Raw genomic sequence first — 141,733 nt, 5'->3', positions numbered from 1 at the left:
CAAGGTAGCTGTGACCATCACTACATCACCCACAGCGCCCCTCCACCGACTATAACAACGTCTTCCATGTGATTTTTGCTGCACGATTGTCTGAGGGCTTTCAAGAGCCTGTTCACGGGGACTGCACTGAGCCCCTCAGCTTGCAGGAGGCTTACGTATGTGTGGCCACATTGAGGTCTTATAATACCTGTGTGGTTGGATATTGTAGCCCTCAATCTACCATTTAAATCCCTTTCTCGTAAATAGGTATGCTGTATAGCATGTTTTGAAGCAGATAAACAAAAAAGAGATTTAAATCTTGTTTACAAATGTCCACTGGGACCTGCAACACTAAGCTAAGGAATTACTTGGGAGATGAGCATGAAATAATAGAAATGATTCCTGTCCTGGGAGCTTGTAGGTAATCTGGCAGAGATGCCCAGACACCAGACACACACGTACACACACACACACGTGTACGCACATGCACACCCTTCCACGCCCCACAGCAAGTAGTCCAGGCCAGGTTGTTGAATGGAAGCAGGTTCTCCAGTGAGGTGTCTGCCCTCTGGTCCTCTGAGGTCTCTGTGAGGTCTGTGGGTTCTGTCCCCTGTAGATTTAGCTGGAAGACAGGCAGAGGGTCTGTAACCAAGCGAAAGAGGTTGGGGAAGGAGAAAGGACCTGATGTCAACTGGACACTTCCATTCTCACCCCTGTGCTATATGTATATCCCCATGATTTTATTTAGTCCTAGAACAGCACAGCAAAGTATTGCATCTCCCCGATCCCCCTTCAAGAGTGAAGGGCTCATTTGCCATCTCTCAGCTCTCTCTGGAATTACACTTGGCTGAAAAAAGCCAAATTCACCCAAGGCCAAGCCCCACATCCCATGAGTGGTCAATATGGGGCTTTAAAGCCCTGGACCCATCATCCCAACTCAGGACAGCTCTGCGGGGCTATCCCAGCTTTAGAGCTCTGCGTGCAGTACACCGCAGTCCGCTTCTGCCCAGGTCTGACCCTGCTTCCTTCCCTTCGGCCTCAGATGCTGATCCCAGAAACTCTCCGCAATAAACTTCCAACATGCTGGTTTCTGTATGAAGAAATAGAGGCTCAGAGAGGTTTAATAACTTTCTGCAGGTCACACAGCTTTCAAGTGGCAGAGCTGGTCTCAACCCCGTTAGTATGACAGTAAGACTCTAATTTTCAGTGCATAAGATGAAATGTCTCCCATCAGTCCTTGAACTCTAAAACTTCCTGAAAGAAACAGGATGTCTACTTCAGGTCATGAGAAGTCCAAAGAAGATCAGGTCTTAAGGTTTTGTTTTGTTTTTTAATAGCAGCTATTTATTTATTTATTTTTGCTGTGTTGGGTCTTCGTTTCTGTGCGAGGGCTTTCTCTACTTGTGGCAAGCGGGGGCCACTCTTCATCACGGTACGTGGGCCTCTCACTATCGCGGCCTCTCTTGTTGCGGAGCACAGGCTCCAGACGCGCAGGCTCAGCAGTTGTGGCTCACGGGGTCTAGTTGCTCCCGGCATGTGGGATCTTCCCAGACCGGGGCTCGAACCCGTGTCCCCTGCATTAGCAGGCAGATTCTCAACCAGTGAGCTACCAGGGAAGCCCCAGGTCTTAAGGTTTAAAAGAGATTATAGCCCTTATCCCCCGACCCCATGGAGAAGCCATCATTGACCATCTATATAGGAAGTCTCATGCAACTGACAAGTGCAGGGGGACCTAGCGGGATGCCGTGCAAGAGAGGAACAAGGCCGCATGGCTGGTTCCCACCCAGCTGCTCACTATTTGTGTGACTTTGAACAAGTTCCCATCTTTGGGCTTCAGTTTCCTCGTCTACAAAATAGAAGAAATAGCTCTGCCCTAAAATTGTTTGAGGGATTAAATGACATGGTAAATATTTGTAAACTATTTTGAAATGCACGAAATTTTCCAGTTCAGTAGGAATGCAGAGCCTTGAAAAGGTGATGATGAAGGGCGTTTACCCAGAAATCCAAGGCCAATTCCAACAGCCTCACAGTTTGCCTGGCCCAACTTGAGTCCCCAGGGTTTCATAAGAGACTATAGATGCCCTCAAGAGAACCTCAAACGAACATTCACTGTCCATCCTGGAGCAGCATGAAACCCTGGGACAAGCAGGGTTTCAGGACACCTGGATTACAGTCCTGGTTTTCTCAAAAATGAGCTCTGTAACTTCACATGCCACCCCCCCACTCTGGGTCTGGTTTCCTCTTTTTTGAAACGAGATGCTGGACTGGACACTCATTAGTATCCCTTTCCTCCGAGGTGTGTAGAATTCTATGATATCCAGTGCCTTCAAGAGAAAGTATTCTTCCTCTTCCACTCCACCCTCATTCCTACCAACTGTCGCCTCCACACTTCACCCTGGGGGATGACGTCCTTGCAACCCAGGTCAGGGGCCAGGGATGGCAAGAAAGGGAGGATGAAGACTGCCAGCAAACCCAGGGTCACTCAGAGTCTCTGGAACCCATGGGCAACGTTAGCCAACGCTGGTGACTCTCTCCAGGTGGATGTACGAATGCTGCTTACCTAGATGCCAAACCCTCACCAGGCAGGTCCAAGCGTGCGCTGAGGCAGTTGGCTCCCGTGTGCCGGCTGGTGGTCCATTTGTATCAAGCCTCACAACACACTCAGTTGTTTCATCCTGCAGAGCATCTCAGGAGCTACACCCTGGTCCTACAATAAGTCAAAGCAAAGACAATTGGGAGAGAAAACATACTGGGAAAGAGTTAAGTGAATACACGCCAAAGCTCAATAGACTACAGTGGTTCCAAAAGTCAGTTTGCAAAGTTAATGTCCCACATGTTCTGCCCTGGGTAGGGCCTCCCACCCGTCCCCATGCACCTTGGCGTGTGGGGCAACAGGGAGGTAAAGCAGCTGTAACTCTCACCTCTTGGGGGGTTGGCACCCTTCTTGCAAAGTCTCGCCCTGAGAGAGATGTGCTTCCAGAAAAAGAGGGTGGTGGCTTGGTTTGCGGGAGTGGAAAATGTTTCCATGGCAAAAACTCAGCACCTACATGTTGCAGCTTATAGAGAGAAGGCTTTCGCTTGACAAAAGTTACCAAAGTTATTGTAAAGTTGCAGCAAGAAATACAGAGCATTGGTGACATTGAGAAAAACTGGGAGAGCTTTAATTTCATTCATTCTTCATTCATTCATGCATTCATTCACTCAAAAGTACTTGATAAGTACCTGCTATGTGCCATTTACTTGACTGTCAACCCAAATTGTAGGAATCCCGATGTGATTTTTCTTTTTCTTTTTTTTTTTTGCGGTACGCGGGCCTCTCACTGTTATGGCCTCTCCCGTTGCGGAGCACAGGCTCCGGATGCGCAGGCCCAGCGGCCATGGCTCACGGGCCCAGCCGCTCCGCGGCATGTGGGATCTTCCCGGACCGGGGCACGAACCCGTGTCCCCTGCATCGGCAGGCGGACTCCCAACCACAGCGCCACCAGGGAAGCCCCTCCCTATGTGATTTTGAAATTAACTAGAAAGGTGATAATGAGTGACTTTTTGTAATCTATTTCTGAAGAAATTGTGAATTTACTTCGGTGCAGGTATCATGGCAGTGGGACCATCGGATATTTTATATTATCCATGCTGCTCCCATCCGCCCGCAGAGGTGATATTTATAGATGATTCTGTGTGGTTGCCAGAGGAAACATATCCTATAAGTAAACCCAAAGTCATTTGCCAGTTTCGGGATTAACCCTCTAGTCCAGAGATGGTCAAGTGTTCATTGAATGTGGCAATCCCATTGACTGGAGTCATGTGTTAAGACGTATTCTGGGGCCAATGCGGAGCAGTGGGAAAGCATGCCTTGGGACCCGGGAGGGAGAGAGGTGGGTGTTTGGCATCCTGGCTTTTCCATCCCGAAGGCTGCATCCTAGCATCCTTCAGGTCTGCTGGTCAGCAGGTCTGCTGATCTCCAGCTATTCATTGCCTGCTAAGAACGCATTTATGCTGAGGTCTAGGCTCTTTTTCAGGGGTGAATATCTGAGCTGGAGAGATGAACACACGACCTGAGCAAAGGGCTGAAGTGCTGGAGCCCAGACTGTCTGCTGCATTCCTCCCTGGGTAATGGAGCCAGAAAAAGGAGCAAGCTCTGCCCTCCCAGCAGAGAGCAAGTGTACAGCATGGTGTGGGATGGACAAGCCCTGTGGATCTATTCCCCTGGGACTTGAAAAGCCCGCTCCCCACATGTGGCCGGGAGCTGATTGCAGAAACTGCAGCTCCTTTTGAGTTGGCTCTAAAGACAGCTGTTCTCCTCACCTTGTGTCTGCGTAATTAACCAGCAGTTGTTGCTGCTTTGTGGAACATGGGCCAGGCCACCCCGGGCAGCGTCCTGTGGGGACGTTCCAAGTCTGATTGGCAGACAATTGGCGGGCAGGCAAAGCTTCTGCAGTGCTTGGCTGGAGGGACTGAGGACAATGCACTGCTCTCTTCCCCATCTCACATCATCCTAATCGTCCTTTCCCCCTCTCTCTCTGGGCCCTCCCAGAGTACCCATGACCAGCACTGCTGGACACGGACCCCACCACTACCCTGAGGTGGTCCAGCTCAGCCTTGATTTCCACTTCTGGATGGGAATTTGGACTGAATCCCTAAAACCACTGAATTCTAGTGTGTCTAAGCTAGAAGAAACCTTAAATATCTTGAGGGCAATCTCACCATCATGCAGAAGAGGAAGCTTACCCTTGGTATAACCAAGGACACACAGCTGGCTGGGGCAAGGCTGCGCTGACTCGCAAGGCTGGTCATGGCCACATTCCACTCCCGTTTGATCCTCCCCAAACCCTGCAAGACATTCAATCCACAGAAATCTGGACCCTCGTGATCTTCCTAGATAAGCCTCACTGCTGTCTTAACCCTCGTTTCTGTATGTTCAGCACCAACCTCTTTTTTTTTTTTAATTGAAGCGTAGTTAATTTACAATATTGTGTTAGTTTCAGGTGTACAGCAAAGTGATTCGGTTTTATATATATATACACATAAAATTTATATATTAGGTTATATATATTAAACATATACATTAAATATATATTAAAAAGAATATATATATTCAATTTAAAATTCTTTTTCATTATAGGTTATTACAAGATATTGAATATAATTCCCTGTGCTATACAGTAGATCTATGTTGTTTATCTATTTTATATTTGGTATTGTGTATCTGTTAATCACATACTCCTAATTTATCCCTCCCCCACCTTCCCCTTTAGTAACCATAAGTTTGTTTCCTATGTTTATGAGTCTGTTTCTGTTTTGTAAATAAGTTCATTTGTACTATTTTTTAGATTCCACATGTAAGCGATATCATATGATATTTGTCTTTGTCTGACTTACTTCACTTAGTATGATAATCTCTAGGTCCATCCATACTGATGGAAATGTCATTATTTCATTCATTTGTACGGCTGAGTAATATTCCATTGCATATATATACCTCATCTTCTTTATCCATTCATCTGGTGATGGACACTTAGGTTGCTTCCATGTCTTGGCTATTGTAAATTGTGCTGCTATGTACACTGGGGGACATGTATCTTTTAGAATTAGTTTTCATCTTTTCTGGATATATGCCCAAGAGTGGTATTGCTGGATCAAATGGTAACTCTAGTTTTTTAAGGAACCTCCATACTGTTTTCCATAGTGGCTGCACCAATTTACATTCCCACCAACAGTGTAGGAGGGTTACCTTTTTTCCACACCCTCTCCAGCATTTGTTATTTGTAGACTTTTTAATGATGGCCATTCTGACCAGTGTGAGGTGATACCTCATTGTGGTTTTGATTTGCATTTCTCTAATAATTAGCAATGTTCAGCATCTTTTCGTGTGCCTGTTGGCCATCTGTATGTCTTCTTTGGAGAAATGTCTAGGTCTTCTGCCCATTTCTTGACTGGGTTGTTTGTTTTTTATATTGAGTTGTATGAGCTGTTTGTATATTTTGGAAATTAATCCCCCGTCAGTCACATCGTTTGTAAATATTTTCTTCCATTCCGTAGGTTGTCTTTTCATTTTGTTTATGGTTTCCTTTGTTGTGCAAAAGCTTATAAGTTTGAGTAGGTCTTATTTGTTTATTTTTGCTTTTATTTCTTTTGCCTTGGGTGACTGACCTAAGAAAATACTGCTATAATTTATGTCAGAGAATGTTTTGCCTATGTTCTCTTTGAGGAATTTTACAGTGTCATGTCTTATATTTAAGTCTTTAAGTCATTTTAAGTTTATTTTTGTGTATGGTGTGAGTGTGTGTTCTAAATTCATTGATTTACATGCAGCTGTTCAGCTTTCCCAACACCACTTGCTGAGGAGACTGTCTTTTCCCATTGCATATTCTTGCCTCATTTGTTGAAGATTAGTTGACCATAGGTGTGTGGGTTTATTTCTGGGCTCTCTAGTCTGTTCCATTGATCTATATGTCTGTTTTTGTGTCAGTACCACACTATTTTGATTATTGTAGATTTGTAATATTGTCTGAAGTCTGGAAGGGTTATGCCTCCAGTTTTGTTCCTTTTCCTCAGGATCAGCACCAACCTCTTATTTAAACTCCAGAGCTATTTTTTCAGATCCCTCAGATGCACATGATAGAACCCTGTTGTCTTCCTCTTTCCTAAAGCTATACTGTCATCTGTGTTCCTGCCTGTAACCGTTAAATTCTGGGTGTGGATCTATTCTGGGAGAAAATGGGTACCTGATCCTCTGGCCGCAGCCAGGTAGCCACAGGGGAATTGCTGTGCAGGCTGCACCTCAGACACAAAGATAGACATGAGGCCACCAGGATGACCGGCATCCCCTGGTGGAAGCTCAGGGAGAGGAGCTTAGATGAGAGAGGAGCTCCTCAGGCAGAGGAGCTTAGATGTCTGACAGCTGTCCACATTCAGGGACTGAAGATCCCTTGCTCCCCATGTGGCTCCATCTATCTCAGGGGAGGGGTGTTAGAACCTAGTTTTGCCCAAGGGTGAAGTGAAACCCATATCTCTCCAAAGTCCACAGTACTAATTAACTCTACGGGATAGCCTTGCTAATGTTTAAATGTGACCCCAGGTACCTCCAGACCAAATATCTCCTCTCTTTGTGTCCAAGCATCCCCAGATCCCAGTGCTCATGGGACCTGATCCCCAGACCACCTCCAGCACACACCCTGGTTAAGCTCCTGGAAGGGAAACCCCACGTGCAGTGCTCGGAAGAAACTTGAATAGGGGAGAAGCATAGTGTCACCTTCCATGTCCCAGCGGTGATGACCATCCTGGCAGCCTGAGGTTATGCCAGCTGTCTGGGCAGCCAAGTCCACAGGACCTCTTCCCAATTTTCTTAGAAAATGGGGCTCAGTTTCCATCAGCAGTGTCTCCCTCCTACCCTCGGCCAGGACACCCCGCCTTGTCTTCTCACAGCCTCTTCTATACTTTTTTCAAAGTCCTTCCCAAATCCCTCCTCTTCCGTGAGGTCTACGCTATATGCTCCTCACTTGGGATTACGGGTGGGTGGCTTCTCCTAAACACTATTTGTAAAATAAGGGGCGATCACTCAGGTCTCTCCCAGCCCATCTATGCTGTTAATCAATTGCCTTCTGGGTTAACCAAATCACAGCTTCTGGTTTATCTTCCTCCTTAAATGTATGAACAGATCTGGCCCAGTGATATTGCTTAATAAACACTTGCTCATTAAGTTGAATTGATGCATATCGAGCGATGGAATAGAATGGGGAAGGTAGATGTTGATAAGGAGTGGGTCTATCATTCAGAAAGAGACAGAGTAGGAGGCCTTTTCGCAGGAAAGTGACTCAAGGGTGTCCAGGGCTGGAAGGGGTGACAACACACAAAGGGAAAGAGGAGAGAGCCCTTATCATGGCTATGCCACTTGTTTGGGATTCATGTTTGGGTAGAGATAAAAAAGAGATTGGGAGACAAAGGACATGATTGTCATTAGGCCAGGAGCTTTGAAACAGGGTTTTCAAGGCACCCACATCCACACTCTGAGCCTCATCTGCAAAATGAGACACTTGCAACTGGTGTCTCAAAGGATGGGCCGAGCTTATTAAGAATGCAGAGTTCCAGGCCTACTCCCAGGTCCGAATCAGCATTTAACCAGATCCCAGGTGATGCTGTGTGTCCTGAAGCATGAGTAATGCTGCCCTGGACAACCTCTCTGTGACTCCAAAGCAGAAACTGTCAGAACATAAGTGTCAGGCCCGCAGCACTGCTCAAATGCTGCTGCACCCCAAAATCATCTGGGAAGGTCTTAAAGTCTCACGTCCACAAGGGTTCTTTCTGGGATGACAACTTATTCTGTATCTTGATTGGGTCAGTGGTTCTATATGGGTACATATTTGTCTAAACTCGTGAACTGTGCCCTTTGAATATGTATATTTTGTTAGATTCAAATTATGTCTCAGTAAAGTTGAATTAAAAAGGAAACTATCCCTAAACCTAAATCTTTTACTTACAGTAAAGCTGTAAGAAAGAACACTATTCAAGGATATCAAGAATGTCTCAGGACATCGTCCACTTCTTCCTCTAGAGAAGGGCTATGCTCAAGCATGAATGTGAGGTGGCATGTTTTCCAAGGGGACAAATCAGTGTTTCTTTACCTGTTTTTAAAAATATTCTCACCGGTCACATGCACCACACACACACAGTCCCGATGCCCCAGCCCGTACCAATTAGTTCAAATTTTCTGGGTATTTTTTAAACCTTTCCAGGTCATTGTAGTGGACAGCAGGGCTGAGAACCACTCTAGATCCTCTTGCATGTGTCAGCCGCCAATTCTGTGGCTTCAGTGGGATCCCTACACCACCCTGAGTACCCAACACTGTGCAGACGGAAGAAGCGGGAGAGATGGGGGAAAAGCATGTGGAACTTCATGTCCCTGAGTGATTTACAATCTGGTTTGAGATGCAAGACAGGGGGCTGCATAAAAAAGAAGTGAAATTGTAACTGAGGCAGGGTCACTCCCACAACTGTCCCCCACAGGGGTGACAAGGGCGGGGCAGCCCCTGGATGTGGCAGGTACTCACCTGTCAGGTAACTTTTGAGCGCCCTCCCCTTGGCTCCCATCCCACTCCTGCTTTTAGAGATGAGTAAATGGAGACTCAGAGAAGTTAAGCAGCTTCCCCAGGGTCATGCAGCTAGGAAGAGAGGAAGGAGGCCTTGAACCCAGGCCAGATGTCATGCTTCCCACCAGGTACAGGCTGAGATCTCCCCAACCTTATCAATTTGCCAGAACCAATCAATTGCTAAACTCTGTGGTGCCCTGACTCAGGACATGGGAGCAGCAAAATAAGCCAGAGCAGTGGTGGTGTATGTTGGGGTGTCTCCAGGGGACAGCTACCCAGCTTGCAATCACAGGGACATGCAGCTGATGGGAGGGCACAGGTGCCTGGTGCCTCCTCGGGAAGAGGAACTGCCATGTGCGAGGGGAATAATTCAGCTCCAGGAGGTGAGGGCACAGCGAGCCCCACTGCCCCTCCTCCTTTGCCAGGGCAACGTAGGATGTCAGACAACACTGTGGCCGCCTCATTATTGGGCTGCTCGGCCATTGTCCCCAGGACAATGGTTTCCGGCCCCGGCTTTGTGTGGGGCTGCCAGCTGAAGTTATTAACCACAGGAGCTGCCTTTGAGGGACATCCAAGGGAGGGGTGAAAGGTCACCCGGAGCAGCGAGGGGAGCGGAAGTGGGAGGAAAAGAGAGCACAAAAGACAGGGATGAGCCCCCATCCCTCTCCCCCTCCTCCTGAAGGAACCCCGAACAGAGCTGGGCCCAGAGGGAGGCATGGGGGGTGTCAAGAGGAAGTTCCTGCTGCAGCTGCAGAGCAGAGAGGAGCCTGGGATGGCTGGCCATCCTGATGGGCCTTGGAGGTGGGAGAACAGAGGGGGACACAGGCTGCACGGGAAGAGGACTAAACCTGGGCGACCGGAAACAGGAGGAGGTGGCAGAGGCTGGGCCTAGGGCTTCCCCACTCCCTCCTAAAGCAGGTGTGTGCTACCCAGGACCTCTGATATCCACGTTACCTGCCTGCCTTGCTCTGGGCGGTAGGGGAAAGGACACCATGGTTTAGGGCTGCCTGGGCAGATGGCCATGGGAATTAGGCCATAGATAGAGCTGGTGACCACCTGCCTTTAACTGGACAGGGAAAATGGTACCCAGACAGGAAGAGGACTCCATGTAGGGTACAAACCCAGTGAGGGGCAGAACTGGAACTTCCTGCCCTGCGGAGAAGGCCTGGGGGCCTCTAGCATTCACCTGGGGCCTCTATCCTCGCCGCAGACTTCTCCAGGTTCCCGAGATCCCATCATCCAGCTTCCTGGATGATGCCAAAAGGCATGAGCCCTGCTAAGATGCCAGGCCCAGGGAAGACAGCCTCTCAAAGGAGAGGAAAGCAGAGAGTGCTGCCCCCAGAGCTGCTACGGTCCGAGCCAGACCCCCGCTCTGCCGAGAAGAGAAACGTCTAAGAGTACGCGGAGTCCGCCTGGAGCTGGGAGGCACCAGAGTGCAGCCAGTTTGGGGCAACATGCAGTTGGAAAGGCCCCAGAAGGCCTGCATCCCGTCTCCTTTCTCCATTTCCTCTCCCAGATCCTGTTTCCGGTGCCCTGAATCAGACTCATCTCCCTCTCTTCTCCCCCTCAACCTGTGCCCCCTGCATGGAGACCTCCTGGTCCGGCCCCACCCACCGTCAGCATCTCTCCAGCCTTCCTCCTCCCAAACTCCAGCTCCCCGCACACCCCACCCTGATTCCAGACTTCTGCATGGCACACCCCTCCCCTCAGGACACCAAGGCCTGACAGCTCGCCCTTCCGTCCCCTCTCCCTCCCACCCAGCATACCCCAAGGAAGCCCAGATGAGACCACCCAGCTCTCCCCACATTCACCCCATTTCCAGATGCCCTCCTGAGCTCTGCTGACCTCTGGCATTCTCTCCCTGCCCTGTTCTTGGAGCTCCTGCTGGCTGGGTGAGGGCTGCCCAGTATATCCCATAACTGCCCTCTCAGAAGCCAGGCAGTTGACCTTAGTGGGATAAACAGCCAGAGGGAGGCCTTCATTTTAACAAATCCATAATGAGCAGATCAAACTAAGGTAAAAGTGGAGTCTCTCTCTCTCTCCTTGCAAAGACTCATACATACTTGCACACGTTCACACATACTCTCACACACACGTACACTCACACACAGCCACACCACAACCCCACAAACGTTGCCAATGTTCCCGTGGTCATTCCAACCATTCTTTTTGTCTCTCCAGAGCCCAGGGCACTATCCCCCTGCCCTCTGCCCTGGGCCCACTTTGGCCCTCTCCTCACCAACACCCAAGAAGCCCAAACTTTCCAGAATTTGGCAACAGAGGAAAATCCAAGCCAACAGCTAGAGGAAGAAGTGGGGGGAATAGAAAGCAAATGAAATGTTAAAAAAAAAAATTAAGCAATGCTTGCATTCTCATTAGTAGGAACATGTGAGATGAAGCACGCGATGTTATTAGGCATTCTCTCGATTCAGTAAACACAAGCTGAATAAATTTATAAGTATCAGCATTAAGTGAGATTTAACGGGGAGCTGTTTATCTTCCTCCTGTCAGGCAGGAGGTGACGCTCTCCATGTATCACTCGCAGGCCGTGCAGTCTCCACTTGCCTGCCCCAGGCGCCTGGGAGCTGCATCCCAGCCAGTGACTGGGTGACTTGAGGACACGCGACACCACTCTGAACTGCAGTGTTAAGAAACCTGGGCGGCCTCGTAAGGCTGTTGGAGGATCAAATGAGGTGCTGTTTAGCCAGCACCTGGTATGCAGTAGGTCCGCAGCCAGACAGCTTCCCTGCTTTCTCATCTCCAGCACAGAGCTGGAGGAAATGTCCCTGCGGCTGCGGGCACCGCCAGCCTAGATGGGAAGGAGACAGGTGACAGGTGCAGGGGATGGCAAGGCAGCCCAGGGGAGGATGTGTACTTGGGGGGGCCTCAGTGTGTATTACCCTGGCTCTGCTGCATCCACGTGTGGGACTTTGTGTAGATGATTCCATCTGGCTAACCCTCCATTTCCTCCCTTGTATCCTGAAAGTCCCTCTGACGCCCCAGCCTAGGTGACAGTGGTCCAATGAGGCCATATGCAGTGAGTACCAAGTGTCAGAGAACAAGGTCACTGAGACCAAGAAGGCTTCATGGAACAGGGGACCTGAATGTTGGCGACATGTGGTCCCCGCTCCTCCGTGATGCTCGCAGCCTGCCTCCTCCTTGCCTGGACTCCACCTCTGCCCAAGCCTGTTCACTGGCTCCCAGATTCTGAAGACCTTCCCAGACCACACAGCATCTCCTGGAGCCGTCAGCTTCCTGTGCAGAGCCTGGACATCAGGTCACGTCTAGGCACCCATCCCATACTCTCTCTCTCTCACTCTCATAAAATAAATCATATTACATCAGATAAAGCAAAACCTGCCTGCACTCCTGGTCTGTCTTGTTGTGTATGAACTGCTATGTCAAGAAAAGGCGCAGCAATAGGCCGCCAACAAAGAAGTGCTGAACATGTGACTGACCAAATTTTCAGCTATTGGGTGAGGCTTCCTTTACTGAAAGAAGCCATAAGGTCCCAGCAGAGTCCTTGAGAACAGAACATATACTTGGGCTCCTTATGAACCGGGACATGCTCAAAGGTTTATATTTCCCAACACATGACAACCCCTGAACACTCCTTCCCTTCCCTCCTCCCTCTACTGAGCCCTCCAGACCCCAAGCATCCACCCCGGAACAATATCCCTAAAGTTATCCCGAGATGCTTTGCTGCCAGGCAGTATTTCCATGGTACAGTGTGGGACAGCACCTCACCGCCCCCCACAACACACTGCAGGCAGGTGAGCTCATTTGAGGCCCCCTCTGCCCATCCCAGGAATGGTCAGCAGAGGTCAATGCTATCCTTTCTAAAAAGAAAGTAAATAAAAGCAGGTAGCATGTAAGGGGACCACACAGGGGGCCCCAGGGAAGTCCCTGAATGTCTCAGAACGTCTGCCTCCTTGTCGATGAAGCAAAGGTCTTCCAGTCTTCTCCAGCCCTGAATCTTAAACATCACCATTATTATGCTCCCTGGCTGTGCCTGGAATGAAGACTCTGGGGAGCTGAGCTGTAGAGAAGTAGCATCAGCTGCTTATTTACAGATCCTTGAGTGCAAGTGTATTGACTTTTATGGCTGAGATAAGTGCTCAGGCAGATTCCATCGTTCAACCACATTTATAGGAAGCGAGCAATGTGTGAGGTTCTCTACCAGAGATTCTGAAAACATTGCAGAATTAGTGTGGAAATCATATATCCCCAAACAAACAGCATATGAGAGAGAGGGTGCCCTTGGGCCTCATTGCATCTGAAACCAGGCCTAGAGTTATCTATATGCCTAGGTTGTCTGCTACACATGCTCTTGCTATTGTCACCGTGAGAGTCCCAGCCTGCAGAATCAAGTGTAGACCAGACTTTCTCAGGCCTCGATAGCCTGAGTCTAGAGCTGGGGTCACAATAATGGCAATAAGGCACATGTCACTGGATGGGTCCCACCCACTCTTGTGGGAGCCTGTCCACATTCAAAGTGCCACAGTATTTCTGGAAACCTCAGAACAAGTTCACAGAAACTGACATGAATGCATGGAAAATAAAGACCAGGAGGGTGGTGGTGTCATTACCAGCAACAGGGAAGCCAAGAAGAGAAACAGTTGTTTCTTTGATCAGGCAATGTGTGTGATTGTGTGTGTGACGTGTGTGTGATTGTGTGTATGTGATGTGTGTGTGTAAAGAGAAGGTGTTGTGCTTGGGATTTATTACCTTTGAGGCTCTTCAGTGATTTCCAAGCAACAATGCTTGCCCTGAGCTCGAGAGACAGTCGGGCCAGAGAGACATACTTGTTATCTACTTCGAAGAGTGCACTGAAGCATGAAGGTTGGGAGTAGGCCAGAAGAGAGAGTGAGTTGAAAGAAGAGAATACGACCAAGGCCCCAACATTAAAATGCACTTTGAATTGGAGATGGGGAGAGAAGGAAAAGACATAGAAGATGGTATACCTGCAACAGTAGGGAAGACAGAAGGAGCTGCAGGTGTGCACAGTACCTGGAGGTCAGCTCAGCAGAGGGATTCAAGGAGGAGAGAAAAGGTAACCATGACAAATACTGCAGGGCAGTCACAAGGATAGTGACTGAGAAAAGCCATTGAATTTGACATTGATGACCTTCGGGGGGACCATGTGAGTAACAAGGTGTGGAAAGAAACCTAACTACAAAAAGCCAATGAGTTGGCAGAGAGAACATTTGTGTCCCCACAAAATGTATGTTGAAGTCCTAACCCTTGGTACCCGTGAATGTGACCTTATTTGGAAATAGGGTCTTTGCAGATGTAATCAAGTTAAGATGAAGTTAAGGTTAGGGTTAGGGTTTAGGGTTAGGGTTAGGATTAAGGTTAGGATTAGGGTTAGGGTTAGGGTTAGATGGGCCTTTAATCCAATATGACTGGTGCTCTTATAAGAGAGAGGAGAATGTCACGTGAAGACCCGGACACACAGAGGGCAGGCAGCCATGTGAATAAAGGCAGAGACTGGAGTTATGCCACCATAAGCCAAGGATTGTCTGAGTGACCCGAAGCTGAAAGAGGCAAAGAATCCTCCCCTAGAGGTTTCAGAGGAAGCATGGCCCTGCCAGTACTTGGATTTCAGACTTCTGGTCTCCAGAACCATGAGAAAGTAGACTTCTGTTGCCTTAAGCCACTCAATTTGTGGCACTTTGTATGGCAGCCTTAGAAGACAAATACAGGCAGTGAGTATAACTGTAAGAATCTGTTCATGAAGAGACGGAATTGAACACTTTTAGCAAAGGGAATGCTCATTTTTCATGGAAATCCTTGAGTGTGTTCACAGACTAAGAGAATGGAGTCCATAGAGAGGGAGAAGTTGGAAACTCAAAACAATGAAAGAATTAGTGTAACTATTATATCTCCAAAAAAAAGGAAGACTAGTTAATGAAGTGTAGAGGAGGCAGAAAGAGATTGAATTGAAAACCCAAGCGACAGAATTGGCCTTAAAAAGTGGGAGGGAGGCATCTGTCTCTGAGGCCAACTGTCTTAGCCTCAATTCTATGGAAAGCAGAGCCTGAGGCAAAGATTGAAGTGCTCACACTTTATAGAGGAGAAATGTACAAGCCCAGGACAGTGAGGTTTAGGAAAAATCAGAAGGAAGGGAAGGGAAGATGTGAAGCACTTGATGAAATGCATTATTGTGCAATTTCACAACAAGCTGTGAAGACACACAGTGGGGCACCCATGAGGCATGTTTGCTTAACGTGCTGAGCTTCTCCGTAAGATTTACAAAGAGAAATCAAACCTTGAAATATCCACTGAAAGAGGAGAGGAATTTATCTGACCCCCTCTCATTTCCCACCAATCAAGATTTATTCAATAGTGAGCAAACGCCCCTGAACTTCTGGATTGCCCCATTCAGTCTTTGTCTGCCAAAACACCAAATCACGTGGTGTGATCAAGTCCGTAAGTGGAGGGATGACTCAGAATGGAATGGGCACCAAACAAGAGAAAGGAGGAATCCAAGATAGCACACAAAACTTGTGGCTAATATAGGCATACCTTATTGCGTTTCACAGATACTGTGTTTTTAGCAAATTATCGTGGCAACCCTGCATCAAAGCAAGTCTACTGGCACCATTTTCCCAACAGTATTTGCTCACTTCGTGTACTCATGTCACATTTTAGTAATTCCCACAATACTTCAAACTTTTTCACTATTGTTATAATTGTTTTGGTGATGTGTGATGAGTGATCTTTTATGTTACTACTGCAAAAATGACACACTGAAGGCTCAGATGATGGTTAGCAACAAAATATTTGTTTTTGGTTTTTTTTTTTGCAGTACACGGGCCTCTCACTGTTGTGGCCTCTCCCGCTGCAGAGCACAGGCTCCGGACGCACAGGCTCAGCAGCCATGGCTCACGGGCCCAGCCGCTCCACGGCATGTGGGATCCTCCTGGACCAGGACACGAACCCGTGTCCCCTGCATTGGCAGGCGGAGTCTCAACCACTGTGCCACCAGGGAAGCCCAACAAAGTATTTTTAAATCAAGCTGTGTACATTTTTTAAGACATAATGCTATTGCACACTTAATAGACTACAATAGAATATAAACATAAACTTTTACGTGCACTGGGAAACCAAAAAATTTGTATGACTCATTTTTTTGTGATATTCACATTATTGTGGTGGTCTGGAACTGAACGTGCAGTATCTCCAAGGTCCACCTGTACACCAAGACAAAGGGGAGAATGGATGAATGGAAATACAGAAACTTGTTTTTATTTTATTGGGAAAAGGTGAGGAAATTGACATTGAATGGTTATTGATGAGACATAGCTCAAGTAAACCATGGGAAAGGAAGGGGTGGGGAATACAGCTGAGACCCCTCAGCCTTAAGGAAGTAGGAGAAATCAAATATAACTAAGATAAGCCTTATTACAAATGTTATATTATGGAATCCTAGAATTTATTTTCTTTTTAATATTTATTTATTTATTTTCTTTGCACCGGCTCTTAGTTGCGACAGGCAGGCTCCTTAGTTGCGGCACGTGGAGTCTTAGTTGGGGCATGCATGTGGGATCTAGTTCCCTGACCAGGGATTGAACCTGGGTCCCCTGCATTGGGACAGTGGAGTCGTATCCACTGTGCCACCAGGGAAGTCCCTGGAATCCTAGAATTTCAGAGCTGGACATTAGAAATCACTTTGCTTGCCTCTTTCACTTTAGAGATAAGGCAACAAAGTCCTGGAGAGAATTAGTGATAAGTAATTTCATAAATTTACAATGCTTGTTAGTGGAGGAGTCTTTCCTCAGTAATGAGCATTTTGTGCTTTTTTTGTGGACAGTTTTGAACCTGATAGTCCAACTCTCTATCATCTTAGTTACCCATGGCGGTGGGAAATCCTGCGAGTCAAGAGGTTGTAATCCAGACACTTCTCCACCTGGTGGAATCTACCTGAATTACAGGTAGAGTCTAGTCAATGGGAAGAAACAGCAGAGGACAGTCTGGGAATCCCAGAAGGACACTTTAAGTGCCCAGACCTCCTTCACAGACCCAGACCAGCTTCTCCTGGACATTTTGCTTCCTTTGCCGTAGTCCTCAGAGACTCGGCATGTTTGCTGTCCCTGCCTCTCCCCGCAACCCACACTGTGTTCCCCACTCTGTAGCTCTATTTCCTGTAAAAGGAAATCAGAACTAAGGAGAAAGAAATTAACAAAACTTGTGACATTTGTCCAGCGCTGGTCCTGGCCTCTAATTCTTTGAAAGATGAACGGCCACACACATGCACACACAGATACGAAGAGCAGGGACAGAGACTCTATACCTGATGGACCTTCTCTCTCTTTTTCCTTGACTCTGAAAGGTGAGCCTTACCAACCTCAACCACTGCCTTCCACCCCAATTGCTGTCATTTGTTCCAACTTCTCTCTAGGAAAGGCCATGTGATCTCTCCCCCAGGATGACTCCTTGTCTCATCCAGAAGGTCCAGCCAACGCAGAATAAAGCAACTACTGGACTGAGAGGGGCATCCCTGATATCTCCAGACTAGCTTCTGGGAGGACAGACTCCCTTTGGGAATTTGACCACAGTTACATTTAAAATGCCAAGAAGCAACTGATGTGTTAATTCACCAGATCTCCACATCAGGGCTAGAGGCAGGCTTAAAGCTCAATGAAGTCAGTTGAGGACAAAGAAAGAAAGAAGAAGAAATTCTATTTTCTTGCTCTAGCAGTGAAAATATTCTCTGAGCCTTCTGCTGACAAAACACTCTTACGGCCAAGAGTAGAATTTCTCAGAGCAGACAGAAGAATGAGTATAGTCTTAGTTACCTAGAGCTGTGTAACAAAGTACCACACACTTAGCAGCTTAGAGCAGCAAACATTTATCATCTCACACAGCTGCTGAGGGTCAGGAATCCAGGGGCTCTGCAGCTCAGGGTTGCTCAGAGGTTACGGCCAAGCTGTCAAGCAGGACTGCAGTCATCTAAAGGTTGGGCGCTTCCCTGGTGGCGCGGTGGTTGAGAGTCCGCCTGCCGATGCAGGGGACACGGGTTCGTGCCCTGGTCCGGGAGGATCCCACATGCCGCGGAGCAGCTGGGTCCGTGAGCCATGGCCGCTGAACCTGCGTGTCCGGAGCCTGTGCTCCGCAATGGGAGAGGCCACAGCAGTGAGAGGCCTGCGTACCGCCAAAAAAAAAGGTTGAACTTGGTCTGGAAGATACTTCCTTCACATGGTTGTTGATGGGCAGAGTGGGGGCGGGGCTTAGCTCCTTGCTACACCTTCCATTTCACCGTCGATCTTCTCTTCTTGGGTAAACTATCCTCTATCCTTTTAATTCATCCTCAGTAGGTGTGGCTTAGGGTCCCTTTATGCTCCCCTGGTCCCCTCTGTGTCTGTTTCTCATCTTCCTCCTTTGAAGGTCATTAGAACTGAACTCACAGCCCAGGGATGGTGGGACTCAAAAGGAGTGCGGAGGGAATACCGGCACTTTTATCTGGGAGGTGCTGTTATTACGAACGCCACCTGAGACTATCATCTTTCTGTCAGCCCTGCATCTGCTGCAAATTGTACCTGCCCTAAAGATCTAGCCCTTGAGGGTCACGCTTTCCGCTTCTTGGGTGACAGTAAGCTAATCGAATGGCCCAGGGTTTGCTACCAAGTCCGATGGGCCTTTGGATTGACATTGTCACACTCTTCTCAAGACAAGCACCTCTAGAGTCACAGTGCCTTCATTAGAGGAGACGCCTATTGAGGGTCATTTCAAGCAAGCTGTTCTTTCAAGCGTTCTTTGTTCAGAGGCCAAAGCCTGGAGATTCAAGGGTCTTGCCCAGCCGCTTGCCTTTAAGATAGTCTTCCTGGTCACTGACCGCTGGTCTCTGGAATCAGAGGGTCTAGGTCCAAATCCTGGCTCCAACACTCATAGTTAGGGGACTTGGGTATGGAAGCCCATTAGAGCCTCACTTTGCTCATCTGTGAAACAGATCAACACTCACCTCATCAGTTGTTTATGAGGGTGATATGAGATTATGCTACTGGAAAGTGCCCTGTGGGAGGTGCTTGCCGCCATCATTCATGGCAGCCTCCCCACCTGCCCCGATTCAGCAAGGCACACGTGGCAAGGGAGATGGAGAAAGGGGAGCACTCACCCCATTCCGAGGTGCATGGCTGGGAAAACGCTAATGAAAGACTTTTATCTTCCGTGTGCTTCACCATCTGGTAGGGAAGAGGAATGAGGTACTAACCTTTTTGCACTGAAAACAAACCTCTAAAGGAAATCCTGAGCTTACCCCGCCCTTTCCTGGGCCTAGAATGGTGTTGACTGTCTGTCTGTCTGTCTGGGCTGGCTCCAGAAGGCAAAGGAATCCCCTGGGCTCCCAGTTCCAGAAGCTTCCCATGATAAATTGAGTGGGAATGTTGCCTGATTTCCTCTGGAGCATCGCAGGAGGGGCTGACGTCGTGACAGCCCCTGGGTTTACACTCGGGAAGATTATTGGGACACGAGCCAGTGAATAAGAGGTTCTGAACCCTTCCACATGCTGGTCTATGTCTCTTTTCTCCTCTGTCTTTAACATGGAAGACTGAGTCTAATTCCAAGCCCATTCATTCATTCATTCACTATTTGTTGTCTTCTCTGTATCAGACACTACATGGAAGAAATCACAGCAGCCCCCAGTATCCCACCGCCATGGCGTCTGTCTCCCAGTCTAAGGAAAAGAAAAGGGATTTGTAGAAAAGGAAGAGCTGGTTCACAGAAGTTGGGAGGTAAATCATCAGAGTCAATCTGGGAAAAGGGATCACAACTTAGCAGAGATAAACAAGCCTGCTCTGCGTCTCCGCTTCCTTATCTTTAGGGATAGGACCAGCCACATAGAGGAGGGTTGACCCCGCTCTTGTTTCCCTGGCCTCGAGACATTAGGACATCCAGAGGGAGAAGCAGGGCACAGACCTGGTGATGGAGGAGACTCAGGTGAGTGGGGCACCGAGCGGGCTGGTGGGAGATTATGGAGAAAACGTCAGGTCTTGAGGAAACCATGAGATGGAGGCAAGTGTGGGGTCAGAAGAAAAGGCCTTGACCTAGAGTCTCCCAGGTCTGTGTCTTATCTTCTCACTAGAGCGTAAGCACCTGAGACGGAAGGAGTCTGGTCTTTCCAAGGTGGAGCTTCCTCTCTTCCTGAGAAAAGATGGGCCTGAGTTTAAACCTGGTGCTTCGAAGCATCAGAACCTTCTTCTGAATACTCATCAGTAAGTGTCTGGCATTGGCTGGCGGTTCACGTCCTGCTTCCCTCTGAACTCCCGTGCCCTTCAGGTGAAGCCTTCCTGCAGTTTCGTCCACCCTCTACCCGACATCACGGTTCTTTGTGTAACCTCCAATACAATTCTCCCGATCAGCGATCAGTTCCTTCGGGATAGGAGCTGTGATTTGTCCCCAGATACCACAGGAACTCAGTCCAGGGGTCGGCAAACATGGGTGATTGGAAAACACCTGCCTTCCTCGTGGATTCAACGCGCGCGCACCAAGGACCAGCCCTGAGGCTGCAGAGACTTAGAGGACTCGCCTTGGCTTCAGGGACCAAGGCAGATTCGGTCTGTAAAGGCCCTTTGAAGAAGGAAGCCGGGGCCACGCCCGCGCAGGCTTAGCAAGTTGCGGCCCCTCTGCTTCCGTTGGCCCGGGGCCGAGCCGGGCGCGGCGGCCAAGGGGCTGGAAAGCTGGCAGCTCCCCGCCCGCCGTGCGGAGTCCGGGGAGCAACGCTCAGGGAACCGGGGCGCAGTCGGCTCTGTCCCGCCTTCCAGGGCACCGCGCGATGATGCTCCGTTAACCTCCTGGCTCATTGTGATACTGAGGCTGCATAAAGGGAAGGATCCCATGCAAATGAAGGCCAGTGTAGCGGAAGGCTAAGTACCTTTAATTAAAAGGAAGGCACCTGGAGACCCAGCCGGTGGGAAGAGAGCAAGTCTGCCGCGCTGCTGGGGGACGGGGGAGACGGGCCCATGCGGGGCTCGCCCTTTGCTCGCGGCCCCTCCTCTGCAAACAGAAGAGCTGGCGGCATCACCTTGCCGCCTTAGGGCAAGACCTGGGCGCCTGGAGAAGGAGAGGGGTTTTCTGTCCTTTGCAATAGTTCTGACTTAGTGCCGCTGGCCCGGCACCCTAGGACCAAACTTTCAGACCCCAGTCAAAACTGTCTGGAGGAAATCATTGGCCCCAAGTGACCAAGCAAGTGAGAAACAGAGTGAGGCTCCCAGGACTGCCAGTGTCAGGGCCATTCTGCTGCCGGCCGGAAATCCCAAGTAGCCATGAGGTCAACAGTAACCTCTAGGGAAGCCTTTTAGAGCCCACACTATTCAACATCTTCATCATCATCGTCCTTAACATTTGCTTTTAAACCCTGGGCCATATGCTTTTCTTACCTCATTTAATCCTCACACACCCATATAGGTGTTCTAATTATCCCCATCTCAGCCACTGAGAGCCCCAGAGGGCTGAATCCCATGTGTAAACCCTACAATTGGTGGCAGAGCAGAGCCTCCAAGACTAACCAACTCCAAAGTTCAAGGTCTCAGGCCCTTTTCTTTAGGGGTGAGGGCAACTGAGAACAGTGGAAATGGCATACGTGCAGTCCCCTGCGTAGCACCTGACACACGGTTTGTGCTCCCAGGGTAGGAGCTCAAAAACTGCAATGCTCTTCATCCCGTGCCCAGACCTCCCTTCACGTGGCGGGGGAGTATGTGCTCCCCTGGAGGATGATTCTGGAGAGCCAAAACATGGGATGCAGACATCACCTGCTGGGCCCTAAGAGCCAGGGTTATGGGCAAGGATATCTCGGGTACCAGGGTCCCAGCGTCTAGACCAACATCTTTCCTGCAAAAGTAAGATGGAGAAGGGTAAATGCTGGTTACTGTCTCTCCCTCTCTCTTTGTGGAAAGGGAGGATTAGATCCTCTCTGTGCTGACGATTAGAACAAAGCCGACCTGGGATCTCTAAACCCATCATGAATACCTGGAACCCAAGGTGGCCTGGATGACTTCAAGCTCCTTGATCCAGATTCACCTCTTTTTTGCACTCACTACGTACCAGGCACTCAAGCATCTTGCAGTGCACTAAGCAAAGGAATATTCCTCATCCACCTGCCTGTTAACATTGAGGTTGCTGCAGTCACCAAGCTGAATGCTACGCCCTCTCCCTTAGAATCACTTATAGTCAAAACCACAAATGGCCTAGGCAGGTTGGGATCCCTCACAGTCACTAAATGCCTGTGAAATAAAACCTGACAGTGAGTTTTGCCTGAGTGTCACCACGGTCCAAAGCCCGGTAGGACCGCTCACTCCTAGAAGGGCAGTAACAAACGCAGTCTCGTTGTGCAGGTCAATATTTTACAGATCTCGCTTCACGGTCATCTGCAATCATGTACGATAGGCATTATCATCCCCATTTCATAGATGAGGAAACTAAGGCTCAGAGAGGTTAAGTAGTTTGCCCAAGGCCACTCAGCTTGAAAGTAGGAAACATGGACTGTCCCCCCTGACAGCTCTAACTCCCCAGAAACCCACCCCTCCAAACTCTCCCTGAGCTTAGCAGGCTTCACCCAGAGTCCAGTAGCTCCAAATCCTTGTCCAGTGGCCTGCTGAGGATCAGTTCTGTGAAGGAAGATCTTTCTCCAGGAGGGGACTTCTTGGGAATTCCTGGACACAGTCGCAACAGGAGGAACATCTCTGGATTTCCGAAAAAATCAAAGTTAGTGATCGACAGTCTTTGCCACCCAAAGTAAATGCTGGAGGACAATGGTTAATGCCAAAGGGTCCCCAAGAGTCAAACAGTCATGGTCTTGTCGACGTCTGCCACTCCTTGTGGGGCCTGAAGCCAAAGTGGGCTTGTTGCTTCCTTCTCACCGGACCTCAGAGGAAGCCGGAGTACGTGGGTCTCACAGAAAAGACCCCTCCTTCCCTAGGACCATTGGGACAACACCCTCCCCAGTTCAGGCCCCTGTAAATTAGGGCCCCCAAAAGGTTCTGGCAGTGGTGGAATGGGGTGTGGTGGCTTGGCAAGGGGACCTGCATGTTTAGCACAGTAACCTGATAATGTGGCTTGTTCCAACCCAGCAGTGCTCTCACATGGTCACATGTCCCCTGGGCAGGAGGTACTATGACCTTGCCCAGAGATCTGGAGCCTTCGATGGAGGAACTGAATGCCAAAGAGGAGGAAGGGGGTCTGGCTGACTCCCACTGCCCCTGGGATGGGGGGACAGGGAGGTCACTCCCTGTATACCTCCCCCTGACCCTGGCCAGGACCTGAGCCCAGCTCCCACCCAGATTCTACTCAGGGGATCTATAGCTACCCGGAACAAAGAAGAGAGAGGCAGGCAACATCCCCATGGAAAAAGTTAAGGGCTACTGAGTTTCTGCTTCCACCACTAATTGCCAAGAGCCAATGAGGGGCACGCACGGTTGAGACTTTTGTCCAGATTTTGTCCTATTAGCTGCTGTGTGTCCAGTGCCCAGCATCACGCTGTCACCATGAGGTCATTGTGTTATCCCTGCTGCTCACATATGCCCCATCAAATACTCACACTAACACAAATGTTTACTGAGTTCCCCCTGTGTGCCAGGCACTGTTCTAGGTACAGAGGACACCAAAGGATGGGAACACCCTGGCTTCATGCCTGTTACCTGCTCCTGGGGGAAGACAGGTGATAAACAAATGAATAAGTGACATACATACTACGTCAGATGGCGGAGAGAAACAAAGCAAAGTAACAAGGATAACGGGTCGGGGGAGACGCTTGCCGTAGGGGGACAAAAGATCACTGAGAAGGTGATTTGAGCCAGGACTTGCAGGTGAGACAGCAAGCCCCAGGCTCACCGGGGAAGGACCAGCAACGGAAAAGTCCAGAGTGAGAGCTAGCCTGGCGTAGGTGAAGCAAGCAAAGAGATCAGTGTGGTTGCAGCAGAATAAAAGAGGGGAAGAGAAGGAGACGTATGAGGGAAGTGATGGGGGGCAGGTGCCAATAGAGTAGGGCTTTAGAGGACAGTTAGGAATTTTGTCATTTTCTCTGGGGAAGCTGGGGAGCCACTGAATGTGAACTGGAATATATTAGAATCTCGTACATATACATGCATATAATATGTAGCAATATATATTATATAAAGCAACATATACCATATAATATGTATTATACATAGTATTGTATGTTGTTATACAGTAGATACACATAGCAATAGGTAGGTATTAAAATGAGATAATGGATAAGGTAGCATTTATTCACTGCAAAGAGTTGTATCAGGCCTTCCTCACCTTCTGAGATAGCCCACGCTCTGTCTGTGGAGTGTGTTTCTCTCTAAATAAATCCACTTCTTACCTATCACTTTGTCTCTCACTGAATTCTTTCTGCGCTCAGACATCAAGAACCTGAGCTTCATTAAGTCCTGAGACCAGGTGTGTGATCTCAGTTGGAAGACTGTGGGTTTGGGCCAGATTCAAGTCGCTGTCAGGGTTTTGGCTGGGTTTGAGTCCCGGCTCTGCGGGTTGGAGCCGGGTTTAGGCTGGGTTCAAAAAAAAAAAAAGAGTTGTATTAGTCTGTACTATTATTACAACTTCTAGGGTTTCAAAGTGCTTCCACGTACACTGTTTCACAAGAGCTAGTCAATGAGATTAGCAAGGAAGATGTCCTTAAGCCCTTCGTATTGAAAATGAGAAAACATGGTATAGAGATATTGAGTGTTTTTCACTCAGGACGCATCTGCAGGAGATATTCCTCTGCACTGGTACTTGAAAGCCCGTACACTTTCCACCTCCCACTTAGTCCTTCTTTATAGAGTTGGGGTCACCAAGGCCCAGATAAACCGAGTGACCTCCCCAAAGTCCCACAGCCTTGGTCCCACGTCTGGGACCCTCAGCTCCTGACTCAGCCAGTCCTCTTTTGTTACTGTCCTACATAGAGGCAGATACCCCTTGTGGAACTTTCCACCCCCTCCTTTGTCGAGGTCACTGTTTCTTTGTCACTCAGCCACAGCGGTGCTATCTGTGTCCAGATCAGGGTGGGATTTGGAATCCAAAATCCTGGGCAACTTTACACGCATGCCTCCACCCCAGCCCATCAATGACAGCCTGGGTCCTGGACCAACATCTCTGTTCTCTCTTGTCTGATCTGTCATCAGACAGAAACGTCCCCTTGGCCATTGGGAGGTTTCAAGGTGAGAGGAGGCAGATCTGCCTGCACTTCGGGGGACCCAAGGTCTGAGCCCTCCAGAAAACATAGGAAGATAGGATCGGGCTAGCACTTATATTCAATCTGGTCCTCCCGGGGCTGCAGCTCACCACCACCAGGCCAAATATGAAACTGACAGTCAACAGGTGACCATGACAATATTTCCACCACCCCATTCCCATCACAGCTTCTCTCCACCCTGACTGCTCCCATTAGCCCGCAGGGAATTACGGTACCACAGCCTGCCCGAGCCTGCAGCCTGGCCTCCTCCAACCCATTCTCACCCTGCACTAGGAAGAGCTTTCCAGAACACGAGTCTGGCCACTCCTCCCCCCCACCCTGCCCCCACTAAAATCTCTTTAGACACGCCCCTTTGCTTTTTAGGATAAAGTCCCGCAGTCCTTAACATGCCTAAGGACTCCTGTGATCCAACCACGCACACTTCCCAGTCGCATCTCTCAGTCCTCACCATACCTGTGTGCACACACATTCCCCTTATAGTTCCACTTTATTCCTCACTACAGTGAATTCAGTTCGCTAGCTGTGCCTGCCCCATCTCCCCTCTTGCCCCCAGCCTCCAGACCTTCACAGGTGTTATTTTTTTTTCCTGCTCATGCCTGAATATTCTACTTCCTCCCTTTCCTCTGTTTGTCTGGTTGGTTCTGCCTCTTCCTTCAGGGCTCTGCTAGAGGTCGCTTCTGAACAGCCAAGATTCTGTGAGGTGCCTTCCAGATCGTGGGCTGCCCACGTCTCCTGCTCTCCACTCCAACCCCATCACAGCAGGGAGCACACCTCCCTGCAGAACCTATTTGTTCCCTGAAGACATGATTCTTGTTTTGGTCACCACTGTGTTCCCAGGCCCTGGCATTGTGCTCAGCACTTAATAGATGTTCAATAAATATTTGTACAACAAAATACATGAAGAGGAAGTGAGGTGTGGGGTAGGGAGGGAAGGAAGGAAGAAGACGAGGGAAAGAGAAAGGGCTCTCCTGGTGAAGTCATCCAGGTGTTATATTCAGCATGATAATTGCTTCAAATTCATCATCCCTCACATTTCTTAACAGTTTACAAATCACTTTCATACAACCCTGCTGATAGGACGTGAATATTATATGCATTTTTTACTAAGTATGAGAACCTGAGAATCAGAGTGGGTGAGTGACTTTCCCTACGTCACACAGCTCAGAGCAGGACTGTATCATAAACTCAGGTCTCTCACAACTCCTCAGGCTCCGGAATGGAGAGGGCGAGTCCCAAGCATGGGAGTCCAGCTCTCTCTTGAATCTTGAAGGACAGACTATCACACGAAACTCGGTCACCCAATTTGACCTGTGAAGGTGGCCTTGGGATCCCAGGGGGCCAAAAACCACCCTCTCTTTATTCCCTTATTAGTCTGAGGTAGTCCAGAATGCTCTCGGGATGAAAACATTCCCCAGTCAGGATGCCCATCTGGAGCTTCTGTACACTGTGGTCACCGCCCCTGGATGAGGAAACCTCACAGGCACTTTCTCACTCTGCCCATCCTGCCTACCTTCCCTCTTGAAAGGGACATTCAAGAGTCATGGGACTTCCCTGGTGGCGCAGTGGTTGAGAGTCCGCCTGCCGATGCAGGGGACGCGGGTTCGCGTCCCGGTCCGGGAAGATCCCACGTGCCGCGGAGCGGCCGGGCCCGTGAGCCATGGCCGCTGAGCCTGCGCGTCCATAGCCTGTGCTCCGCAACGGGAGAGGCCACAACAGTGAGAGGCCCGTGTACCGCAAAAAAAAAAAAAAAAAGAGTCATGAAAAGAGAAGCCAGACTAGGCTTGAGGGAAGCCAATTAGTTCATCCCTATTTTAAAGGTGCCCACCCAGTGCTCCCACAATCCCATTTCTCATCTTCAATTTCTCCAGGAAAACATCCACGTATGTGCACAAAGAGTTCATCGCAGAACAGTTTTGATATAACAGAACAGCTGAGAGAGAAATACCCATCCAAAGGAGGAGAGTTGCTTGGACTCTATCCCGTTCACATTTGGGGCTCTGACGGAGAAGTTCTAAAGGACAAGGCAGAGCTACATGTCTTGAAATGCACAGATGTTCCAGACATTGCTGAGTGGATAAAAGCAACTTGCAGAGCACAACTTACTTCCGGGATGCTGCTACGCATCTTAAAACACACACTCCCCCCAAACAGAGGTCATTATTCCTACAGACATAAGGTATGAATAGAAAAGGTCTGGAAGAACAAATATTGAATAGATAACAGGGTTACCTCGGGCTAAGGGTTGCAAGAAGGGAGACATTTATCATTATTGTTTATTTATGATTTATTATGTGTATAAGCTAAAAGTAAAATAAATAAAAACAAAGAAAACTAGAGAAGATTCTGGCTCCTCAATGAATCAGAAAAGTGGCAGTTAGCTTCCCCCACTGGGAAGCTGAGGCCCATGCCTGCCCCTCCAGGAAGGATGTCTTATGTTCTGGTCGCCACCCTCGGAGCCAAGGGAACGGTGTCTGGGAGGAGAGTTCTCAGGCTAAATAACTCGGCAGCCCCTTCAGGGAGCAGAGCTGGTCTGGTCCACGTGGGCAATCTCAGGGACCCTGGGGTAAGTGCACACCCACAGATCGGGGTGGAAAGGGATGAAGCAGCTCACAAGTGCCTGGGGACCCTGTGCTCTGATTGTCCCAGGAACCGGCAAGTTCAATTCTTCTCCCCAGTGCCCTCGCCCCACTGTCCTGTGGAATCTTTGGGTGTCTCCTGGGGTCCTGAGTATGGTGACAGTGACACCACCTCAAGGTCCATGAGCAACACTCTCTATCACCTGTATTGTGACTCGTTTTTTGGTTTTTGGCTGTACCACTCAGCATGAGGGATCTTAGTTCTAAGACCACGGATGGAATCTGCGCCCCCTGCAGTGGAAGCGCAGAGTCTTAACCACTGAATGGCCGGGAAAGTCCCTGTGACTAGTTTTATTTCCAGTCACTCACCATTTCTGAGCATTCATTGTGCCCCAAGTGCTCTGTCTGACCTACACATCACAACATAATAGAAGAGAAATACCATGATTAGTCTCACTTCTCAGACTCAGAAACTTCTGCTCAGAGAAGGGGGATACTCGGCACACGTTCGCACAGCCCGCGCAGGACCGTGCCAGGATTCCAGCTCTGAGCGTCAGATTCCCAGCCCCACAGAGAATGGTGACCCCTACCCTTTCTCTGCATTGTGGAGGGGTAGGTGCCAGGATTCAAGGGGCAAAGGATCCTTCCCCAGGTCTCTGGGCTCTATCCTCCGGAGTGAGCTTGAGGGAAGTGATTCTACCTGGAAAACTGAAGTCTCAGAGCAACAGGCTGACTGTCTGTAAAGAGATCAGGAACGTGGATGAAGCGAACAGAAATTATCAGGCCCACAGAGCACGGCCTGAGGTTTAAAATGAGGAGTTTAGGACAAAGAAAAGGAAATGCTACCTTATGTAAAGATGAGGTACCTGAAAATGGAAAGAAGTTTTTAAGAAGTTTCAGAAAAGGTATAGGTTTTTTTTTTTAATTGTGATGTAGTTGATTGACAATGTTGTGTTAGTTTGTGCTGTACAGCAAAGTGAATCAGTTACGCACATACATATATCCACTCTTTTTTTAGATTCTTTTCCCATATAGGCCGTTACACAGTATTGAGTAGGGTTCCCTGTGCTATACAGTAGGCCCTTATTAGTTATCTATTTTATACGTAGTAGTGTGTATGTGTCAATCCCCATCTTCCTGTTTATCCCTCCCCCCTTTACACCCCAGCCCCCAGTAACCATAAGTTTATTTTCTACATCTGTGACTCAATTTCTGTTTTCTAGATAAGTTCCTGAGGATCTAATGTAAAACATGGTGACTACAGTTGATAATACTGTATTATATAATTGAAATTCACTAAGAGAGCAGAACTTAAACATTCTCACCAAAATAAACAAACAAATAAATGAGATGATGTGTGTGTTAATTAACTAGATGGTGGGAATCCTTTCACAATGTGTGCGTATATCAAATTACCACAAAGCACACCTTAAACATCTTACAATTTTATTTGTCAATTATACCTCAATACTGCTGAAAAAAACAGAAAAAAAAAAGGAAAATGAATAGGTGGATGACGAACTCATTCTTGCTTCAAATGTGTTCTGTGTCTGTGCTCTGCTAAGTGAGTGAGAATACAGTCACTGTGACTCCCACCTTAGTTTTATTTTTCATTCTTTCATTTACCTGGCCTGTCCGTGGGCCTCAGAAGGATAACTCTCATTACTAGATGTCAAGCTTCCCAGTAAACCACTGGTGGCCCCCAAAACTGACAAACAAGACACTTTTTCTAGTTTGTTCCCTAGTTTGTCCCAATAGCTTTCTTGGAGCTATTACAGCTGTCGTGCCTGTAATCAGCCCATGGGGGAGTGGAGAGAATGCTGCCACAGGTCTTAGATGAGTCCAAGTTCCCATTCTAGCTCTACCGCCCAGCGACAGGGTGACCCAGAGCAGCCTCTATGCCCGTGTTGCCTCAAAACCCAATTTCACTGTGTGTTGTGGAGAATAAATGGGCTTATACGGAAGGCACTCGACAGTTCCTGGCATTTAGTAATACTTAGTAAATAATAGTAGAGGTAGCTGTTGTTCTTAGAAGGAGACACCGTGCTTAGAGTTCCCTCAACCTGACGGTGTGTCCACCCTCTTATGGGGACCAAGGGTAGCCACACCGCTACGACACTGGAGCATGGAGACAAAAACAGGGGACCAAAGCCCTGCTCCTCCAAACGCAGGGAAGGCAGGGGCTGTAGGGTCTGCGGGAGAATGAAAGAGGTTTAAATGGGAGGAGAGTTTTGAAGCCAGCCAAGGCCTAAAGCATGGCAAGTCGCCCAGGATTACTCAGCTCAGAATATGGGAAGCCTTCCAGGAGGCAGGCAGTGAAGGTTGGGGGCAAGAGGCAGGTTAGAGCTCCCAACCCTTCCCTCTCCCTCCGCTTCTCCCGTCTCCCCCCACCCTTCCACCAGGGTCTCTGGTGCTTTCATCAGGGCCCTGGACACTGCCAGGCTCTGTTCTGTGATTTGTGCCAACAGCAGGAACCTCTGGCCTTCCAAGGCCACAGAGAACAAAGCCAACCCTGAGTCTGATGCAAAGCCCAGGACCTGGGTTTTTTCCTTGGCGTCTCCCCAAGAACAGCTGTCAGGACGGCAGCCCACTCCAGCACCTTGGCCCATTGGCCTCAGAGGATTCTTGTGTCCTGACCCCCGCTGCTCTGGGCTGGACTCAGGGGCCCGGCCAAGGGGAGGGCATTCCTGCCTGGTGAGCTGCTCTTTTCTCTTGGGGCAGGAAAGTTTTCTGGCCATGGGAGTCCGACCTCACCCTGGCCACTCCCTGGGATCCAGAACCTTCCTTCCTGATGGGATGTGGGGTAGGTGCTGGGGAGTGAGGGAACTAGGCTGGGGTGAGCAGAATTTCCAACATTAAGGCCAGGCCTGGGTCTCTAGTGCTTAGCTGGACATCGAGTCAGCCACCTACCAGCTGGGTAACCTCAGATCTGGTACGCACTTTTCCTGGGGCTCAGTCTTCTCATCTGCAAAATGGGTTGCCAAGAGGCCTAGGTCATTATTTGTAACTTAAAAAAAAACTATTAAAAAAGAAAAACAATTGACCTGTGTTATCCCCTCTATACATTGCTCCTTTCCTCTCCTTCTGTTACCTTTCTCTCTGCTTCCCCAGTGGGGGTTCTTTCTTACTCCACCCCGAAAATACCAGGTGCCCAACGGCAGCCCAGGTGGCAGCCACCAGGCGCTTTGGGGTGGGCAAAGATCTCCAGAGACCTGTGCCCAGGACACATCTCCAACTCCAAAAGCCACTGGACAGATGCCACGGGTGGCTTTTTCCAAACTGCTTTTCCACTTTCCTTTCACCTGCCAGGACCTGTATTTCTATTTCTGTGTTTTGAAAGCCTGGGGGTGGGGGGAGGAGCGCAGGGTAATTAATGATTGATTCTCTGACACAGCCGCCAGGAGGCCTCAGGGCAGGCTGTCGGCCATTTCCTGAGGTGTGGGACTTGGTAGAGATCCCGTGTGTCTGGGGCACAATTGGACAGGTCTGTCGGGGGAGAGGGTGGTGCCCTGAGCGCTTCTGCCTGCGGCAAATGGTGAGATCGGGGGTCTGGCCCTTTCCCTCTGCCATTGGTTCTGCTTCCCTCTTTCTGGGCCAGGGACTATTCATCGTTCCCCTCACAGACACCCCCGTCCCACAGAAGCTCCCACAGCCACCCTGCACCCAACGCACAAGCACAGGCTCACTGGCCCTTTCCTGCTCAACGGCTCACCTGTCCATCACCCAGCAGTCACACAGCTGTTTGAAGAACTCACGGTGCTGCTGGGAAAGGATTAAAGGAACCAACATCTACAACAAAATTTTAGAGGAGTGTCACCTCTACCCTTCTTGGAAGTATCGCCCTGCCTTTGTTGTCTAATAATAATTAACTTTTGTACAGAGCTGCAGTTTTCAAAGGGCTTTTACCATCATAATTCTATTCACCGTCACAACAAGGCTATGAGGTGGGTCTCACCCTCCCCACTCCTCACTCACACCCACATCCTACAGAGGAGGAAACTGAGGCTCAGAGAAAGGGAGTGGTCCCATTTCACACAGCCAGGGCTGAAACGCTTGCCTTCTAACTCAGGGTAGAGAGCTGCTGTTTCCTCCCCAAAGGATGCACTTTAGTCCCGGATTGTTTACCATGTAGGGGAAGGTGACATGGCAGGTAAGCAGGGGGCAGGGATCTCCCCCAAGGCTGTTGGGGGCAGGTATCTCCCCCAGGGCTGGCCTCTGGGCAGTTGGCAGAGAGAAATTTCTGAGACTTTATATCAAAGGGGAGGAAGAGGTCCTGGGTTCCCTCTCCTGGGATACAGGGAGGTGAGGGGGAAAGAGAGGCCCCTGACCAAGCGGAGGGTCAAGGACCTGATCCAGAAGGAGGCAGGATTCCACCTGCACAGTTGAACACCCAGCCCAGGGACAGTGTAAACTCTGAGCTGCTTATTAAAAGACCCCAAACCCCTTCCTTCCCAGCTCTGTCAGCTAACATGACCAACTCATACTGGTTTCCCTGGGACAGTTCGGTATCTTAGCACCCAAAATCCCACATCTAGGGAACGTCCTCAGTCTCAGCCCTAACGAACCCTCCCACCAGTTTGGTGGATTTCAGCTGAACCGTGGAAAGAAAGACCATCTTATGAAGCTTCAGTGGATCAACTTAGAATTTAAAAATCACAGAACACTCACTGGGGTTAGGCAGCTACCTGGGATGTATATTAAACTCTTTGATTGTTGAACTGCAAGATACTTCATTTCTACGAAGAAACACTTAGATCTGTGGGCAGATCTGCCCAATGTTTAAAGGAAACCAGAGTTACTCTGTCTTCTCGATTTATTTTCATACTGGCAACGAATTAAATATTCTTGGGAAAACACTGAGTTTAAAAAATCATAACTGGCTTTAAATCACAGCTTGCCAGGTGATAGTCTCAGCGTGAAAGGCTTACGGACATCAGATCCGAGAAGAAGGCAGAAGAAGGTGTTTCCGTTTTTAAAAGCATGTCCTCAATTTCCCATTGCTCTGAGTGTCATAGCCAGGATGCTAAATGTATTTGGAAAGTTTAATTACATCAAAGAAAGGCTTGAGATGTTTATGCCTAACTAGAAGGATCATGAATTTTTCTTGTTTGCAAAAAAACAGTGATAAAAGGCATTTTTAAAAGTTTTATATATTATATATATATATATATATATAATTATATATGTATCATTTCAACCTCTACATTTGCAAAGGGTTGGGATACTGGTTAATAACCGTTCTCTTGGCCTTACTTGAAAATAATTAGGTCCTATTCCAATCCCACTGTAATTAAAAAGCAGGACCAGACCAAGAGGCAGTGGAGCTCCTGTGTTCTTACTGCTTGTTGGCTTTGGAAGAACTTCTCTGTGGAGTCTCCTACTGGCCACCAGCTGTCACCTGCAGTCTGGGGAAGGGGTGCTCTCAGGTGTGTGGATGTGTTTTTTGCATATTAAGTTTCCATATTAAAAAGAATTTTTAAAAAATGAACTCACAATTGGGACCTGACTGTCTTGATAACTTGCTGTTTTTGTCCTTTGAGAAGTTTTGCTAAACGGGGGGGAGGGAGGAGGGGACCTTGTTTTGTTGAACAGGAGGAAAGCATTGGCAAGAACGATGCAGCAGTTTTCAAGGTTATGGGTACCTGTCAGCCCCTCAGCTCGGGCAGACGCTCTGAAGTTTGCAGAACTGTTTGGATGAGGGCTCGTCAGGCTCCCCCTGGAGCATTGCCTCCGCCGTGGGAGGGGAGCCTGGGTGGACGGTCTCTGCATGGCCTCCGCACTCCACCGCTCCCCTACAGACAACAGGGCAGGCACCGGAGCAGCAAACTGGCCTGTGGGGTCCGTGGGACCTACACCAAGGCCCACTTTCATCCCAGCACCTTTCTTCCCTCTCTCTCTGGGGTGCGGCCGGGAGGAGGTCTGACCAGAGAAGTGGAATATCTGGACATTTTGAAACCACAGAGCGATTTTAAATAACAAGTTTTGAGACACATTTAAAACAATAAAGCGCGAATTGTTTTTTGTTTAGAGCCATGGATGGGGTGAAGGATCCATTTGGAACATACATAGTCTTTTGCTTTTCACAGAATCATTAATTTCTGCTAAATCGAGAAACAAGGAAGGCTGGGTGGGAGGAGGAAGTGGATTAACCTGAAAGAGAGAGATTTTTTTTTTAATTAAGAAAAATTGTGTGTATTAACACACCCGCGCACACATCCTTCTGAGTCACCCCAGTTGCCTCGGCCCCATCCCTTCCCTCTCACGCCGGCAGCTCTAAGCCTCTGTACCCCAGAGCTGTCCCCCCCCCACCCCACCCCCGCCAGGCCAGAAACATCACAGTTCTCTCAGATAGAACCCTGAGTCCAGAGCACAGCCTGAGGCTGGGGAACACCCAGGCCTTGCCCCGCCGGCCTGCTGGCGCTGCAGGACATTTGCTCGTCCACACAATCTTCCCTGTACCCGCTTCCCCCGACAGAAGAGAAGACCTGTGAGGAAGGAGGGGGGCAGCTTTCACCCCCCCTAAGGGCTTCTCATTCCCACCCCAAGGGAGCCCTTCTTATCCACACCCAGGCCCACACGGCCCCAAGGCTGCTGATTCCTGCAGACAAGCCAGGGTTCAGCTCATCCTGTCCCTTTCTAATAAATACCCTTCCACACTGAGTTGAAATCTAGGCCCGCATGGCCCGTCCTCTGGACTCTTCTCCCAAGTTCAAAATCCTCAGGAAGCAAGGAAGGAGGCTGGCGGCTGTGTGTTTAGAAGGAGAAAGGTGTTCCCGTGGAATGGGTTAGGTGACCATTTTCATTAACTTAACAATGTGAGGCGTGGATCCTGGCTGGTGCGGAAGGAATGGGTTCAGGGGCTGTTCAGGATTTTGCCCTGGAAGAGGTCCACACCAGTGGTGAGAAGGTTACACCATCTTGCCTCCCGCCCTGAGAATAGGCATCTGCCTTAAGAACCAGGCATATAAAACAAAGTTCCCTCCCACAAAAGAAAAGGTGATCCCCTGAGCAGACTCGGGGTGAGAGGAGGGGACGCAGGGCGCACAGGGGTGGCGTGTCTCTCACTTCTGGTGTCACTGACCCCGGGGGGACCCAGAGACCCTCACCCTCAGGCCCTGAGGCCTCCATCGCCCGCTCCTCAAATCTTTCCGGGCCTGCTGAGTTAGGGCCCAGCTGCCTCCCTCTCCTCTCTCCACTGGAAACAGAAGCTCCAGCGAATGTTTCTAACTCCTGAGTCCACTCAGCCATGTCCCCCTTGCAAAATCCTCCCCTTCCTGCACCCCCCTGCACCCAGCCAGCCAATCCGCGGCCTGCGAGCCTCCCCAGACCCATCTCTCCGGGCCCTGGCGGGATAAAACCGGTCGGCGATGCCGGGTGGATGGGAACAAACTTCGGAAGGAGGAGAGACGCAGGGCCCAGGGCACCCTCGCGGGCGGACCCGGGCAGTGAAGGCCTGTGGCCTGCCGGCCGGCCAGGTATGCCTCCCAGGGGTTGACTGGGAGAAAGGGATGATTCGAGAAGGGAGAGGGTCCCAGGAAGCCCGGTAGCCTTTTTTCTCTCAAGTTAAACCGGCTAAGGCTGGGCTGGCAGAGGTAGAGGGCACCGGGCTGGAGTTTGGGGCTGCTCAGAAGATGCCAACGCCGGATCCTCCGGCCTGGCGCATGTGTTAGGCCGGGCTGAGGTTGGCCACACTTCACCTAAAAATCCTGAGACTCCTGCCTCGCGATGAGAGCCTCAGGGGTAGGGCCTGGGGAGGAGGTCTAAGGCAGCGGGCAGGGAGTCTCATGCCCCTGCCCCTGGGTCTGTGCAGGGCAGCGGCGTGGCGGTGGGCGCAGCGGGGACCTGCGTGAGGAAGCCCTGAGCCCTCGGCGGGCTGCGAGTGACTCCCCGGCGATGCCTCACAACTCCATCAGATCGGGTAAGGACGCGGAGTGGCCGGGACCCCCGAGCCTTCGCGTCGCCGTGCGTCCGTGCGTCCGCTCGGGTCGGTGGGGCTGGGCAGCGTAGGCTCGCGGCTCGCTGGACCCCGTGCGTGGGGGGCGCAGCTGGGGACGCCTCCGGCCTGGCTCTCCGCGGCTGCCGTCTCGCCGCTCTCGGGCCCTGAGATCCCTCCCGGCCCTGCGGAGCTGCCCTCCGCAGGCCTGGGTTTCTGCGGACCACCCGGAGCGGCGAGGACCTCTCCGTGGGGGCAGAGGGGTGTCCTTCACGCCCCAGCCGGGTCTCGCCTGGCCCATGAGAGTGGGCATCCTGCACGCTCTCAGGCCCTGCGCCGCGGCCGTGCAGGACTTGCAGCTCCCCTGCCCCCGACCTCTAAGCCCTCGTCCCCGGGTGCGCCCAGCTCTTGCCCGTGGCTCCCGGGCGGGACCGTGAGCCCAGCGGACCTCTCCAGACAAACGGAAAGGAGCCCGCGGTCCGGGGCCTGGGAGCCGAGAGCGCGCTGGGGGGCTCTCGGACTCCTCCTTGCCCAGCACCGGGCAGGCGGGGACCCGCGCTCGGGGCGTCCGGCCTGCGAGGACTAAGCCCCCCACGGGGCGAACTCCCCTCCCCACCGGCGCCCGGGCCCAGGCCCTTCAAAAGCGCTCAGGGTGTCCCTGGCCGCGACTCCCGCTCTCTCCCACCTCCTGGCCCAGGCCGGGGTGGTCTGTGCCAGGAAACAGCCGCAGGGTCGGGGCCGGGCGGCGCGGTGGGCACGGCCGGCCAGGCGCTCAGCAAGTGTGGACAGCGGGCAGAGGCGCGGCCTGGCCCGCGGTGATGGATGGAGCTGGGCCGGCCGCGGGGAAGGCGATTTATGGGGCCAGGGCGCAGCGCTATCGATTTGGGCCTGTGGAGTGAGAGGAAATCAATATTTCAGATGAATTCTCGGCGAATATGAAGTCCCGCTCGGCAAACGGGACATTTGTTATAATAAGCAGGGTCGGATCGCGCGCGGCGCGCGGCTGAGATCTCAATTTAGCCCAGAGCGCCGCGGGTCCGAGCTGCGCCCGCGCTGCTTCGGGTCTGGGGGCCGAGGCTCCACGGGCAGAGGCGCAGGCCCCCCACCCCCGGGGCGCCGGTAGGTTTCTCCTTCGGGTTCGCTCTACCACCGGAGACGGAGTCAGCAGCACGCTGCCTCCCCACCCCGGTGCCCCTAGGGGCCACCGCCGTCCTGGCCGCCCTCTGCGGGGCGCCGGGCCTCCAGGGGCGCGGAATGGAGACCTCACAGCCCTTCCCCGGGAGCGGCGGGGTCGACGAGCCAGGGCACCGAGGGGAGCGCCTGGCACCCCTTACTCCGCCCCCACCCGCGCCCGGGCGCCACTCAAGCTCCTTGATCACATTTTGAGGCCAGGACCAGGTTTTAGACCCTTAGTCTTTAGCCATACGGGGGTATAACGAGAGACGTCAATCCACTCGCCTCGGCATCATCAGGACGGTCTCCGAGGCCGAGCGCGCGGCGCCAGGTGCCAGAACCCGCGCCAGGCTGGGTCCCGCCGCTTCACCCCCAAGCCCCAACCAACCCCCGACCTTCCCCTGACCTTTCTGGCGGTGATAGGAGTGGGTGCTCCCGGACCTCGAATTTACCCTGCTGGACCAGACCCTTTCCTCTATGTCGCTGCTCGAGAAATAAGACGATGTCACGGTCCCTTAGGTTGGCTTGATTTTGTTTTCGCTACCTATTTTCATTACAGAAGCACTCGTTAGAATAAAAGGAAATAAAGAAGGAAAGAAGAAAGGACACAATTATTTTTACTTTATTTTTAATCAGCAAGAGACCCAGATGAGGAGACACAGTTTTTCCATTAGCTCTGAGGCAGTTCGCCCGTGGGTTTGGGGAGGGAGCCGTCCACCGCTGGCAGGGCCTGGGACAGAGGTAATTTTCTGTCTAGAGGAACCAGAGGGACTTCTTCTATCCTCTCTCCAAAACAAATTAAAAAAAAAAAAATCTGAGGCAGAGGGAGGATGAGACTTTCTCCTTTAATTTAATGCTAATGAAACAGAAGAAAATTGCCTAAAACATAGCTCAAAATGTTCAAGACGGTCCCCTGTTTCTTTTCTAAATCCTCTCTAGGCAAACCTGAGGGAGAGACCCTCTGTCTTTCTAATCAGTTGATGCCATTGCCTATATTTAGAGCTAAATTCATAAGCTGAGCCCTCCTGTTTTTATAAGCCCATTTCTCTTGTAGGTCTTAGAGACTTCCCTCTTTTCCCCAGGCACTTCCATTTCTGAGTTCGGCTCTGCCTGGCCCTTGCCTGGAGAGCGCCCCTTGAAGCTTCCCCTGGAGCAGCGTCCGGGGCGAAGGCGGCCGCGGGCCTTTTTTCGCGGGAGCGAGGCCATGCGCACCGTTTCCAAAAATCCGAGACGTCCGAGAAAAGTTTTGCGCGGCCTCTGCCTCCCAGGCCGCTGTGGCTCACCCTCTGCGGCTCGCTTCGCAGAGAGCTCTTTAAAGCAATATATATATATAAAATATATATATTATATACACATATAAAATATATATTATATATATATATATATATATTTTTTTTTTTTCTGAAGGGATGTGGAGAGCGAAGAGTGAATGATTCTGACCTGCCGGTGGTCAGCAATATAAATGGTCTGGAAATCTACTGGGAATTTTGTAGCATCAGGGAACAAAGATCCTCTAAAACAAGAACGTTTTTTTAAAGAGTCAAAGATGCACGAGAAAAGCCACCTAAATACTAAAATGTGAACAATACTGTATCCGTGAAGAAGAGAGTTTAGTAAAAAGTAAGCAGGTTGTCATTAAAAGTTATGCGCAATAACTTCCGAGAAGTCCTCTCCCCCAGCTCCTGAAAATAGGTTATTCAAGAAGTCAAAGGAGGCTTTAGATCAAGGAGGAGCCTATCTCTAACTTCCTTAAATCACAGATGTAAAACCCCTGTTCCCTCCTCTTGGTTTTAAAAAGGGGCAAAGGGAGCCAGAGATCTATTTTCTGCCCAGGTTTCTTGCCTGGGTTGAAAATAAGGTCTCAGGATGAAAAACAGTCTTGAGGAGCTTGAGGACCATAAAGAGGTATTGGGGTTCCTCAATTCATCTTTGTTTCAAGATGGTCCGTCCTCCCACCCTCCTCAATACAAGTTAATTAGGAGATAATTTAGCTACCTTGTGAATTAGTTTTAAGATAAGTATCTTTTCAAGCTTTGTCACTTTAATTGCCCTACTGATTGATAAGAAGTAATTATTTCTAATTGACACTTTTTGATGTTTATTGGAAGCATTTATTTTGGACATTTTGGGGGTGGAAGGAAAGTTAATTAATTTTATCAGTCTATACCCGAAAGGACTCTACCTAATTTTGCTGAAGAGGACAAAGGAAGTGAAGAAAAACAACACAAAAATCAATCTCGGAATTTTAATCATTAAGAGATATTTTGGTTCAAAGGAAAGCGTCTACTATTATAATAACATGTCAAAAGTTTCTATTTATGACCTCAAATCTTGAATTTTAATGTGGCACATGTTTTATGGGTATGCATTTTTCCAGGGACATACTCATGATCCCTTTATACGCTAACTTCATTTTGGAGGTTACTCAGCTCTGTAATTAATTTTTGTGAATAGTAAGATCAGTAGAACTCAGTACACTCAGAATAGATACCACCACTTTTGGTAAGAGCTAACTGTAAGAAAGATTTACTAACAATCATCCTTGTTCTGTAATTATTGATAGAGTTGGGTATAAAGGTGAAACTTTACTTACAGTGACATGCCTTTTCATACCTAAACCTCAAACCTCGGAGTAAACAGTTTAATCATTCACATCCTCCAGAATGTGTTACCGTGAAAGAGAAAGAAGGGGAAGACTAAAGAGAAAAAGAAAGACACTGAAAGGAGGCAGTGGGGGAGGGGAGGAGAGAGGGGAAGAAGGTGGCTGGAGAGGGAAAAGTGAAAGAACTTATTTCAGAAGTGACGGTAGCCAGGTGCATGGAAACTTTGCCATTCATTATAAGGAAATCAAAATTCTACCTCAAAATATGTCCTTTTGAGTGCGATCTCAACCACAGTCCCTAAGCCACCCCTAACCATCACTGGAACCCCCCAATTTTCTATGCATAAAAAAGGCAGGATCTTTGGGGACCAGCTGGTCTGGATTTTGGGTGTCTAGATGTCAAAGTTTGGATTTGGTGTCCGTGAAAAGGAAGCAAGAAAATACACATTGTCTGCTGGCGGCTTAAAAAGAGATTCAAGTGTTGTTTATTGTTCAAGCCCCTGTGATCTTCATTCCTAGTTGTGTACCCACAAGTCTTTTCGTGGATTGACTTGTGACTCGCTGACATAGGAAAACATTTCCACATTAACCCAAAGTGGAGACACACGCTGCCGCACACCCATGCACGCCTGACATCAGAGGGGCACCATCAGACAAGACGCTCTCCTGTGCCCGTTTCTTCAGCCAGTGCCTGTTTCCATCATTTATGTATTAAATCTTGTCTGCTTTTAATGATGTTTCTCCCAGATTACGTGGAGCTGCAAGAATGAGGAAACATTTTAAATGAAAAAGAAATTTAAGACGTACAAACAGCAGATAATATCGCATACCAACCTCACTATTAGTGAAACTGAAAAAAATATATAAATAATGCGAGAAAAAAACCCAGCAAGGGAGAGTTTAGTAATGGAAAATTCCCCCACAATTAAATGAAACAGTAATTTAGTGGAGATATGCCTGGATGAATTAGCATTTATTAATTGGTTCTCATAAAAACAATTTGTGTGTGTGTTTTGGGGGGGGTGTTTAAAGTGTGGATTTTTTCATGGGAAAAGTACCTCAAATATTCATATCAAATTATGTAGTGATCACAGTCTATTTTGTGAAAAATCCCAATTCTCTCACTGGAGAATTTCACCTGCACACGGGGAGTGCGGGGGTAAGGGAGAGGAACCCCCTTTAGATCAAACGAAGGAAGCTGGTTCCCTCTTCTCTTGGGACATTTCCAGGCGTGAAACCCGTTGGCGGAGTCGGCTATGCTTAGGAACATCCAAACCGGGTCCTGAGTAGGCTCCCAGGTGACCCGTCTCCTCTGGGACACAACTGACTGAGGCAGAGGAAGCTGCTTTGTGGCTCTGCCCCTCCCCACCCCAGCTTGCTCCAGCATCCTTGCCAGCTCAGGCAGGAACTGCAGTTTGTAATCTCAGCGAGGAGCTTGCTAGGGTTGACTGGTGCGGGGATGTGTTTACTTTCTCTCGCCACAGTTGGTCTGTCTTCAGTTCTAAGCATTTTAAAGCTGCTCTATTTATCAATCCAAGAGGCGCCGACTTCTCAGTTGCGTTGAGAAAGCTTTGCGCTCCGAGGTTCTGAGTACACAAAAAGCCAAAAGATAAAAGACACAATTTCGTTTAAGAAGAAAAGAAAAAAAAAAGATGATCTTAAAAGGAGAGGGCAGGGGAATATGCCCCCATTTCAGATTGCAGTTTGCTTTTGTTTTAGTTGAGACTTGGGGAAAGACTGAGTTACCAGCCCCCAGGAGCCCGCACTCCCTTCAGAGATAGAACTTGGGGGTATAATGCACTCTCTGAAAAGAAGAGAATGCAACCCCATAGTCAGAGCTTTTTGGGGGAGTGATTCTTTCTGGAACACCTTAGCCCAGGTTCTTTTGGAGCCGGGGCTAAAAGACAGTCTGCTTAGGAAGTGTGTACAATGCCTGCTTCCAACAGAGGTGCTAGGTGTTTCTCTTTGGGGGAAGGAGGACAGAGAAATACAGTCCAAGGGTCTCCTGGTTCCTGAAAACTTCACCCTCCCAGGCCAATTCCAGTTTCTCCAGTCCACAGTCAGTGACCCTGGGATAGAGTTTCTGGGTCAGGGTAGAGTGGGCAGGGGTATCCACCCTTCCTTATGTATCTGCGGTCGTGGCACTTTTAAGTAGATCTTTGACCATTTGTAATTATGTCCTGAGGTCCAGAGTTAGGGCTGACAAGCCTGTTCGGGTTTCTGAAAACCCCTCCTGACCTCTCCCTTGGCCAGGTGGCCCAGATGAGCAAATGTCTCTTACCTGGATCAGAAAAATCTTCATGGGAACGTTTCTATTTTAAACCCACAATTCATGTCACCGAGTCTGGGCTTTACCTTGACTGGGGCTCCTTCCCCAGGAAGAACAAAGGGCTTGGGTAGAACCCGGTGTCTCCTTGCTGAGGCATGTCCAAGCTGAAGGGGAGGGAGGTTCAGGAGTCCCCCAGGGATATATGGGTCCTGTTTCTGTGTTAATTCCTGAGGACCCTCCCATAGTTCTGAATGCCATATAAAATGGCAAGGATTGCCAAGACTCAGCACAGGCAGCCCACAGCCGCTCCAGCTCTGTCCATGCCACGTTCATATCCAAAGACAGAGACACAATACACAAAGTGCTGGGCACACCCTGGCACTTAGTGAGCCCTCGGTCAATGGAAGCTCTGATTGTTATCTCCAAGGGCTATTACAGGTGTGGGATTCTGCTGGGAGAGGGCACATCCATTGTCTCATTTAATTCTCAGGAGTCTACCAGGCAGGTTTGTTATGGACGTTTTTACAGCAGAGAAGAGAACTGATGCTCAGTGAGGCTGATCTGACTCCAGCTGCCTTTCCACTGCCCCCCTTCCCAAAGGCCAGCTCATCAAAACTCCCTGTAGCACTAGATGGGTTCACGCTTGCAGCTCCATTGGGAACTCGGGCCAGCATCCTTGGTGAGGAGGTTCAAGGACTCCTACCGATAGCAACAGGCAGGACCTTCAGTCTGTCAGCTTGGTTTCTTCATCAGTGTCCCTAAGGCTCCAGCTCAATGAAAACAGGCTGTCTCAGTCTTCCCATCTGCAAAATGGGAGCAGTGGTCCCTATCTGGTGTCCCTCCTGGAGGTCCTGTGAGGTGGAAGGAGATGGTCAGCCACTAGAAAATGCAGAGAGAGGGAGCTTTCTTTCAACACATCCCCCCAGGCTGCTGTGTTTCCACCTGCACCAAAAAAAAAAGCAGTTACCCACAGGCACCTCAATAAATTGTAGGCCAGCAGGTATACTATACTCCCTTTGTATCTCCAAACCACACTGGGCCTCCCTGACTGGATGCATTTCAGAGACATTGGAGTTAGTGGGTGTGATGGAAACAGCTCCAGCGTTACTGGGACGACCCGCCCGTGAAGTCAGGGGCTGTCGCCAGGTGCCCCACCCACAGGCAGCAAGTGGGGAGCACTTGAGGTGCTGGATCTCATTTCCCCAAGTTTAGGTTCATTCCCTCTGCTGCTTCCTGGGGGGTCCCTCTCACTCAGGGGTTCAAAATCAAGTCGTCTGCTCCTTTGGCGCCTTGACCGAGGTTCCACTTGTACCAGTACCTGGAAAGGGGGTAAATTTTCCTGTTGCCCCTTTAGGCTGTGGACAGTAGCCCCCCAGCTCCTGGCTGGTTGCATTTCTTGGATGCAAACCCATCTTTGATTTAAGCAGAGAAAGAGATGGAGAGAGAAAGACCACTCTTTCCCTTCCTTCTTTTTAAACTGTTCTTTCTTCTGCCGTCCTCAGCCCCAGTGCTCATCCGTGTTCTCTTCTGCACTTGTTTCCCTAAGTGGCCTTGGAGTGACCTGAGTCATTAGTGCTAATTAGTCCACTGCCACGTATTGTTGCTGTCAGCCCAGCACAGCAGAGGAGTCGGGAGCTGGTTGGGTGACGCACTTAAGAGAAACAGCTTAATCTACCGTCATCGTGTGAACTGCGTGTTTGCCCACCGCATGTGTTGCGTTGGATTCCTCAGCTTCTCTGGGAGAACTATTATTCCTCTGATCAACTCAGGGGCGGCCTGTGAGGCATCAAGAGGGCGAGAGACTTTGAGGTCACTGTGAAGCCAGGCCCTGCGGCCGCCTCTCCATCTCTGCAGGCGGCAGGAGGGGCTCCGCCTCAGAGGGTTTACCTGTGAACCACACCTCGCTGCTTTCTCCCTGTGTGACGTTAGGCGAGTCAGTCGTCTCTCTGGGCTTGAGTTTCCTCTGTATAAAACACGGGGATATTGCAGGGTTTCTAGGCAACACTGAAAGTGAAACCAGCATCCTCCCCTGGCACATAGCAGCTACTCAAGAATTTTTCCCTGCTCCAGTACAGGGGTCCCCAGGGAGGAGGGTCTCCCAAAATTCTCCAGCACAGATGTCCAAACATTCCATGGTCTCAGTATTTCCTCTGAAACTCTCCATTAGGAACTTGAAAACCAGTGTCAAAATTTTGCTCCAGTTAAGATTTAGGACAGACCTTTTAATATTCCACCTGGATAAAATAATAGACCTACAACCTAGGGGATTCAGTGAAAGAATTCATGGGAAGTGCTGACTCAGAGCCCTGGGGCTATGATCACCTGCTACGCCAGCCCAGTCTGGGAAAGGATTCCTTATTTCATTTTACCAGAAAACCCAATCACAGGGGAAACAGTAGGCTCATGATAGAATGGGCTGCCCGTGGACTTTAGGTTGCAATCCAGTACATTCTAGGGTTTTGGTAGAATTGGTCTTAGGAGAGATGGGCTAGAGTGGGCATGCATCTATGTTATGTGTGTAGCTGAGACAGGACCACGGGGAGATGTGCCTTGTGTACTGGTTCTTAATTGACACAGAACCGTATGTCTATTTAAAAAAAATAAAAATCCACAAATCTTCTGTCTTCTTCTCTCTCCTTCCTTCCAGCCCCACCCCTACCTCCTGTCCTATATTTATTTTCCAACTCTGTGTAATAATAATCCAGCTTTGGCGCGATAGCAAACCCTGGTTGACATTTAAAAGCCTGGCATTAGCTGAGAATCAAATCCCTGACTCCAGCTCTGTTTTGCTCTTTCCCTCGAACCTGAGACTGTTCTTGATGACTGTCCAAATGGAGGTGGCAGGAATGGAGTGATCTCCTGACACGTCCTCGGGCGCCTGGCTGTGACTTCCAATTGGAGGAAGAGGCTGGGAGGGAGGAGGCTGGGGCAGGAGAGGAGGTGAAGTCAAGCTGGAATCTGAGGGTGAGCGGTTTCATTCAATTTCACAGACCCTCACGGATGCCACCTGCGGTGTGCAGAGCATCACACCAGTGATGGTGGCGTCCACGGCCAGGCTATTCCAGGTAAATGACAGGGGTGAGAGGCACCTTCTCAGGGCAGGGAGCTGAAGTCTTGCGATTCTCTTTCAAAGGCAGCAGACCCACAGCGCCGAGAGGGGAGATGATCAGACAAAACAATTCAGTGGCAGGACGAGGACTGCAAGCTAACAACCCAGGTGGTGAGAGCACCAAAGGTCATTTATCACTGTGTGTCACTCACTGTTCCAGAAGGGCAGCAGGTGAGGCCGTGTTGGATCAGCCAACTCCATGACGGTCTACACCGGGGCTCCAAATGGCTGGCAGGACGTTGCAGAATTGTAGGTGTAAGTGCCGTGGAGATGTGCCCACTTGGGCCAGGTCAGAACCCTTGCTGGACCCAGTCACTGCTTAATCCCCGTGTCTCCAGAGATTTGCAGACTTTGTATAAGGCGTCTCCCTTTAGCCAGTGTGACAAGGCCTGTGTCCTTCCAGTCCCCGTGCTCTCTGGTGATATGACAGTGCCCCAGAGATCCAGAGCCCTACAAGCCCCTTGTCTCCTGCTGGCCTCAGAGCCGGTTGGACAGGTACCCCCAGCCGAGACAGGCCTGCCCCGGGGCCTCGGGATTCACCCTCTCGTGAGTGTCCCCCTCTTCACGGTCCTGCCTGCAGCCACACAGTCGCTGCCCTGACTGCTTTGTCACAGTTGCTTTCCTCGGAGCCTGGCTGGGTCGGGTTGGCTGGAAGGCGTCCACCTCTCCGGGAGAGCCCGGGCAGGAGCGCGTCATGCCCCCGCCCACACGGCTCTCTGTCCCCGCCTCCCTGGAAGTCACTCGCTGTCCCGCCGTGTACAGGCGATTGCACACAGCATTGCACACAGCCTTCTATGGTTTGCAGACTGTTTTGTGTGTGTTCATCGGTCTACCCCGTGTAGATGTTGCCCATCTTGAGGCCCGGGAGCCTCTTTCCCCCCTGGATGGAGGTGGCTGAAGAGGTGGGGCCTTGAGAGTCCAACACATGTGGCTTTGAATTCCCATTCAACCACATGCACCCGTGTGACCTCAGGAGCCGTTTCCCTTGCCGGTGAAGTGGACCCGTGGTCCCTGGCTCAGCGGGCTGCTGGGAGGCCCAACGGACCTCATGCCTGTGATGCAGACAGCCCAGCTATCCTCAGCCCGCCCTGCTCAATGCCACCTCCCCCTAAAGCCTTCCTGGATTCCTTTCCTCCTCCCCAAGGTCCCTAGCACTTTATTTATTTATTTTGGTGGTACACGGGCCTCTCACTGTCATGGCCTCTCCCGTTGGGGAGCACAGGCTCCGGACACGCAGGCTCAGCGGCCATGGCTCACGGGCCCAGCCGCTCCGCGGCATGTGGGATCTTCCCGGACTGGGGCACGAACCCGCGTCCCCTGCATCGGCAGGCGGACTCTCAACCACTGCGCCACCAGGGAAGCCCTAGCACTTTATTTTTATGGCATGTTTTGCAGCCTACTTTGTGTAGGAATGTTCATCTCTGTGCCTCTCGCCTTCTAGACTTGAGTCTCACGTGTCACAGGAGCCTTATAGGTTTCATTACACCAAGTAGTCTACCTAGACCCGGCGTCGTTCAAGGCCAGAAAATGTGAGGCCCTGGCACCACATTTTACCAACAAGGAAACTGAGACCGGGAGAGCTGTGCCTTGCCCCAGACCCCATGAGTATAACCAGGGCTCTCTGAGACAGGGTGCTGCCTTTCAGTGGGTGGCACGGGGTAGAGGGAAGGCTGACCCAGGCGGATGAGAAGGGGCCCCTACAGCTGCTGACGGAAATGGAAAAGCCCAGTAAGAACTGCCCAGACACACAGACACAAGTGCACACACATATACACTCATACACACACTCAAACGTATGCACATACATACACAGCACACGCTTCCATACACACCAACATACAGAGATACACTCTCACACGTTCACAGATACACACAACCAAGGCTGGGTCAAGGGTGCGGCACAAAGCCACCCAGGGTGCAAAATTTAAGGAGCCCCCCACTCTCGGGCTCATTAAGGGGCAGGATAGGCCCTGAAAGTAGGCGCCTCCTTAAATTTTGTACCCTGGATGCCTGGCTGTCCTCACCCTGGTCTGCGTTCTGTGATACACACACCCACCTACCCAGTTACACACACATTCATACACACATGGGTGACACACACACACATATGCACATGTGCATGTAAGACTCACCCTCTCACACACATAAACACACGCGTGTGCATGGAACACTGTCCTTGATCTGGGGGCGATAAAAAAGGCGGCCAAAGAAGTCCATACTCTCAGACACCCCGAGAGACACAGCCATGAAATTATAGGAGCAGCTGATGATCCCGGACTGAGTCCACGACACTGGACATAGTAGGGAAAGCAAGGTCCCAGAGGTCCGGGGCACCTGCTCTGTCTTGGGAATCAACTGTAGTCGGTCTGGCATGGGGTCACTGACTTGTGCCCTCCCTGTTCTTGAAACCTATGGTTCGAGGTCTGGGCAGAGAAACTCCCTGTCCAGCCATGACCCCTGCAGGCCCCCCACTTAAGTTATGGGACGTCGGTAGCCATGGGGCCCGGCAGAGACCTTGTTTTCAAATGAGACGCAGGGACAGGTTACCTGTCTGGCCAGTGTGGGAGCCACTGGCAACGCTTGGGCTCTGGGCTTTATGGTGACTCTTCCCAGATGGGGACAGAGTTACCAAGAGGGCAGACAACAGCAGCAGGACCTGCCTGTTCTAGAATCTGGCCTGTTGGTCCACCGAGGATTGCAACACGGAAGGCAGGTGGCTGAGGGCTGTCACCAGTGGGGTCCTCTGCTCAGACCACGGGAATGTCCTCGCTCCAAATCCCTGGAAGCTCTGCCCAGCGTCTTTAGGAACGTGCACGCCCGTGCACTAAACCCACGGGGGAAACGTGAGCGGGAACCGCAGTCTTGTGGACACACGATGCCATGCTTGTTGCAGCACTGCGGGAACGGATCGTCACGCACAACGTGGTGCATCAGGAATACTTTGTGCGTTTGATCAACAAATACTTGTATAACTTGCATAAATCAGTGATTCTCAAACAATGTTTTCCTGTCTAGCGGGCAGAGGTGCCCACTCATTGATATAGTGAAACAGAGTAATGGTGGCAGGAAAAAGTACATTTGTGGATAAAATACCTTTGAGCTAAAGGTGTATTTTTTTTCCTTATATGATGGCCACTACCGCGTGTTTTCCTTGGGACCTAAGATTGCATTTAGCAGCACATTTTGATTTTCGCTATATTGAGCTTACTCTTTTGTGGTGTTCTCAGCAGAACACTTTGTGGGACCCTCTAGATGCCCTGTGCCCTGGGAACAGCTGGACTGCATGTGAGGCTGGAATTGCCTGATGTCCACATAGTGGCTGTGATGCCCCAATTCTGTGAAATGATGAGGTCCCCATGCCTGCGTCAGAAGGCATCTGGAGCATTTCCATCATGGAGAATTTATGTTGCCACCATCCAAAGAAAGGAGCCACATCCCTGTGCCCCCTCCTCTCATCTTTACTTTCCCGAAAAACCCCCTTCTTCCCAGGCACATGGTCCAATATAGCACGTGAGCGTCAATCATTTAAGGAACCCAGTTGCTTTGTGGGTCGTAAAGACATACACAGAAAAGGTGGGCTACTGGATCCGGGTCTCCTGACACTCAGCTTCACTGGGTCTGCATCCACTCACCCATCACACTCTGAGCAGTTGCCCCTTTGTCTCATTCTCAGCTTCCTTCATGCATACCTAGAGCCATAACATCTCTGCCTGAGATTTTCTCTGAAGATCCTGTCACCTCTGAAATTTCCATCCCAGTCACATGTCTTATTCAGCTCAGGCTGTTATGACAAAATGCCACAGACTGGTTGGCTTAAAATACAGACATTTATTTCTCTAGCTCTGGAGGCTAGAAGTCCAAAGGGAGGGTGCCAGCATGGTCAGGTTCTGATGAGGGCTCTCTCCCTGGCTTGCAGACAGCTGCCTTCTCGCTGTGTCCTCATATGGGCTTTCCTCAGTGCATGAACCTGGAGAGAAAGAGAGCTGTGTTGTCTCTTCCTCTTCTTATAAGGGCACTAATCCCATCATGAGCGTCCCACCCTCATGACCTCCTCTAACCTTAATCAACTCTCAAAGGTCCTACCTCCAAATACTATCGCAGTAAGGGTTAAGACTTCAACGTATGAATTTGGGGGATACAAACATTCAGCCCATAACACCAGCCATAGAAATCATGATTTATCTTTCTCCAACTCAGATGCGCAAACAACTTGGTCCACTATCCAGAGATGCTACTATTCCCTGACCTCTACTGTCCTGTGATGAACCTGTCTCCTCTCCTCCTGGCCTCTTTCTCTCCCAAATGGGTGCTCCATCTGGACGCTGTGCCTGCATCACCTCAGGTTTTACTCCAGCTCCTAAGGAAGCACCGGGTGTCCCTTTGGTCTCTGGCTTTAACTCCCTGGCACACCTGCACCAGCCTGGCAGTGCCCAGTGCACGTCTCTCAACGCACCCCCTCAACCATGATCAGTTACTTCCAGTTCTTATGACGTGCTCTCCCCAGTCATGCATCCCCTGGCCACAGAAGCCTGGAGTTTCTAACTCCAAGTTGTCTCAAAGGGCATCATTCCCCTAATATTCAGTTCAGTAAGTAAACATCCACCGAGCCCTTCGGTATGGCAGGCATGGAGTTAGGCTTTGGAGTTACAGGGCTCAAGAGACCCTGCTTCTGCTTTCATGCTGACATTCTAGAGAGAGAGGAAAGCAGATTGGACTTTTAGCCACAAGTGGGGAGAGAAAGGAAAGGCTTCAGTCCAGAGAGACACAAGATGCTGAGCCAGTGGGACAGGGAGACAAGCTGGGCTGTGAATGGGGTGGGATAGGGGGAGCCTGGCCTGAGACAGGGGCAGGAATCCAGCAGGGGACTCAGGAGGAACCAACAGGGGCAGAGACGTGACATCCTAGGAGTGTGGGGAGGTTCCAGGGCCCAGGGTCCTGGAAACACAGGAGACAGCAATGGGCCGAGGGGACAGCAATGGGAAGACAGTTGGGGCTCAGACACACTGTGGGGGACTTGGACCAGAGAGGCCAGATGAAGAGGTCCCCCCTAACCCTGCCATCAGGAAGCCTGGGTCAAGTGCACTCAGCGTGCATGTGGTGGGGCTGTTTGCTCACTGTGCGTGGAAACTGCCACTCCCAGCCAGCTTGCCTTCACACTTCCCTTGTCGCTGACTTCCGTGTTCCTTTTAGTTCTCTTGCTAGAGCTGTGTACCCACTGACTCTGCCCTCTTTGGGCTCTGTGGTGCTTTTATTGAGTGGAACAACTTGGCAATAATCTGTGATTGCTAGATGATTTACATTATCAAAACGTTCTGATTTCCCACCTTTCCCCGCCCTGTTCCAGAGAATCTGAGCCTGGTGATTTTCCGAAATAATCTTCGAGTCCGGCTTGCCCTTCCTCTTAATCCAATCATTAACAGGCATTTGTGGGCAAACCGCTGGTGTACAACCCGAGGAGTTTCGATCCCACCCCCCTGACCCTATTTCCCACTATTTCCGTATGCAAACCCATGTTCCAGCTAAGTAGTCTTGTTTCCAAAACACAGCATGTACATCGCCACCTCTGTGCCTTTGTCCCTTCAGTGGCAGCTGCCTGGAACCTCGTCTCCATCCCCACCCCCTTGACAAAGCCCTGTTCAGGTTCTACTTCCTTAACCAGACCCTCTCTGGTACCCTCACTTTGAATGACCTAGTGAGGGCTCCATAAATCTCCATGATGGTAGTTTTCACATAATTCTCCAATAACATGTTTAACTAGTTACTAGTTAACCTAACGTGTACACTTGAATTTTGTAAATGAAGTTTTCCCAACAAGAAGTACACTTGATCTTTTCCCATGATATTGCCGTAATTACTCTTATTTTCTTTATAATAAGTGGTCATTATGGGACTGAGGAAAGAAGGATAGAAGCCATTTAGGGACACTGAGGCAGCCATTGAGGCCCAGGCTGCCCCACCAGGACGCCTCCCTGGTCCTGGGGCATCTTGCCGGCCTGGGCTCCAATACAGGGTAGCAAGGCTGGGCAGACGTGACCACTGGGGGTGGCAAACACTGGCAGGCCTGGGCAAAACTCACCTGGTAGTGGGCCTTCCCGGTGGACACTGGGTATCAGCTTGGCGGTTGACCAGATTCAGGATCCATCTGTGAGGACCAAGAGTTACAAATTTCTGTAGATTGGGGATAAAATTCCCCAAACGATATCTGGCACACAGCAGATACATGCTAGATGCTTAATAAATATTTGCTAAATGAAAGAACCTTTTTGAAAATTAGCTTTATACAGATAGTTCTCAAGTGTGGTCTCTAGCATCAGAAGCTCCTGGAGCTCTGTTAACCAATGTGGGGTCCTGGAATCTGCGTCCTTCACAGGCTCCCTGTGATTCTGCTGTAGATCAGCATCGGGGAACCACGGATCTGGAGTCAGCCCACCTTGAGTCCCAACCACAGGTCAATCCCACGTGGAGCCTCTCATGCCAGCCTTCTGAAGGGACAGCCCTTCTCCCTGCCCAGCACCCCCTCCACCCAGAGATTTCCCATCTGGCAGTAGACAGGAGTGGGTTGGACTCAAGTGCAGTCTCGGGTCTGCTCATAACTGGCTATGCACAGCCATTAACCTTCCAAGATGGTGTCTTCATCTACAAGATGGGTTCAAAGTGCCAGGCCCTCCCCCTGCCATAGAATGATTGTGAAGATCCGTCCCCAGTACAGCCAAGGCCCAACTGATATTTGCTGAATTGAATTTCAGAATCACTTACCTGACAGCACTTTGAAAGGGCGCTGCAAATGTTGGGTGAGTTCATAACCAACCTTTAGACTGGATCCAGAAAGTTCATGAAAGGAGAAGCCTGGAAGTCCTGGTGGACTTGGGGGAAACACGGCCTGGCTGGGCAAGAGTGATGGACGCCTACAGGAAGCTTTGCCGTGTGATGTGTTGATGCTCTTGCATTAAAGAGGAATTTGCCGCTTGACGGAAAGATCGGAAATGGAGCAGGATGGCGGCTCTGTGGGAGGATGGCGGTGTCAAGGGAAGCAGGTGCACCTAGAGAGGGTCAGATGTTAGAAAGCGATGGCTCTTTGCCTGTGACAGAGGTTGCCTTATACTGGACAGTCACTTGGAGGGGCGGAGTGACTCCAAGGAGAGGCTCCAGGAGAGGAGCCCAAGGGGGCTTCCCCAAACCTCCTGTGCCCAGCTCTGAGCTAGAACTTCGTTAATCTGTGCATGCGTTTGCTGGGGCTGCCGTAACGAAGTACCACAAACTAGGGGGCCACACAACAGGCATGTATTGTCACAGGGTTCTGGAGGCTGGAGGTCTGAGAACAAGGTGTTGGCAGGGTCGGTTCCTCCTGAGGGCTGAGAGGGGGAATCTGTTCTGTGCTCCCCTAGCATCTGGTGATATGCTGGCCGTCGCTGGTGTTCCCTGGCTTGTGACAGCATAACTCCAGTCTTCACGTAGCATTCTCCCTCCCTGTGTATCTCTCTCTGTGTCCAAATTCCCCTTTTTAAAAGTTCACAGCCACGTTGAATTAGGGCCCACGCTAATGACCCCATCCTAACTCAATCATCTGCAAAGACCCTATTTCCATATAAGGTCACATTCCGAAGCACAGGGGCTTAGGACTTCCACGTGTGAGTTTTGGGGGGACTCAATTCAATGTATAACAATCTGAGTGTTGCAAGTGATGGGTCTAGCTCAGCTGTAGAAGCCCTGGTTTGGGACCGACAGAGAGAGGAGAAGTGACACGTGTTCTCGAGAGCCCTTCTTGTTTCTCACAGCCCCATGCTTCCACAGAGGAAGGGACTCCCAGACCCAGAACCCCCAGAAAAGAGCTTCAAGACTGGGTTCACCACAGAAGAAAATCAAATGACAAGCAAACTGATAAGAGGATCAGGGCTCTTCCGGGGTGCGCCTGGGCATGGAACACATTCTATCCAACCCCACCACCGTTTTCCTTCACTGTGGCCAAGATGGCCCCAGTTGAGATGGCACTGAGGTCCCAACGGGCCCCCCTGAGATGTGGAATGAATGGGAACTTGGGTCAGAAAATGTGAGCTCTGCCCTGGCTCTGCCATGGACTGAGTCTGTGGCATCAGGCAGGTGGCCTCCCCTTCCTGGCCAGGGACACTCTCAGACATGCCCCGCAGCCTTGCACACGTACACGTCCCCTCAATCGTCCGTCATCAGAGCATCTCTCTCCACTGTCATGCAGGTCACACACAGTCCGAGGGCCCATTGTGTGCCACGTCCCTCATCTTTCTACAGGTGGCCTCAGGGCCACCCCCTGGGAGTTTCCTCCATGGAAAAGTTGCCCAAAGTCCCCCCACAGAGCTCTATCTGCACCCCTTCTGGTAGTTCCTGGCCTCTATTCCCAGACCTGTGGGCAGTCCCGCAGGTGTGGATATTAGGACTAAAGGGACAGTAGAGATGATCTGTGCCCTTCAAGCCAGATGAGGAAACTGAGGCACAGACGGGTGGGTCCCAGAGCGGCCAGGACCCAGGTCTCCCAGCTCTCAGCCTCCCGCGCCCCGTTTCCTCCCCGAGACCACAGCCTGCAGGCTGATCCTGCTCCTCTGGGCCTTCCTGTTTCTCAGGCAGCCCTGAGTGGCTTTTACAGCGTATAATCCGCTTTGCTACAGTGCCCGGTTCTGGGGAACCAGCTGTCGACAGGTGTGGAAGCCACAGACGTGCAGTTTTGTCACAGATTTTGCTCAGTGTGTCAGGCTCACAAGGGCAGTTGTTCTTCATTTGTTCCTACCTGTTTGGCTCCACAGGGTGGCCGGGCCCCCCTCCTGCCCCCGCACCAGGCCTGAGGGCTCCATACCCACCACACACACACACACACACACACACACACACGGACAGGAACAGACAGACACACACACAGGGACAGACACACACACACGCAGGGACAGGAACAGACACACACTCAGGGACAGGAACAGACACACACACACACACACACACACAGGGACAGGAACAGACACACACACATGCAGGGACAGGAACAGACACACACACTCAGGGACAGGAACAGACACACACACACACGCAGGGACAGGAACAGACACACACACATACACACACACACACAAGGACAGGAACAGACACACACACACGCAGGGACAGGAACAGACAGACAGACACACACACACACGGACAGGAACAGACAGACAGACAGACAGACACACACACGGACAGGAACAGACACACACACATACACACACAGGGACAGGAACAGACACACACACACACACACACACAGGGACAGGAACAGACACACACATACACACACACAGGGACAGGAACAGACACACACACACACACAGGAACAGACACACACACACACACATGGACAGGAACAGACACACACACACATACACACACAGGGACAGAAACAGACACACACACACACAGGGACAGGAACAGAGACACACACACACAGGAACAGGCACAAACACACAAGGACAGGAACAGACACGCACACACACAGGGGCAGGAACAGACAGACACACACACAAGGACAGGAACAGACACACACACATACACACACATGGGGACAGGAACAGACACACACACACACACACACAGGGACAGGAACAGACACGCACACACACAGGGGCAGGAACAGACAGACACACACACAAGGACAGGAACAGACACACACACATACACACACACAGATAGGTACAGACAAACACACACACACAGGGACAGGAACAGACAGACACACACACACAGGGGCAGGAACAGACAGACACACAGGGATAGGTACAGACACACATACAGGGACAGGAACAGACAGACACACACACACACACGCACTCATACACACAGAAATGTGCGCGCACACCCCATGGGTATTCCATGGGGTTGTGAAAAGAATTGAAGGAGATAGTGCTTCTGAATGGATTTTAATGCTCTAAGGTTCTATAAGGTGTCAGGGGTGATTAACCTGTAAGTTCCTCAAGGGCAAGCATGCTGTCTTCTAGTCAGAAACCATCTCCCCACATACATGTAGCCTGGAATATTATTAGACGTAGAGTGGGAGCTCGTTGAATTGAAATCTAATGAACTGAAAATTGCTTTAATATAGAATCATTAAAAAAAAACCAGCATTAATATCCACAGGCCTCTGACCCCAGGGGGAGTTGAAGGTACAGCACAGTGATTTGTGAAGATGCTGGGATTCCAAGGGCAGGTTCAGTGGGTGCTGACACACCTGCCTCATGCCCACTCTCCCCCAAATGCAGAGGCCCTGGCCCTTCCCACTGCAGCCCCGGGTGCGTGATGCCAGGAGTCTAGAGGCATCTAAGAGGCTCAGTGGGAGGGAAGGAGTCAAGAATGACCTCTAGGAAACCTCCAGAAAGCACTGGCAAGTTCCATTTGCAGCCTTTGACTGGAAGTTCGCATTTAATCAGTTAATTCATGCTTTCAATAAGTATTTGTTGACCATCTAATGAGAGGACATAGACTCTGGGCAATCACCAGAGGAAATTTTTTAAAAACACAGACACCATGGCAAGAGATTACGGTTGAAGTTGACCAGAGGTGGAAAGTTTCTGAATGCCCCGGGAAGCACCGCTCTCCTGTCCGTGATGCAAGCTTATACAGTCAGATAGGACACTGCACCTGCCCTCGAGGAGCTAGGCGTCCAGGGGACAGGCAGAGCACTGGCCCCAAGAAAGGCCAATAACGACACTCAGATGGAGTGCTGTGAACCAGGGGGGTCAGTGGAGAAGCAGGTAGGGGATAGTGCAGCTTCCTGAGAGGTGGTCCTGAGAGGCTTCTGTCCTGGGAAACATGGTGGCCAGGATGCGGGATGCATTTTAGCCGCCCCAAAGCCACATCCGCAGAGAGAAGCCTTCCCCTCTTCAGGAAGAGGAGGGAGTATGTCTCCAGTCTGGGAAACAGGGATGGAGGAGAGATGGTGCCCAATATTAGTCACAGGGAGAAAGTGGCCCGATGCAGTTTGGCGTCCTGGTACAATCTATGGGATCTGAGAAGCTTGCAGAGCTCTCCAGAAATCTTTGCGACAGCCCCAAAGGGTAGCCCAGCCTGGGAAGCCTTGGGCTGGGTGACCCCTCAGGGCTCAGAACACAGCACATTTCGTCCCACTTGCCGCCAGCTCTTCAGCCCCCTCATTTCTGAACCTTCCAGACTTTCGGGACAAGTCAGGGCCTCTCATCAAGTACTTTTCTGAGGCAGCTTAGAGATCCACGGACATTTACAGCAGCTCCAGCCCTGGAAATCCACTCCCTGGGTCCCTTCCTGGGAGGGAAGTGACAGAGTTAATCTAAGGGCTGAGGGAGGTGGAGAAAGGCCTTGAAACCAGTAAAGCTAACCAGATTAATAGAAGAAGAGAGGAGGTCGGGGGGGCCTGTTAGGAAGACAAAGAGAAAATCATGCCGGAGCAATAGAGAGGGAAATCTAATATCAACTAGGGAAAAATAAATGGAGATTAGGGCAAACAAATTAGCTTTAATGGGTTCAGTGCTAATACAAGAATAACAGCCGAGCTGCGAATGCCTTTGAGGGGAGGATGGGATAAAGGACCAGAGCAGTCATGCAGGCGACGCTAAGGGTGATGCAGGGATGCAGGGAGGGGCGACCAGCCAAAGGAGTGAGGGGGGGCGGGGGGGGCGGAGGTAGAGAGGAGGGAAAACTCAGGGTGAGTGGGTGGGAGAGAGGTGCAGGGGAGGGCTCTGCTGTCTTGGACAGGAGTGGAGGGGACTGGGGAAGGGGCTGAGAAGAGCAGGGGCATCAGCAAGGGGTGGAAATAAAAACCAGCAAGGCAATGGGAGGAGACCGAGGACAGAGGAGGAGACACCCGAGCAGCAAAGACTGCGCAGAAAGGGAGTGCGGACGGGTGGAAATCGAGAGAGTGGAGGGGGATAAACCAACGTGGAAGGGGGGAGAAATACAATGTAATTCCGTTCATTCTCTGGCTAAAGAAAATCATAAAAAAGGAAAAATTCAGCCCCAACCAAATGAAAACCCAGAGGGGCTTCTGAAGTGGGCTTCGCAACGCACGCATGCTTGGTAGGTGATGTGAAGACACATCCGCCCTCAGAGAAGGGTCTGACTGTCCATCCGGAATAAGCACACGTTGCCAGGGGCAGTGCCGGGATATCCGGGAGCCCTCACCTTGAGTCTCAATTCTGCCCCAGTGCAGCCTTGGGCAAAGTTACAGACAGTCTCTACTCTCATCTCTCCATCTGTAAAATGGGGATAATGTGCTATTAGGAGAACTGAATGAGAAGACGCACTTAGAGAGCTCAGCCTGGCTCCAGAGTGAGCCCCTCCCACCATGCTGGCTGTCAGTCTTGTTCGGAAGCGTTGACTCCTGGGAGAAGGGGGGTGAATACTGAAAGTAGCCCTTCCTCCCTTCCTCCTTCCCCTCTTTCCTCTTTTTTTTAAGTCCAATCTTGGAAAAATACCAGCCAAGTTTGGTTCTTTCCCACCTAGAGACTAATCCAGGGGACCCCTCCTTATCCCCCCTCTGTCTCCTTCCCTCTGTCCCTGCCAGCCCTCTCTACCTGTTGGACATGAAAAAATAGGGCTGAACCCTCCTACCCTCTGGGCTGATCTAAGGCAAGAGCATGCAAAGAAGCCAGACTTCTTACCTATTATCCCAGGGGCTCTGGGGGACCCTCAGACCTGCCAGAACTTCAGAGTGTAGGAGGCTGGAAGCTGGTCCTCATGGTCTCACAACCTGGGGGCCTCTTGGGCTGAATTAAAGTGCATGGAGGCCCCACAAGAGGGACAGTGGCCAACAGGCCGGGAGAACAAATCTATAAGAACAAGCCCAGGAATCAGTGAATAAGCGCCTAGCAGGGAACCCAGGAGAGGAGAGAGGAACTGGGATTACTTCCTGCCCCTCAGGGCATTCCAGAACCTTGCCCTTTGCTCATCACTAAGGATTTTGGAAGAGGAAGAGCAGAAAATGATCCAGGCAGGAAGATAGGGTAGATGGGGTGGGAGAGCTTTGTCACTTGCTGAGAAAGTAAGCTCATTACATTGAAACCATTCCCAGAAAACTATAACATCCAAGAGGGCAGAGACTCACCTGTCTTGATCCCTAGGTGTTCTCGGAGCCTGGAGCCATGCCTGGCAGGGGAGCAGTGATGGTCAGGTGGTAATGGAGAATGTTTGTCTGAGTGCTATATGGGCATTGTGTTACGTAGATCACACAACACACCTAGGAGGAGAGGCGGAGAGAGGTGAAGTCCACGCCAAATTCAGAGGTGGAACAGGGCTTTGAATGTCAGCAGTCTGTCTCCTGAGCCTACTCTGCTAACCTTTACCTACACAGATTCAGTGCATGAAAATAAATGAATAGATGAACCTCAGTCACTCATCAGGGTGAGAGGACAGGTTTTCAAGCTGCTTAACGGTTTGGGCTTCTATGAGGGACTGTTGAGTGGGCCATGTGACAGGGGGTAGAAGGCTGGAGGATGGTACAGGGCCTTCCTCTTGTTGCATGTGGTTCTTGTCAATGTTGCCTCAGCAGCAGGTGATCCAGAGACCAGCAGTCCCGGAACCAGCCTCCCGTGCCCCTCAGATATACCAGCAGCAGCCAGGAGGCACCATCACCTCGGAGGTCCAAGCCCCAGCTCCCTGGGCCCCTCCTCCAATGTCAAAGTTCTGATGACTCCAGCCTCTTCCTTTTCTTCCCCAGTCCTACGAATGGTGGCTTCTTCCACAGTTACTGTCTCAGGGTTACCGCAGTGCTCCTCTGCACTCTTTCTTACAGCCTCCAACGCCTAGAAAAGCAAGTCCTTCCATTAAAGCCTCTCTGTTGAAATACCTAGAAACAGGTTTGTGTTTTCTGACTAGCCCCTGACTGATGCTGTACTTAAAGGTCTGAAGAAACAGGATTCCAAGACTGGCTTGGTCGTGTACTTGGCCTTGAACCCAGAACACAGGGCTGAGCTCCCTGGCAGTGAGATCTGGGGGAGCAAATCTTTTTACGGATAGGACCCTGACAGACATCAAGGGGTAACATCACCCTGCAGCCCTGAGTCAGAAATTTGTCAAGTGGGCCTCTGAGTCTGGGATGTCCGAGTTCCCCAGTGGGATATAGCTTTTGCTACTAAACTTAGGTCCTCCCTAGCTGGAGCTGTCTCTCGTGATTCTTTCCCTAGGGGCATGCTGAAATCTCGCCACCGGGGCTAAAAATTCCTTATCATTCTCCATAACCCTCTACAGCCAGGGTTAGAAGGAAAAAGCTTCCCAACTTAGAACCCGAAGACTCAAGTTGGTGACAGTTTTCTCATCAGTGTAAACTGGTGACAGTAGCACCTATCTCACAGAGTTCTCCTGCCTGATCAACAAGGCAGTGTGTGGGCTGTAACGCTCCCTGCAAAGGTGTGAGCCCGACAAGTGTCACACGTTTAATGTTGACCTTGAAGGTTGGATGTAAAAGCCAACAGGAAGGCCCCTGCATTCATCCCACGGCTCCTGCAGAAGGAAGGCAAACCTCTCTTTTCCTGTGCCATGATGTCTGGACTCTTTTTTTTTTTTAAACAACTCATGTCTAAGAGTATATGTCTTTGAAAGAGACAGAATTCTGCTGAGGACAAAGAATGTGTGGGCTTCACTCAGCTCGCTTTGGACTTGCTTTCTTTCCTCCCTCCCTCCCTCTCTTCCCTCCCTTTCCTCCTTCCTTCCTTCCTTCTTTCCAGTAATTAACTTAACCAGCATTTAGTGGGTACCTACTGTGCGTCAGGCATTATACCAGATACTAGGGTTTCAGAGATAAAGAAGCCAGGCAGAGGGAACAGTATGTGCAAAGGCCCCAGAGCAGGAGGTGCACCAATTGCTCCAAGGTCATGCGCAAGGCCCGTGAGGGAGTGGAGCAGGGAGTGTGGTGGAAGGTGGCCTGCGATGGAGCTGAAGGGCAGGTTTTATGTTTGCGTGGCAGCTGGTGTCATGACCCACCAAGACAACCCTAGAGGAGGTGCCTCTATCACCTGGAGGTTTCCTTTAGGAAGTTGAATATAAAAACGGAGGAAAGGGCTTCCCTGGTGGCGCAGTGGCTGAGAGTCCGCCTGCCGATGCAGGGGACACGGGTTCGTGCCCTGGCCCGGGAGGATCCCACATGCCGCGGAGCGGCTGGGTCCGTAAGCCATGGCCGCTGAGCCTGCACGTCCGGAGCCTGTGCTCCGCAGCAGGAGAGGCCCGTGTACTGCAAAAAAGAAAGAAAAAGGAGGAAAGATCTGGGCTGGAGATACCTAGATGCCCACGATGCCATCAGTACAGGGGTGGGAAGTGAAACAATGAGAGTAGGTGGGATCACCATGGGTGACGGTGTAGAGCGAGCACAGCACTGGGATCTGAGAGAAGCCTGGGGAAAAAATAGATATCACAGAACAAATGAGGGAAGAGAACTGCATTAAAGAGAAACACGAGGAGCCGGGACCAAGGACCGAGCCTTGTATGGAAGCCTCTTTAAGAGGGAGAACTTAGCGCCCTTACCACCTGCCGTCCACCTAGTTCCTAGCATCTGAGCACCTGCTAAGCATGAGGCATGGCGTGAGGTGACCCCTGAACAGAAGGGAGGAAAGGAAGGAAATGGGAACAGTCAAGTATGACTACTTATTGAGAAATTTGGTTGAAAACAATAGGAAGGAAAAGGTTCATAGTCAAGGGGAGGTTTTGTTTTGTTTTGTTTTGTAAGCAGGGGCTGGGGAGGCAGCATAAGTGGATTTAATTGTGTTTGTAGGTCCAGGGGATGGACCTGGTCAAAAGGGAGACGTAACTCATATAAAAGACGTGGGAGGATGGTGTATGGAGTAGGGTGCCAGAACAGGTGGAAGGATGAGGAATCAGTGAGAAAGGGACGAGATTCACAAGCAGAAGCTTTACCAACCGACTGTCTCTCTTCTCCGGTTACCCTTGGGAGACGCGCAAGGCGCAGAGACCAAGGTCATGCAGCAAGTTGAGGGTAAAGCCAGATGCACGATGCTGCTTCTCAGTGCGCTGGCCCCTCCGTCCTAATCCAAGGGCCTAATGTGCCCAGGTAACCTATCACCTCATAGATGCTGGAGGGACCCGGAGTGTAGACTTGGGGCTGAAGGTGGGACAAGAGGTTGGAACACTGGGTTTTCATGGTCCTGGAGCATTTTCTCTAGGAGTGTTTTGAGGCAGAGGCCCTGGTCTCTATTCCAAGGCAACGGGGGCTGCTGTGAGGTTACAGCGGGAGATCACAGGCCCGCAGGTGAGCATGCTGGGGAGACAACATCCCTGAACTGAGATTGTCAGAGACTGGGTAGTGCTGGCACTGCTATTCCTTGGGGAGCGAGGGTAGGCGTGGTGGCGAGATTTACAGGACATTCCAAAGCAGCTGCTGAATCCCCCACTATAGTTCTGCCAAGGCTCAGACGCTCACCTTGACACTCTTTGGGGCTGAAACAAAAATCCCCAGGTAGTTAAGTGGAAATTTTCACAGCACAACACATTGAACCATTGTCACTTTCGGACTGGGCAGTGATGTGAGGAATCAGACAGAAGGTGAAAGGGGAAAGTATCCAACGATGGGACTCGAGGGTCCCGCGGTGGGGAATCCACTCACCAACCATCACAATAGCCCCTCACATTTGTAAAGCATTTTTCTGCCACGTGTATTTACTGCAGGGGTTACGGGTTCAATCCCTGGTCGGAGAACTAAGATCCCGCATGCCGTACACATGGCCAAGAAAAATAAAAATTAAATTAGAAAATTTTCTAAAATTTTTAGAAAAATAAAAATAAAATTAGAATTAAAAAAAGGATTATGGGGCACAGGGAAATTATCCTACATCTCAAGGGTCTGGGTATCCATACATATAACAAGAGTTTGGGGCAATGACCTCTCTCTTGTTCTACTCTGCCTACTCCTCAGAACCCTGTAAGGAGTGAAGAATGACCAAAGAAAGGCCTAAGACCTCCCCAGATGGTCACTTTTCCAAAGTATACATTTCTGGACAGCACGCTTCAGCCAGAGCTTTGCAGACTCCCTCGCTGTAGGCTCAGCGTTCTCTGTCCCCAGGCAAGTTGGCATCCCCTCGTGTGCGGACTTCACACTCAGAACCCACTTGGGTCCGGCCAGGCCGGCTCGTCTTTCTCCTCCACCCTCCAGACCATACAAAGGGCCTGAACAAAGGGCCTTTGTTCAGAAAGTGTCAAACCTCTTCCTGGGTCACACCTTTCCCCGCTTCCCACTCGTTCCTGGCTTCCGGCCTCAGAGCCCACCCTGTCCACACGGAAAGGTGGTCAGCATTGTGGGCGGCCGGGCCCTCCCTGGGTCAGGAAGGAAGGATGCACCCACCTCTGGGCGTTTGACGGTGACTCGCCCAAAGGTGTCTACTCCCCCGCACCGGACACAGGAGGGACAAAAGCCCTTCCGTGATGGGGACTGAGCTCCAAACCTCAAACCAGAGGTCCCGTCTCCCTCTGCAGCCAGCAGGCTCTTTCCAAATCCCCCACCCTGATTCTCCGACAGCCACAGTAAATGTCTTTCCATTTCTTGAGAGCACCAAAGTCTTGTGTGTGGATTTTCCTCCTGTGGAAGCTTCTTCCCCTGGTTACCTCCTGGCCATTCCACCCTTCAGCTTCCCTCTGACCGCTTACGGGCTCCCCTAGCATCTGACGTATCTTTTTCAAGAAACTTCTCCCTTAACATGGTGATTTCCAGTTTATCTGACTGCATCCTTCCAAAGATTGTAAGTTCCTCGAGGGCCACGTTTCTCGTCTTGTTCAAGGTGATATCCTCAGTGCTTTGATTCATGGTAGATACTTGGTATATCTGTGTTGAGATCAAAAGAGATGAAAACTGTAATATACAAACAATAAGAATTATTATTCTAAGAAGATGGGGCTAAGGTGGAGGTATACATGTAGTTAGTTATTCTCTGAAATTTTCTTTACCAGCCGTTGGCCTAGGTCAGCAGCAGACACTGCAAATAGTGTTATTTAGCTCCCATTCAGTGGATGAAAACACTACGGTTGAAAAAAACCCCAAATCTCTCAAATGATAAAATTAAAACAGGAAGTAAATAGAGTGTAACCCTTAAAAAATTGTATTAAAAATATATGGAGAGAAAGACATATATCATATGATATCGCTTATATGTGGAATCTTAAAAAAATGATACAAATAAACTTATTTACAAAACAGAAATAGACTCACAGACTTAGAGAACAAACTTATAGTTACCGGGATGGAAGGGTGGGGGGGAGGGATAGATCGGGAGTTTGGGATGGACATGTTCACATTGCTATATTTAAAATAGATAACTAACAAGGACCTACTGTTAAAAAAAAAAAAAAAGACTACATGATAAAAAATATATATATGTGGAGGGATAAACAAATTAAGAAGAAGCAGCAGCAGCCTTGGCGAAAAAAAGAAATTACTCCTCAAAAGGGGATTTAAAGAATTTTTTAGAAGAATTTAAGCAACTTTACAGAATAAAAGAAACTAGTGGAAAAAAAAAAATTAGAACAGGCAGAGTCAACACAGGAGTCTGACCCAACGCCCTTTGCACAGTAACACAAAGAACTTTGAAGCCAATAAAATAAAATAAAACACCAGAGACTTCACAGTTTAGGAGCCAGAGCTATGAATACATCTTTCCCTGGTTGATCTAGTAAATAACCTTTCAGGAGGGTTCCTGAGAGTTTGGGTTTCTAAGGGTCCTGATCAGCCCTTCAGGAAGATTTAGGACGATGGCCCGCACGCTTCAATGGAGAAACAGGGTAGATTTGTTTTTAGGCATAATTCCCAGTTCATGCCACCAAGAAATGGCGTTTGGTTTTTTTAAACCAGAAGGGTGAAGAACTCCACCTGTAGGAACCCTCGTTTCTAGATGTAGAGAACCTAGCACAACATCTAAGCTCCGTGGATCACGTGGGAGCCTAAATTCTGGAAAATGGGGACAAAGCTGGGAGGCCTTGTCTGTTTGGGTGGCTGTCTAGCGCCCCCTTGTGTTCAGTGTCTGGACCCAAAAGAGCCGAAAAGCAGCACGGATGGAGTGAGGGTCAAATGGCTGAGCTATTTTCCACCGACAGCCTGTGGCCAGTGAGAAGCCAGAGGAGCGGGCTCAGGAGTGGATGCAGGCCCCTCCGCTGACCATCTGGGATGTGTTCCCAGCCCTGGTGGAAGCACACTTGCTAGGACAAGCTGCCTAGAACGGGACAGGTGGAAGCAGTGCCCAAGGCCACCCAATTGTCTCCACCAGGGAGATGGATCATTGTGTCCCTCCTGCTGGGTGTTTGGCCAGCGGGCTTTTCCTCTGGACTTAGTGCCCAGGCCAGAGGCGCTTATAGACTCTTTTTAAAAAAAGCAACAAAAAAACAGATATTCACTGCTCTGCTGAAAACAGATTGGGCCCCTGAGGAGACATTGCAGGGGCAGTTTTGAACGTGCTACGCCAGTGGGCCGTAATGGGCACGGTGTGCCTAGCAGAGGTACATCCCACCCTCGGCCATAAATAGCCCTTAACGGGCTGACGCAGAAAGCCTGGCATTGGCTCTTCCTCCTGCCCTGCCCGCTCCCCCTGACTCCCACCCCCGGGGCTCTGCCATCCCAGATCACCAAATCATGCCCCTGGTGTGAAAAGACACCCTCGGCTCCCGGGCAGTGGCACCTCCAGTGTGGAACTGCACGGCTGGTACCAAGCTTCCGGGGTCAGGTCTGGCCATAGAGTGGGGCTCACCCAGCAGCTCTGATGGGAGCCTTAATCCCTGGTTAGATCCTGGCTCTCCCTCATATAAGCTGAGTCACATCAATTGTCACTGAAAATCTCTAAGCCCCAGTCTCCTCATTGGCAAAAGGAAGATCTCAGGCCTGAAGTTAGCCCAACCTGTATCTAGGGATTTTAGAGAGTTAAGTATGTTGATAAATTGAACAGACACCTTCTTGCCTCTAAGCCTTTGCACATGCTCTTCCCACTGCCTGGAACAGTTTTCCTCCTCATGTCCTTCTCTAGTCTGACGTCTCTTTATCTTCAGTCTCCACTTAGACTTCTTCAGAAACCCATCTATGGTCCCCTGAGCCTGGGCTTGGTCCCCTCCAGGGGTTCCCATAACCCCCTGCATGTCCCCGGTCCCAGCAGTGACCATGTGGTATGGTCATTGGCCGGTCTAGATCCTCACTTGAACCCTATGAGCCCAGAGCAGGGATCACATCTGCATTATTCACCTCGACATCTGCAGGGCCTGGTGCAGCGTTTGGCACGTAGTACGCACTCAATAAATATGTGTTGAATAAGTGGATGGGCTCAGAATGAAACACAGGCTGGGGCCAGAGGGTAGAGGCCAAGTCAGGAAGGCGGCTAACGAGACAGGCGCACATCACAGCGTGTCCACGTTCTGCACCACTGCCCACAGTCCGACATGTCAGTCCTGGAAGCCCTGGAACGTGGGCCAGTGAGGTCTCTGCCTTTGCCCTTTCAGTGCCCCTAGCAGAGCTCGGGCCATTCAGGCTGGGAACCCACGGACAGGGCCCACTCTGTCCAAGCTCAATCAGAGAAGCTCTCCTTTTATTGTTTTGTGTCTGTGTTTCTCAACATGACTGTGCTTAAAAACCCGGCCCTATGGTTCAAAAGAAGAACGAGAATGAGAAACTTAAATACCACTGATTTCATCCTACGCCCTCATTTTATAGATGAGGAACAGAGACGCAGAGAGGACAGGGGGATTCTCCCCAAGGTCACACAGCTCAGTATCAGAGTAGGAAGACCCTGAATCCTCAACTCTTCAGATACTTTCTAGAGGGAGGGAGGGAGGTGTTGGGGTTATTTGCAGTGAGGTGCTGAGGGTCTGAGAGGAGACCCCCCAAAAGGTTCCCAAAGTGGGATGTCCCCACTCTGTGGCATCATACATGCCCCTCACCCCGCCAACCCGAGCTAGCCCTCCTCAGAGGTGGGAAGCAGGACGGGGTGCAGCGGGAACTGCACCAGAGGGGGTGCCCAACGGTGGGAGTTCAAGTTCAGGGGCTCTCAACATCCAATGTCCACACGCAGGCTGATTCTCTGCCCGGTGGCCCTGACAACCGTCCCCCGGACTATTGTGTTTCAGGCCACGGAGGGCTGAACCAGCTGGGAGGGGCCTTTGTGAATGGCAGACCCCTGCCCGAAGTGGTGCGCCAGCGCATCGTGGACCTGGCCCACCAGGGCGTGAGGCCCTGCGACATCTCCCGCCAGCTCCGGGTCAGCCATGGCTGTGTCAGCAAGATCCTTGGCAGGTAAGCACGAAATTCACCCCTCACCGCCCTCCCTTTCAGGGACTCGTGGGGCGTCCTGCTTGGGCCCCTCAACAGGACCTGAACAGGATGTGGTGGTGCTTCTGGGCTTCCCCCATCTGCTGCCTTCTGTGGTTTCCCGCCCTTCCTTCCTCATTTGTCCATTTCTCCTTCCTTTCATTTCTCCCTCCCCCGTGGTCTCCTTTGCCCCATGTCCCATTTTCTATAGACTTCTTTGTTCCTAAAACAGAATCTTCTCCAAAGGCCCTCCCGCTGCTGAGACCACGGGAAGGGAGCCACTGGGGAGGGGATACACGATCAGAGGTCTAACCCCAGCTTGAGGGACGTCTGAGTTTGTGTGTTTCTCAAACCCTAACTCCCAGAGTACCTGCCACAGAAGCACCGGGGTTGCTTGAGGAAATGCAGGTCCCTAAACCCCAGGCCAGGCCTACAGCAGCCTCTCTGGGAGCCAGGCCCGGACGCTGTGATTTTTACGAGATGACCAGGTGACACTTACGGACACTAACTCTAGAGCAGCAGTTCACAGCCCTGGCCGCACGGTAGAGTCACCTGGGGAATCTTAATCTGAAAAAGAAATTGATGTCTAGGCCCCGGCCCACCCCACTTAAGGCAGAACTTCAGGGAATGAGTCCAAGTTTCAGCATAGTGTTAAGCCCTCCTCAAGTGATTCTAATTTCCTGCAACCAGAGTTAAGAACTGCTAACCTTGGGCTTCCCTGGTGGCTCAGCGGTTGAGAGTCCGCCTGCTGATGCAGGGGACACAGGTTCGTACCCCGGTCCGGGAGGATGCCACATGCCGCGGAGCGGCTGGGCCCGTGAGCCATGGCCGCTGAGCCTGCGTGTCCGGAGCCTGTGCTCCGCAACGGGAGAGGCCACAACAGTGAGAGGCCCGCGTACCGCAAAAAAAATAAAAGAACTGCCAACCCAAAGGTTCAGGAGGGACCCGAAGCAGCGGAGCTTTGCACCGACGCAGCCGCGTAGTCCAGTCTGGAGGCCACTTCGGGTGGGAAGTACCCACACATGGGGGAGTCGGGGCTTCGCGTCAGCTCGGTGTACCCGTCTCCCTTACCCAACCTGTAAGTGGATTCAGGAGGAGTTCTGGTTCAAAAAGACCAAAGCCTGATCTGTAATTGAACGTGGAAAGCCCTGCTTTCCTGGCCGAAGTTGTCAGGAAAAAGCGTGGTCCCAGGCTGGGGTCAGGAGATGCGTTCCCAAGATGGGCTGCAGTATCCCACGAAGGGGATGAGCGCCGGATGGTGGTGACACATAAAGGGAGTTTTTTGTTTTGTTTTGTTTTTAAAGAAGATGTTGGGAGTAGGAGTTTATTAATTAATTAATTTATTTTTTGGCTATGTTGGGTCTTCATTTCTGTGCAAGGGCTTTCTCTAGTTGGGGCGAGCGGGGCCCACTCTTCATTGTGGTGTGCGGGCCTCTCACCATCGCAGCCTCTCTTGTTGTGGAGCACAGGCTCCAGAAGCACAGGCTCAGTAGTTGTGGCTCACGGGCCTAGCTGCTCCGCGGCATGTGGGATCCTCCCAGACCAGGGCTCGAACCCGTGTCCCCTGCGTTAGCAGGCAGATTCTCAACCACTGTGCCACCAGGGAAGCCCATAAAGGGAGTGTTAAAGAGACAGATTTTATTTCATGGCAGAAGAGACCAGAGTTTCCCCAAGGAGGGGAGGCAGGCTATCCTGCTGAGGGATGCTGGGAAGGGGAGTGGAGACCCTGGGAGAATAGGCTCAGCTTAAGGGAGCTGGACGTGGCCAGGGCTCCAGGCCAGACTGGGGTTCCAGAGTCCATGAGGAGCAGCTTCAACTTGAACTGTGTAACCTGGTGGGAAACCAGTGGCTGGGGGTATGGGGTGGGGTGGAGGGGTGGAGGGGTTTTATGGAGAACAAAGGTGAAACCAGCAAGACAGGGCAGAGGGCCCAATGACCCCGCTGGCTTCCTGGGGAGGGAGGGGTACAACCAGGATGGCCAAGGAGAACAGTAAGTCCTGCTTCAGCCGAGAACATCTGGATGGAGCAAACGGCCGCTGTGAACCTGTATGTACCCGCAGAGCACATTCGTCAAAGTGCCCTTTCTAAGAAGGGAGGTGTTTTGTGCCCCATAAGGCGGCTCTCGCAGGTGCTCAGACGCAGGAGACTGGCCAGGGGGACGACGGGAAAGACAGAAGCCAGGTATCCCTGGGCGAGGTCTACTGAAGAGAGTTCTGGTTTGGCAGGGCAGAAACCTACCCATGCAAGGGAAACAGGCAGTGCCGGGAACAGCGTGTTGGAGGCCGGCCCTGGGGGCACGATTCAACCCCCCGGCCCCTCCCCAGAAGCCTCGGAGGGGAACGAGACTCTCTGGCTAAGTTCCTGCCCAAAGACCCCACCTGCTTACTGGGTACTTCTTTGGGGTTCTCTATTGGAGTAGGTACTACGAGACTGGCAGCATCCGACCTGGAGTGATAGGGGGCTCGAAGCCCAAGGTGGCCACCCCCAAGGTGGTGGAGAAGATCGGGGACTACAAACGGCAGAACCCGACCATGTTTGCCTGGGAGATCCGAGACCGGCTCCTGGCCGAGGGCGTCTGTGACAACGACACTGTGCCCAGTGTCAGCTCCATCAACAGGTGAGAGGGACACCGCAGCCAGGGGCCGGGAACCCGGGCTTTGGGGGAATCATGACGGAGACCTGGCTTGAGTGGAACGGAGCCTGGGAAGGGGCCGCATGCTGAAGAGTCAGGCCGGAAGTGCCCCGGGCCCAGGCCAGGCACCAGCCCCTCCAGCCTCCTCACTGCCATGGGCATCCCCACTCTCACCCCTCTCCTCACCGCACGGCCCTCTCACCCCGTCCCCAACCCAGACTGTACCCACTGCAGTCTCCTTCCCCACACACCACATGCGCTTTCATTCAATAAAAGAAACTTCCTCTTGCATTGATCCTTTCTTGAGCGAGGCACAAGACCCCCTAACTGGGCCCTCATGCAAACACCCACTCATGTGTTTAGTCATTTAATCATTCACTCACCACCTCAATCAATCATTCACTTGCTCACTCACTCATTCATTCACACATAAGTCACTCATGTGTAGGCCCTGGGGACGCACAATCCTTGCCCATGTGGTGCTTACAGTCCAGTGGGAAAACACACTAATCGAGTCCTAATCAAGTGCCCATGCAAACAACTGTAAGAAAAGCAGCTCTAAGTTTGGCTAAGGAGAGACATGTGAGGGTGTTGAGCTGGCAGAGGGTGACTTTGTTTAGGGAGGTTCTGAAAAGATGCCTGGAGTAAGAAATAACTAATAAGAGTTAACTAGGTGAAAAGCTGCAGGGGGATGGTGAAAGAAGCTCTGAGACAGCACGTGCAAAGGCCCTGTGGCGAATAGGATCTCATACAAGAAGCTGAAAGAAAGCCAGTAGGTGGAGGGAAGGGGAGCATGAAGTCGGCTGAGGTGCAGATGTGAAGAAAAGGCTGCAGTTCAGAGGCTGGTGACCATGCTGCGTATTCTTGCCTCTGACCCAGAAGCAATGGGAAGAATCTTGGCAGATGTTAAGCCCGAGGCTGACTTGCATTTCAGAAAGTCCACTCTGGCTGCAATAGAAAGAAAAGATTAGAAAGGGTCAAGAGCAGAGAGGGGTGGGCCAGTGAGTGACCCTGGAGGGAGAGTTTGGTGCTGGCAGTGAGGGACGCAGAGAGGGATGGATGCTGGAGAGATTTACAAGGTCAAACCCACAGAACCTGATGACAGGCTCGATGGAGGAGGGAGGGAGGCAGATGCTGAGCCCCACGTGCATTTATGCCTTGAGCGACCAGGGGGACTAATCGTGAAATGGGAACAGTGCGAAGGACCAGGCATGAGGAGTAAGGTCTTGGGTTTGAGTGTGGACAGGCTGAGTTTCAGGTGCCTTTTTTTTTTTTTTTTTTTGCGGCACGCAGGCCTCTCACTGTTGTGGCCTCTCCCGTTGCGGAGCACAGGCTCCGGACGCGCAGGCTCAGCGGCCACGGCCCACGGGCCCAGCCGCTCCGTGGCACGTGGGATCTTCCCGGACCGGGGCGCAGACCCGCGTCCCCTGCATTGGCAGGTGGACTCTCAACCATTGTGCCACCAGGGAAGCCCTGAGGTGCCTTTAGATACCCAAGTGGGATCTCAGAAAGGCAACTGGATCTGGGGCATCCAGGAGCCCTGTTTCCTTCTCTCTAAGGGCCTTTCTTGTCTTCCTTACAGAATCATCCGGACCAAGGTGCAGCAACCGTTCAACCTTCCCATGGACGGCTGCGTGGCCACCAAGTCCCTGAGCCCAGGACACACGCTGAGTGAGTACCGAGGGTCCCGCAGGCGCACCCAACCCCTCGCGCACACACACACCCATCTGCATACACACCCAGAGTCACACACAAACACGTCCACACAGACACACCAGGGGTGTAGACTGAGCCCTTCCGTGGGGACACAGCCTTGCTCTGAAATATTCAGGGGTGGAATCACCTCAGGCAAGAACCCTGGCACCAGCGGTGCCCCTGACCCCTCCACGGTGGCAGCAGGGGCTCTGAGGGGTGTCAGTTTCACGTCCTGACCCTCCGTCTCGCCCCACTGCAGTCCCCAGCTCGGCCGTGACGCCCCCAGAGTCTCCCCAGTCCGATTCTCTGGGTTCAACCTACTCTATCACCGGGCTCCTGGGGGTCGCGCAGCCTGGCAGCGACAGCAAGAGGAAACTGGACGACAGTGAGTGTTGTGGGAACCAGAGGGCAGGCTGGGGGCGCAGGAGGGCAGTTTGCTGAGGCTCTGATGGGACACAAGCCCCCTGCGGCCCAGGGCTTTCGGGCCTGTCTCTAAGCCACCCTGAGGCCCGGGAGCCTGGTCCTTTCCCTCCCCTGAAGCAAGTCTGCTCCCCAGCTCGGGCCCGGGGGGTGGGTGGACGGGCCCCTGAAAGCTTTCTCCCTGCCTGGGGACACCCGTCAGGTGACCAGGACAGCTGCCGGCTGAGCCTTGACTCCCAGAGCAGCGGCAGCGGGCCCCGCAAGCACCTTCGCACGGACGCCTTCAGCCAGCACCACCTTGAGCCGCTCGAGTGCCCCTTTGATCGGCAGCCGTACCCAGAGGCCTACGTCTCCCCGAGCCACACCAAAGGCGAGCAGGTGAGGGGCCAGCCGGGCGTGGGAGGTTAGCCGACGGGGGTGGGGGGGGAAGGCAGGGCTCTGAAAGCTCCCTAATCAGCCTGCGGCTCTGGAAGCAGCTAGGAGCTGCTTGATGGGCTCAGGGGCCTGCTTCCTGCAGCTCCAAGGCCGTCCCGGGCTTTGTTTCACCAGACGCTAGCTTCTTCCTCTTCATCCTCCCGGCTCTGTGGCCTTCCCTCACCCACAGCCTCCAAGCTTAGGGTAATGCAGCCAACCACGCCATGCCCCTGCCGCGGTGACTTCCCTAGACGGCGGGGTCAGGTCCCACGCAATGAAGCCGCGGCTCCGGCCTCTACAGCGTGACCTCTACCAGCAGCTCCAGCCCCGCCTCGGGCCACTCACGCCTGCCCACCCCGTGAGCCTGTTCACACCCCTCTGCCCCAGCACACGGTGTGCCCTCCTCGCAGAATGCCTTTCCTCCCACTTCTCTGCCTGGAAAAATACCACTCGGCCATTATGACTCAGCTCAAGCACCACCTGGTCCACGAATCCTTCCTCGCTCCTCAGACACGCTTCATCTCGCCCGCACCCCTGCTTCTGCACGTCCGGGTGGCGGCTCCCCAGGACTCATGGGGTAGTGTAATTGCCTAGCGGACAGAGACGTAAAGACACAGCCGATCTCTTAAGGACAGGGCAGCATCTCAAAACATCTTTTTTTGTCTCCAGCACCTAACATTGCGCCCCTCTTATAACAGATGCTCAATAAAGGCAGATTGAGCGAATGCCTTGAGAAATCCAGCGCAATAAACTACAAGCTACAAGGGAAGTTTTATTTCCGGTGCTCAGGGCAGGTGAAATGGCTTATCGTGGGTTGGCTTCTGCGAAAAGCTGGCAGAGATGTCCGAGGTCTCCCACAGAGCCCAACAAGGACTCCACACCTCTGTCCGAACTTCCAGGCCCGCCGGCCTCTCGGTTCATGGTCTTTTATCAACGCTGCAGTTGCAGTGTCTCCCTACCTCACCCCACCTGGTCAACCAGCTGAGGATTCCCTGGGCCGGTGTCTGCTCACCCCTCTCGGCACACGCTGTCATCGGATCTAGGAGCGAGGCGTGCCCGTACATCTTTAAGATCTGAGTAGGCCAATGGTGACGATGCCAATCATCAGCTGAGCCATCGCCAGTGCCTGTCTGGGCTGCTGGGCCGGTGCCAGCAACGCAGCTGGGCAGGCATTCTGCGTCAGCGATGTTATCAGCCCGGGCTGTAGCAACCAGGAGGGCTGCAGGGAAGGCTGGCCGTCAGCAGACCCGGGGAGAGGGCCCGGGCGCTCAGCCTCAAGGCAGCACGTGGCTCCCGGGGCAGGGCGGGGCGGGGGTGGGGGAGCCGAATGGGGCCACAGCGGTGGGCCTGCGGGCACCCGCTGTGTGAGACGGAGCCTGCACGAACCCGCGTCCTGGTAGAGGAGAGAAGCTCTGCTGCTGAGACCCGCTGGGCCGCAGAGCCATTTCCTGGCTCCGTTCCTGAGCCCCACAGGGGGCCCTGCTTGATTACAAGGAGCCCCGAGACCCAGCACCAAGCTGGCATATGTACGTGGGGAGTCACGCAGTGGAAAGTCTTGAGCCAGAGGGACCGCAGGGCCCACCCAGTCCAGTCTCTCCATTTGTGTGGAGATGACCCAGGGCCAGAGAAGGTAGAGAGGGCTTGGGGAAGCGAATGGTTGTGGAGCTCAGACCTGCCGGCGCTGGTTTCATTCAGATCCGTTCACTTCACCTGCTTTCAATACGATGCTCCCATGTGAGTTCTTATTTGAAGACTGGAAAAGGAGAGCCTGAAAACCATGGCACTACTCCAGCCCCTCACCTTACAGATAAGGAGACAGAGGCTTAGCCGTGTCCATAATTGATTCATTCCCTCCCTCAGCCAATCATCTACTCCCTCATTCGTTCCCCTGCTCGGTGGTGAGCGGCAGGGAGAACCCAGCCTGTGCCCGGGGCTCCTTACCTCTCCCGCCCTTGGTGCCGTCAGCACTGCTGAAGGAAGACTCCGTGTATCCTCACTGGGCACAGGAAGGCCCTCCGGCCTAGGGAGCGAGGAGGGAAGCACAGGTCCTCACACCTGACCTCAGGATGGGGCGAAGACATGGCCATCTCTTCTGTAAAGTCAACAAGGGGCAAAGCATTCAACAGAAACGTCGTGTGGCCTCATTTCTGGTTGCTATTTACCACCAGGCGTAGTTAGGCGTCTGCACAGCCCTTGTTCCTCTATTTTACAAGTGCAAGAAGCAGATTTATCACCAGAATGTGAATATTATGAAGACAGAGACTCAAGAATTGGGGAGCTTATGACTCTTCACATAACTCTGAAATAGCTATTTATTGAGCATTTGTGTTACCAAGCAGTCTGGGCTAAGCATTTAATGTAGCTCTATAAAACCTCACTTAATCCTTACATCAGCCTTGTGAAGCAGATTCCATTAGCCCTGTTATACAGGTGAGAAAGGTGTACAGGCTCTGAAAGGTCAAGGAGACTAAAGCTACTCGGCTGGTCCTTGCAGATCCAGGGCTCAGACTCGCCCGAGTCCTAAAGCATTGTGCCCTCTGCTCCCCAATTCAAGTTCAATCCCAGTAAGAAACCCAGTCATCATGGGGATGTTTGAGCCATTCAGTGCAACATCACCGAAATGTCTGACTACATAGGTTGGTTTGTCTTTCACGGAATTGCCTAAATTTTAGAAAATTATAGGATTTTGAGAAAGCATCTGGTATCAAATCAACATATCCATAAAGCATTTTAAACTTTTCTTACACTCTCTAGAAATTAGGCATCTTGTTCAATTTCATTAAGCCGGGCTCTAAGCAACTCCATCCTGCCTAGGAAGCAGGAAGCCCCCTCGCAAGGCATGGAACCAGAGCGCCATCTAGTCAGTAATTGCTGCTACATGGTAATGGCGCCCTTGTGGCCTCCAGAACTTACGGCAGCTTCCAGAAGTGCCTGGCACACAACCAGAAACTGCTGCGGCCCCTTGGAGAGCCCAGCTCGATGGGAATCATGGAAAGCGATTGCCTTTAGAGGAGCCGTTATGTAACCACGGAGCAAGCCTTGATTTCAGTTTTGCACACTCGTTCACACAGTGCACTTGTGACGTGCGTGATCCACGTACGGGGAGCAGGTGTGTGCTGTCTCGTGCCCCGGTGGGAGGCAGTCATGGTGAGGGGTGATGTACCCTTGCCTTTCATTGAACAGGTTCTTCTTGGAGGCCGTCTTAGGAGATGGTCTGCTCACGTTAGGGGAGGCCGAGTGAAATCTAAAATGAGGTCAGAACTAAGAAAATCCCCAGGTACCTGATAAAGAATTTTTTAAACAAATTAACCCTCTAATCTTCAAGCTGAACGTGCACATTTATATTCGCTTGGATATGGGGCGGGGGGAGAGAAATCCACCTGTTCTGCTGGGGTATCGGGTGTGTCATTTTATTGAAGGAGAAGATGCCCGGGTCAGGAACTGCTGTCCTCGATTCAGTCTCTGTCTCATATGCACCTGGGACGTTTACCTCTCTGGGCTTCAGGCTCTCGGCATATAAAACAGACAGAATATTGCTCACCCATGTCACAGGGCTGCTGGGGGCAACGGATCAGGATAACACAGGCAAAATCTATTGTCCGCTCTTTGCAAGTGTAAGAAGTGGTCATGATGTTATCCACTGCAGAGCAGCGGTTGAGAGCATGGGCCCTGGAGCCAGACCCCTGGGGTTTAAATCCTGGCTCTGCCCCCTGTGAGAGTGTGGCAAGTTTCTTGACCTCTCTGTGCCTGCATTTTTGATCTGGAGAAGAATAACAATGAAAGGAGCGAAGCAACCTGAACGGTCTCATGGGCCAACTCCCCCAGCCCTGCATCCTGTTCTCTGCGGGCCCAGACAGGGTGAGGAGACCAGGAAGGAGCCCAGCGTCCAGGCAGGGCGTGGTCCTTGGAAGGAGCTGCTCTGTTCTGTGCCTGGCCTGTGCACCGCCAGCCGGCATTGAATTCCGGGGCTGCAGAAGGGAAGGTCCTGAGCCTGGGACTGGGAGAAAAACAGAAGGGCTGTGAGTCAGAGAATAAGGGCCAATTAAGCCGGCTAGGTGGAGTCGAGATTGAGCGGGAAGAGGGGACAGAGGAAGGGAGTGTTTCCCGGGGAGACTGGGCTGCGGGGTTTCTAGGTGGGCCTGCGACCCACGGCCTCTGTGCACTGACTGCTTTTTGCTCGCCAGGGCCTCTACCCGCTGCCGTTGCTCAACAGCGCCCTGGACGACGGGAAGGCCACCCTGACCCCTTCCAATACACCCTTGGGGCGCAACCTCTCGACTCATCAGACCTACCCCGTGGTGGCAGGTACGATGCCCGGAATCTCCTGGGCCATGTGGCCCCAGCTGCCAGGATGGGCTGGAGGGCAGAGCTGGCGGATGGAGAGAAGGAAGGTGTTACGGCCCCGGGCCTGGAGAGGAGAGGGGGGCTATACTGGCTGGGCCTCCAGTTGGGTCCAGAGGGTCTCGCCTTCTATCCTCGGCCCCGGTCCTCCGCCTGCCCCCCAGCGCGGGGCACACGCAGCCGCGTCTACATTCACAGAGGCACAGCAGGGAGGTAGAGCTGCCCCTCCCCTCCTCCCGCGGCCTGAGGGGCACCGCGTAGCCCCGCCCACCTCCCCCCTCCACGCCCAGCCTCAGGGAGGAGCCCGCCCGCCGGCCCCGCGCCGCCGCACCCATCCCGCACCTCATGGCTTGGTTTGCGCATGTTCCCACCCCATCATCTCACACCCCTCTCTCCTTGTTGTCTCCCTCCCTCCGGCAGATCCTCATTCACCCTTCGCCATAAAGCAGGAAACCCCCGAGGTGTCCAGTTCTAGCTCCACCCCTTCCTCTTTATCTAGCTCCGCCTTTTTGGATCTGCAGCAAGTCGGCTCCGGGGTCCCAGCAGGTGCCTCGGTCCCGCCCTTCAATGCCTTTCCCCATGCTGCCTCCGTGTACGGGCAGTTCACGGGCCAGGCCCTCCTCTCAGGTACGACAGGGAGGTCCCGGGCTGTGCAGCCATCGTGGGGGGAGGGAGGGGGGTCCTCAGGGCCGGACGCCGGTCCCCTGCTGTGGGTCCAGCCCCCTCTCTGGTCCCCAGTCCTCTCCACCATCGCCCCACTTCCTGATTCCTCTCGCAACTTTTGGAGGTGCCAAGATGTGCCCCCCTGAGCCTGCAGAGTCAGGCCGTCGGGGTGGCAGGCACTCTGGGGGCGCCCGGCAGAGTTCCAGAACCTCCACCCAAGGCCCCATGGAAGAGCAGGGACCCTAAGGCCAGGAGCCTGGCTCCGTAAAGCCCTGAACACTTGGTCTGGATAAAAAATACAAAAGAAGGAAGAAAGAAAACTTTGGAGGGAGAAAGGCATTGGCTTTGGGAGCCAAATTCTGGATCAAATTTCTAAAGACAGAGGGTAAGCCTCCGTTGGGTCTCCATAGTGGAACTCTCCTTGTGCCCTGCTTAAGAGTGTCACCCTTGGAGGACACTCAAGCGGAGTGACTCACCAACCCAGGAGAGGTGGGGAGCAGGGACCTCCCATCAGGAACCTCATCCAACTCAAAACATTTAAAGCTGGAAGCATCTTAGGGGCATTTAGAGCAAATCTCTCCTTACACTGATGGGCGACAGGCCCAGAGAGAAGGGCCTGGCCGAGGCCCCTGATCAGGACCATGGTGAGGGCTCTGCCTGCATGCAGCGTGTGGGTCAGACCCCAGCAGAGCTGGGTCTCCCTGGCAGAAGGACATCAGCCCGTCTAGCCAGGGCCTGAGCAGTGGCTGAAAAAGTCAGAGGTGTTTGGCTTGGGCAGGGAGAAGGCCTGAGGTGGAGTGAGGGGTAGGGATGGGGGGCAGAGACCCATAACAGTCTTCGGATACCTGAAGGGCTGCCACAGAGATGAGACAGTTTCAGATGTGGGTCCAAGGCATTGAACCAGGACCCATGGGGGAAGCCAGGAGGGGGCCAGCCCCTTCTGGGCCAGTGGTTTGCAAACTTGCTGGACCTCGCAGCACTCTCTTGAAATGAAACCTTTGACAGAAACCAGGTATCCAAACCAGACAAACGAAGAGCTGCTCTGTCTGAAGTAGGGGCTCTGCCCGCAGAAAGCCATTGGTCTTGAAAATCACTGCAGCAAAAGAACCAGACCTCTGCCCGCCCAGAGGGACCGCACGGTCCTCTTATTCAAGTTCATTGACCCTTTCTTGTAACTGTCTGTATGTTTTATGTCTGTCTGGCACCTAGGATTTTTTTTTTTTTCCTCTGTGCATCCCTGCGTCTAATGAGGGAGGTCCTCTTGGAAGAGGTGGACACAGAGGCAAAGGATTCATAAAGGAAGCCCAGTGTGTGGGCAGAGAGGCAATGTTTAAGGGTCTGAAGCAAGGAGGAAAGTGTTGACTCAGTGCAGAATTTCAAAAGAGGGTGAAGTCAGCGGAGATGGGTCATTTGTTTTGACCAAAGTGATTAAAGAAGCAAACTCTGTGAGCTGAGTGAAGTGATGTCAGCCAGAGAAAATGGGATGGGGAGGGAGGGAGGGGGGAATAGAAGAGACTCACATCCACTGTGGGGTGGACCGGCGCAGTCACCGGGCAAGACTGCCTGCCTTGTGTGCATGGTGGGCCGGGGCCAGGAGGGCTGGGATGAGGCAGGTAAGGGATGAGGGTGTGGGTGAAGCATGTGGTCACGGGGAGCAGTTCTTCACTTACTGTGGGAGCTGTGGAGAGGCTCGGCAGGACCAGCCAGAGAGGAGCGGGAAGGACAGAGGGCAGTGGGAAGCAGATATACCAGAGCACAGACCCGGGTGGTGGTATGAAGTGTGGTTGCAACAGCTCAGTGCAAAGTCCCTGCCCCAAAGCTCCCACGCTTTCTCCCCTCCCTGCCACCCTTTTAGGGCTTCAAGCACCCCCAGCCACCATGCAATCACAGGCAGGGGCTCTGAGAAGAGCAAGCAGTGGCCAGGCTTGGAGGGGCTGGGTCCAGGAGGTTGCCGAGAGCAGGAGGCAAGTTAAGGCCGCAGTTCACAGAGCTAGGCCCGCCCTGTGGGTCAGGCACAAGGCCTATGATGGCAGTATCCATGCTGAGCCCACGTGTGGGCCTGGAGCTCCTGAAAAAGCGTCCCCCCCCCCCCCGCCACCTCTGCTCAAGATTGGACCTAAATACTTCCCACGTGGCTGAGCCACCGTGAGCGGACTGGGGGGAGACGGCAGAGAGAAAGCAGCTTGCGAGGGGAATGATCTGGGAGTTCCCTGGAAGTCCAGTGGTTAAGACTTAGCTCTTTCACTGCCGTGGGCCCGGGTTCAATCCCTGGTTGGGGAACTAAGATCCCGCAAGCCATGAAGGGCAGTCAGAAAAAAAAAAAAAAAAAAAAAAAAGGAGGGGAATGATCTCAAGAGTCTGGGGGCTGGAAACCTATTCAAAGGAGGAAGAAATGAGCTTGAAAAAAACAGAAGGAAGTCAAGCCCAAATTAATCCGAGGTAATGATGCTGCAGACAGAGGAGACGAAGGAGGACCAGGTACATTTTCATTCCATAATGAAATGTCACCTCCATGAACCCTCCCAGCTCTCTCCTCTGAGTAGCTTCCTATGAACCCTGCCTGCCACCTCCCGCCAAGTCTTTGCCTGCATCCCCGGGGTCAAGTCCCCTCCCAGTCCAGCGGCTCTGCTAGTGCGATGTCTGGGGTGGTATTTTCTGGGTCTCAACTTCTCCCTAATCAGCCCAGAAAGAAGAAACCTCAGGGTTTGGAGAACAGGAAGATTTCTCCTAACTCTACTCGCAGTTCCCGTCAGATGCCCCAGTATGGGGTCCCAGCACGCTGGCCGAGAGCAGTATTGAGGCTGTCCTTGTCCTGGCTGTACCGGGGCTGAGTCCCGCTCAGCTGACGAGAAAGCCCTGACTTCGGTTTTATCATCAAAGAGCCCGTTACCCGCCTCCATCCTTTTGTGCAAAATTATATTTAATCCTGCCAAAGAGAGTTCTGGATTGCCATAAATTCTCCTTGCTATCAGGGCAAGATAAGGAGTTGAAAAGAGGCCACAGAGAGGGCAGACATCAAAGGGAGCGGATGAAATGGTCTGAAATCACCTCTACCCGCAGAATTCCTGCGAGTCCTGGCTCTGATCCTGGCCTCTACCGATATTTAGAACATTTACCAGTATTTCTGAGGTGCTAGCGTTCTCTTCTAAAACCCCATTTCCCAGCCAGTCAGCGTCGACCCATGTCTGTGTCAGCTTCTTAAACATAGGACTGTATTGGAAGTATATTTGAGTACAGAGGAGATGGAATTACAAACCAAAGATAAACTTGTGGTGAAGAGCCTTAAAAATCAATTAAGTCCATAAAATAGGCCGTGAAAGGATGCCTCCACCCTATGGCTTCTGTGGTTTCATTTCTAAGAAGGTTGCAAAGTTCTTGGCTTTGGGAGAAAACAACATGTTTAAGGAATTGAAGCGGAGTCTTGCGAGACTGGTGGGAAAGTTGATGGTACGGAGTCCGGGTGAAGGCCGTCCTGAAGACTGTCTCAGCAGGCTTTTCAAGGGGGCCAAGCTTCAGGGGAGGAAGCCTTCAGGAGTTTGCTCCGACATCTGATTCAGAAACCTCCGTCCCACTGGGAGAAAGTTAGGTGACTAAGGGGAGACGAAGATTAAAAATCTCAGAATACAGGGGAGTGAGGCTGGTGAATTCCGTTTCCCAAAGAGCAGTTTGGGAGCTAGTTCTCGTGGGACGGGACTCATGGGGGCAGCTGTGACTAAATTAAATTGTGGCTAAGGGGAGCTTGCACCCTGGTGCTCTGCCCACTGAGCTGCAGAGCTCAAGAAGCAGCAGGACCAGGTGATGGAAAGGGACAGGATAAGAGGAGAATGAAGGGGAATGTGGGACCACAGGGCTCCAGGGCCGGAAAGAGCTCTGTAGAGCACCTAGGCCAGCCCTAGCCAATAGGTGGCCTGAGAGCCAAGATATACCACCAACCCCAGTCACGGCAGACACAGATGCAGCCTCAGAATCCTTCTCAACACAATGCACCAGGAAGCCCCCTACCAATCAGTCAAATATTAATTAAGGTGAGCCCAATTTATAATCTGTCATCTAGCCTAGCTCCTCATGAGACAGACGGGAAGATGCAGGTCAGGAAAATTAAGTACTTTGTTCCTCAGCCACAATCTGGACCTAGATGTCTGTCTGTCTGTCTGTCTCTCTGTCTCTCGGAAGTAGGGAGGGAAGAGGAAAGGGAAAAGGCATCAGGCCCGAATCAGCCACCACCCTATTCCATCACTGTCCTACTCATGTCACGTACACCATGTGTCCTCATCCTGCCCGCACAGGCTTCATGTCCCTCCTCGCCTCTCATGGGCTCTGGTACCTGACCAGGGGCTTCATCCCAGGGTCCAAGGGGCTGACTCTGAGAGCTGATCGTATTGCGGTCTTTTTCGAAGAAAGATCAGATTTTCCCTTAGTGTCTCTTCTGCCTACTTCTCCCTCTCCTTCTAAATATACTGAAATTTCCCTTTCCTCACCTGTTTGGCCAAGCCCTCATTTGTTCAGGCCTGTGTCAAGTGAACTGAACCCATCTGTCGAATTCCAGTGGGTTCCTTTCTGTTTGGTCCAGCACTGACCACTGCTGGACATTATACTCAAACAAATTAGGAAATTAGGGGGTGTTGTTCATTTTTACCAAAACATTCACAGAGTTTTAAATAATGAATCGATGGCTCCTTTCCAATAGGATTTATTCTATAAGGTTTCCCTTGACATGTAACAATTTATAGAATGTGTCCATTGCACGAATCAGTGTTCACCTGTGGCATGACACCTTAGCTCTGAATTATGTTGATAACATTCTGGTAATAGTAATAAGATGTGTAAGGCTACTCTTATTTTTTATCCCATTTTGCATGTGAAAAAACTGAGGCTTGGGGTACGTCGGTGGCTGGTCTAGGGCGCTTGGAAAATTAGTTGTAGAAGCAGAATGAGGACCAAAGTCCTCTGGTTCCTAGACCCTTCCCTTCAGAGGAAGGGCAGAAGTCCAGTAGGCCTGGTCTTGTTTGTTGACCCCCCCCAGACTTGGACTTGGCTCCAGTGCCCATCCCAGTCTATCCCCATCATGACTTAGCGCCTAGCCTTGCTAATTTAGCATTCTTGCTTACTGCTGTATCCCCAAGTGCTGTGAAAAGTGCCTAGGGTATCAGAGTTACTCAATCAGTATTTGTCCAATGAATGAACTGTCTTCAGGGAACCTCTAGAAATAGAGGTAAGGAGGGAGTTACTGCTGTATTGACAACTTACAGGGTTCCATGCGAGGTACCTTCCCTCCCATTGTTACTAGGCACCCCCTGAAGGGCCCGACATATGAAGGACCTCTGGGGGATGGATGGGAGGAAAGTTGGACAAACAGTGCCGTGGAAGGGGTGGACTTGGTAAGTTGGTTGACAGAGGCTCACAGCGAGCCTATGTAAGTCCTAGGAGAGAAGGTAGCCCCCAGTGTGGAAAAGGTAAAAACATTTTGGTAATGGTGATAATCTAACATACAGATTCTCATTCCGAGGTGATTTTGCCCCCCGGGGACATATGACAATATCTGGAGACATTTTGGGTTGTCACACTGAGTGGGAACTGCTACTGGCATCTAGTGGGTAGACCCAACATCCTACAATGTGCAAGACAGTCCCTCACAGAGAATTATCTCTTCCCAAGTGTCGATAGGTCTGAGGTTTAGAAACCTTGTAAACGTCACCGAGAGCTAGGACGACCCAATAATGTCATCATTCAAACGGGGGCATTTTGAGAGTGGAATGGACTTATTCCTAAATAAGCTGGGACGGTGTTCATGACCTGGGCAGAACAGGATGCCTTGTCACCTGGCCAAGAGTCCTTGGATGGGGCAGAATCTCATGGGCCTGCAGGACATGGGGCAATGGAAGAAGGGACACGGGTGAAGCACTGTGGTTGTTGGCACGTGGTGTAGATGGAGAGAAACTCAGCAGGTCAGGTGGGGTCTCCAGAATGGGAAGGTTTGACTACCTGATGTCGAGGAGAGGCAAAGCCAGGGAAATCAGGGCTTCACAGAGCAGCCTCTGTGTCACCAAGGCCAGAGTATTACCCACAAATTATAGATAAACAAAGAGAGAGATGGTTCTTTTCAGGAATGGCATGGACAGATGTCAGTGGTTCATGGGCATGTGTAAACACTGTCTGTCAGCCCACATCTCCTTTCCAGGTCAGGAAAAGGCAATATGTTTCACGTCTCTTGCAGTTCTGATAGGTTGTATCCACCCGAAAGGCCAGGTCCAGGGGCAGGAACCTCCCTCTGGCTCAGCAAAGAGTGCAGTGATTGATTAGCGATGTCTGCCACACGTTTGAAAAAGGAGAGTGATGGGCCCACAGGACACACCTTTGCCGTCCCTTCCTAGGGCCTTGTTCCCGGCTCTCCTTGCAGCTGGAGATGTGAGCTTTGAGTCCAGTGGCCTCTAACATATTTATTTAGGTCAGGCTGTGCCGGCTGCTATGTGGGTGCCATGGGGGACCACAAAGACCCAGAAGACGTAGCCCTCAGCCTCCCTCCGATACCATGACATTTTTATGGATGAATAAGATTTGTGTCAATAAAATCATTGGAGAACAGGGAACAATAGAGGACTGCAGTAACCAGGACACCCTGCATGGTGGAGCCTGTGGCCTGGTCAAGGCCAACCAAGGAGAGAGGAGCCTGGGCTCAGAGGAGGAGGGTGGGGGAGGAAGTGGGTCTGGAGAAGGACTCGGGAGAGAGCGGGAATGGCAGAGGGAAGGCTTGCTGAGCCCCAGGGGAGCGAGACAGTAAGTACAGGAGCCCACAGTGGCCCACCTGATGACACTTTGCTGTATTTTTGCAGGGCGAGAGATGGTGGGGCCCACGCTGCCTGGATACCCACCCCACATCCCCACCAGTGTACAGGGCAGCTATGCCTCTTCTGCCATCGCAGGCATGGTGGCAGGTAAGGGGAGGGGCTGGGCAGGAGGGGAAGCATTGCAAAGAGGAAGTGGCGGCCCCAGGCCGAGCAAGAGAGGACGAGAGGTGAGCTGTGCCCCTCGCATAGGCTTCCCGAAGGGCAAGGAAGCGTGGACCGAGAGGTGTATCTTCTTATAAATGCCTGGAGAAGAGACTTCAGTGCAGTCCTGGCTCCGTAACTCTCTCCAGCTCAGCCCCCTTCTTCCCAGATGCTCCTGTATTACCCACCATGATGAAAAGGGAGGGGCTGGGACAGCCTGGTGTTCAGATCGGAGCTCTGCCGTTTCTTCCAGTGATTCAGTGAGCCTTGATGCGGAGGCCGCTGGGGGCCATCGGAACACTGTGAGCTGAACCTAAACCCAGCCTACAAGCAGCCCGTGGTCTCCCAGTTATTCCACTCTGGTGAATCCCATTTACCCTTCCTATAAAATCTGAGTTTGCGTGGTGTTGGTGATGATGGCGATGAAGACGGTTGAAATACAACCTTCTTCACACCTCACACCCGCTCAACCCTGCACGGGCAGGACCCGTGGCCGGAGAGCTCCAAAGGTACTATAAAGTGTGAGACGAGCTGGGAGTACGTCTCCATCATCACTTGGACTGTCCTGGGATCCTCCCTGCCAGTCACTGGGGTCTCTTTATCCACCAGTGTGGTCATCACCCAGCAGTGACCCAGGGTATCAAGGTCTGGGCAAGTAAAGACAATGAGAGTTTCTTCGGGCGAGTCTCACTCTTTTAGGAAACATACAGGAAGGACCCCAGGATGGATAGGGTCGAACAGAGCCATGCGCAGCGCCCAGAGAGGCCTGAGGACCTGGAGCTTCTGGAAGGGGCTCTGAATCAGTCAGGGCATCTGTGACCTTCCTGCCAGCCCTGGAGCAGCCTCTCTGGCTTTGACTCCAGAGACTCAAGGCGTTCACCCAGGCCTGTTTCCCTCCCCCACTGGCAGGGGTTATTCTTCACCAGCCACCCACTCGGGTGCCCTGTGCGAGGCAGGTGGGCTGGGCTCTCCCGGGCAGAGGGAGGGGAGGAGGAGGGCGGGAGGGAAGGAGGCTCTGCGCTCCCTGGGAACCCGCTGAGCGGGCACTTGTCGCTGCCTGGTTACCGTGGCGATATGCTTAATGCAGCGTTGAAAATACAGAATACTGACTCCTCTCTCCCTCCTGGCCCCAGACTCCCTCCCTCCCTCCCTTCCTCTTCTGGAGCGTGAAATGAGATTGGTCCAGATAAAAAAGGAAAAGATTTGGTTATTTTTTTAAGAGTGTGGATAATGGGGCCCTCAATCAAAATCCCAGGCTCCAGTCGGCTCCCCCCTTTCCCCTTCCAACCTCTCCACCTTTCCCTGCCGCCTGCTTAGACGGGGAGGAGGAGGTGTAAAGCACAGGGCTTTTCTCTTAATTATGGATCATTCCCGGGGGCAGGCCCAGGGCAAGGGGTGGTTCCTGGGGCCCAGAGTCTGACCTGTGAGGTAGCTGGAAGGCTTGGGCCTCTCATCAAAGGCCCCCAGGTTGTTTCCATAAAGACCTCACCCTGAGTGGGTGTTGTGGAAAAAAAATAAATAACACAAGTAAAGCACGGACTGCAAAGTGAATTCCAAGAGGGGGCTTGCTTGGCAAGGTGGATGGGCTCCCAGTAAGTTACATGCAAATCAGTTTTCAGAAAGTACAATGTTATTTAAATGCATCCCTGGTTCCCAGTAACTCCATGGTGCAAATGAATTCTTAAGGAATTTCTTTATAGAAAAAGTATTCGTGTCCATCTCTTACCAGTGGTTACAATCTCCAAGTTGACTGAAGCGAGATTCCTTCCATTAAAATCAAACCTTCATTGAGCACCTACTGTGTGCTAGGTACAGACAAAGTGCTCAAAGCAAGGCATACCAATGACATTCTTCAATCAATTGTGGAAGGAAGGAAGAGATCATTTGTCAGGCACTTTCTGTGTGCCTGGCCATTCATAGGTATACATTTATTTCTCATTTAATCCTCACCATAAGACTGGGAAGCTGGTATGATCTTAGTTTTATGTAGATAAGGAAACAAGCGTAGAAAAGCGAAGTAGTGTGCTCGGGCTCGTAACCATACTAAGGGGCTGGGTTGTTCAAACACAGTTTTTTTGATTTCAAATCTAGCATTCTTTCAAACCTAGCGTACTACACCACGCTGCTTCCCACCATACCGGAAATAATGACATGTGTTATAGGAGAGCGACGTAGGAACCAGACCAGGGCACAGATTTCTCTTATCCATTCATCTTCTCCTGTGCCTTCTAATTGTTGTTGCTGTTGTTCCTGTCTCATTGATACAGTTAATGACCCTCTAACCAGTTCTGGAGCTGTACCGAGAGCTCCGATAGATGGATCCATCCATCCATCTCTCCGTCTTTCCATCCATCCATCTTTACACACAGTTTTACATACATCCGTGTATCTTGTCATCTATTCTTCCATCCTTCTATCATTCATCCTTCTATTCATCCTTCCTTCCACCCATCCATCCATCCATCTACCCATCCTTCTATCCATCCATCCCTTCTTCTATCCTTCCATCATCCATCCATCTATCCATCCACCTTTCCATTCATCCATCCGTCCTTCTATCCATCCTTCCATACATCTTTTCGCATATCCATTCTTTCATCTATCCATTATCCACCCTCTCAACCATCCTTGCATCCTACCATCCATTCACCACTTTTCACTTAACAGATAGTGGTTGAGGATCTATGGTATGGGATGCTGGGGATATAGCAGCGAACAAGACAGGAGCTTACAGCCTAAGAGTGGAGAAAAAAAGTGTAGTAAAAAAGTCAGTGAATGAATAAACAAGATAATTTCAGATAGTGATAAGCACTTGGAAGACAATAAAATGGGATGATGTAATACAGGGCCACAGGGAGAGAAGATTACTTTAGATTGGGTGATCCAGAGAGACCTCTCTGAGAAGGTGTTCAAAGCGGTCAGCCAAGTGATAAACCGGGGCAGACCGACCCCAGCCCAAAAGAACAGCGAGTGCAAAGGCCCCAAGGCAGGAACTGGGTTAGCATGACCACACAGAGAAAGAGGGCAAAATATCCAAGAACAGTGAGTGAGTGGCGAAAGCACTGCAGAATGAGGAGATGTTGTATGCGGATGGGTCGAATTTGTAAACTACTCAGGCCACTGGGAAAACAAATTGCAGACAGTCAAAAGAGGAAGCACAGAGACCAACTGACCAATTGAAGGACAATTGCAGTAGTTCATACAGGACATAACAGTGGTGGGGGCCATGGAGGTAGCAGGGGAGGAGGAGAACAGAGACACTGAGAATGGATTTTGGTGGTAGAGCCAACAGCACTTACTAGTGAACTGGCTGTAGGGGTTCAATGACAGGGGAAACAAGGATGAGTCCCTGGTTTGGGGCTTGGGAAACAGCATGGATGGTGGTGACAAGTATATATGTGGGAGGTTAGAAGAGGAAGAGGTAGAGTATTTGGCATGTGGAAGTCAAGAGTTCTATTGGGCCATATTAGGATTGAGACACCACCTAGATAACCGGTTTAATACATCAGTAGGCATATGATGTGTGTCTGAAGTCAGGAAAGAATCCTGACTAGGGCATAAATTTCAGCCATTGTACAAAGCTGTTATTTAATGCCAAGGGATTACACAAGATCACTAGAAAGAGAATGTGAATGGAAAATCACAGGAGGCTCACAAACCCAGCCCTGGGATTCTTCAGCATTCAGAGACATAGCAGAGAAGGAACGGGCAAGGCCAGGGAGTCAGAAAGGCCCTTGGGTTGAGAGGCCAACCAGGAGAACTGGCATCATGAAACCCAAAGGCATGGAGGGAGTGATGAACTGAATCAAAGTCGGCTAAGAGGTTGAGGGGAGTGATGGACACAGAAGTGACCACTGGAGTGATCGGGGCAGAGGTTGCAGAGATTTGAAGAGATCAGCGTTGGCCTGATTGGAGGGGAATGAGGAGGTGAGGGCAGAGACCATGGAGCAGAGAAGGGCTGGTAGCTGGAGAGGAATGTGGGGTAAGAAGAGGATTTTTAAAAGAGAAGATGGCGGAGCATGTATGCTGGCTAAGGCAGTGATGAATTGGAAAGGGAGACGTTGATGAAGAGTAAAGAGAAGGGATAAACTGTAGGGACCAAATCCTCAGAAAGGGGAGTGAGGCAGGATGCAGAGCAAACAGGATGGGTTGACCTTTCATGGGTGCAGGGACATTTCATCTGCTTTGGCTGCAGGGGGCTTGACAGATCTGATGGTGGGAGGATGCTGCAGCCAGGGGGTGTACCACCTCCTGAGTCTCGTACCCTACTCCAACTTCTAAGTGACCGAAGCAGATAGGTACTCTGTAAGTGTGTGTTGGATAAGTGAATAAGTGAGCAAGTGAGTGAGTGAATGCACGAAGAAGTAACACAGGGAGAGGGCAAACACATTGGACTTTCCACCTCTCTTCCTGTCCTTCGGAGCCACTGAGGTTGGCATTGGGTGAGGTGGAGTCAAAGCCTGAGGGCGTTGCTGGGCAACCAACGTAGAATCGGCTTCTTCCAGGGTGCGCTGAACCCAGCAGTAAGCAGGACAGGCTGCATTGTGAACGCAAGAAGAAGTGCTGGGGGCTAGGGTCCTAGCAGGCCCTAAGGGAGCATGTGGCCTCGGGCAAATGTCCCTCTCTGCGCAGCAGCTTCTTCACTTGTGAAATGAATGGTTGGATGAGATCATTTCTTTTCCTTTTTACTATATTTAATTTAAAACAATTCTCTTTGATGTGACCATTTTTAAAGTCTTTATTGAATTTGTTACACTATTGCTTCTGTTTTATGTTTTGGGTTTTTTGCCACGAGGCATGTGGGATGCTAGCTCCCCGACCAGGGATCGAACCCATACTCCCTGCATTGGAAGGCGAAGACTTAACCGCTGGACCGCCAGGGAAATCCCTGGATGAGATGATTTCTTAGTTTCTGGCTTTCTATTTTTATCCCTTTGCTTTTCTTCTCCCTCCCTTCTTATACATGTATTTCTTGGGCTCCTGACCTGTGTTAGACTTAGTCCCCGCCCCTAAGGAACTTCCTGTTGCTCAGGCTTTAACACTGGTTGGATGACTGGTGTGAGGCTCTACTGAGCTTTATTTCAGCGCCTACCTAATGGGAAAATCAGAAAAGCTAGCATTTCTTCACTGCTTCTTATATTCCAAGCATGGTGCTCATGAGCATTTGACGTGTGTTATCAGATTGAATCCTCAGCAAAACCCCATGAGATAGGGACAATAATCTGCCCCATTTTACAGATGAGGAAACCAAGGCTCAGAGGGGCTCAGTGAGTTGTCCAAGGTTGCACAGCTAGGAAGTGGAGCATGGAGATTTGGCTCCAGGAAGGCCAGCTCCAGAGCCAGGCAGCTTCGAGCCTCTCTTCTAGACTCTGGGAAGGAGATCAGGAAGGAACTACAGAAAGCACGAGGCTCACAACAGCAGATCAGATTCTGGAAGGCAGTGTGGATTCACCGGAGCTCAGGGTTGGCGGGAACCTGGCTTTGTGGATGAAATTGTCTCCTAAGTACATAAATGGATGATCTGGGATTTCAAGTTAAGAGCCCTCAGGTCAACTTCTGCTCTGCCATTTCCCAACTGCGTGATTTGAGGCCCCCTACTCACTCGTGCTATACTCCGATTGCCTCTTCTATAAATTGGCGCTACTGATGAGCACTTTGTCGGAAGGTTATGAGCATAAAGGGGCTTACCGTGTGGGAAGGTGTTTTGCCAACTTTACGCTCCGTCCCAAGCCCCAGCAGTAATTGCGGTGGTCTGCTCTGTTATTTAGAGGAATTCTTAAGTAATTTTTTTGGGAAGTAATTCCTTTGGTGAAGCCAAGAATCCAGTCACAGAAAGAGGTGATATGATTTGCTTTGTGTAAATCGTGCACTGAATTTGCTTGCAGTGGCAGGTCTGAAGTGAGACAAACATCTCTATGGAGCCAGTCCCAGGACACAGATGCCCTCCCCTCTCCTTCCCTTCACCCTCAGCAACCCCACCACCACCAAACACACGACCCTTCCTCACAAACCATACTTAGGGAGGCTACAAAGCTTATCCTTACTGAGTCCTTCCATGACCCCTAACCCCTCTCACTCCCATTGGCCCTTCCTGGAAAGACCTTTCTACAGAAGGTCCAGTAGCAGCAGAAGTGGTTAGAACCTGGGCCCTGGTCACAGCACAGCTTCCAAATTCCACCAGACCCTCCATGTGTGTGAGCTTCTGCAGATCCCCAAGCCTCTGTTTCCTCATCTGGAAAATGGGCACAATACTAAAATCGACGTCCTGGGGTTCCTGGGAGGGCTGATCTTGATGGGGCAGTACCTCCAGTCCCTGATGGAAAAGGCACTGCCCCACGTGATGCAGACTGAGGGGCCCCCGAAGGACTGATGGGGGAGGACTTGCTCGATGCCTGCCCTGCAGACCCTTGTCCCCCATCCCCAGCCTTCCATTGGTGCCTCTACCTCATGGGTCTCACATTCTCTTCCCACAGGAAGCGAATACTCCGGCAACGCCTATGGCCACACCCCCTACTCCTCCTACAGCGAGGCCTGGCGCTTCCCCAACTCCAGCTTGCTGAGTAAGTTGCCTCTGGGGCCTCCCAGGCCCTCTGCTCTGCGGGGAGGAGGGGTGCAAGGCTGAGCCAAAAGTTGCCTGAGACCTGGGAGGCCCCAGTTAGATGGAGGGCCCAGGAAGACAGGTGTTTTCCGTCATCCGAGCAGATAGAGGGAAGGCAGGGTACCGGGTTGCCTGGGAGAAGAGGCAGAAGGAAGAGAGACTTCCGTGCATCACGGTCTCTCTTCTCCATCTTCTATTAAATCTTTTGTTTTGTGTAAGATTCAGGGCTCAGGCTTTAGGAGGGCAGTGGTGAGTGGACTCCAGAAAAATCTTGGAGGGGAACTGCCTTCCTTCAGGGACTTAGAGTCCCACAGCTGCAGACGCTGTCGCAGGGGCGCCCTGCGGGAGTGCCAGCTGCCCCTCTGCCGCGGAGCACCCTGATTGCAAACAGTGCCGTCCTGTTGCCCGCATTAACCATCTAAGCAACTCAAAGATACTCACGATTCAGCACCAGAGCCCTTACGCAGAAATCCTCTGTTCCACCACGTTCCTGTTGTTTGGCTTGAGATACGGACAGCCTTCAGGAGGAACAGAGAATGAGCTGTGGAGCTGCTCGTCAGCCCCTGTCTCCCCCCGGGCCTGGGCTGGGTAGAGAAGCTTTTCAGGAAACCAGGCCCCTTAATGGGGAACGTGAGAGATCCCACTGGAGTCTCCGTGAGGGATGGCCTTAAGGGTCTCAGAGCAAACCTGAACCGGACAGAAGCCGCAGTGCAGTACGGCCAACCGCAAGGGCGCCGTCGCAGGCCTGGCAGGACCATCCATTCCCAAGACGCCCCCTCTCCTCCTGTTACCTCCTGATGTTCCAGAAATGACTAGGAGGCTGGCTGAGCTGGGTTCTGTTTGCCAGATAAGTTCAAGCCACCCTTCTGTTCAATGTAGCCGGAAAGGCTGACGGCATTGAGACATGCCCTTCCCACGGAACTTTCCCGGGCTGCCCATCCTGCAGGTGTGCAGAGCTACCCGGTTCAGGCCCTCAAATGTGCATCCCCCTCGACCAGTCAGGATCCAATCCCCCTGCTTCCCAAGAAGAAGATCCTCTGACCTCGCACGTTTTGGGCAAGGCTGGGGAAAGCCCCAGTGATCTCCCCGCGTGAACTTGCTTCTTCAGGGTTCCAAATGTAACTGCTCTCTCTTGCCCTCTCCCTGATACAAGGGTGTTGAAGGTCAAAGGAGTCATGGCGGGAGGGGCAAGAAGCCACTGTTCTCCTTCTGGCCAGAAACTCAAAGGTGAGGCCAGAGAAGGAGGAAATAGGGCCAGAGAGGAGTTAATCTTTGATGATCAGATAGGCCCGAGGGATCAATGATTAACTTGTGCTGTCTTAAAGGTTGGCAGAGGCAGGGAGAGTCTGTGGTGCAGTTTCCCCTTCTGACCAGCAGTGTTGTTCTTTTTTCGAACGTGTCCAGGTTCCCCGTATTATTACAGTTCCACAACAAGGCCAAGCGCGCCACCTACCACTGCCGCGGCCTTTGACCATCTGTAGTTGCCATGGGGACAGTGGGAGCGACTGAGCAACAGAAGGACTTGGCCTGGGACGGGCCCCAGAGAGTCACACAAAGGAATCTTTATTTATTACATGAAAAATAACCACAAATCCAGCATCACGGCTCCCTCCCCATGTGGTTGATTTAATGAACCATGAGAGACCGGACGACGTTGGAGAAGGCCACGCTGTCCTCCAGGACTCCTTAATGAGGGGCAGGAGTCCCAGGGGGACCGAACTGTCCCGTTCCAAAGAGACAAAATTGGAGAAGTGGGGAGATAAGAGGGGACAGCCAGAGGCTTGAGAGGGACGGCACATGGGGCCCACGACGGGGTCAGGGGCACACAGAGGCACCTCTGTGGCCCCATCACCGACACGCTCTAGCGGCCGCGGGCTGTAAGCGCTTCGGTCCAGCCCACGAGCCACAGCGGGTGCGAAGGCTCTCCCGCACCGCCGCCCGGAGACGCACCACCTTCTCTGGGCAGCTTGCTTGGCGCTTTCCACTCCTCTCCCTCTTGGCCCACAGGCTGAACACTGGGTCCAGCCAACCAGGAGCTCTGCCCGGTGGTCAAGGTGGTCATCCGCCTTTCTTTTACCTGCTGCGGTGAATGTAGGAGCTCCACCCCAGATGCTCCCCACCACGGAACCACCCCTTGGCGGCCAGACCTCAGCCTGGCCAAGCCTATTGCAGCTTGAGACAGACATTCCGAAGCCCCCGGGCTCCTGGGGGTGGGGTGCAGCCCTGCCCAGGGCGGAGCCAGGCACCATGGCTGGGGACCCGCCTCCCCTCCCAACAGCCCTGCCGAGCCCACAGCTACCCCCCAAAGCCAGCCGTGGCGGTTTCCTCTCTGGCTCTCACCGTGCCTGCCCTCCGCTCCCCAGGCCCGACTGTAAATTCTGTAAATGAGGTTCTGCTTGAGCCCAGCTGCCCTCTTCCTCTCAGTGAACTGTCTCCCTGCCACGTCGGGCTTCTCCCCCTGACGCTTCTTTTTTTTTTTAAAGACAACCACCACTGCCACAAGACTCAATAAACCATTACTCTTGGTCTCCAGCTTTGGGGTTGGCTGGGGAAGGAGGCACCCCAGGACTGGGTTTTTTCTCCAGAGAACCTCAGAGCCCAGTGGCCAGCGAACTCACTTTGGGGGCCGGGCGTTGAGAGGACCACGAATGCCCAAGGGAGAGAGCCCCTGACTTAGCATTCGCCCTCTGCCCCAGAGACATGTTCAGCCCCGGGCAAATCACGTATCCCAAGCTTTGATTGTGCCAACTCTGAGTAAATGCGAGCATAAAATAGGCACGTGGCCCAGTGCCTGGCCAATCACAGACTCCCCACAGGTAGCTGCTGTTGTTATTAACAGGAAGCCAGAGAATCCGCCGGGAAGGTTGGAGGCAGATCCGGGAACAGCTCTGCGCTGGAGCCCACATAAACAGCTCTTAGGATCCCTGAGGTGTGAGAGGAGGGAAGGGAGAAGACAGTTCCTGGGCTCTGCCGGATGGGGCCTCACGTAAATTAAGCCGCCATTTGCCCTATTTTACATATGGGGAAACTGAGGCTCAGAAAAAAATGAAATAACTTGCCCAAGGCAGGAAGTAGTAGATTCAATCAAGTCCTCTTACCTTAAGTCCAGCACTTGCACCCAACAGCACAGGGCTCTCATCAGGGGTGCCAGGGGGCTTCTAGACCCCAGGGAGGTTCTGAGACCGCCACCGAGAGTTTAATTTTGGGGGGTTTGGTTCCGAAGTATTTGGCAAGACTGTGCAGTCAGGAAGCTGAGGCCAGGAAGGGGTGAGGGAGCTACTCTAAGGACTTAGGACAACCCCCTTCTGTGAAATTTTAGAGGACAAGTCACAATGGTGACTGCCAGGTCTCTGCCCCCAAGAGGGTGCCTGGCCCACCAGCGGCTGCCTGGTGTCTGCGTGGACCCTCTCCGTGAGGGACCCAGCTGGAGCCGGGGGCAGGATGCCCAGATTAATGCCGACAGCTGGGCAGTAACAGCTGAGGTTGAGTCAGGTGGAGGAGGGGCTTCCTCCTCCCCCACTAACACCACAACCAGGGGCTCCCAGGCTGGGAGGGCAGCGGCTGAGAGACAGGCCTCTGACCTCCCTGGTCCTCCCAAAGGAGAGGCAAGGAATGCTCGCTGCGGATGGCATAGAGTGGGCCCCCCACAAAGACCAGTCCCCATGACTTCTGAGCGGATCTGAGATGAGGCTCAGTTTTCAATAACAGGATATTCCTCCAGCCACGAGCAATGGTGGCAGGACTGCATCCCATTATATCTGGGTTCCTGAGAGCCCTAAGACAGTCCCCACCCAGGAATCACCTTGAGGTGGATGGTGCCCCCCCAGAGCCTGCAGAGCGATCCTTCCTATTCCCAGCCAAACCCTTTCTGGGGACCCTGGTGCTCTGGCAGCCTCTCCAAGCCCTGAATGACAAAGGGACCTGGGCTGCGCTTTTGCGGGCTGACCGTGGTTCAGCGCCCCCCTTCCTTCTCGGAGGTGAGCTGAGCCCCCCGGGACACTCTGCTCAGAGCAGGTGTCGGCGAGTGTGCGGCAGGTCCTGGCCAGTAGCGCTCCAGACACTCCGTCCACAGTCAAACCACGGGTCCCCCTTCGGGGCTCGGAAAATACAGCCGTCTGTGTGCTTGGGGGGAGAGATGATCTCAGGTGCCCTGACATCAGGGGTGGTGTTGGGACAAGTTGGCGAGGTACATGGCGGGGTCGTGGTGAAGAAAGAGTATGAGGGGAAGGGCGGGGAGGACAGGTGTTGCGAGGCACAGATGAACAGGAAGCGGCTTTCCTGCTGGGGAGTGTGGGAAGTATCCGTGGGTAGCTGCGTGGGAAGTGGCAGAGAGGTAGTTTACTCTGTAGCAGGGTCGAGGCCCTGGGTTTTCTGAAGGCATATGGGAGCAGTGCGTGTGTCGGTGGGAGAACTGGGGACGAAGCCTGGGCCCGAGGCGTTCCCAGGGCAGCGAGGGCCCTGCCTCACCGCCCCCCCGCCCCACACCCCATCCCCATTGCACCCTGGAACCATCCCTCTCACTGCCTGTGTGGAGAGTCTTCCTCAGCTTTCCAGGCCCTACTCCCCGGTCTGTCATCCCTACCCTTCCTCCTCCAGTGGCCCCTGCCCTCCTGACATTGGCCAGGAGAGCCCAGGGTACCTGGAGCTCAGCGGTCTGTGTGGGCCAGGCAGCCCTTGCATGGTGGTGCATTTCCTGCTGGGAGACAGAGCAGCTAGAACCCTACCTGGGCCCACCAGTGGGGCAGAACACACCTTTCTAAGGTGGACTGGAGCTGCTGTGACCCTCTGGCCCCTACCCCATGGCCTGCGGCAGGGGGAGGCAGGGGCGGCTAGGAGTCCTGCCCCAAGGCCAGCCCCTCCTGCCTCTTCGCCAATATTCTTGGCTTTGGTTGTTACTAAAAAACACGTACCTTCTGCCCATCGTGTGCCAGAGACACACTCAACCCTCACAACCACCTCAGGTGAGAGGAGAGTGTGGCCACAGTCTACAGATGGGGAAGTAGGAGGCCAGAGAAGGTGAGGGGCTTGCGAAGGTTTCCCCCCTCCCGCTGTCCTCACCATCCTCCTGGCCCCCTCCCCAAATACTCACAACTTTTCCCACCAGCGTCTTCCTAAGGCTCGTCCTTTGGGGGTGGGCACAGGACAAGGGGGCTGGAGACCTCGGGGTCCCGAGTCAGTGCCCTGAGCTTCAGCGGGGATTGGCGCTCCCTCCCTGGCCCTCCCTGAACTCCCCCATCCTCAGAAGATAGAATCACCCTTCTCCCATAGGCTTAGTCTCTGTCTGTTTACAAAACTCATTCCCATCCATCTGTGTCTCCGATTCTGAACATCGGCCCCGTTTTGCCCTTGGGGAAACTGAGAGCAAGAGATGACTGGATCTTTCAAGGTCGTTCAGAGGAGCTGGGGCCACAGCCCGACCCCTAATCTAAGGCCAACTCTGCATCCCAATCTAAGTCCTTGAGTAGCTGGATGTGGCCAGGCTTCTGCAGAGACCTCAGGCTCCCATCACTTTGTAGGGAGGGACAGAGTTATGGGGCCGCCTCCTTGACCCTTAATGTCCCCCCAGGCCGCCCCTTCTCCAACTTTTAGGGTCATAAAGCATTTCCACCGCAGGCAGGGGTCGGATTGTTCCTCTGCCTCAGTTTGTGAGACACCCGCAGACAGGGAGTGACCCAGCCTGCTACCTGCAGCTGCCGCTGTGATTGTGATGAAAGCATCCCGGCCCACAAAGGCCGCCTCCTCTCTTTCCCTCGCACCTTTCTCTTTCCTTTTCCCACCTCTTTTAATCTCAGCAGTCCCTCTTCTGCTGAGTCCGAAGCAATTATTCCTTTGAGAGACCTTTGTGTCTGCAGTGAATGGTGGGGAGGGCTTAGACTTTCCCCGTGTCTGCTGAGGAGAGGCTGGAAGCATTTCTCCCTCCTTCCATCCCTTCCGCTTGCTTTCTTACTCTTCTCATTACTTTATTCTCTTCCTCTGGCTCTTGGGGGCTCTCGGGACACGGATGCTGGAGGTCCCTATCTCCTGATGGCAGATCCCGATTCCCTACTGCTCCCTGCTCGAGCGCATGCACCCACACACACCACCAGCAACCCCATCGCCACATCTCTAAGCCCCTCAAACCAAACCCGGTGCCTGGCTTCCTGGACAAAGCTGGAGGGAGCAAGGAAGGCCGGTCCCCGCCCCGGCAGCATCCTCCCCGGACGTCCCCCTATCTCCTTCTCTCACTGAGCTGAGCGGCAAAGGCTAAGCCCCAGCTGCTGAGAGGCTGCCCTGAGATTTGGGGCGAGGGCTGGGGGAAGTGGGGCTTTGTTTTGGGGGAGAAGGGAGGTCAGGGCCCAGCTCCTCTGCATCTGTACCCGGTGGCAGCCGGCCAGGCTGGGGAGGGAAGCGCTGCCTCCGGCTCTCCCAGGGAAATGTGATTTCCCCTTGAGTGAAGCAGACTGTGCAGTGTGGAAATTGGCTCTTTTCTGAGTGAGTGGCGTCTGTTCTGGAGTCGGGGGCGGGCTGGGGCCCACGGGAGGCCGCGTTGGCCCCCGGAGTGAGCCCGGAGCAGCCATGTGCTGAGAACTCATTAGGGATAAATCAAACTAGTACCAGCATGACGCCAACTCCCTTCCCCCCACCGCGCCTCCCGGCGCCCCCCTCCTCTGAGACGCCCCACTTCCCCTCCCCCTCCTCTCCAGCCAAGGCATCCTCCCCCGTGTAACGGGAGCCCAAGCCCACACGTGCGTGCGCACCATCACACACGCAGCCCTGCCTTGAATGAGAACCGCTTTCATTTACAAATAAATCTTTTTGTTTGTTTTAGATGTGTTTGCTTTTTACAGGGAGGCGGGCGTTAGTTAGCTTCACTAACAGCCCAGGCCTGGGAACTCACATTCCCCTCAGGCCCACCCTTCCACTGCCATCAGGCCCCGGTTTTCACGTCCTGCTCGTGCCTCCCGGGGGTCCTGAGTGGAGGCCCCCAGCTGTGGGCAACGTTGGTTCCCCCCATACACCCCCTGGGGAGAGGAGTGCACCCCCGTGGGCCCGGCCAGGAGAGCATCCCCCAGCCCACCCACACGCCTCCCCAGGGGACCTTGCTGCGGCAAAGACATTGTTCATCAGTACGGGTGAGCTCGGTCCGAATGGAAACTTACTTCTCCACCAAAGGGAAGAAGTGAGAGAAAGAGAAGAGGGTAAGAAAGAAGGAAGCGGGGGCAAGGCCCCTTGGCCGCGGTGAGGACCGAGGTTTTACTTGTAGGAAGTACAGCCACGCCCTCCCCCTCTATGCTGATGATGGCGATCAGGGAAAGGGCCTGCTGGCCACACATTCTAGGGGCTGAGGTTGTGGTGTCGCTGGAGCTGTTAGTTACGGCAATCGTAATACCTCTGCTTACCCCCCTGGGGGACAGCGCTGCTCCAGAGCTCAGGCCTGGGTGTGGGGCTGTGTCCCCGCCCTGGTTGCCTCCCCGGTTGGCAACCCCAGGGAAATCCTCAGCTGCGTAAAATGCATGGCTCGGGCCAGAACGACGTCCAGCCGTCACACCGTGATTCAGTGGCCACCTGGGCAGTGAAAGGCATTACGGGACTCATCTGACTGGTTCAGGTATGAAGCCCTCTTTCGACCAAATTCCCCTGGTAATTTTCCATCAGGCAAACACCGTATTTCCATATGCGGAATCCGGTCGCTGTTCGGGGTGGGGTGGGGGGCGGTTGGCTTCTGGTGGCCCACCCACCCAGGGCCCTGGGGTCCTGCCTCAGCTGGCTGGGCTAAAGCCAGGCTTCCAGAGGATTCCAGGCTGGGACAGAAATCAGAAACCTGAGCGAAGTGAATTAGCCACAGTTCATACAGTCTGGGGCCTGAGAAGGCCTAGTTCTCACATTCACTGATTCACCTGTTCATTCAGAAATAGTTCCTAAACCCCCCGTTCTGTGCCAGACCCCGTGACAGGCACCTAGAAGGAAACAAGATGGACTGGACGGGATCATACCACCCCCACCGTCACCTAAAATAAAAACAAGAAACTTCAGAGCTTTTATTTAAAAAATGAGACTTATAAAAGTCAGTATAGGGCAAGACGGGAAAGGGATAAAAGCCAAAAGAGAGGGGACATAAAGTGCTGTCCGGTTTCAGGTAAGATTTGCAAAATCCCTCACGGCCCTCCCAGGCCTTTCTTGAGCATCCGTAGCGTCTTCAAGACGCAGCTCTAAGAACACTGACTGCAAGCCCTCAACCTCGGGCCTGAAAAGGGCTATCGTCCTGAGCTTCTGGGTCCCACCGAGGGCTAAGGAGGGCGCTAGGCAAGAAGACTCAACGTCGAGGAGACTCACAACATAAGCGTCCTTTCCCAAACACCCTCTCACCCCACTGCAGCCACTGGAGGCCTGCCCCCCCCCCCACCCTGTGACTAACTAGAACCTGATGGCCCCGGTCTTTCTCTGAGCTGCATCTTTGTTGCTGCAGTGGGGGTCGGGGTGGGGGTGGGGCGTGAGGGGATGCTCAGGGCCTCACTTCCCTGCAGTCCTGGCTGGTCCCCCTCCTTCCCATCTCAGTAACCCCCTGCACCCTGACCACAGGTCCAAGAACTGGAGGGAAGGGAGGATGAAGAAGGTCCTGGGTAGAGAGGGTCGGGAAGAGGTCCGGGAGAGGAGGCGGGCGGATGGCACGTGGCGGGGAGACACCCCCTGGCTGTGAGGTCGACATCTCCATCTCCTGGGTCCTTCCCGGCTATAAGCTCCGGCTCGGGGTGGTTACGGGGACCGGGGCCTTGGGGACACGCCTCACCTCTGTGACCCCTTCCCCCATGCACATTTGCACCAAGCTCTCCTTGGAGGATGGAGGGAGGGGCATTTGGGGGCTGAAACACGACGATGGCGAGAGGAGAGGGCGTCATCGGAAAGGGACCAGGTGCCTTCTCCCCGCAGCCAGCCGGGCGGGGGTGGGCGGAGACCCAGGCCAAGGCTCGGGGCCCATCTGAGCATGTCGCCTGCTAAAGGAGGAGCGGGGGTGGGGGAGGGGAGGAAGGGGAGTGAATAAATAATGGGAAATAAAACTTCATGAAGCAGAAAATAAAAAGCAGATTATACAGATGTGGCAATTTGAAGGATCATTGCCTCTGTCCTCTTTCTAACTGCTGCATCTGGAGGTTCGAAGCACCTTATCCCCTCCCCTCCCTCTGCCAGGTCCCCGCCTGGCTGGAGGTCCCTCCGCGTGCCTTGGCACCTGAAACACTCAGCCGGTGGCATCTCCTAGCACCACACGCTGCTGCCCAGCCTGAGCCTGCGGGGCTGGGGCACGGGGTGAATGGGTAGAAGGGTGGGCCGGGCGTTTTGGGGTGAAGACCCGAGTGAGGGCTGACTGGGGAAGAAGGGGAGCATTTGTGAGAGCAGAGTGTGGGTGAGGACGGGGTTGGTTGTGGGGAGTCTGGACGGGCAGCGGTGACGGAAAGGAGCCTGGATGGGCGGGAACAGGGGGAGGATTTGGCTGGGGCCTGAGGAAGGTCACCCCTTGCGAAAAGGGGGTTTGGATGAGGTTTGGCCCGAGGGTGAGATCCAAACTTCTGTATCTTCGTGCCAGCAGCTTCTTTCTCGTCTTCATCAAAATTCATTTGTTAAGCTTCAATTTGACACCGTGCCAGGCGCTATATTAACAGACATGGTCCCTGCCCTTAAGGAATTTCCAGCCTAAGACACACACACAAGCTGACATTCTGTTTATTTTATTTTAAATATTAATGTATTCCCACCTTGTTCCAGAGAGTATTTGAGACAGCTCACAGGAAATGCATGCAATAAATTAGTGAAATACAAATACGAAATAAAGCATCAGGAGCACAGAAAATATAGAACGGGTGGAAGAGTGGGTCCTGAGCGGCTGCACCTGAGCTGCAAATCGGCCTGGAGTCTCTTGGCGGCCAGGTGAAAGGGTTGTCACGGTCACTTGCCAGGCCTCATTCGCTCAGTGAGGGAGTCAGTGCCTCTCTGTGCGTGTACTTCCTCCCCACCCTGTCTGTGTCACACCAGATGGGGACAAAGAGATCCAGAAAACCAGAAGCTTCTACCTGACACCCAAGGTGAAGGCAAAGGCCCATCTGGCTCAAATCTCTTCATCATCCTGGCATGTTGGCTTTCAAAGCAATGGACGACCTGTCACAGAATCATTCATAGAAAAGGGGAGTCAGCCGGGGACAGGTTTAGGGGAGATGATCCTAAGTTCACTCTCCCGTGTAATGAGTAACATCTGTACAGAAAGTTACCATTTCCAGGAGGATTGGTTGAGGGACCACGTCCTGCAGACAGAACTCCAGGTCTGAAACTCAGAGCAAAGATCAGGACTGAAACCTTAGATTTGGAGGTTTTTCCCAGAAGCGAAAGCGACAGCCCTGTAGTCACCCAGGTGAGATCTCTGAGAAGCCCCCTTGCGAAAAGGCTGAGTTCAGGCTGGGCCGCGGGGAGGTTACAAGCGGAGAAAAGACAGAAAAGAACATGCAAGAAAGTAGAAGACGAACCAGGAGAACGTGGAGTTCCGGAAGCCCAGGGAGGATGAAGTTTTGAGATTTACCTTTTTCAACACCAGGAGTCAGGCCCTGGGATACGATGGAAAACAACCAGCCCTGTTCCCGCCCTTGGGAGGTTTATGTTCTACTGGGAGCAAAGAGACAGGAAAGACAGGAGGGGAGGGCAGGGGTGGGGTGTAGAAAGTTAGGCTTTGATGTGATAGGGAATAATGGGGGGAGAAAGAGTCAAGGAAGGCTTCACGGGGGAGGTGGCATGTGGACGGCAAGGGATTTTGCCTCTTCCCAGTCCTAGCACTCCGAATTTCTCAGCAGATGTTCCCCCCTCCATCCTTTGGGTGGCATTGCCTCCACACCCCACCCCCATCTCGGAAGGAGGCCTCTGATTACCTTAGGCCCCTAGTGATTGGCTCAGAGGTGGACACATGGCCCAAGGTATGTTGCTCAAAGAGACCCTACCCTGGGGCTTCCCTGGTGGCACCGTGGTTGAGAGTCCGCCTGTCGATGCAGGGGACACGGGTTCGTGCCCCGGTCCGGGAGGATCCCATGTGCCGTGGAGCGGCTGGGCCCGTGAGCCATGGCGCTGAGCCTGCGCGTCTGGAACCTGTGCTCCGCAACGGGAGAGGCCACGACGGTGAGAGGCCCGTGTACCGCAAAAAAAAAAAAAAAAAAAAAAAAAAAGACGAGACCCTACCCTGGACTTGAGATTGAAATTTCCAACGAGCAGATATTCTCTGCGTGCTAGATTTGTACCAAGAAGAGGGAGTCTTGAGCTCTTGGGGCACCTCGGTACCGTGAGGGTTGCCCCTGTCCTCCTAGGCCTGGGAGAAGAACAAGAGAGAAACAGGTTCCTGGCTCAGGGTGGAGCCCGACCTGGACACAGACTGTCCAGTTACTGGAGCTGAACAATGTCCTATTCTGCTAAAGCCCATGTGAGTTTACATCTGTCACTTGCAAAGTCCAGGCAGAGGGAGAGCTGAGTGCAGAGGCCCAGCCTCGGAGCAGGACCCCATGTTTGAGGGCAGAATGTGAACCGGAGTCCAGAGGCGGGAGGGTGCCTGAGGAAGGCCAGCGAGGCCGGTACTAATAGCTAACAGGCTTTCCTTCTGTGCCAGGCATTGTTCCGAGCTGTTTACGTGCATAATTTCACTTAATCTTCACGAGGACTCTGTGAGGTAAGTAGTGCTATTATCCCCATTTTATAGAGAAGCAAACGGAAGCACAAGAAGTTAACAAACTGGCCAGATCACACTGGGCCTTGTGCGGGTTCCACAGATCAGGGGGCACATGGGGCCAAAGGTCGCTGAGAGGTGAGGAAGCTTGATGACTGAGGGTCGTAAGTGGGGAGCAGTGGCTGGAGGCCAACATGCCAGGTGTGAACGGGACCAGGGGAGGGAGGGAAAGGGCTGGCAAAGACCACACATCCGTGGATCTCGGCTACAGGCAGCAGACGGTCAAGTGCAGGCTCTTCTTTTTCCTCACGATGGTGATACTTCAAGTTGTTTGCGAGGCAAGATAATGAAGGGGTAGAGCATAGGCCGAAAACCCAGATGGGACCCCCGAGGGCGAGGTCAGGGTAGGCAGGACATGGGGAGGGGGAGGGGTGTGGGCACGAGGGAGGGGGAGGGTCAGTTCCAGGAATGCACGGAGCATCGCTTCCTCAGAAGGCAGGGAACAGGTGGAGATGGGGGCCAGTTAGATGCAGGATAGCTGGAGGCAAAGGTGTTGGCAGAGGGGGCAGTAGGAAGGGGCCCTTACGCAGAGTGTGGCATTCAGGACACCCCCTAAGTATGGGCAGCAAGCAAGTTGGGGGGTCGGGGGAAGGGAGAGGGATGTGGCCAGATGTGGATGGCCAGGTTGTCCCAAGGTTCCAGGGCATTCTCTTCCCCCCACCCCCTTTTTATTTTAGACTTACAGAAAATTTGCATGCATAGTATAAAACACCTCCAGGCCATAACCTACCCTATTCTAGGCTCACTTACTCAAGTCATTCAATCTTCTTAAAGCCAAACTCCCAGACTATCTCCCAAGCCATGAACCCGTCACTCTTCTGCTCGAAACCCACCCTCCTGGGCTGCACACCAGGTCCTTTAAGATCCAGCTTCAGCCCACCCTGACCACCGTGTGTCTCTCACTCTATCCCACCTCAACCCGCCAGCCCAGCTCCTGCCGAGCAGGACACGCCCCACTTGTTTCCATCTGACTCGGAGTCCCCAGAGGAAAGGACCCAGACCTCGGGCCCTAGTGATCTTAACTCCTCCCTGGTGCCTGGCAAACAACAAACAAATAAATGAATGTCTTCAGCAGAAAGCCAGATGGAGCAGAGATGCTGAGAGACCAGGAAGAGGTTACATCTGGGGTATCTCCTGGTTAGCTGAGCTCCCTAGGTGGGAAAGGAGGAACCGAGGGCAAACTTCAACCAGCCTTATGGAGTCTGAGCTGTTCACCAAGAACCTGTGCCCATCCCCTTCTCCTGCAAAGATATGGACCAACCCAGTGCTGAGTAGGAAAGAAGAGTAGGGTGGACACTAGGTGAGTCTAGGCCCGTGGGGTTTGATCCGTTCCAAACCCAGGACCGGGACTGGGTGCTCATTTGGTTTCCATTTTTGTAGGTTCCTTGGGACAGTTCTGTAGGGAGTTCTAGTCTGTCCCCATAAGGTTCCAGAAACTTCTTCCTCTCCATCTGCAGGAAGATGTCAAAGTCCCAACCCTTTGCTTGGATCAGACCTCCCCAGATGGTGGGAGGCCTGGCTGGGCCACTGTGGGTTTGGGGAAGTGGAAGGGCCTGGTTCTGGTGAGAGGGCGGGGCAGGGGGGAAGGCCTGGGGGCGGCCTAACTTCCTGTTCTTCCAGGAGCGCAGCTGTGGCTGGACAACTGGGCCGCCCAGGCTTGGAAGATGCAAGCCCGCCCCCTGGTGGTCACATGTCATAACCACAGCCCAACAACCCACCTCCACCTCCCCAGGCCTCCAGGCCAACCGGGGCCAGGACAGCACTGGCCAGAGGGGGACCCGGCAGCCACGGTCACCTGGCTCTGAAGGCCTCACATGCCCGGGGGGAAAGGGAGATGCCAGTTCTACAAGAGCAAAGAAGCATGGCAATGTGACACACATGCACACCTGCAAACCAACCTCTGCCTTTTATTCGGGTTTTAGAAATAAGCACACAGGTCAGTGAGGTCAAATAACCCACTCACGGCCATTCAGCCTGTAAGCATCACTCCTGGGCCAAGTCACGTCCACCTGGCGCTAGGCTCCCACCTCAATCAAATGAGACGACCGGACTGCGCCGTGGCTGTTAACTGCCACTGCACGTCAGAGTTGCCCAGGGGGTCTTAAAAATACCTATTGGTGTCCCTGACCCAGATCTACTACTGTATCTGAATCCCTGGGTGTAGGTTGGGAATGTCTCCAGCGTGTCTCTACACTGCCAACTGGAAACCAGAGAGCAGGACAGTCATCTCCTGGAGGCCAGGGACGCGCTTCATCCGTGTTTGCATCCCATAGTACTGGCCCATAAAAGGTAGTTAATATTACTTGTGAAATGAAAGAATGAACACATGAGTGGATAACTAAATGATTCTGAGGTCCCCTCCAGCTGTGACAGCCTACAGATGTGACTCCTGCACCGTGTGCTGCATACACGCCCACAGACATGCACACGCACACAGACACGCACGCACACGTGGCAAGGGGGATGCGGCCTGCCACCCTGCGGGTGGCCCCAGCTGCCCGGAACTGGCTGACCCTCCCCTCCCCCTACACCCGTACACACCTCCTTCTTTGTTGGCATTTATTGTGCACGCTTTGGGTGTGCGGCCCGGCCCTGGGCCCTGGCCAGACGCCCGTCGTGGCCCCCGAGTGCCAGCCCCACCTGGTGGAGTTCCAGGCTGCTTGCAAGCACGAAGGGGAGGACGGGGCCGGCAGGAAGGCCGGAGGGGCCGTGCGTCAGCCAGCAGGCGGGCAGTGGAGAGGCCCCTCTTGGCGGGCCGCCTGCTCGCACACTCGGCTGAGCAGAGACAATGGTGGCTGCCCCTGCAGTCCAGCCTCCTTCCCACAGGCAGAGCCTCGGGTCCGCGAGTGCCCGGAACCGCCCCCAGAGAACAGCCCGATGGAGCACAAGGGGACTTACCAGGCAGGGTGGCAGAGGCCCCTGGGAGCAGGCTGGGCCAGGGGAGGGGTCCGGGAGGGTCCTGGAGCCCCTTGGGCATGGAGCTTTCAGGGAAGGGAGCCAGGCCTCCGCCCACCCCACCCCCCCAACTCTCCAGAGCCCCCAGCGGATGCGGACGCGTCACCACCTCTTACCCTCAGCCTCCCTAGGGTCTGAACCCGGAGAGAACTCCTTCCCTGCTCTGGGGAGGCAAAGGCCCCTCGTTCCAGGGCTCTCTCCACCAAGCTCTGGAGGCCGCCACCCCTTCCGGCCTTCACTGACCGCCATCGGCTCTGCTCTGATGATCAGCAATTGACCGTGCAAGGCAGGGCCCCTCTCGTTTGCCCACTGCGAGTGGGTGATGTGTGGGAGAGGAGACAAAGGCAGGGGCCCCAGGGTCAGCCTCACTGAGCCCCTGAACTCGCCGCATCCCTGCCCCTACCCAGAAGGCTGTCCCCCCAGTGGGCGGGGCCTGGTTGGGGTCTCCCAGGACCTCTCCCAGCAGGCCACCTGATTCCCAGAACAAGACCACCCTCAGGGCTGCGGCTCCCCTAGCTTGTCTGCCCAGAGGGCTCTGCTGCCCCAGCCTCTGTCCCGGAGGCCGGGGTTTCCCGAGTACTCTGACTCTCACATAAGCACTGAGCTGCCCGCAGGCCTGGGAAAGGTGTCCGCTGTGGCTTCTGAAGAGATGGAGGGTGACACGGGATGAGCTGTGGGAGCGGAGCCAAATTCCTGACCTCCCATCGCCCTCGGGAGCAGCCAGGGGCAGGGGGCAGCAGTATTGGGAAAACTCCTGTGTACGAGGGACCACAGGGAAGCAAGGCTATCCTTCAGCGGGGGAGGGGCGGGGCCTCATCGCCACCATGCGCCCGCTGAGACGAGGCTCTTCCTCGGGGCTTCATCCCACACCCACCCCAGGCCGTGGGGGCAGAGTCGGTGAGGGGCATCCGCTTCACAGCGGATTGCGGTTCCGCTTGGGGATGATCTTCCGGTAGGTTCTGCGCTCTGAGATGTTGCGCTTGACCTTGGCCGTGGTGGGGGCCTCATCCAGGTGCAGGGACGGGCTGGAGTGGGACTTCTTCAGGCTGGGCTTGGACTCCTGCGGGCCTGCAGCCTCCTTCCCCAGCTGTTCCTCCCACAGGTCCAGGTCATCCGACGGGCAGTGCAGACGGGCCACCAGCAGCTGCAGGTAGGTCTCGTAACGGGTTTTCTGCAACACACGGGCCCCGCCGCCTTAGCACCACCCTGGCTCCAGGTCGGGAGGGGGCTGGGATCGTGAGGGACAGACAGCTCACATGTGAAGGACGCTATGGCGATAAGGACTCCTGCAGAAAGAGTGCCGGGCCAAAGGCTAGCATCTGCCGTTCCCTGGGTGTTTTACAGTTACACCCGTAAGTCCAGCCCTGGTCTAACAGCCAACACCGTGTAGTGCCGTGACTGACATCTCTGGAGCACGTTACATCGCTGAGACACTAGAAGACCCATAACCCACTAGGCCCGAGGTCTGTGCAGCACTGCACACACACAGTGCACATCTGCACTCAGCCCTAAGTGAGTCTGCGCGGCGTTTTAACAATCGGCATCTGGAGAGTATGACGCTAACTACCCTCATCTGTTTAACACTCCTTGGGCCCCTGTAACTAGCATCCTTCGGATACAGTTCCCAGTTTACCTAGTGCTTTCCCACCCTCCAGCCCGCTGGATCCCCATCCCAGCCCTGGGAGGTCGGGTGGGAGTCACTGCTCTGCTCTGTAAAGAGGGAAGTGAGGCCTAGGGAGGGGTGGGCCTTGCTAAAGGTCCCAGCTGGTCAGAAAGTGGTAGGGAGAGGCTGGAATGCCGCGTGCAGAGCTGGGTCCTATCGGCCACACGCCGGGGCCTCTGGGAAGTGGCGTGCTCACAGCGATGGATGCAGCCACTACGCCAAATGGATAAACCAGAAAGAAAGGGAGAGGGCAGCGCGAGGGCTGGTGGGCACAGCCAGGAGGTGACACTGACGCTCCCTTCTCCCCTCTCTGCCCCTGGGTGGCCTCTGACCCCTCTGTTCCCACAATGCCCCTCGCCTACCCTCCTCCTGAATTTGGGTGCAGGGTGCGTGCTGGGTGGGAAAAAATAGTTCAGCATCGATCACAGAGCTAATAAAGGTCATTCCTTAGTTACGACCATACACGAGGCACGGATGTAACTGGAGTCTCTTGAAAATGTATCAGGTTTGGACAAGTCGCTTAATCTCTCTGTGCCTCAGTTTCCTCATCTGTAAAATGAGGATTACCGCCCCTACCCCCAGAGTAGTTAGATAATAAGATAATCCATGCAATGCGAGCTTCAGAAATACTGCCTATTATTATTATTAGGTAGGTATTAGGAGAAATAATTCTGTTAAAATATAGATTTCCCTTCAGTGTAGGAAAAGCCAAATACACTCTTGGGAGCAAAGACATGTATGAAAGTAACATTCCCTAAGAGTGTTTCCAGACAAGCAGCTGCTATGTGCCCCCAGGACAAGAGGGGAAGCGGCCCGAGTGCACACGGACACACACAATTTGCGCACGCGTGTGCACACACTCGTGTGCAGACAGCGCACACAGCACCCCGTGTTCTCACAGGAGCACCTCCCCCTGCCCTGAGCCAAGGCTGCAGGGACAGCCACGGCCACGAGAGGGCGGCAGAGGGTCCAGGCGGAAGGTGAGGCGCGGGCACCTCACCTCGTACTCCAGGTACTCCTTCCGCAAGCGGTAGTCCTCCAGCTCTCGGCTGCGGCCCCGCCGCTCCGGTAAGTTTCTCTGCAGATCCAGCAGGTCGTCGGAGGCAGCATCCAGGCAGCTCTCGTGGGATCGATGCTGCTCCTCCTGGGAGCGGGAGACAGTGGGGGAAGCTGCTCCGAGCCCTCCCACTCCTTCCGGGCCCAGGTGGGCAGCCCAAGAATCCCCCCACACCCCCGCCCCCCGCCTCCGTTCCTGGGCTCAGGTGTACACCTCGATCCCCGATCCCGGGCCTAGGTGTTCAGCCCATCCCTCCCCCTCCCCCCCCAACTTTTCCTAGGCCAGCTGCACAGCCTCTCATCTCCTTCTTAGGCCTCCGGGGTGCACCCCCTTCCCGCGCGGCATCCCGCCCCTCCCCCGGGCCGTACCAGGGAGCTCTGGGCGGGGCCCACGGGCAGGATGGGCCGGACGAATTTGCGCTGGGAGCCCACCGCGGCGGGGAAGGGCGGCGCCGAGTGCGTGGCGGCGGCCAGGTTGATGCGCGCCATCCAGGAAGTCATCTCCTGGGCAGTGCTGCAGGGAGAGGCGGCCGTCTGTCCCCAGGACCACAGAGGCCGGTGCTATCACCTATCCCCGCCCTCAGCCTCCCGTGGTCTGCACAGCAGCCCGGCAGCTCAGGACTCAGAGCCGACAAAAGCCAGAGAAGTCCTGCCACTGGCCGAGGTGGTTGACCCCCGCTGTGGTTTTTCTCAGCAGACAAAGAGGCAAATCTGGGAAGGCAATAGAGTTTATATCAAATGCCAAAAAATGATCGAGGGTTCGTGACTTCCTGGAATCCTCTGTTTGGAACTGAGAGGCTCAGTCGGACTTTCGGGGAAGAGGTGGTGCAGTGGCGAAGTGGGCCAAGGGCAGGGGACGGAAGCAGGAAGCCCCGGCTTCCAGCTGTAGCCGGACCCCGGCCAGCAGCCCACCTCAGGTGGTCTGGTCAGGACGGCACCTCCCCCCCAGGGCGGGGCCGGTAGCCGTCAGAGGATGAGAGGGGGTCAGGGAGGAAAGCTGGGGCCTTGCCGCTTGCCTGTTTCCCCCCCGAAACTCACGGTGCCTGGAAGAGGTAGAGGCGCCAGTCGGCCGTGCGCAGCTGGAAGACGTGCGGCTTCTTGGTGTAGTGGGTGGCGGGAGTGGCCAGCGAGTGGTGCACCCCTACCGGTTCGTCCACCATCTGCCCCAGCAAGCTCTCCCCCTCGAGGCCGTGGTCCTCTCCCTGCCACAGGGCACACGGGCTCAGAAAAGAGGTCTGCATCAGTTGCTCGTCCTCCCGTGCTGCCCATCGCGGGTGCAGACTCCCTTCCTACCTTCAGGAAGTAGAGGACCATCCCTCGCAAGACCGTGTGGAGCATCTTCCAGCCGCGCTTGCCCCACGGCGCTGCCCCAGGAGCAGAATACAAAGGTGGGTGTGGTGGCCGCCCCTCTGGACCCTCAGACACACACTGTCCCCCCGCTTCCCCTCCACCAACTCCAGTCCCTCCCCGGGGTGTAGAGCGACATGCCCGAGCACAACAAAACACAACCGATCACACAGACGGGCAGTACCGTGTCTCACACATGGGCGACCACTCGCAGTCACCAACACAACTATTTACAAACAACCACAGAAGCCGAGGCTCATACAGACCGTCCTGACTCCAAACACGCCCCCGCCCCGCCCACTGACTCCAAACACGCCCCCGCCCCGCCCACAAGCACAGCTCTTCTCGGACATCATTCTGGTCCCATCAGAGAGGCCCAGGGGCTCAGATGCTAGGGCGGAAGGCCGGCTTCCCCACGGTCACTTCCTGCCCTTGCTCATGTGGCTTCTCACGGCCAAACGCCAGTTCCCTGGCGGGTCACCGTACCCCAGCCCATCTGGGATCCCATTCCTGCTCTGGTCACGTGGCTGCCCGGCTCCAGAGCCTTCAACAGTCTGCAGGATGAGGCCCAATGCACCTCACGCCATCCTCTTTCACACGCCCCGTGCTCTTTTCTCGGTGGGGATCCCTCTGCCCAACTACAAAGAATCAGACCCTCTTTTCCCCCAAGGTTCAGCTCAGAGACCATTGCGTCCCAGAAGCCTTAACTATCCCGTCCCCCACCTTCCACCCCAAAACAAAACCAGAAACCTTGCCCTCCTGCACACGCCACACTCGATGGAGGCCTCCCTACACCACGCAGCTCTTTCTTCCTTTTATACCAGACACTGGTGTGCTTGTCTAATTCCCACCATAGCACAGGGGTTCGGGGGTGGGGGGTCCCTAGGTCTATCTTGTCTCTGCACCCCTCCCCCACCCCCAGCACATGACACAGACCCCGGTTCACGGTCAGCACTGAGGAAGGAACATGGGCTGCCTGTCCTCCGCCCGTGCCGTCTCTCTGCACGGTGTCCCTGAGCACGGCATTTGCACACACACCCCGTTCACGGGCAGACAGATGCCCCCGCGTGGCAGCAGGCAGACACTCACTCTTCTTGCCGTCCGCATCCTGATGCATCTTCCGAGCCAGGATGCCCTGCTTGTAGGTGGGCGCCGTGGGGTCCTGGACCAGCTGGAGGAAGGGGTTGCTCGTCTTGCCAGCCAGGGAAGACGGCTGGGCCTTCTCGGGCCTGGCTGCGTCTTCTTCATCCCTGGACATCAGAGAATCAGGCTGGGGGTGCTGACCGGCCAGAGGCCATCGGGAGGTGCCCACCACCACCTCAGGACCCCCATCCTCTCTCTCCTGCTGGGAAGCCACACCTCAGGACACCCCCCCCCCCCCGGAGAAGTCCTCCTCCAAAGGCAACCCATCACTGCCTACCATTCCCATACCCTCGCCACCTCTGGTTCCTCAGGTGTTCCCCGGCCCACTGCCCCGCCTCTGGCTCCAGCCACATAGAGGGGAGCCCTGTCCAGGGGCTCCAACTCAGTTCTCCAACTCAGGTGGGTGGGTGGAGGGAGGGCAGGGGAGAGGGAGGGGAAGCAAGATGGGTCTCACTTACACAGCCCACTCGAGCTTCTCACTTCGGATAGACCAGTAGAGGGCCTGGAACAGAAACATACAGGTGGGCCCGGGAGCCTCGGGCCGTGGGGTGCACATTCCGTCTGGCAGAGGTAGGACGGGCGTGCTGCAGCCTGCCGCCTCCACCCCGACGTAGCTGCCCTTCTGCCCCGAGCAGGAAGCAGCCCATGCGTCCGCGCATCCGTGCACACATGCAGCAATGTACGGGGCATGTGCCGAGCCCTGTGCTGGGAGCTAGAGACACAGGGATGATCAAAGCGATCCTCGTCCTTACTTGAGCTCAGCGAGGCCTGAACCAGTTCCCTTGAAGGGGAAACGCATCACCCACATACCATCCTGCCCAGAGGGATCTGACAGGAACAGCTGACTACCGGGGCTGTCAGTGTACGGCGAGTGAATGAATAAACGAGGTGCTGTGACTTTGAAATGATATGACCAAGAGTCCTCATATAAATGTGGCTGGCTGGCTTCTGTAGCCCTGGCCACGCCCAGTGGGGCACCGGGTACCTAGTAAGTGTTCAATTAATGTTCACTGACTAGACAAGAGAATAAATGCTCTAACTGCTTAGGAAGGCAGACTGTGGGCCAGGCCCTGGCCTAGGCAGGTTGTGATAACAACCCTGTAACATGGTCACTCGCCCTGGAGGAAGCTGCCTTGGCTAAGGAGTGAACTGAATCCAAACCCTGGAACCTCTGGCCCCCGAATCCTAGCTCTAGACTTTTACTACTTGAAGCTCTGCCCTGAGAACCAAAACCCCAGGCCTTCCCAGGCCTAAGGATCACCCAGAAGCATGACAGAACATCGTAGGGGCCCAGCCTGAGATTCTGATTCAGTAGGTCCAGGGCCGGGGCGGGGGGGGGCTGTGAATTCACACAAGCTAATAAATTCCAAGGTGACGCTGATCCGGCTGGCCCGGGACCCACACTTCTCGTTCCCTTCAGTGAGGAAGGCCTGTCCTCTCCAGGTGTTTCGGCAAAGCCGGGCGTGAGCTCACGTGGCCCTCGGGACAGAGAGCCAAGGCTCCGGGCCCCTGAGCAGCCCCCGTGCGTACCTTGAGCAGCTCCTTGGGGAAGTTCCCGCCGTCCCGCAGGCCGCTCAGGTTGGTGATGAACTCCTGGCAGCTCATGCTCTTCCCGAGGTTCTGTGGCCATGTGGACAGGGGCGTCACTGGCACACATGCCCGACCCCAACAGAAAGACCCCCGGCCGGCTACTCCGAACCCTCCCCAGGTCCCCAGGGCCCTCCCTGACCCCATCCCAGGCCTCGGTTCCCCTTTTCCAGGAGCCCCAGGCTCTCACCTGTCCGTGCAGGTCCGTGTTAAGCAGCATGACGGCACAGGTCAAGGTGTGCACGCAGTCTGCCCCCCAGAGAGAAAGCTCGTTGGAACCGGGACTCCTGCATTTCCTCTGCCCACCCTGGGCAGGGTGACCCCCAAATGCTTCTGGGCCCCCAGAGCCCCCCAAACACACTCCCACCAGCCACCACACAGTGAACCCCCAAGCAGACTGGGGACACTTCCCTGCCATCCTTCTGCCCGGTTCCCCCAAAGGGCCGGCATCTCCCTACCTACTGAGGAGAAGAGCCCAGGGTTGCAGTGATAGAAGCGCTTGGAGAACTGGTAGAGGATCCGCTCGCGTTCCTGGGTCTCCCCACTGAGCACCAGGGCGTGGAGGAAGCCCCTGGAAGGAGGGCCAGAGTCCAGGCAGAGCCCAGCAGCCCCAGAGCTCAGGGCCGATCAGATTCCAGCCCTGCCGGTGGTACCACTGCCCCCCACCATCCCTCCCTCCTCCCCAGAGAAGGCCCCCAGCTGTTACCGGAGCGCACGGTCCAGGCTCTGGCCTCCAAACTGGAAGAAGGACAGGTACTTCTCAGCCACCGTCCTGCTGAAGTCGTTGCTGTGGAGGGAAAGTGGGGATGAAGCGTGCTTTGGGGTTCTGGACTGGGGGCCTGCACATATCCTGGGGCCTGACAGGGGCTGGGGGGGGTGAGATCAAGGGAAAGGCACAGCCAGCCTGGACCCTAGTTTCCAAGAGGGCACTGGCACCCATCCGACGCTGAGTGGGAGGGACATGGGTTTGGGGTGGGGGAGGCAGGTCGCCGGGTCCGGCGGCTCTAAGCAGGGGTCGAGGGTGACACGAATGTGACTAAGAGGAAGAGGCAGGCATGGCAAGGGTCTGGGGGGCAAAGGGGTGAGGGGTGCAGCGGACGGGACAGGAATGAAGGCTCGAGAGGTCAGCGGTCGGGCTGGGGGGACACGGGCGGGCAGGGAGCCCACTGGCTGCTTCCCTTCCTGACTCGACCTCGGCCTTGCTCAGGTTCAAAGCCCCTTACTTCTTCTGCAGGTAAGCGGCCACTTCGGACTTCCGGAAGCCCTCCAGGCGATAGAGGCGGGAGGCCAAGTTCCAGGCCACCTTGTCGGTCCTGACGCCATTCTCCACCTTGCCTCCAGCTGGCGGCCTTTGGCCTTCCTCTGGGGGCTGCGCGTGGGACACGGGGCTCTCAGGAAGCCTGCGAAAGTCCATCAGTGACCTCAGACTCCCACTTGGGATGGACACAGAGGGGCTCGGGGTCAAGCATCCTTGAGGTCAGTCGTAGGGGCGGGTGTGCTCAGAAGTCCACGCCCAGAGCTCAGGGCAGGAGCTGGAGCTCCAGGGCCTCGTGTGGCTGGGGAAGAGCCGGACCAGGGCCTCCCCCAGGGAAGAGGCAGGGTCACAGCCTGCCTGGCCTGACCTGGGCGCCAGGAGGGCCCAGAGAGGGCAGTATTCACACGAAGCTAGCAAGGGCTGGAGCGGAGCTCGGTACCAGCACTTCCTAAGGTAAACCACAGGGATGTCCTGAGCCGAGTTCACCCCAGGTGGCAGCTGCAGCCCTTTGAAGACCCCAGTGGTGTTTAGTCCATCCCAAGGAGGGGTGGGAATACCTCCCCAAAGGTCAGCAGCCACTCGTGTCCCTCACCTGTCCCGCCCGCCCCATCATGCCTCCTTGCCGCCCTTCCCCTCCCCCAGCTCCAGCCTCCAGCCTCCACCCCTAGATCTGGAGCCAAGGAAGGTGTAAGGATGAAGCGAGAACGGAAGGCGAGACCAGCTTTAGGGACGGTGATGCTGGGGTTGCCACAGGTGGTTTCCATCCCCTGCCTTCCTGTATCGGCAGCCCTGTGGTACAGGAGGGGGCCTTCCAGCAGGGGCTTTGGATGGTGCCCTGCAGAGGTTGCACAGGCCCCAGTAAGCCTCACGGTAGACTCGGAGAACACTCAGAATCCCAGAAGTCACCCAGCCCCATCTCTACCTGACTCTTGCGTTTTCCCTGCAACATGGCAACCAGGTATTGGGGTTTCCTCATTAGTGGAATAGTCACCATCCAGGTTACTGCAGTTAGGGAGTCGTACAGATAAGAAAACTTATCACGGTATGAAAATGTTCACCGACAGGCTGCCCACTTATAAAATGCAGCTGCACCTGACAGCCCTTTCCACTTAACACAAATGTACGTCTCTGCCCCCAACGGGGTCAGCGTCTGTGCTAGTGACTTCTCACTGCTTCCTAAGGCTCGTCCACATCCAACAAGGCAGGGCAAACATAATGGAAACCAACTGGAAAGTGAAGTTACAAATCTTGCTGGAAAGGATTTTGTGAAGGCTGTGAAAGTGATGCTGGAAGATTCCAGGGATCACCTGGGAAGCCACTGACAAGTGAGGAACGGGAAGAGTTAGTCCCGTGAATGACCGAAGAGGAGAAAATGACAATAATGACACGCTTGTCACATCTAAAGAGAGCTACTTAGATTATCAGCTGACAAAGCCCTCAAATACTTTTACAAAAATGACCTAGTCAGGGCTTCCCTGGTGGCGCAGTGGTTGAGAATCTGCCTGCTAATGCAGGGGACACGGGTTCGAGCCCTGGTCTGGGAAGATCCCACACGCCGTGGAGCTACTAGGCCTGTGAGCCACAACTACTGAGCCTGCGCGTCTGGAGCCTGTGCTCCGCAACAAGAGAGGCCGCGATAGCGAGAGGCCTGCGCACCGCGATGAAGAGTGGCCCCCGCTTGCCACAGCTGGAGAAAGCCCTCGCACAGAAACGAAGACCCAACACAGCCAAAATAAATTAATTAATTAATAAACTCCTACCCCCAACATCTAAAAAAAAAAAAAATGACCTAGTCAGTGAGTGTTGTTACTAAAATAATACCTAGATGGGAAGGCACTTTGAGGAAAAAAAACCCACAGGGCAAATATAAATTGGTATGGAATTGTATACTTTAAATGGATGGATTGTATACTATATGAATTATATCTTAATAAAGCTGATATAAAAAAATAAAATAAAATAGGACTTCCCTGGTGGTCCAGTGGTTAAGGCTCCACACTTCCACTGCAGGCAGCATAGGTTCGATCCCTAGTTGGGGAAGTTCCACATGCCACCTCAGTGCGGCCGACAATAAAACAATAAAATAAAATGATAAATTAAATAGACCCTTATGACCTCACTGTGAAAGTTAAGGATGAATGAAAGACATCTCATTGGGCCACCCAATTAGGCCAGGAAAATTAATCTCCTATAGTGTATTAAATATAAGATTAAATAAATTTACTTATGTAATATTTAGTGCCATTTACCAAGAAAAGCATCAATTAAACCTTTTTTCATTATTTACTATGAAAGTATGGTTCTCATTTTAGGTGGATTTACTTTTATTTGGGGTTGAATTCACTTTAATTTTGGGTATCATGAACCCTCTCTTTTTAGACACCTAGAGACTCTTCTGATTAGTCTGAACTTCTTCAGGGACAGTGTAGCTTTCCAGCTGCAGAAGAGGTTTCTTTGGTTTCTCTGGTTTCTGGCACTGCCTGGGGTTCACCATCACCCAAAGACTTCGAGATGGGAGTGGAGTTAATCTTCCAGTTAGTCCAACACTAGGTCCACGACCTGAACCATCACTAGTTTCCCCTGGTCTCTTTCATATGACCCCTGTTTGGCCAACAAAACCCCTTCCCCATGTAGAGATCCTAGGGGCTGACAGCCTTCACGCAGCATCCTTGGGGCAGGTGGACATCTAGGATGGTTTCCAGTTGGACTATTCCTACCCCTGGTCACAGTTCTAGGGTTACTTAGTCCTGCTATGGACCCCAAGATCCACCATTCCTTTGGTCCCAATCAAACTCTCCTTGCTGCTCCGGCTTCCCCTGAGATCCGAGTCAGCGCCCTGGGCCTCCCAGACACATCCTCAAATTCAAAGCGGCACGTAATCCCCACATCACAAGCTCTGACCTTCCCTCTCCCCAGACCTGCCTAGCATGGCCCCCATTTTTCTGGGCACAGGTCAGGTTCGCTGCACACACCCCTGGTCCTCTCCTGGTGTCCAGCCGTGGACACGTCTCCCTGGCTCTGCCTCGACACATTCAAGTCCTGCCCCACGTGGATGACTGTCTGCTCTTTGGTTTCTTGTGCTACCAGACCCTCCAGTCATATAATCCTGGCTTAACAGATATTAGTATGTTAAGTCCCAATGTGCTTTTCTCACATCACCTGACTCCAGTCAGAATGACCATCAACCAAAAGTGTACATATAGTAAATGCTGGAGAGTGTGTGGAGAAAAAGGAGCCCTCCTGCACACTGGAGTGGGAATGTGAATTGGTGCAGCCAATGGAGAACAGTATGGAGGGTCCTTAAAAAACTAGAGTTACCATATGATCCAGCAATACCACTCCTGGGCATAGACCCAGAGAAAACTATAATTTGAAAAGACACATGCACCCCAATGTTCACAGCAGCACTATTTACAATAGCCAAGACGTGAAAACAACGTAAATGTCCATCAACAGATGAGTAGATAAAGAAGATGTGGTATGTATGCGTGTACACACACACACACACACACACACACACACACACACAGGAATATTACTCAGCCATAAAAAAGAATGAAATAATGCCATTTACAGCAATACGGATGGACCTAGAGATTATCATACTAAGTGAAGTAAGCCAGACAGAAAGACGAATATCATATGCTATCACTTATATGTGGAATCTTAAAAAAAAAAAGGATACAACTGAATTTATTTACGAAACAGAAATAAACCCACAGACATAGAAAACAAACGTATGGTTACCAAAGGGGAAAGGGTTGGGGGGGCAGGGAGAGATAAATTAGGAGTTTGGGATGAACAGATACACACTACTGTATATAAAATAGATAAACAACAAGGACCTACTGTATAGCACAGGGAACTATACTATTTTGTAAGGACCTATATGGGAAAAGAATCATACCGGGTACTCTTAAATGCCTGCATTGTTAGGAGGCAGAGGGTGGTTAGAACGACACTCACCCTTCTGTAGAGGTCAAGAGAACGTCGGGCTGCCTGGCTCCAGCCTCGGCAGTCCCGGCTGGGCCATCACTCTTTACTTCCTTCCCTGGGCTTGGGGCCTCTCCTGCCTTCTCTCTCTCCAGGGAAGTTGGCGCTGCCCCATCTGTCTCCAGGAATGAAGGGCTTGAAGTACCTAGCATCCATGTGGAAAGAACGCTGCCCCGGTGGCGGCCCCAGAGCTGCGGGCTGCCTTCCTGGGAGGACAGGGGGCTGGGCCGGGGGCTGGGGCCTCTGGCCTCAGACTCAGGGCTGCTCGGCTCCGACGAAGAGGCTGGGCTCCCCCGGGGGCCAGGGGACACGGTGCAGGGAGCAGACTCCTGGGCACACTCTGCACGCCTGTCACCTGAGGAAGAGTGTAGAGTGAAGCTGGCATGGGACGAGGAGTAGGCTGAGGGCCAAGGGGCAGAGCCAGGGAACAGCCTGGGCTGCCACCCCCAGCAGCTCCCCCGTCCCAGGGCTCCTCCCTGAAGCGGCACATTCTGTCCCCTGTCGGGCAGTGACACACCACACACATAGGGACAGCGGGCAGACGACTCCCAGAACTTCAGTCCCAAGGTAACCGGAGTTTCAGGGCTTGCTAAACCACTGAGACCCAGGCATCCAAACGGCTGGGACTTTTGTACATTTCTTCATTTACTCTATGAGATGAGTATTTTAAAACCCATCGTACTGATGAAGCCACAGAGGCAGAAGCAGGATTTAAGCCCAAGTCTGTCTGGCTCCAACACAAAACAAGGGGACTCCTTAATGACACCCCTGGGGAAGGCCCTCTGTCCCCACTCCAGATTCCAAAGCCTCCAACCACCCAATTTCCCAGACCCCATATTGGATCTCACCTCTGTCCTGGGGGCGAAGAGGCCCCTGGGGCCAGGAAGGAACCTCCTTGGTCTGCCAGCCCTCGTGACTGGGCAGGGCCTGTTGAGAGAGACACAGACGCATCTGTGAGCCCCGGAGGCACTGAGAGGTGAAGGGGGCAGTGAAGGCATGGGGGAGGAGAGGGAGGGAAGAGGGACCATGAGTATACAGGGCCCTCCCCCCTCCCTGCTGTCCTCCCACCCAGACCTCACACCCTGGTCTGGGCCTCAGTTCAGAAGTGGCACCCCAGATGGGACCCACATCCTAGGGGTGCTGGTGCTGGGCCCTGGAAATCACTGGCTTCATGTTCCTTCTTTACAGATGGAAAAGTTGAGGCCCAGAGAGGGGAAGTGACTTGCCCAAGGTTGCACAGGATACGTGGCAGGGCTGGCATCAGATCCCACACGTTCTGTTTCCCAGGTCAATGCTTTGTCCACACAGGATGCTGCAGACGGGGCAGGGGCAAGACTGGCTCCCAGAGGGGTCTAGGGAAGCAAAGGAGAAGAGAGAGGTTTGCCCAAGGGAAACTGCTCCCAGGGCCTTCCCTTCCAGCCTTGGGGCCTCATCCATGCTCACAGACTTCTAGTCTTCCCTGCTCTGTCTGCTCAGATGGTCCTGTCTCATGCAGCATCTGCCCAAGGAGGGGCTGTGCTGTAGAGAGGGGGACAGCCCCCAGGCACTGGGCTGGGCCCTGCCATCCCAGATGAGCGCAAACGGCCGGCTCCCAGGACAGGGCTCCCAGGCCTCCCTCTGAGGACTCCAGGGGCCCTAGAGCAACCAGGCCCCAGAATGCACATCACAGGACACAGGCACAGCTGCCCTGCACAGGGACCCCAGCCTGTGGGTGGAGGGGCCTGGGCGGTGTCAGCAGCTCCTCTGATCTCGGGGTCAGCTGAGAGCTGCTCTGGTTATGAGCTCTTCCCCGTTGCTCTCTGGGACCACAGAGATTAGAAAGTTACAGCCCTACTCTGCCATGTTGAGTTTCCTTATCTCTTAAGCAGAGGCCTCCCTGGGAAAAATGCGCTCACATAACTTGTCCCTACGACTTGTGCCAGTTGATATCAAGACCTCTGCCATCGTCACGTGGGCCTGATCGGGTGACACTGGATGCACTGACTCACGTGAGCTAAAAGTAACAAAATGCTGCAATCTCTCCCCAAAAGAGAGGACTCTTAAAGCAGACATCTCCCCACTAGGGGCAGAGGTCACCCCAGCAGGCTGACCGCTGCCCTGTTACAGTTGGGAATGTCTTCAAGGTGTTGCCGTCATGTTCAGTTGACAGGATGGCGCCCGTAAAATTCCCTCGAATTCTGAAGGCCACGCTGGGCCTGCCTTTCTGCGCTATTGCTCCAGGATCCCCAAAGGCCCCAGCACCTGGGAAGAGAGTTCTGGGCCTGGTGACCACAGAGGAAGGCCCTTCCTTCCGTGTCCCCATGCACAGCCTGGGGATGGCTCCCAGGGCTCTGCTTACCTCGCTCTCCTCCTGGCCGGGAGGTGCTGCGGGAGCCCCCTCGGTGGTGCCCAACACAGCCCAGGAGGAGGAGTGCAGCCTGCAGGTGGGCACAGGGCATGGCGGTGTGGTGTGCCCGCTGGGATCCACTGCGCTGTCCCCCAGATCCGGCTCCCTGCCCAGCTCCCACGGCACACTGCCTCCTGGGGGTGAGGGCTCCAGGGTCTGCGGGCTCTGGGGCCCGGTCCTCACATCTGCGCAGGGATCTGAGAACCCCCAGGAAAAGCGCGCTTCAGACACACTGGGGGCCGAGGAAGGGCTCTCCAGGAAGAGGGGGTTGTCAAAGAATATGCTCTCCTCCTCGGGACCCCACTCCGGGGACGACTCTGGCGCGCCCTCCCTAGGCCATGCCGGCTTCCGGTTCTCCCCTTCAGGCCCGTTGCTCTCTTCCCCCGAGGCCCCGTGCACGTCCACGGGGGTGCTGCGGTGGAGGCCTGAGTCCCGGGGTCCCATCGGGCTGGAGGGGAAAGTGGGGAGGTCAGGAGACGCCGTGGGGAGGCAGCATCTCAGCTCAGCTCTGATCCCTTCCGTCTTCTCTAGCTCCTCCTGAAGGTCCAGGACGCACATCTGGGCTTGCAGGATGCCCGCCCAGAACACCACCTGGGTGGACGTGCTCTGGCTCTGCCTCGGGCTCCCCAGAGGATGGCTGTCCCGGGGTGACCGGGGGAATGCCGCTTTCTGCCCTGCCCCCTCCTGGGAAGAGTCGCTCCCCGGGTGCGCGGGCTCTGGGCTGGAGCCCCCGGGATGAACATCTCGCCTCATGGAATCAGGAGGGTCAGAGGCCCAGGTCTGCTCCCCGCAAGGTCCGAGAGGGCCAGGGCGGCCGCGTGTCTGCCTCAGGTGTGCTCCTGGGTGGAGCTGCATGTGGTCTCCCAAACAGATGTCAAGCAATTCCATGGGTTTGGGGTGTTCACAGAGTCCGTCGTCACCCATCCTCCACAGAGTAAAGCTGCACAGGAGTCCCCAGAAGCGTCCGCCTTCACAAGCCCATTGTGTTGATCAGAGGGGTCACCGGTCAGGGGGGTGACTGGGACCCCACATCTAACCTGGAAGTACCCAAAGCAAAGGCAGGTTAGCGCTGGGCTCTCAGCCCCTGGAAGCACACATCCAGTGAGTTACACGTGGTTTCGAGCGCCTGCCACATCCATAACCCAGGCCAAGGGCCGCTGCCCTCCGCAGCCCTGAGGGGGTGAGAAGTGCGCCACACACGCCGTCTGACCCACAACTGCAACTGCTCGCACCTGCCCCAAAGACACTCGTCTGGTCGCTGAGGGTGGCCCGAGTGGCTGAGCTGAAAGAGATGAACTGGGCAAGCCAGACCCTTCTTTGGGGAACCTGGATTGGAGAATGTCAAGGCTAAGATGGTTGGTAGCAGGAGCAGAAGGTGGAAATGTCTCAAAATAGCAGGAAAGGGGGGAGGGCGAGGGGGGAGGGGGAGCAAAAAAAAAAAGAAAAAAAATAGCTGGAAAGTAGCAGCAAACCAAAAAAAGGATGGGGAAACCAATGTACGTGGGAGCCAAACAGACCTGGACTGGAGGTGAGGGGAACGGGACAGACTCGAGGGAGAAGCAGGGAGCCAGGAATGAAAGGCCACAGCTGGTCTTGTTTCCACCTCCCACGGCTCCTGTCTTTGGGGGCCTGCATCCTTGCCACGCTCACTGGCCGGTTCTCAGTTACAGCCATGCAGCCTGGCTCAGGAGGAAGCCCAGCCTGGGCTGCTGCATGAGGAGGTTTCAGCCCACGGGGCAGACCTGCCGCACAGGGAGGAGACTGCTGCCTTCTGGGGAGCGGGAGGCTGGGGCTGCCCCACGCCTGCTCAGAGCTGCCCGGTGCGCCGGCCACACTGGCACTCTGCACCGGGCCTAATCGGATGTGGCCAAGGATTCCCATGGGGCGTTTCCTAGAAGCGTGCATCTCCATCCCCTGCATGTGGTGCCCAGGTTACAGGGCTTTCGGGGTGGCCCTGCTTCTTCAGAACAACTGGCTTGTGGACACTGTGAAACTCGTAACTCGACCTGTTTTCCCTCGGTACTGGCCCTCAGGAAGTGCAGGTTAAGTCCGCAGGCCCTGTGCACGCATTTCCTGTACTAAGTGCACCCCAGACCACGTCACAGCTTTTATTTTCCCTTTGCCTCACTTTCCTCACTCACATATCTCTATTTTGAGGACTGTGTGTACGTGTAAGCCATTCTGAAATATTTGGGGGAACAAAAGCACACACACGCGTGCACACACACACACACACACACACACCCCTGCTCCTGACTTGTAACCATGCGTAACTTCCTGATACTCACTCCCACCTACTTCATGGCCCACCACGAGACACTCAATCAACGGGAACACTCAGAGCTGGGAAACAAAGGCTGGGTGGGGTCCTTCTGTTTAAGGTCACCAAGAAACCTCGGCCGGGCACTGTTCCTTCTTTCAGGAGGCGCCCGGGAGAAATGAGAAAGGACCCGCACGAATTTAAGTTTCTAACTCCCCTTGAAAGCATCGTCCCAAAAGTCTCTCAAAGGGTAAGCTGGGACGAAGTGAGAGAGTGGCATGGACATATATACACTACCAAATATAAAATCGATAGCTAGTGGGAAGCAGCCGCATAGCACAGGGAGATCAGCTCGGGGCTTTGTGACCACCTAGAGGGGTGGGATAGGGAGGGTGGGAGGGAGGGAGACGCAAGAGGGAAGAGATATGGGAACACATGTATATGTATAACTGATTCGCTTTGTTATAAAGCAGAAACTAACACATCATTGTAAAGCAATTACACTCCAATAAAGATGTTAAAAAAAAAAGTCTCTCAAAACCAGAATCCCTTTCTGGGCTTTTACTGCTCCCTCTGTTCCAATCCTCATGTTCTTCACTGTGAGCACAGCAAGAAACTGTAATTGCTGAACTGGGGCTTCAGGATTCGGAAGCTTTAGACCCCAGGAAGGGCCCATCTACCACTGAGTTCTCAGCTGGCCTCCCCAATAGACTGGGACTTCCCAAGAGGTGGGGCCGTTTCTTACTTTTCATCTTGTATTTGATGCTCTGAAGCCAATAGATTTGAACTCTGCTCCTCCTATGGGTCTCCAACTCCTTTAGCTCAGCCTCAGTCATCATTCGAGGCTCTTTCTCTCCATCCCAGGGGAGAGTCCTGCTACAGTCCTATCACCCAGAGAGAGGGAGGGAGTGCACCCAGAACCCATTGTCTGTACTCGGGCAAGCCCTCTGGATCCAACCTCCCTCCCCAGGCCTGTCTGGAGAATGATGAAGTGTGAGAAAGGAGGTGAGACACCCCCCCGCCCCCCGCCCCACCACAGGCTTCTCAAGCAACCAGCCCTTAGGGTACAGGAAACTCTGGGAAGGCGGCTGCATGTAGGAGATGGTAGGCAGAGGTGCCGGGAAGCACCAACTTTACAGGCACCTGAACACAAGGCATCTCCACCTCCCTTCCCAGACCCCTTGACCCTCCGTCCCTGCCAAGACCTGGTCTATTTGTGCCTAGCTGGCTCCCCTCTGGAAACACCCCACCCTGCCCTCCCTCCTCCACACATTCTATCCGATGTGCGCCCGCCTCAGGAGCATCGCAGCATTCCACCCAAATGACATCAACTCCCCTCCTCTCATTAGTGAATCACTTGACAGGAAAGTTCAAATGCCAATCATGGGAATGGGAAATGCTGGGCAGTGGCTGGTGGAAAGGATGCCCTGCAATTTTTAACAAGATAGGAGTCCCACACGTCCCTCTTTGCCAATAGGTCCTTAGAAATAAGCATGTATATGAAACGAATCAGCCACACAGGTAAATGTTAATGACCAGGCTAGACACAAACGAGGATTGGACTGGCCTTCCCAGAAGAAATGGGGTCTTCCTCCATGGATTCCAAGGGAAAGAAAAATCAGAGAAGCTGAGGCAGCTTTCCAGAGACCAAAGGAGAAGACAACAGATGTCTGGGGCCTGAGGGGAACTGAAGGACCCAAGGGAGGTGAGGTGGGGACCTGGGGGGGAAGCAGGGACAGACAGATCCAGCACGTGGTGGGGAAAGAGGTATGTCTGCACGCCATCCCTCTCTCTCTTATTTCAGAGCATTTACTCCACAGGGTAATCCCTAGTGTGTTAACCCACGTGCCTTCCATTCCCAAAATGTAATCGCCAAGAAGGAGGTTCTTTGTGCTTCCCGCTACTGCTGTCTCGCTGTGGAAATGGTGACCGACAATCGTTTTAGTGACCAATTGTGTTATACCCACTCCAACGTCAAAGTTCTGGTGGTATATCGTTAGCCTCTAGTTCCAGTCGTTAGAAAGTTGAGGGTTAGTGTTGACTTGAGAAGCTCAGGACCACCCATGAGACACCTGGGGTTACAGAGGCTGGTGGCGGGTGTCCTGGGTCCAGGCAGGCAGACAGGTGCACATGGCCTCTCAGTAGAGTTGTCACATTTAGCAAGTAAACAATAGAGGATGCTCAATCCTGGGGACGTATTTATACTGAAAACGGACTCATTATTTATCTGAAATTCAAATTCAGCTCTGCGCTCTGTCTTGTACCTGACAACCCAACCCTATGTCAAGAGTGCCCAACCTACGTCAAGAGCGCCCCACCCCTGCGGTGTGCCACTCACCCAGCTCACGCTTTGCAGCCCCAGACTCAGTCTTGTGGGCTCAGTTCCACGAGTGAGACACGTGGTGACATCGCCTTCCTACTACTAAGGAAACAAGGTTCAGAGAGCTTCAGAAATGTGCCCAGGTAGCTCAGCTGGTGGGTGGAGACGCTGGGATCTGAACCCAGGTCTGTAGCTCCCTTAAGCAGCACTCTCTCTTCCCACCCATAAATCAATTCTTTTGGGAATTCGTGGATTGAATGGAGCATGAATTTCTTCTGATGCGGAGTCACTTTAATTCACCTGTTTCCCCCACTGTTCAGGGCAGGGCCTGCCTGACTCAGAGGTGGCACTCCAGAAATGTTTGTGAAAATAAGAGGAAAGATGGAGAGATGGAGGGATGGATGGGTGGATGGATGGATGGATGGGTGGATGGATGGATGGATGGAAGGGTGGAAGGAGGGATGGATGGAAGCGTGGAAGGAGGGATGGAGGGATGGAGGGAGGGATGGATGGATGGGTGGGTGGATGGGTGGGTGGGTGGATGGATGGATGGAAGCATGGAAGGAGGGACGGATGGAAGCGTGGAAGGAGGGATGGAGGGACAGTTGGATGGATAGATGGATGGAGGGGGTGGATGAACAGATGGGTAGGTGGATGGGTGGATGGATCCTCAGAAAGCCCCCTCCTCAACAACCTTCCTACAGGACTGGGGAGACTGAGGCTTGGAGAAAGAGATTTAGCCTCATTACAACATGAAGACTCCCCCCTGAGGGCCAGTCTGGCCATGAGCCAATCACACCTTCCTTCCAGGAAGCCCAGAACGCTTAGGGCAGAGCTTTTCCAGAGGTGGCTCCTGCCAGGCCAACCCAGCAGCCAAAATGCTCATCTGGGTTCTGGCTCTGAGGCAGTAGCTGGACAGAGAGAAGGAGACATCAGGACCGGTTCAACCACCTTGTCCTGTGCTCTCCACTAGAAATGCGAGTTTAAGAAGTTTCTCTCTCTCTCTCTCCCTCTCTCTCTCTCTCTCTCTCTCCCTCTCTCTCTCTCTCTCTCTCTCTCTCTCTCTCTCTCTCTCTCTCTCTCTCTCTCACACACACACACACACACACACACACACACAGAGGAACTGGGGAGCAGAGCCTAGTTCTCATGTGTCTAGCATTTTCTTGGTTTACCTTTTTTTCACCCTTCAGGCTTAGCGATACGGCTTTTGAAATCGCTCAGCCATCTTAACCAGAACAAAGGAGGGAGAAAGCATCTGCCACAGGCTTCTTAGGTAGGCCTTGTTATCTCTGAAATAAGCAGCCCTTCATTTTTCTAAGCATCGTGGTGGCTCAGGAAGAGAAAACTTTTAAGGAAAAGCTCTGGAAGAAGTGTGATGGCTCTTTGGAATGCAAAAACATGCTCTGAGTCCAGAAGCCAGTGAGAGGAAGTATTAGGGAGGAAGCTGAGGATGGGGTGGGGCGGAGAGAGCCAATGCTGCACTAGGCAGCCCCCAGGGCTCCTGTCTTGAGCGGAGTAACCTCTGCAGGGGCTGAGCCTGCATTAGCTGATGGGAGGTAAAGGACACAGAAATCCACGGCTCGGGGACCAGGGGGACATAAGTCCCTCCCACCACCACCCGACACCCACCCTGGGCTTCAAGGCAAGGTCTTTTTGTTTGTTTGTTTGTTGTGAGGGCCTCTCACTGTTGTGGCCTCTCCCGTTGCGGAGCACAGGCTCCGGACACGCAGGCTCAGTGGCCATGGCTCACGGGTCGAGCCGCTCCGCGGCATGTGGGATCTTCCCGGACCGGGGCACGAACCTGTGTCCCCCGCATCGGCAGGCGGACTCCCAACCACTGCGCCACCAGGGAGGCCCAAGACCAATGTCTTTTTGATCTTAGGGCAGGAAGGAGCCCAGATGGCACCTGCATCATCGTTTTGAGAGTGGGTTTGCTTTCCACCCCCCGCTTGAGCACATAGCCTGTGCCCTGAGGTGCTGAAGGCCATGGGAGGCCGGGGGAGAGCCTGCCTGAGTGCGAAAGATGACAGCGTGAATGTCCTGCATTCGGCCCCCACTCACCCTACACCTGGAGGCTCACAGACTAGACTCAAATCCTAGCTACAATGGACGAGCCACGTGACTCTGGTCCAAAGCTTCACCTGGTTCCTTGCCTGTGAAAGAAGGAAATAAGATGGATAAAGCTCCTTGAGAGCTTTGCTATACAGTGGGAGGGGGTCTGAGTGCTAAGGCTGGGCCCACCCCTTGGGAGGTGCTCAGAAACACTACGTCGTGCTCAGACTAACTTGGCTTGCAGCCAAACAAACGCGGACTCCCTGTCCTCCCTGACAGCACGGACTCAGCCCAGTGGGCTCCCTCAGTCCCCCAGGAGTCGGCCCGGGATGTCCTATCCGGAGTGTGCATCTCTCTCTCTCCCTTTAAGCTTCCAACTCAGAAAACTGCTTCCTTTTGCCCTGGAAATGTTTCCTTCCTACGCAAAAAGCAAAGGCTCCTGGCCCATCCAGGGATTTAGGAGGTGACCTGTCCTGTCCCTCAGCAGCCCTGGGCGGAAGCCAGGTTAAGGGTGCTGTCCCTGAGGACAGCTCCCCGAGCGTCTCCAGTTTCAAGGTGCAGGACAGACGCCCCTGCCTGAACCCGGGGCCAGAGCACCCAAGGTACTTGACTAGGGGCCACCCCACATCCTGCCCACAAGGAAGGAGGCTTCATGCAAATGTGCAGAGAGAAACACACACACACACACACACACACACACGCGCGCGCGCACACACACGCGCGCGCGCGCGCGCGCGCGCGCACGAGTTGGTGCTGAGAACCCTGAGGTGGGGTCAGCTGAGACTCAGGCAGAGACAGAGGATGGAGAGGGCAGAGAGGACGGGGTAGGGGCAGAGAGGATGGGGGGAAGGGTGGGCGGAGAGGGCCAAAGGGTCTCCAGAGAAGCTACTGCCTGTGAAGGACAGCAAAGGCTCAGGGCCAGGCTGGGCCTCCCTCACCCCTTCTTGGATCTCCCCCTCCCACTACAGAGAGCCTAGAGCCTGGATTCTAATCCCTAGGCTGGTTCCTTATCTGTAGAGGAGGGAGCCTGTGATGCCCTAGAGCCCTGGGAGACAGGCCTCCTGGCTAAGGCCCCTCGGTCCTCTGGGGTACTTATTATCAGCTGATGACAGGTCACCCTTGCCAGCCTTTTAGCGCAGGACTGACTCCACCCACAGGATCTCAGGCCCTAGAATAAGGGGGCAGTGGCTGAGATGAACAATTCCAACTAGAAGGCCCGACGGTGTCCCAAACAGGGAAGCCTTTGAGAGTGAGCTGGTCCCTGTTACCCAACAGGTCGACGGGCCTAAACCAGCACTGCCCGGGCAAACCAGCCAGCTGGGCGCCTCCCCTCCACCCGTCCTCCCTGCGGGAGCCCCGAGTCTGAGCTCCTACGGTGACCGCGCCCAAAGCTGCCCCCCCTCCAAAGCCCCAGCCCGAATGGCTTCCTCCTCTCCAGGGTCGAGGGGTCAAGGCTCACTTGGGGCCTCTGGCCACAGAAGCCCCTGCTGGGCACCAGTCCCAGCAGCCACCAGGGACCTGGGGAGGCTCACGGGAGCTTTAGGAGGGAGGGGCCTTGGCCACTTCACAACTGCAGACCCCCAGGGGCTCCGGGAAGGCTGGGGTACGTGGGAGCCAGAGCAGGAATCCCAGAAAGGGCCAGATTGGGAGGGGCCGGTGGACGGAGAGGAGGAAGGGGAAGGATGGGGCTGCAGCCCAAGGTCGGCCGCACAGCAGGTGCACACGCAGGGGCCTATGGAGCCCTTCTTCCTGCCCACCTGCCCCGGCGGTCACCGCCAGGGCCCACACGGGACTCTCCACGTCCCCGCCCCCCGGCGCCCTCCGAGCCCCCCACCCGAAGCAGGCACACCCTGCTCACCTCCAGAGGACCCGGGAAGGGGTGCGTGGGCCCGGCTCCCCGGGAGCGGCCCTGCTGCCCCGTCCGTCTGGCCTGTGAATGGGGAACGTGGCAGCTGCAGCTTCCGACTTCCGTTCCCCTCACCACACTCACCCCCCTGCTGCCCCAAGGCCTCCGGGGCTCCCCAGCTGCGCTGCACCTCACACTTCCTGCCCCAAGACAAGGGCACCCGCTCCCAGGCCTGGCGCCTCTGGCCCCAGCCCCCTGCCCCGGCTCCCGGGGGTCCCCCACCCTCCACGCAGCCCCGCATCAGGGGCCCGGGAGAAAGAAAGAGGAAGGCGCAGCGCCCCGGACTGTGAACACACCCCGTCCCTCCCCCCCGACGTTCTGTCACCAGGTTCTCATCTCTGCCCAGCTCTCGGGTCCTGGCAGGGCACTCGGTGGGACTCGGGAGGGCCCTGGGGCTGGTAACTTTTCTTTTTCCCTCAATCTGTGTATGGCTGTCTTGGGTAGGTAATAATGGCACCTGGTGTAACTGTCCTACAGTGACAAAGGGTTCCCCAATAGCCCCTGAGTCCCCCCTCTCACTTACATTATGAACTGTTACTCTATCCATTGCATGGATCCAGAGGCAGGCTCAGAGAGGTTAAGCCACTGCCCACGGTGGCACAGCCGGGAAATCACGAAGCTGTGGTTGGAACTCAGAGCATCTGACCGCATGGACCGACTGTCATCCATCTCCCACGGCTGAATTCCCCACGTATGTCTGCAGGCCACAGGCCACAGGGGTCCAGGAGTCTGAGTCCGAGGCTGGGGGAACCACGCTCACCGGACCGTGCTCTCCTCCCTCCGCACCATCTATTCTCCGGTCTCAGTGACCACCAGCTTCCCTGCTGAGGGTCCAAAGACCCCGGCCCCCTCCCTGAACTCTAGTCCTCATAAATCCAGCCTCCCAGAAGACTCCTCGACTTGCAAGGCCCAGAATCCAAGGGCCTCAGACCCAGGCCGGCCTGGCCCACAGCGCACAGGGCGTGGCTCCAGCTGCGCCCCCCAACACACACACGCACACGCACGCGCACGCGCACGGCGAGGAGTCCACAGGGACGTGCCTACCAGGCCTTTCTCTGGGCACCCAGAAGTCTGAGATTCTCTGCTTCCTGGACCCGTGGAACCTCTACTCCTGCTCCTCCCCGGGGACATCACTGCTCTGTGCGGCCCTAGACCTGGGGCGAGGGGGAGAGGCAGCGAGGGGGTGGAGAGGGCCTGGACCTGGGGGCGGGTCGATGCCCTCCGTGCACGTGCGGCACCAAGCCAGGGCAGGGGAAAGAAAGGGAAGGAGCTAAAGGCTTGGGGTGGCCTCTGCTGCCACATTCAGCAGGGGCTGCGAATCCTCATTCAGAGCTGGACCCCCAGGTCATCATCAAAGTGACAGGCAGGAAAAGAGGACACACTTTGTATAACAGTTCATCAGGTGCGGTGTTATAACACTGACACATCCGAACACGTCTTGGGGTGGGGGGCCTCCACTGTTCCCTTTTCTGGAGCTCGTAAATGTTAGCGGCAGGTTTATCTCCGGGTCAGCGCAACACAACCGGGTTCGTAACCTTCCCCAAGCTGTTCGTCCTTCTGTGTGGAGGATTTTACAACACTTTGCCCAGCCAGGTAAACCAGAAACCTAAAGTCGCCTCGGCCCAAACGCAAACCCTCCCTCAGGCCTCCAGCCTCACAGGGTGTCCGGCACGTGGCCACGGGTCAGTCAGCGCCGGCCCCACGCCATCCCAATGCGAGAAGCTGCTGACCGTCAGGAATAAAGCACAGGACCCCTATCCTCAGGAGCTTCCAGTCAAGTGACAGACAGAAAATAAACAAGCGACGAAGTAATCGGTGTGTGATTATAAACTGTGATAAATGCTGGCGGGGGGATGGGACGGGGAGAAAGGAAAGTGAGCAGTGGGGAAGCTCACTGCGAAGGGAGACCGGGGGCACCTTATTCCCATAAAGAGGAGGCAGCACGTAAAGAGTACAGGGTGGGCATTTTCGGCAGATGAAACTGCATGTCTCATTTCTTACCCGAGACCGGAAAGGTCTCCAGGAGTGAAGGGAACAGAAAGCCAGCCAGCGTGGCCAGTGCGGCTGGCCTAGGGGAGGGTGGCCGAAGAGGATGGGGCCAGATCCCGTGGGGTCCCCAGGGCTAAGCAGGGGAGTGACAGGCATATTTATTTTTAAGATCACCTGCTGCTGCATGGAGAACAGACAGTGGAGGGCGCAGTGAGAGCAGGGAGACCAGGCAGGGGCTCTGTGACAGTCCAGGGGAGGTGGGACAGTGGTTTGGAGGGCAGCAGAAACGGCAGGGAAGGTGAGACAGAGGATGTGGGATCTATATCGGGGACGCTTGGGAGAATCTGCCACGTAAGTGATGCTAGAGAAGTCCAGGTCAGCTTCTAGATTTCTGGCTTGAGCAACTTGGATGGGTAGTAATGGTATTTGCTCAAATGGGAAAGATGTGGGGAGATGAGGCTTCAGGGAGCAAACCAAGAGTTTCATCTTTAAATATTAGGTTTGAAATTCTGCTGATAGCAGATTTCTCAACTTCAGTGACAGAAGCCACAAGACAGTGGGATAAAATATTCAATGCGGTGATAGAAACATAACTGCCACCCCAGAATTTCATATATAATGAAAATATCTTTTAAGAACAAGGACGAGATAAAGACATTTTCTGATACACGAAATCTAAGAAAGTGCGATCTCAGACTAAAGAAAGCTCTACAGTATACACTTTAGGAGGAAAGAAAATTCTCCCAGATGGAGGGTCTGAGATGGAAGAAGAAATTATGAGCAAAGAGTGGTAAAGATGCAGTAAACATTAAAACTGTATAAAGCAGTAACAATAATATATTGGAAGGTTAAAATAGAAAGACATAATTTCAAAAATAAATAAATATTAGGCTTGAGAGATCTGTGAGATACTCAAGCAGGAGTAGCTGGTACCTGGAGTTGACTGGAGGGGCTGGGCTGAAGAAAGGAGCTCCTATGTGACCAGCAGGAAGGTGGTCCACGCTGCCGGCTGGCGGAGCCTCCCCAGGAAAAGCCCGCAGAGGAGAACAGCAGGGGCTGTCCAGGAGGTAAGAGAAACAGCGTGAGGGTGTGTCATCACCAAAGAAAGACAAGAGAGGAGAAAGATAACTTCAGAAGGAGGAAGTGGTCGGCTGTGTCGAACGCTACTGGAAAGTAGTGCAAGATGAGGAATAAAGTGACCATCGAACGAGGGCGCACGGAGGTTACAGACAAGCTGGGGGTGGGGGCTGGAGGCACGATGCGGGCAGAAGCCAGGCGACCATGAGGTGAGGACTGATTAGGAGCCGAGGACAAGGGTCTTCCCCCTCCACTCCCAGCCCTGAACCCATCCCAGGCTGGGGTCCCTGGGGCTGAGACGCTGCCGGTCAGCCCGGGCACCAGCGATCGGCTTCCTCCGTGTACTTATGAGTCTCCTTCCTTCCCCTGACTGTAAACTTCTCAAGGGCGAGGACTGGTCCACTCGCCTCTATCGCTACCCAGGTTGTGCAGCAGAGGGCCTGGCTCATAACTGCTCCCAAACCTTCTGATGAATGCATGAGTCAAAGCTGCTCGTCTTCTGACCCTCAGTCGCATCGAGCAGCACCGTGGGAAACGGAGTCGGCCTCTCCGCTCTCCTCCCAGGCAGCAGGTCTTCTACGTGACTGGTGTGTGCATCTGGGGGGATTTGGGGTGTGGCCGGGGGGGGGGGTTCCTGCTTACAGCAAACTCCTCGAAGAGACTCCCAGACTCCTGCAGCCGCCAGCTCTGTTCCATCTCCTAGTACTTTCACCTCCTTCCCAAGATGCAAGGAGCAAAACTGGATGGGTGGGGGAGGGGCGGGCCACAGGCTAGGAGGGCCTCCAGCTCACAGGGCATGTGGCTCAGTGTGGGCAGGCGCAGGGCAACTAGCTCTGGCGCCCAGAGCCCCTGCTGGTGGGGAGCTTTGATCTTTGGTGCCCCCTCCCACTTCTGGGGGTCCCCGCCCACTGTCCCCCTCCCCAGGGCCCAGCAGACACGCAGCCTCCGGACCCAACCACAGCCCAGGGGCAGGCAGCCTTCCTGCCTCCCTTGAGGTGAGTGACTTCCTGTTTGCCCGCAGCGGAAGCTGCTCAGCACAGGTGGGGAGGTGGCATCTTATACACTGCGCGCGGATGGCGGAGTGGAGCCCGCCTTCCAGGAGAGGAGCTCTGGGGCTTTCAGCACACAGCAGAGGGGTGAGAGGCGGGAGGCAGCAGAGGAAGGGAATGGGCACCTGGCTTCTCACTACCTTACACAGAGGGCCCCTAGGGGCTGACACTCACAAGGCCCTTTACAAGCAGCATCTCCAAACCCTAGAGTCCGGGGTGGGGGTGGGGTGTTACGATCCCCACGCCACAGAACAGATAAGGAGACCGAGGGTCAGAGCAGCCTCTCAGGCTGGACTTGAACCCAGGACTGCCAAACCAAATGCACCGTCTGCTATACCCTGTCGCCATTTACACACTGCTGATACGAAGGAGTTGGGATTGCTTTCCAAGGGAGCAGGGCTCCTCATGGCCCAGCCTGAGCTCATTTCTACAACGCAGAGCTTATGAAAACTCCAACGGTGATGGAACTCACTACCATCGTTCCGGGGGTACCGGCTACCAGGCCGGGGGAGAGCCGGGGCCAGAAGCACCTCGACGGGCCCCCATGTCCCTGAATTTGTCACTGTAGAGGTTCTGTCCTTTAGGGAGGCCTGGGAGTAAGGCAGCCACCTGCTCCTTCCTCCAGAAAATGCCCTTTTCCCTCTTCGCTCTCAGGCCTCCACAAGCCCGGGCCCTCAGGGAGGACAGACAGGAGGACACTTGCCTTCCTAAATATTTCTCTGCCAGAGTAGATGGTGACAGTCCCACTGGCCAGCAGCTGGGAGGGAGGGCCAGGGTGAGGGCTTCTAGGGACGGAGCCCACGGCAGGGGTGGTGCCCCTCCCTAACACCTGTGGTCTTAGACTGGGAGGGAGAGGTGTCCCAGAGGCAGGGCAGTGAGGAAAGGGATCACGGGACAGCGGCAGCACCATCACCAACCGCCCTACACACATGGGCACCAAGGCTGCCCTTGTTTTCCTGGGCAAGGGCCAGAAGTGATTATTACGAAAGTGAGTGACAGCTTCTATCTCTTGGACTCGGCTGCCCAGTCCCGCAGTGGGTACAGTAACCTTGCTGTGGTTACTGTGGACAGGTGCCCAGGCCACCACTCCCTGGCCTTCTTATTCCTTGGCACCAAAGTCCGGCCCCAGCTGGTCTCTCCCAAAGCCACCCTGTATTTTCAGATTAGCATTTTCCCTGCAGCCACTTGTCACAGGTCTGTCCTTCTTAGGTAAGCAGAGAGTAGGGCTCTACAGTTATTCACATCTGTCCTTGAGCCCCCTGGACACCCAGAAGATGCTTACAAACATCTGTTGCAATACATGTGCGCTAAGATACTTATAAAAGCAAAAATGCTCACAACCTCAACATCCACCAGGAACCAGATAAATAAATTATGATAGAACCATCGAGCGAAACTCAGCAACCTTTAACTATCTTGTTTTTGAAGAGTATTTCATGAAGTGGAAAGATTCTCACTGCATATTATTAAGTAAGAAACTTGATTGTATATTCAGTATGGTCTCGATTTTTTTTTAAATGTGCATATTGGGCTTCCCTGGTGGCGCAGTGGTTGAGAGTCCGCCTGCCGATGCAGGGGACGCGGGTTCGTGCCCCGGTCCGGGAAGATCCCACATGCCGCGGAGCGGCTGGGCCCGTGAGCCATGGCCGCTGAGCCTGCGCGTCCAGAGCCTGTGCTCCGCAGCGGGAGAGGCCACAACAGTGAGAGGCCCGCGTACCGCCAAAAAAAAAAATGTGTGTATTTAGGCAATGAAATACCAAAACACTGGTTGATGGCGGCTATCTGGGTGTGGTAACAGTAGACATGATGTTAAGTTCTTCATGTGTTTTTGGTGTGTACCTGCTGTTTAAAAATAAACACGTATGTACAAAAAACAAATAAATAAACAAATATGTACGATGTTTGTCATCAGCAAAAATAAATTAAATTTGTTGAATTAAATAATGATTGAATTTCCCTGCTCACTTTAAAGACTGGGAGGTTCTTTGCCAACCCCCCTACCCACCAGGTTGCCGGTGGACGACCAGAGTGAGACGGGGGCGGGCCTAAGAGGGTCTGCATGGGTATTTGTTGCTTCTGACCCCTCACTGCTACCACCGCTCAACTGGCTGCAGGGTGACCTCTCTGACGTTGGTGTAGGGACCTACTCGGAGCCCCAGAACTGGGATGAAGTTTGAGATGAAGACATTTGAGATTTGACGGTTACAGTAAGAAGCCTTCTCAGAGCTTTCCTTATCTGACTAAACGCAGCAAATTCTGAGAAATAAGGCAGCCATAAATTCCTTCTGCAGGGCAGATCTATTCCCAGAAGGGAGAACTCAATAAAATCTACCCCAAACCCCTTCTCTAGGAGAGATTTATGGCCCACAAGGAGACTGCAAAAACACTCACACCTGTGGAGACCAACATTATCACTACTTTGTCATTTCTCATTTGTTCTAAAAACCCATTTGTCTTTGGAAAAGAAACCTATTTGTTCTTCCCAGAGAAGGCTTTTTCTCCGCGCTCCCTCTTCCCTACTAATTTAGGTATATAAGCCTTTAACACTTTAACAAGCCAGCTACTTCTCTGACTGGCTCCCACGTGCAGGCCAATGAACCTTTTTCTACTGTTAATCTTTTGCCAGTTTAATTCGCAGGTCCCAGGGACAAAATCTTAGAGGGTAGGGGAAAAGGGTTTTTTCCCCGTCTCCCACATAGCGAAGATGATCTCCTCCACGAATCCACTAATCTAAATCTATGTTTGCCTAAGTAGGCATATGGTACACATAATAAACATCTTTAATAGTTAAGCATGTATTTGAATATGCATTAAAAAACCCCACGATTTCACAGATAGTGTTGCTAAGGATCTCGCTAAAGTAAATAATGCCTACTTCATGTTGTGTTTTTCAAATTGTGTGTATTCAAGGAAAAATATGAAATAAAATAGTACAGGTGGAAAACTCTTCTGTCAAAAATCATGACAAGCTATGTAAATGAGTGGGCTGAATCCAGCCTTTCAAGCACTTACTCTTTTGGAGGAAGCCCTGTCGAGGGTCTTCCTTATAATGCTAATTAGCCTTCATCAGCCATTGACTGACGAACAGGAAATTCAGGTTGCACAACCGGAGGAAAAGCAAGGCTCTGGTGTTACATAAAAAAGACAACAGGTGGGCTCCCCTGGTTGCGCAGTGGTTAAGAATCCGCCTGCCAAGGCAGGGGACACGGGTTCGAGCCCTGGTCCGGGAAGATCCCACATGCCGCGGAGCAACGAAGCCCGTGCACCACAACTACTGAAGCCCGCGCGCCTAGAACCCGTGCTCCGCAACAAGAGAAGCCACCGCAATGAGAAGCCCGCGCACCGCAAGGAAGAGTAGCCCCCGCTCACCGGAACTAGAGAAAGCCCACATGGGGCAACGAAGATCCAACACAGCCAAAAATAAAATAAATAAAAATTAAAAAAAAACAACTTTATGAAAAAAAAAGAGAGAACAGGTATATGCTGACATTGCGAAGGAGGGAGACAAGACTCAGAGGGGGTTTTGTCTGGGCCCCACCCCCACCCCCAAAAGGTTGGTGTTACCCTGGGGGTGCTCTCACATAAGCCTGCCCAGAGCAACAAAGCCCTAGGCTGCCCGGTGCCCTCTCTGTGCCAGCTGGAACAGATCATGTCTATCAACAGTTGCCCACAGAGACAGAGCGGGCAGTCTGGCTCGGCAGCCTCCAGCAGGAACGGCCCTGGGGCCCCGAGCTCCTCCCCAGGGAGACAGCCCGCACACCTGTGCTTCCGGAGGCCTCTTCTCTCCTGTATGCCTCAGCCCTTCCACTCATCCTCCAAGGGCACACTGGGAGATGCCAGGAAGGCAGGGACCCCTGGTTGGCCGTCCTTGTTTACAAGGACCCCCGCCCCACCCCTGCCCAGGTTCCCAGGCCGAGAGGATGCTTTCCTGAGATCGCGGAGCCAGCAAAGGGCAGAGTTCGAAAGTGCATCCGTGCCTCCTTGCTGGTCCAGCCTGTCCATCCACTTCTCAAGCCTGTTCACCCACAACCCGGGGCTTTGTTCCAGTGGGGCCTAGTTTGCACTTAATGCTCTCCCACAGTGACCTCACCCACTCCCACACGTTCATCTCCTACCCACTCGCTGAAGGTTCACGAACCCTCCCCAGCCCGGAGTCCTAAATGCCAACGGAAATCCTTTAGCCAGGTGAGCAGGACTTCAGAATCAACAGGTGCCCGATCACCTGTCCACGCGCCCATGGGCCTGCCTCCCCGCACCCCCCGCCCCGTGCCCAGCCCTGCGCTCCAGGTCCTGTCTGCAGCGTCGCATGTGCCCCGTTTCCCAAGTTAGCAGGCACCCTTCATGCCTCCAGCGTCCAGTCCTGCTGGTTCTCCGTCCCCGGCAGCCCCTCTGCTCGTCACCTATCCGGAGAACCCCAGGGACCTCCTGCCTCTCAGGTGCACGTCCACAGTCTGTCCCAATTCTCCTCCAGGAGCTCACTCCTGCCCTTGAAAATCCTTCCTGGCTGACCCCCACCTCTCCTCATTGCCTTTAGGGAGAACCCAACAGGGCATTTGAGACCCCCAGCCTCTCCTAGGACCACACACTCCCACCCTGAACCACACCCCCAGTCTATGGGGCTCCCCGGAATAGTTCCTGGAAATTTCACACGTTGTCGTGTCCTCATGCTGTGCTCCTGGTCAGCTCTGTTCCCTTCCCCATCCCCCTTTCCACCTATCCAATCCTCTTCAGCCTCCAGGGCTCACCCCCATCATGCCATTTCTCCAAACAAGCTTTCTAGACCAAGCCGGTAAGAATCGACCGTTACGATAATTCCATAATTCCAACCACGCAAAGCAGTGCAGCGGTCAGAAGCAACAAACCGAGTGTCCAGGGAGCAGCTAGATAAATCTTCTTAAAAAATAGCACCGGCTTTAAAAGTAAGATCATGATTTGTAGCACAATACAACGTACGTAAGTTTAAAATACATGCATATATAAATCAACATCATATATTTCTCTAAAATAGTCCAGATCCCAGGATAAACGTATCCTAAATATATCAGAGTAGCTGCTGTGCACAAAGGTAGGGAAGATGGTGAAGGGCAGTCAGTGGGACTGGAGTTGAGGGATGAAGAGAAAATCATCAAAGACCCCTTATAATTCAATAATAACAACAAGACAAAAATCCAAGTTAAGTCACAGGCCAAGGACATGAACAGTCCACAGAAAGAGAAAGACAAAGGGTTTAAAACATACAGGAGACTCACAAAGCCGCTGACTATAAATACCTATTAAAACGACCATATGATGCCATTTTTTTGGTCTGCCGAATCGGCAAGAACAGTGTATAACACCAAGCCGGCATCAACGGAAATCTAAAATACACAGAGCCTTTCGATCAGTAATTACACATTTATGGATGTCGCCTGCTGAAACAGTCACAGAAGTGAGCAAAGATGTAGGAACAAGTATCCTTAATGCAGAGTTGTCTATCATAGCAAACAAACAAACGAAAATGGGGAAAACAATTTAGAAAACCATAAAGGAATGGCTACATAAATAGGTTAAATCCATTCAGTGAGATATTACACATTTCTTTTAAAAGGATGAAGCACATCTATATGTCCTGAATCTGAATAAGTATATTAAGTTAAAAAAGAAGGGGGGCGCGGTACAAGGTACAGACATGAGTATTCTTTTTTTTTTTTTTTTGGCCGCCTGCACGGCACGCGGAACTTCCCCGACCGGGGATCGAACCCCCGTCTCCTGCCATGGAAGCGTGGAGTCTTAACCACTGGACCATCAGGGAAGTCCCAGACCTGAGTATTCATATTCTTATTATTTGTGTAAAGAAAAAAGAGAGAAAAGAAAAAGTATAATATGTATATGTTCATTTACAAATAGAACATAGGTCTGCAAGTATTCTCAATTTCCTCTAAAGAAGATAGGGAATCACAGGACAGGAGAAGGAACGAGATTTCTCACTGTGTTCCTTAAGGGCTGTTTGAACCAACACTTGTAAAAAGATTTTTAACACAGGCAAGTAGTACCTTTCAAAATATTTTTAAAAGAACTTTTAACCCATGCAAATATTATCTTAAAAAGCAGAAAAGAAGTGGAATGCACCCATAAGTCCTGCTGTCTTCTCTCTAACCAGCCCCTGCTGTGAGGCACCCTGGAGACCCTTTCTACTGCAGACAAACATCTCTTTAGCCAAAACCTCTCTCTCTCTCAGAGCACTTGGCTCTAAAACTGCACCACTCGATTATAAGTCCTGATTCTTCACTTACTAGCTGTGTAAAAGTGGACAACTTTCTTATTCTCGCTGGGCCTCAGTTTTCTCATCTGTGAAACGGGGTGGTCCATACATCACAGACGTGCTGTGAGAATGATTTGTGTTTGCACACGAAGTGCTCAAGAGAGCCTGGCATACAGTACATGCCCGATAGCCTCTCCTGTTTTCCTTTTAAGTCTACTAAAGAGATCGTTCTTTTGAAAAACAGAAGATTATTGGAATTTTCCTAGAAGGCAACAGTTTTTCTCCCCATATCAAGTCTTTACTGATTTGGAAAACTTGGTGTGTACCTCCCACTTTAGCCCATGTTGTTGGATGGACGCTGCATATAAGGAAAGCCAGTGATGCCTCTCCTGCCAAGAGACACGCTCTCCGTCTCTGGCGATCACCTGTTCCCCGCTAGTGTAAAACTCCAGGCCTGACCCTGAGTTTTCTTGGGAGCACGTAAATCTTCCTGCCGCGGCAGTTGAGAGCATCACCTACCTTCCTGCATGCCTCCGGTCAGCAGGCTGAGCCCCGCCCCTGCCTCCTCTAATGAGAGCCCCAGAGATGCCTGCTCACCTCTCAGAGCCACCATGGCCTCCTTCCTGTTCAGCAATGCCCAGCCTGCTCCAGCCTCCTTCATGTCTCAGGGCCTTTGCACTTGCCGTTCCCTCTGCCTGGAATGTTCTTCTCCCAGCTAGTCACATGCCTGTGTCTTGCCTACATCCAACTCCTCAGCACAGCCTGTCCTGACCACCCTATTGAACCCAGGAGGTCCCCTCACCTGGTTCTAACCCCTTAAGCTGCTTTGCTTTTGTTCACAGCATTTATCTGACATGACATTAAAATTGCTGTTATTGTTACCGTCCATTTCTCTCCACCAGAAAATAAGCTCTAGGGAGGAAAGACTGTCTTGTTCAGTGATGTATCCTTAACACCCAGAAGAGTGCCTAACATATGGGTTCTCAGTATTTGTTGAATGAATGAACAAATAATCGAGTCAACAGGATATGTCTTCTGGGGAAGCTTAAATCTCCACCTCAGATTTAAGCCTCCCAACAAGAAGGACACTCTCAGGACTCCACAGGGGGGCTACTCACCTCTCATCCTTCATACACTGATCCCCTGTAGGCAGCTCATAAGTCCCTGCTCATGGTCACAGAGGACATCCTATCCTGTGCCCCCAGAATTTGAGGGCCTGAAGATGGTACCATTTTCCTACCTTATTTAGAAAGCCTGCTTGCTACCTTTTCTAGCTCAGGGCCGAGTTCTCTGATCTGTTTCACGGTCGTGCCCATCATCACCCTGTTTTGTTTTGTTTTGTTTTGTTTTACAGCATTTAATCACTCTCTGAACGAATGTGATTCATCTCCTCACTTATTTTCTCTCTCCCGCAATTCATGTAAACGAGAGCAGCTGTATTCCCACTGCCTTCATGCCTGATGAGTGGTTGGCACTCAGTAAATATATGTTGAATGAATGGATGAATGAACGAATGAATGAATGACCCTTCTTCAGAACCCTCACATAAAGGAAGAAAGAAATGAATCACTCGGTACTATCTGCTGTCTAAACCTGACCTTGACGTTTCCTATGTAGAGGGGCTCAGAGACATCCAATTAGTTGCTAATTACATCCAATCAGCTCTGGGCCAGGGGAAGGACTGGGTTAATGAGGTCAGGGGCAGGTGGAGCCCCCAGCTGCCCTGGCCTTGACGTTGATGCTGCCCACCTGACCTAGACATGCAGGCCATGGACCCAAGGGCCTGGGTCAGCACACTTAGCAAAGTGGGAAAAAAACACCTGCAAGGAACTCGCAGCCCTGGCTCCCCTGTTTTACTGAAAGAAGCTAAACTCAATCCTAGAGCCAGAAAGAACGCTAGAGGGGAAAGTGAGTTTGTCTGCTGGGCAGACACTGTTTACCTTCTTAGGAACCTCTGGTGTTTTCTGACCAGACACACCCAGAAGGGCCAAGGAGAAGGGCCAAGGAGAGCCGCCAGCATCCAAGGGAGTGGGGAAGAGCTGGGCTCTCCTCCATCCCAGTGCGCTCCTGGCGGGGGCAGCCTGCCAGACTGGCCAGGCTCCCAGCAAGCAGGGAGCAGGGAGGAGGGCCCCGCCGGGTCACCGGCCTAGGGGCCACTGAGGCCAACGGGAGATAAGGAGTTAGGCCCTCGGTGTCGCCCAGGTCTGATGCTGGATGGTTTTAAGGGATCCTCCTGCAACCAGGTGCACCCCGCCCGGCTGGAAGAGCCTGTGGAGCCACCGCACCCCAGGCCGGGCAGTTTGACTCTCTCAGGGAGCGTCCCCCTGCTGTCGGCGGCCCTGCCCCCGATGAGGTTGAACGCTGAGGACCCCACCAGCCCTACTCGCTCTCGCCCCTCGGAGCCTCTTCCCGCTCTCCCCGGCTGCGCAGATGCTCCCTCGCTCGGCGGCGCCCCCAGTGCGCGGCACACTCTCCGCAGCGAGGCCGGCGCGGAGCCCCACCTGCCCTTACCAGTGTCCCGCTGGGCTCCTGCTCCGGCCGCCCGCCCGCCCGCCCGGGCGCCCCATGGCCCGGAGCCCAGGCGCGGGCCGGGGACGGCGGGGAACGCGGGGCGGCGGCTGCGCGGGGGACCAGGCCGGTCCAGCTCCGGCGCGCGGCTCGCGCGAGGCACTGGGTTTCCGGCGGGGAGACGGAGGGCGGTGGCCGGGCCGGCGGCGCGGGGCGGGGCGGGCGAAGCCGTCCGACTGGTCTGACGGCGGCGGGCGGGCGCCTCCTGCACGACCTGCGCTGTCCCCGTTGGGCCGCCGGCGCCCCGAGCCCTCTGTCCGGTGTCTTCCTCCAGCTCGGAAACCAGCCGGAAGCCCAGACCAGCCCCAGACGGGTGCACGCCCCGAGCCGGGTCAAAATCCGAGTCCCTCCAAGCCCATTCTGTGCCAGTTCTTTCGTGGGCGCCAGAAAAAACTGCATTATCTCAGCTCAGAATTTCAGCTGTCTGTAACTGTTGACTTACAGACAACTGGTGAACTTTCGCTAGCTGGTTTGGGGATCGGTGGCTTGGAAGCAAATAGTTGTGTCTTGAAACTTCCATTTGTTTTAGCAAACATGTCCTCAGACGTAGTGATATTGGCAAGAAGCTCTTGTTTTTTAATGTTCCACTTGATGCCACTCTCTGGTTTCCATTTCTGTAACTATATAAGACACCATCTGTGAAAATAGAAGTTGATTCCATTTTTCCAGTATAGCCAGTGATATTTCAGCTTCCATAGAGATTGACAACGTGGAGAAGTCCGTCTCTATGGGATGCTGAAGGTCCTCAAGCAACAACAGCAGCTAATAATTTATGAGTGTTATTGATGCGCCAGGCACTAGCTCTCTACCTGTCTTAATACTTAATCCTCACAACCACCGTACAAGGTAGGCAGCTTTCCATACAATGAGGAAACTGAGGCACAGAGAGGGGAAACAACCTGACCAAGGCCACACAGACCGTCATCACTGTAGGATCAGCGATCCTACAACTTATTAGTGATTCACTTGTTAACGCTACAGACATTTATTGTGCACCTACTGTATGTATGTCAGACACTGACTAGGCACTATGGGATAGAAAACTGAACCAAATACTCCAAAAGTTTGCAGCCTAGCGGGAGAGATAAGCAGTGATGTGATGTAGATGGGGGCTGGGAGGTGAGGGGTCGCTCCTGAGGGGAAGAATCCTGGAGAGGAGGGAACCACAAAGGGGAGAGGTCCAACGTCTGCCTGCAAACTTCCCTCAAATCCGTGGCTGACTCCTGAATGAACACGCATGAGGCAAGAA

The 141,733-nt window shown here is 53.1% G+C and overlaps 2 protein-coding genes across 7 annotated transcripts; one reads left to right on the top strand and one right to left on the bottom strand.

Moving 5' to 3' along the window:
- Positions 1-35,233: 35,233 nt before the first annotated feature.
- Positions 35,234-92,209, top strand: PAX8 (paired box 8). Its single transcript, XM_079941342.1, has 12 exons — positions 35,234-35,305; positions 35,641-35,748; positions 65,977-66,142; positions 68,577-68,774; positions 70,372-70,460; positions 70,744-70,869; positions 71,107-71,282; positions 75,503-75,623; positions 76,080-76,286; positions 83,153-83,254; positions 89,782-89,868; positions 91,311-92,209. Exons 2-12 carry the CDS (start codon positions 35,724-35,726, stop codon positions 91,385-91,387), a joined length of 1,374 nt encoding a protein of 457 aa, XP_079797468.1. The 5' UTR covers positions 35,234-35,305; positions 35,641-35,723; the 3' UTR covers positions 91,388-92,209.
- An 11,329-nt stretch (positions 92,210-103,538) lies between these two features.
- Positions 103,539-140,669, bottom strand: PSD4 (pleckstrin and Sec7 domain containing 4). 6 transcript variants are annotated; one of them, XM_079940986.1, is made up of 17 exons: positions 140,428-140,669; positions 118,972-120,056; positions 117,860-117,985; positions 117,482-117,560; positions 116,607-116,988; positions 112,609-112,785; positions 112,092-112,172; positions 111,844-111,956; positions 111,576-111,634; positions 111,329-111,418; positions 110,257-110,300; positions 109,745-109,905; positions 108,602-108,672; positions 108,347-108,510; positions 107,678-107,822; positions 107,253-107,396; positions 103,539-105,760 (listed from the first exon to the last, which is right to left on the bottom strand). In XM_079940986.1, the coding sequence occupies exons 2-17, from the start codon at positions 119,941-119,943 to the stop codon at positions 105,503-105,505; spliced, it is 3,066 nt and encodes a 1,021-aa protein (XP_079797112.1). In that variant the 5' UTR covers positions 119,944-120,056; positions 140,428-140,669; the 3' UTR covers positions 103,539-105,502. The 6 variants fall into 6 exon arrangements, with proteins under 6 accessions (XP_079797112.1, XP_079797114.1, XP_079797113.1 ...); XM_079940988.1 differs by lacking the exon at positions 140,428-140,669 and adding an exon at positions 130,483-130,606; XM_079940987.1 differs by lacking the exon at positions 140,428-140,669 and adding an exon at positions 127,513-127,597.
- Between the last annotated feature and the right edge of the window lie 1,064 nt (positions 140,670-141,733).

This window comes from Stenella coeruleoalba (genome assembly GCF_951394435.1).
Source record: "Stenella coeruleoalba genome assembly, chromosome: 13".
In the NCBI taxonomy this organism is placed as follows: Eukaryota; Metazoa; Chordata; class Mammalia; order Artiodactyla; family Delphinidae; genus Stenella; species Stenella coeruleoalba.
The sequence above is the reverse complement of the archived record's forward strand: the minus strand, read 5'-3'. Positions and strand labels throughout refer to the sequence as shown.

Coding starts and splice junctions, on each gene's coding strand:
- PAX8 (XM_079941342.1), top strand. CDS start 35,724: ATGCCTCACAACTCCATCAGATCGG. Junction 70,870..71,106: donor CAAGAGGAAACTGGACGACA/GTGAGTGTTGTG, acceptor GACACCCGTCAG/GTGACCAGGACAGCTGCCGG. Junction 89,869..91,310: donor CCCCAACTCCAGCTTGCTGA/GTAAGTTGCCTC, acceptor GAACGTGTCCAG/GTTCCCCGTATTATTACAGT.
- PSD4 (XM_079940986.1), bottom strand. CDS start 119,943: ATGGGTGACGACGGACTCTGTGAACACCCCAAACCCATGGAATTGCTT. Junction 117,561..117,859: donor CGTATCCTGTGCAACCTTGG/GCAAGTCACTTC, acceptor CTCTCTCAACAG/GCCCTGCCCAGTCACGAGGG. Junction 111,635..111,843: donor TGGGCTCTTCTCCTCAGTAG/GTAGGGAGATGC, acceptor TCTGGGGGGCAG/ACTGCGTGCACACCTTGACC.